This window comes from Ambystoma mexicanum, chromosome 2q (assembly GCF_040938575.1).
Source record: "Ambystoma mexicanum isolate Mex_15411 chromosome 2q, UKY_AmexF1_1, whole genome shotgun sequence".
NCBI classification, from domain to species: domain Eukaryota; kingdom Metazoa; phylum Chordata; class Amphibia; order Caudata; family Ambystomatidae; genus Ambystoma; species Ambystoma mexicanum.
The window spans coordinates 613,519,889-613,664,067 of NC_090924.1; the positions used below are offsets into that span (position 1 = coordinate 613,519,889).

Sequence of the window (144,179 nt, forward strand, 5' to 3'; positions counted from 1 at the left end):
CATGGCAATGTTGTCATGTAGTGAATCGCCTGTGGCAATGCATATTTGATTGATGGAGTTGTGTCTTCTCGTTGTGATGCATTGCTGGTGTATGTGTAGGTAGGGGTGCACACATAGTGACACTTCCATGTTAACAATCTCAGGCTGATGTGTATCTGACAGTTTATTGTCGAGTAATTTTGTGACATTGTCAGGTAGTGTCATCATTGATTGTCAGATGGTATGTGCCAGAGCAGTGTGCACTAGCCAGCACTGTGATTCCTAGGTGAAGAAGTTGGCCACCAGTTGCGTACGGGCTGCCACCCCCCGTGCCCTTTCCCCTCCCATGCGCAGCGGGCGTGCATGTGGTTGTGGATGTGGGGGCACCACCATGTCCACGGGCAGGCCCCGGCGTGTTGCAACGTTGTGCAGGACACATGCTGCCACTATGATCCTGCACACTATTCGGGGAGCATATAACAGCTGCCCGCCAGAACGGTCAAGGGAGCGAAAGCGTGACTTCAGCACTCCGAATGTGCGCTCCACTATGCCCCGTGTTGCAATGTGGGCTGTGTTGTACCTTACCTCGGGTGGCGTGGTGGGGTTCCGGATTGGGGTCATCATGTGGGGGCTGATAGGGTAGGCACTGTCCCCTGCGGAGGTGGTGATGGGTATCATTAGTGGTGTTGTGTCATGACCCAGTATCTGACATGCATGCATGTGCAGTGGCATTCATGCTCACCAAGCAGCCATGTATCTCCATGCTGGCCAGCCTCCAGGTCCCGGCATAGTGTAGACATTCTGTAGATGAAGCTGTCGTGGGTGGACCCGGGATAGTTGGCATATACTGATGTGATGATTCCCTTGGCATTGCATACAACTTGCACGTTGATGGAATGCCAGTGCTTGCGGTTTCTATAGATGTGCTCTGTTGCCCTGGGTGGACGTAGAGCCACATGTGTGCAGTCAATTGCACCAAGCACTTTGGGGAATTGAGCCACACCATAGAATTCCTGGATGCACGTCCGCCTTTCTGCATGAGTCCTGGGGAGATATATGTGCCTGCGGACTGATGGCCGTGCAGTGATGATGTTCAAGACCTGGTGTAGGCAGCGTGACTGCGTGGCCTGTGACACACCACCCACTATGGCACTTGTCCGCTGAAAGGATCCAGTGGCCAAGAAGTGCAGTACATTCAGGACCTTCTGCAGGGGGCTGAGTGCTTGGGAGCACAGGGTGGGTGATGTGAGGTCATCCTCCCACTCACTGACCAGGTCCAGTATGATGTGTGCTGGAAACCTGTACCTCCCATACACCTGGTCATCAGGCATCCCGAATAGGCTGGTTCTGGGTGTGAATATTCTGGCCCTGACTCTCCTCCTCCTCCTCCTTTGGTAGCCCACTGCCACTGCTGCTAGGAACGGTATGTTCATCCTGGCATCTGGCTTGTTTATTGATAAGTGCGCAAATTAATGCCTTGCGCGTGTTCTAGGCGAGCGTGTGACCCTCGCACCCCTGGAATCTAGTTCCCACTCCAATAGCGTGTGGAAATTCCCACGCAGCAGGCATACAGGTGCGCTGACGTACTTGCGTGTGTAAGTGCCCGCGCACCCCTGTAATACACGTACATAGGCCAATCGCGTGTACGCGCACCTTTGGCCTATTACACGCGATGTAATACACGTACATAGGCCAATCGCGTGTACGCGCACTTTTGGCCAATTACACGCGATGTAATACACGTACATTGGCCAATCGCGTGTACGCGCACTTTTGGCCAATTACACGCGCTGTAATACACATACATTGGCCAATCGCGTGTACGCGCACTTTTGGCCAATTACACGCGATGACACTCTGACGTGCAGTATTTCCACGTGTGCTCCGTCATCACGTGCTGAGTGGGGAACGCCCGTGCGGATCACGTCAGACGCGCTTACGCGGTGAGGGACTCTGGTCCAATAGAATCGCGTATGCGTGCTGATGCACTTACGCGCTAAGGGCCTTTCCTCGGATTTCACGCTGACGTGCAGGAATTTCACGTGCCAAATCACTCCGTATCAAGCTGGCCACCCGAAAACACACGGAACACCACGCTCCTGCCCAGAAGGCCGAGTTACTGCCCCCCCAGTGCCCTGAGCAGCCTCCCACGTGCTATCTGCTGCTGCCTGCCTGCCTGCCTGCCTGCTGCCACCGTGCCCTGCCATTTGGTGCCTGCACATCAGCCATCTGCAGGGGTCCAGTTGCTGTGTCCACCCCTGCTGGAACTGAAGACTCCCAACTGGGATTACATCGCTCCACAGCCCAGCCCCAGGACCCAGTTGCCCACCCACACCTGCCTCTGGGGTTGCCATGTCGGGCACTTCGACATCTGGCACCAGTGGCAACCCCAGGCCAGAGGGGCAGAGGGGCACCAGCTTCACTGCCACCGAAGTTGGTGTCCTGGTGGAGCATGTCCTGGGGCAGTATGATGCCCTCTTTGGATCGTCCCGCGCCAGCAAGGAAGGACGGGAGAGGATCTGGGCCGACTGTGTGGTTGCCATCAACGCGGAGGGGGTGGCAACCCGCAACGTCCAGAAGATCAAGAAGCGCTGGGAGGACTTGAGGTCCAGGACCCTTGTGAAGGCCCGGCGCCTCGTGGAGGGGGGCCGGGGCTGCATGAGTTCCATCCAGAAGAGGGTCCTGGAACGCGTACGCCCAGCGCTCCACGCCCAGGTCCTTGAGAGGGAGGCCCGTCTGGAGTTGAGCGGTAAGTGTGCAAGCATTACTGTGTGAGACAGGGCATGTTGCGGTGTGCTGGTTCTATGATACTTGCCTGTATGTGTGCCATGGGCCATGTATGCATGTATGTGTGCAGGGACATCATGGTAATGCATGTGCGACCAGTGATGTGTGACCCACATGGTTGTTGCATGTGTTGAAATGTGGCATGGGGAGCCCTATGCAGATTTAGGACATGAGAGCATGCCAGTCTCTGTACCTGGACATGGATGGGGGTGAAGGATGGGTGCTGATGCCAGGTACATATATGGTAGCCATGTCTGTGTGCCTGACCTGCGTGTCTGTGACTTGTGCATGCCATGGATGCATGACACATGTGTGTGACAATGCACAGAATCTGTGACGCACCCAACTAACCCTTGTTTCGCCTGTGTTCGTTGTGTTTGGGGCCAGATGGATGTGACTGAGGTGAAGTGTGTGCATGTGATATGCATGAGCCATGATGCATGTGAGTCACATATCATTGAATGTTTCAAGAGTCAATTGGACATGCATGGAAATGTGCATGGCATGCACCATGCCTGTTACTGTGTGTGTTTTGCCTGGACTGACCCATGTGTTGTGGAGGGACATGATGGAAGTGTACTTTGATAGGGGTGCTCATCTGCTATTGCTTCCTGTCTAGGGGACCATTTTACAGTAGCCTGATGCTTGTGTCCTTTGTCTCCCTCTACGCAGCGGCTAGTGAAGAAGAGGGCGGAGACGGCGCTGTGGAGCAAGGCGGCGGGGATGCCCCCACGGCTGCAGCGGAAGGGGTGGGTGAGCCCCCACAGGGGCCTGCTACGGCGGGAGACGGTGAGGAGCCATCCAGGTTGGTGGTTTGCACAGAGGAGGAGGAGGCCGACACTGGTGCACACATGGGGCCTGGTGGGAGCATCCCTGCTGGTGCAAGTGGTGCAGTCCAGGGCCAGGGGCAGGAGGCAGCACAGGTCACCGTGGAGGTGCCTGTGCATGTCGCTGTCCCTGACCCTGTGAGTGCACCACCATGCACCAGCAGGGATGCCCCGTCCCAGGCCCGTCCGCAGGTAGTGGGGATGTCCATGTCAACTGACTCCCCTCCACCTGCGGCCGTGGGAACCCCTGGCCGCGTGGAGCAGGTCCTGATTGGGGTCGCGATGCACACGGCTGTGATTCGTGATGACGTGCGTGCTTCCCGGGAGGAGCACGCACGTCATCACGAAGTGCACCGTGCCGACGTGGCCCAATTGGGATCGGCCATGTTCGGGGGGTTCCTGCATGTGTTGGCCAATCTGACGGCCCTCTCCTCCTCTGTGCAGGCTATCCAACGGTCGTTCTCCTTGCCGTCTTCCGGCCCAGATGCCACCATGGTCCCCTGTGGACCTGCCCCGACCAATGCAGCCAGCTCGGTGGGGATCCCATCCCTGCCACAGTTGGGAGTCGGAGGTCCAGCAGGGGTGGACGACACAGCAAGTGGACCCCAGCAGATGGAAGATGTGCCGGCATCATCGGGCAGGGCACGTGCACGACGGCGTCGGTGGTTACCATCAGCCTGGATGCCGTCGTGCTGGCAGAGGCAGTGGCGTCGGAGGCAGCAGCGGGCTCGACGTGGGAGGCATCATGGCTCAGGGCCATCAAGATCAGAGGGGCAGGCATCGGCCGGAGGGCAGGGCAACCCTGGCATGGCGGTGTGTTCCGTGTGGGAGGAGTTTGGCCAGCGGATAGGTGCGGAGCGGCAGCGGGCGGAAGAGGAGCGGCTCGCCATGGCCAGGGCGGAGATCTCCATGCATCGGGCATTGAGGCGGGCTGAGTGCCTCGAGGAGGCTCGCAGGGATTTTGGTGAGCACATGGGGTTGTCCCTGCGAGACCTCGGGGCCAGGACAGAGTCCCGCCTCCAGGACATTGACATGGAGTTCGAGGATGCCCTGGCCAGCATCACCAAGTGAGCCGCAGGACTAGCCCGCTGCCTTTGTATATAGTTTTTAGTTAGTTAGTGCTAGGTTTCCTTTATTTATTTTTATTATTTTGGACCGCTCGGACAATGGCCACTTTTTTGTACATATTTATTTTATTAGTTAGTATTAGGTTTCATTTGTGCTGTTGGGCTCATGGACCCTGGAACATTCCTGTATATATTGTTTTATTTTGGGAGATACATTTTTTGATTTTTTTATTGTTTACACCATGACGTAATGGTTTTTCTTTGATTTCCTACTACATGGTTTTGCTTTGGACAAATTATATTGGTTTTTTAATCCTTTGTTTTTTGGTTTATCATTTTTGTTATCGGACATGGACCTTTTATTTACTTTGCCACATAGTTGTATGTTTTATTGGTTTACTTGATTTGTGTTTTTAATACATTTTTATATTATCTTACACTTGTGTTATTTTCTCTTTGGTTTCTTACATGTCATGATATGGGTTTTGACATTCACTTGCACCCATTGTGTATGTGTGTGTGACAGACATGTGTTCTTTTGCATACTTGCCTTTGGGGTTGTGTCATGTGATTGCATTCACTATGTGGGTGCATGCAATCCTTGCCTGGGTGTTTGTGCTGGGTATGCTGGCCATTACTGCCATGATTGTGTATCGTCAGGACCGGGGGCCAGGGGGACATGGGTGGGGGCCTGCTGGCAGGTTCCCCACAGTGCTGGGGGTGGTGGGAGACATGGGTGGGGGCCTGGTGGAGGGTGTCCCTGGTGGATGGGGGGTGGGGGTGGTGGGAGACATGGGTTGGACATGGGTGGGGGCCTGCTGGCAGGTTCCCCACAGTGCTGGGGGTGGTGGGAGACATGGGTGGGGGCCTGGTAGAGGGTGTCCCTGGTGGATGGGGGGTGGGGGTGGTGGGAGACATGGGTTGGACATGGGTGGGGGCCTGCTGGCAGGTTCCCCACAGTGCTGGGGGTGGGGGTGGTGGGAGACATGGGTTGGACATGGGTGGGGGCCTGCTGGCAGGTTCCCCACAGTGCTGGGGGTGGGGGTGGTGGGAGACATGGGTTGGACATGGGTGGGGGCCTGCTGGCAGGTTCCCCACAGTGCTGGGGGTGGGGGTGGTGGGAGACATGGGTTGGACATGGGTGGGGGCCTGCTGGCAGGTTCCCCACAGTGCTGGGGGTGGTGGGAGACATGGGTGGGGGCCTGGTGGAGGGTGTCCCTGGTGGATGGGGGGTGGGGGTGGTGGGAGACATGGGTGGGGGCCTGGTGGAGGGTGTCCCTGGTGGATGGGGGGTGGGGGTGGTGGGAGACATGAGCAGGTGTGCAGGGTAGTTCCCTGTGGTGTGTGCTGCCTGCAGGGGCCGTGGAGGGTGTACAGGTAATGCCTGGGAGCACACAGCCATATCGCGTGTGGAACTTCCCGCGCACCCCTGCAATCCACGTACCCTGCCATATCGCGTGTGGAACTTCCCGCGCACCCCTGAAATCCACATACCCGGCCATATCGCGTGTGGAACTTCCCGCGCACCCCTGCAATCCACGTACCCGGCCATATCGCGTGTGGAACTTCCCGCGCACCCCTGCAATCCACGTACCCGGCCATATCGCGTGTGGAACTTCCCGCGCACCCCTGAAATCCACGTACCCGGCCATATCGCGTGTGGAACTTCCCGCGCACCCCTGAAATCCACGTACCCTGACTAATCGCGTGTGGAACTTCCCGCGCACCCCTGCAATCCACGTACCCGGCCATATCGCGTGTGGAACTTCCCGCGCACCCCTGCAATCCACGTACCCGGCCATATCGCGTGTGGAACTTCCCGCGCACCCCTGAAATCAACGTACCCGGCCATATCGCGTGTGGAACTTCCCGCGCACCCCTGAAATCAACGTACCCGGCCATATCGCGTGTGGAACTTCCCGCGCACCCCTGCAATCCACGTACCCGGCCATATCGCGTGTGGAACTTCCCGCGCACCCCTGAAATCCACGTACCCGGCCATATCGCGTGTGGAACTTCCCGCGCACCCCTGAAATCCACGTACCCGGCCATATCGCGTGTGGTACTTCCCGCGCACCCCTGAAATCCACGTACCCGGCCATATCGCGTGTGGAACTTCCCGCGCACCCCTGCAATCCACGTACCCGGCCATATCGCGTGTGGAACTTCCCGCGCACCCCTGCAATCCACGTACCCGGCCATATCGCGTGTGGAACTTCCCGCGCACCCCTGAAATCCACGTACCCGGCCATATCGCGTGTGGAACTTCCCGCGCACCCCTGAAATCCACGTACCCGGCCATATCGCGTGTGGAACTTCCCGCGCACCCCTGCAATCCACGTACCCTGCCATATCGCGTGTGGAACTTCCCGCGCACCCCTGAAATCCACGTACCCTGACTAATCGCGTGTGGAACTTCCCGCGCACCCCTGCAATCCACGTACCCGGCCATATCGCGTGTGGAACTTCCCGCGCACCCCTGAAATCCACGTACCCGGCCATATCGCGTGTGGAACTTCCCGCGCACCCCTGAAATCAACGTACCCGGCCATATCGCGTGTGGAACTTCCCGCGCACCCCTGAAATCCACGTACCCGGCCATATCGCGTGTGGAACTTCCCGCGCACCCCTGAAATCCACGTACCCTGACTAATCGCGTGTGGAACTTCCCGCGCACCCCTGCAATCCACGTACCCGGCCATATCGCGTGTGGAACTTCCCGCGCACCCCTGAAATCCACGTACCCGGCCATATCGCGTGTGGAACTTCCCGCGCACCCCTGAAATCCACGTACCCGGCCATATCGCGTGTGCAACTTCCCGCGCACCCCGGTATGCACGCACACGTTTATTTTTTCTCTCAGCCCGTGTCTGTGTTTGTGGGTACCCCTTTGTACGTCATTTGTCCTGGAGGGCCACAGTATTGGACATTGATCATGTCTGTATATAGGTGCTATTTGTTGGCGCACCTTTTAGCGCACATTTCTTGCAGGCGCAGAGACGCTACCGCCTGCTTGCTTGTGGCGGTCGTGTTTGTGCCTGTTTGTGCCTGTGCGCTGCTTTGAGCGTGCGCTTTTTTGCCCTATTCTATTCCATGAATACGTGTTGTATGCGAGCGTGTGGGCGTTCCGCGCACTTGCCTCCTATACTTTCCCCGTGCCGCCCACATTCTTCCCCATTCCGAGTGTTGTGCCCCATTTTATTCCCCATTCCGAGTGTCCCGCCCTGTGTTCCGCCTACTTTAGAGCTGTGCGCTGCGCTCGGAGTGATAGCGCAGTGGCCGTGGCGCACGACGTTGGTTGACCTGTGCGCCGGCCTGCGCCGCGCGCTTTTTCAGCGCACTTCCTCTGCTTTTCTTGCGCACGGACTTCCATGAATCGACGTGCACTGGTTTCCCTGCGCTTTTCCTTGTTTTCGGCGCAGCGCACGTATTGGCCCCTCTGCGCCGGGATTTTCGGCGCACATTTATTCCATGATTCGGCCTGCTGGTGTATTCATGGCAATGCCTGATATTGGTACTTTCCCTCCCTAACACAAGATCTAATCACCAAATTTTTGCCACCTATGGTCACCCTGACTCTCGGTTCCTCTTGTGGGTCTGGTGTAAATGATAGGCTGGAACACATCAAGTTTTTCTGTGGGCTGTCCTGCTGTGGGTACAGGTTCAGTCCTGTGTCAGTGAAAAGGTTCCCTCACACAACCGTCACAACCCCTATCCTGGGAGTGGGTGTCTGTGGCAATATGTTTGTGCTCTATGGTGCGACTGTATTCTGTTGTGTAGTTGCTTGTGTTTGAATCACTATCTGCTTTGTCTGCATACAAGCTTGCTGTGCTTGCATTGTTTCTTGTTGCATGTGGGTTGGTATTACTTGCTGTGTAGGTTGCATTTGTGGCTCTTGTGTCTGATATTATGAGTGATCTTGAGCATAATATTTAGGTGGTTCTACACAAAATGGTGGGGGATATGCTGTCCCCCTCTTTGATATGGCCAATTCTGTTGTATTTCTCCCCTGCTTCTACACACTTGATAAATGTACTCAATTTTCCCACATGTCCCACGTGTCTGTCCTCCAAACCTAGGTTGTCTCCTCCCCTTGGAGCCTGAAATCTGAGTCCTCTGCCCCTGTGCGCGCCACCTCTTCCTCGCTGGAAATAATTATACTCTCCCCTTCCTGTAAAATTCCTGTTAGCTATTGATTGTACCTGCTATGCTTCCTATGTAATCACCCCTTCTCCACTGGTTACTACTGCTCCTTCCACTGAAAAAGTTGGTGTTTTTTTCTGAACTCGTTTTACTTCCTCCAGCTTTCCTTCCTCAATTTTCTGTCTATCTTTCTCTTGTTTCAACCGAAAGTGGTGAATTATGATCAACTGAATCTATAGCCATGGTTTTGCTTCCATTCTCTCTACCTTTTTTAATTGGCTCTGCACTTCCTCAGGCAGTCCTTGGCATAATATGTTATAAAAAAAATAGATATAGTTTTGTCCCACAGGTCTCTCATTTCTAGATGCCATTTTTCCTGAATCTCTTGAATATAAACAACTGGGTCTTCATCATCACGCATCCTACACGTCACAATTGTGCTCATGTCAGATGAATCAGCATACTGAACCCAAAGTGCTCTACATATATCAGCCCTACAATTGTTAAAAGGTGCTCCATCAGTGGTGTTCTGGGCCATCACTACGGGATAGCTAACTTGTTTCCAAATGTCATCTGCCCACTTTTCTATTATGGCAGCAAGCACGCTTTTTGTCACCCACCGCTAACGTCATTCGCGCTGTCATCCTTTGTAACTCATAAATCCACTTGCCCTCTCCTGATGTCAGCATTAACAGCTTGCAGACTAAATTGTTTTCGTCCATCTGTGGCCATGGAATACATTGCGACGATCCTCCTCCTTCTCCAACAAAGGGAACTGTGTCAATCCTGCCCCTTGTCCGAGTGCAGCCGCACCCTTCGTCTTTAAAACCGCATCTGTCATCCTGCCTTTCTTTCACCCTGGTAAAGTACTCAACCTATTCCGGTTCTCTCTTCCAAGCTGCTGGATCGCTTTTTTGGACGTCTGGGATATTCTACAGGTTCTGGCTTTCTCCTTTCTGTTTCTTCCAAATCTGACCACGCTGTCTCTTTCCTTATTCTCATGCTTGTAAAGGGGGCTTGTTTGGCCTCTTCCTCTCTTCATCTTCCTCCTCATCTATAAATAGTGTATCATCACTTTCACCTACTTCATTGTCCTCCCTGTCTTCAAAATCTACTCCTGTAAGGGGAATGCATTTTATATGTACCGTTCATTACCTCTTCCAAATACATTATAATGCATTTCCCCAAACAAAATAAGATTGTTTGGGGAAATGCCTCCTCTAAACTAGAAGCTATTACAGGTGGAGTACCCCAAGGGGCATGCTTATCTCCCACTCTTTTAAACATTTTCTGCCATCCGTTATGTTATCTCCCTCAGGGTGTATTTTACCAACTATGCAGACAATGCACAGCTCATTTGCGAGCTGAGTGGAGACTACGTTAAGGGTGCTAACTATGTCTCATCCACATATGAAATGATACGAATTTGGATGACAGAAAATGGTCTGTGCCTTAATAGTGAGAAGACTGAACTCCTGGTGGCCGGGCCAGCCCAAGCAAGTGGAAAACTAGGAACCTCCTATGCAAGCTTTGGTATAGATCAACATCCCATAAAAATGGTAAATAAATTTAAAACACTTTGTGTTACTATTGAGGCTTCACTTAATGCAGATGCTCTGGTTTGCGAGTGTAATGAAAAATACTCATTATTACCTCTGGCTTCTGCACCTTGTGAAGCCTTACATCTCTAGCAGTGCGTTACTTTGGTCGGAGCTCTGATCATGTTGAGGCTTGACTATTGTAATGCCTTGTTATGTGGAGCAAGCAAGTCCTGAGTTAAAAAGCTACAGACATTGCAAAAAATATTTCCCAGAAAGGGAGCATATATCAGCAAATAGGAGAGAGTTGCACTAGCTCCCTATAGAGGCTAGAATAGTGTTTAAAATCAACATCGTGACCCACAAATGCGTGTTTCGAACTGCAGCAAGATACTTGAAAGAACGTATTATCATTCAGAATTCAATTAAGGCCACTAGATCTAAGGACTCGATGCGACTGACATGTCCTAGAAGCAAACGGACAAAGGGCAAAGAATGATCGTACCCAGTGAAGGCAGTTTTGACTGGGAAGAAGTGACCAACAAGCCTGCGCCGTAAGGAAAATCTAGCCACCTTCAAGAAAGCATTATATTATAATAATTATTATTATAATTGGTTATTTATAACACGCTTAATAGCGGAGAGGCTACTAACTGCGGACCCAGGATTCAAACCTGCGTTGCTCTGCGACTCTTGATTCCAAGAAGGCTGCATTGCACTGAGCTATATTACCCATGCCAAGACTTTCCTATTAGGAACTTCTTTCCTGGTTGGGTCTTTTATCCCCTTTGCTTTTCTTTCCTCTTTTTTAATCTGTCTCTCAACTGCGCCCTGATGCCTTTGGGCTATGGTGCGTAATAAACAAACAAATAAATAAATGACTGCCATCACCTTGAGGAGATCCTCCTCTTGTCTTTGCTATGCTACTTGCCTCATCCTTTCTGGTTCTCTACAAATTGCCAATCCTTCTTCGCATGGCTTCTTCCTCGTCTTCATCGGGAAGAGTATTATTTTGCGTATCTCATCCACTTGCTGCCTCTTTCCAAGCTCCTTTCCCTACCCTCAATTCTTCCTTTTTTTCTCTATCTCTGTCTGAGGCGTACATCCCATGATAATCTCATCTATTTCTTTTCATCGCCTTTCTTTGCTTCCTTCTATTTCTGATTGTCACTCTCTTTCCCTTTCTTCCTATTTTTTCCATTCTCTTTCCCTTTCAGCATCTCTCCGTCGCTCCCTTTCCTTTTCTTCTTCTCATTTTCTCTCCTTTTCTCTGTCTGCCTCTCGTTTCTTTTACCTTTTCCTCTCCATAACTTCTTTCCCATTCTCTCTCTTGTGATTTTTCTCTTTTATTACTGTTCCCTTTGCTCTCTCCCTTCTTTCTACTGTCTTTCTCTAACTTCCCTTTCTCTTTCTTTAAAATCGTCCATACCCTTTCCATCTAATATAAGCATTATATTGTTTTCTAAGCGCAGGATCGGGATTCGAATCTGTGTTGGACTGCATTGTCTTGCTTCCAAGACAAATGAGTTGCCCTTGAGCTGTCCCCCCTAATATACACAAACGAATTACTCTTCAAAAGTTCTAAACCATTTTACAACCTATGGCTGGCTCCAGCAGTCACTACACAAATGAACACACTTAAATGCAAGACTGCTGTCTTCCCAACTCCTTGTGAGGTCCTCTCTCATCAATATTAGTACACATTCTTCCATGACCTTGGCCCGGGATATCTCATCACCATTAATACCTCATCACGAGTTGTATTGCGTAATCTTCTGTGGCCTTGTCACAGGCTTTCCATCATCATCAATCCTTTATTTTACCACAATTACCCCCAAAATACCAATATACAAAATAATCCCTCCCCCATTTCCATTTTGCCAGGCCGATGCTATATACTTACATCTGTGGATCAGTCGAGGGCCTTTGGTATCGAACCTCCCCAATCAACCAGCCACCCTTTGCCTTATGTGACATCCAACGGAGATAGGACAGGAATTTCTCCAAGGGCGCCCCTGTCGACCTTTCTCTGTTCAGGTGTGATAGCGGTCTCCACAGGTCACCTCACAGTCTTACGGCCATGGGGGGGAAACTTCGACAATCCGAGTGCTCTGGCTAACCATCAGGTCTGCTGCCATATGTTAAGATGCTCTGGAAAACCCCAGTTTAAGCACAAATGAGAGGCCGGGAAATCCCACATTCTATTACGGGAATAGCCAAAGTGAAAGGCAAAACCTCCTTTATTAATAATCCAACATAAAGCAGGGACAGCATACAAGCATCAAATCTTGCGACTATCTGAGCTCTTCATACAAAACATTGTATTTTAAACCAAAAACACGTCATGATGACGATATCAAAATACAGAACCTACAGGTGAGGTGATTACTTAGGGGATAAACTACATATATATATCGTTAAGGGTTAACTTGCTAATTGGGTAACAGTTATCTACTGGCTCCACCTCTAAATTCATAACAAAACTAAGACATCACCTTTACAACTAATGAGTTAGTTTAATACTTATTGGGCAGCCAGGCATTAAGGGTTTTCATTAGTTGGCATCTTTCGGACCAACCTTAAGCAATCTGTGGCTGTACTAATGAATAGACATTGTTCTTAAATTATGGAGATCACGTGTGAGACGGACCGCGTTTTGAATGATTTCATTCTGCATTTATGAGTATTTTATCTACTATTAATTCAAATGTTATAGCTCTCTCTACCACTAGGTACTTGCTCGAGCATTCTCTTCATGAAATCTTTTAACCTATAATTACCCTACATCTGGCTCACAGTGGATGGTTGTACTTTTCCAGACTTCAATTAATTCGGGAGGGTACTTCTGTGTCCTGGAAATCTTTATCTGGTGTCTTCTCTGCAGTGTGCAGACCCTCCCTAACTTCTTCGTAACCTTGGTTATGGCTTCGAGCTATACTGCCTGAGGTCTGCCTGGATCTTCATTTTATTATTTAGTGTTTGAATTATTGTGAAACTTTGAGGCCTTTTATTGACTTTAGACGTGTAATGCAGCTTCCATTTTAGAAAAAATGGCTGCACACTAGTGCTGCGTTTCTTTGTTAATGAGCTATACTTGCGTGTCATTCATGTTACATTCAGCGTATTTATTGCTTATGTTATGTTCTTCATGTCTTTATGATTGCAAATGTTAATATTCTTCATGTATAAATACATATTTGACCTTGTGAATTTTCCTCATGTTGAGTGCATGTGTGCTTCATGTCTAGTGGATGCATGTGTATAGTTCTATCGTCTGTCTGGTCATTCTCGCCATATTTAGCTCACATAGTGCTCAGCTGCTGCACCCGCTTGGGATATGGGTGGTATAGTTGCTTCAGTGAAAGACGTTTCTCGCCTGGGCAGTATTGTGCCGGGGGAGGGGCATTTGGTACAGATTACACATTAATATGTCGTTCAACAAAGTGGAAACATTGAATTGAGGGGGGAAGTGTTCACAGTTTATATGGGCTGGGGTTTGTTTTAGATGGGTGCCCTTTAACCTCAGGAATAAAAGAAAAAGAGTAATTGGGGAAATCAAGAGGGACATAAAAGAGATTTAAAGGAAATCAAGGGGGACATAAAAGAGATTTAAAGAATGCTTAAGTATTTTATGCGTTTTAAAATATAACTATCCGTAAGGGTTAGAACTCCCCTCCAGTTAACTGCGCCTTATTTAATATCAAGAACCTGCATTGATGGCCCGTCTCTTATCTTGATATGCTTAGTTGCAGGTTGCTCAACGCCTCACCTTGCCAGCTGGTTTGGGATGGTCGGGTGGTTCCAGTGTGGTCCATTGCTCTGGTCCATGTGTGTGCTCACTTGGACCAGGGTCAGAAAATCAGGGGCTACACCAGCCCCTCCTCGGCATGGCAAGGCACAGAACATCCAATTGCTAGCAATTAATTCCCAAAGCGGAATCTCATATTGGAGCACACACTTTCTCTTGAAGATTGCCATTGCTACACACAATCTGGTAATCCACTGGGTTTCCAGGATATGTTGTGTCGGTGGTCCCCTTCCCCAAGGCGGCCTTCGTTGGGGGGGACCCACCTCTGTACACTCCGCACACTGCTTTCTGGGACAACAGGGAACGCCAAGACAGAAAAGGGTGGAACACGTCTTTATTCAAGCCTTTCCTTCACTCCACTCCCATTCCTCTCCCCGTCACGTCACTGCGTCTCCTCCAACCGAAGTGTGATCCCAAACTACACATAATGAGGAGGGCAGATTTTGTTGCACCCAGACACTACAACCTGCCCCTGCTTTAACTTAAAAGTCCTATGTTACTCCATTCCTTCGATCAGTCTCTGAGGCTTGATTCTCGCTCTTTGCGGATGTTCCGTCCTCTGGGTGTGTTCTCCAGCAGGCCCCAGGTCATTCCTTGCCGGCTTTTTATCCTCGGATTCTTCTCCATTACCTTGATTCGACCAATCAGAGTCGTATTCTCTCACCACAAGCTCTTCTGGTTTGCCCATCATACACGTGCTTTCGTCCATCTTATTGAAGTGTGAGGAGTTCTTCGTTATCTGCCAACCTCCTTTTTCAGCTGTTATTAACAACCCATGTCTGTGGATTATGATTAGTGGGTCAGCGTGAAATGTCATGGTGTGTTTGTGTGTCTTTGGTTGTCGTACTAGTAATGTGTTTCCTATTTCCAGTTGTGACTGTTCCACTTTTCTTTTGGTGTCTGCGTAGGATTGCATCCTAAGCTTGGCCATCGCAACCTGTCTTGCATGTTCTCATCCTCTGGATACTTATAGTCTGTCCCCACTATGTGAGGTATCCTTGTCCTAACATTTTGCCCAAACATTACTTCAAATGGGCATTTTCCTGCTGTGCCGTGGAGGGTATTACGATAGTCCCTGAGGAGTTGGTATAGGAGTTGTTCAAGCAGCTTGCCTGTGAGATGAGCAATTTGTAAGGCCATTCTCATGCTTTCCTTGAACCTTTCAACTATCCTGCTGGCCTGGGACCACACCGACGTGACCTTACGGTGTTTGAAGCCCGTGTATTCAGCAAATACCTTGAAGTCCTGGCTTGCAAATGGGTGTCAGTTGTCTGATTTAAAGATGTTTGGGAACCCATAGACAGTGAACATTTTGCAGTCGATGGGGTAGGATCCACAGGTCCTATGGGGTGCATGTAGAGGTAGTCAGCTGGGTGTTCCCCTTTTCCTGGCCTGTCTATTATGTTGAATGCATAGTCCTGTTGTTATGGGTCGTCGTTCACCCCCCTCTGTGCGCAAAACCCAGCCTCCTGCACCTCTAGCACTTCGACTTCCTAGTGCAACTACCAGAATGAAGAGGAGATTTGTGGCACTCCCCAAAATAATTCGGCATTATGCTGCCCCATTTCGTGCACGATGGCAGCTGCCGTGGAAGTTAGCGAATCGAAAACTACATTCCCCAGCAAACCTGGCTCCGTACGGTAGTTTGCCGGCAGAGCCTCGCATTGGCTTGCCCCGCCTCTCTCACTGATGTAGTCCATGGAGACAGCCAGGGCGCCGCTTCTGTTTACAGCTACTCCCGGCACTTAGAAGCTCCATCTTCAATTGCTGAAAACCTCCTTGTTCTTACGGATTCGACTCGGACTGTTTACTGGACCTTCTATTTGGAATACCCTTATTGAACTGCCTTCCCGTGTACCAAACCTGTTTTGCTTCATGGACCCCGCTAGAAAAAGTTTGTCTTTGTTATTGTCCGCTAGTGTACCAGACCTTGCCTGCCTTCGACTTCCTATCTCAGGAATAGCCATCCCGACTGGCTGTTCTGCATCGCACCAAACTTTACCTGCCTTCCACATACCTTCCCTGGAACTACCATCCCGACTGGTTGCTGTCATCATCCTTCGTTCATCAGTGGTAAGACTTTTTGCTTCACAAACGGAACACTTGGAAAGCCCCTGGTTAATCCGTGCACTCAAGGACGCTCTGCAGCTGTGCACCATCCCGAATCCAGTGCGACCCTCGTGCCGCCCGGGTATTAGCATCCTCCTACTAACATTCCCTTTTTCTTATTTTACCCCTGTCGTTGTGTTCTAAGCTACTCAAATCCTCCATTCAGTCTCCACTGGTAAGATCCTGTCCACCTCTTGAGTTGTGTCTTAATTTAAGCCAGTTAGATAATAAGTCTTATTATATTCCTAGGTGATTCCCGAATTGTGCTGCTCTTCTATCCTACGGGGGGAAAAAGCCCAGGTATTACATCAGTTAGTAAGGCTTACAGGGGACTACTGTTACCTTCGTGTTACTCACTTGTTATTCTTCCTTTACAGCCTGGTTCGTGGTGGTGCGCTTTCTCCCCGCCCTTCTGGGTGATCAGTCCCCTTGTCTGGTTAAATACAGCAAGTGGTCATATCATTTCGAAGGTCTTATTCCCTCACAGAGAGGAGGCTTGGGTAGAGGCCCTACCCAAAGCTCTTCAAGCAACTTCCTGGGTTTTGGATACTCCCCGGTTCCACGCACTCAGCTCACCGGTGAGTAACAAAAACAGAAGCCATGGATGAAGCTGATCCTTTGGCTGCTTTGTTTCGTTTGGTGTCTGAGTTACGATCTGACATGACATTAGCTCATGACGCCATGCATCAAAGGATCGACAGTTTACGGAGTATTCATAACCCCCCGACACTCGGGGTAGACATGGCGGGTGCGGCCGCTTCAGGTTCCGGTCTACCTTCAGCTTCCGCCTCTGGGTTCTCTGCGACCCCGGTTTTGATGGCCACTCAATTCCCGTTGGCCCCTCCGGAACGCTTTACGGGAGATCCAAAACAATATCGGACCTTCATGAATCAATGCAAATTGCATTTTTTGTGTCGGCCCACCGCCTTTCCAAACTCCACCACCAAGGCAGCCTTTATTCTTTCCCATCTCGGGGGTACAGCGGCTGCGTGGGCCAACCCTTTACTTGAGTCCAACAGCTACGTCCTCTATGACTGTGACGAACTTATATTGGCCATGAATAAGGTTTTTGATAACCGTTACAAATCTCAAGCATCGGACCTGGAGTTGTTGAGTCTACGACAAGGCTCTTCTTCTCTTTTTTCTTATCTTACCAGATTCAATCAGCTAGCTGCTGAGACAGACTGGCCTGAAGAGAAGAAATCAGCCATATTCTACCAGGGGTTGTCCGAAGAACTAAAAGACATCCTAGCCACAGTACCGGTTGTTCCGACCTCCTTTGGTGAATTATTAGATTTGGTGTTGCAAATAGATGCCCGAAGGTCTGAAAGAAGAGGAGAACGTAAAACATCAATCCTTACCCCCGTTCCAGCAGATGTAGTTACTCCTCCTCTTTCGATTTCAGAACCCATGCAGATAGGGGCGGTGAGGGGTCCTTTGACTCAAGCCCAGCGTGAATATCGACGTTCACATAATTTGTGCATGTATTGTGGTTCTTCAGAACATCAGTTGAAAGACTGTCCCAAAAGACCGGTCAAAAAGGCGGGAAACGCCAAATCCCGGCGATAGATAGAGTCCCTACGCCGGGAGTGTCTTCATTGGACTCACAGGGTTTTTTGTCTGCTCCTGTCAGTCTTCCTGTGTTATTTACCACGGCCGAAGACGCTACGTTCTCCTCCGTGGCTATTATAGACTCCGGAGCTACGGGGAACTATATGGACTTTGACTACGCTGCAAAAAACAAAGTGCCCATTCTACCAAAGGCTCAACCCGAGAGGGTCCATACTGTGGACGGTACGACTTTGGTGTCCGGTTTGGTTACACAGAACACTTCCCTTGTCAGCATGAAGACCGAAGACGGACATGTGGAATCGCTTTCATTCGATCTAATCAAAGCTCCTCAATACCAGGTCATATTGGGTATTCCATGGTTGCAACACCACAACCCTGCTATTGATTGGGTAAAGAAAAGTGTCCGATTCCCTTCTTTGGAGTGTAATGAAAACTGCTTTCAGGATACGTATGTATGCCCGGAGTCTTCCTGTCAAGCTATGGTGGCTTCCTTGTCTGTCATAGGTGCCATCGTTCGTGACGCTAGTAAGGACATCCCTTTTGAATACGAATCCTTTCGGGATGTGTTCGATAAGGGCAGGGCAGATCGATTACCGCCTCATAGGACCTATGATTGTCCAATAGACCTGTTACCTGGGGCCAAGATACCAGCCGGAAGAGTCTATTCCCTTACCTTACCAGAAGACAAGGTTCTGAAAGAATACATTGATAAAGCCTTGGCCACGGGCTTTATTAGACCTTCCAAATCCCCAGCGGCATCTCCATTATTCTTTGTCCCTAAGAAGGAGGGGGACTTGCGCCCTTGTATAGATTACAGGGCATTGAATAATGTTACGGTAAAAAATCAGTACCCTCTCCCGCTGATATCAGTGCTTCTAGATCAACTTGGTTCGTCAGTGGTGTTCACTAAACTTGACCTCAGGGGGGCCTATAATCTCGTTCGGATTAGAGCGGGGGACGAGTGGAAGACTGCCTTTAAGACACGGTATGGCTTATTCGAATACTTAGTGATGCCGTTTGGACTGTGTAACGCCCCGGCCACCTTCCAGGCCTTCATGAATGACATCTTCCATGATTATCTGGATCAATTTGTCGTAGTTTATCTAGATGATATCCTCATCTACTCATCCTCTATGAAAGACCACTGCGTACATGTGCGTCTTGTGTTACAGAGGTTGAGGGAGAACCACCTGTACGTCAAGGCAGAGAAGTGTGTGTTTAATTCTGCCGAGGTGGAATTTCTTGGTTATGACTTGACCAGTCGTGGAATTCGTATGAGTCACTCTAAAGTTAAAGCGATTCTGGAATGGCCAGTTCCTGCCTCGGTTAAAGCACTGCAGTCCTTCTTGGGGTTCTCCAATTTTTATCGACGTTTCATCCATTCATTCTCGTCGATCTCTTCTCCTTTAACAGCACTGACCAGCTCCAAGAAACCATATGCATGGAATCCGGAGGCACAGCGGGCCTTTGAAATCTTGAAGACCGCCTTTTCGACAGCACCGGTCTTGCAACACCCGGACCCCCTCCTTCCCTTCCTAGTGGAGGCAGACGCCTCCGGTTCAGCTGTTGGGGCAGTACTGTCACAAGAATGTCCCGATTCAGGAGAAATCCATCCAGTGGCATATTTTTCCAGGAAATTGACCCCTTATGAACGCAATTATCCTATCACAGAACGTGAGTTATTAGCCATCAGTGATGCCTTTGCGGAATGGCGCCATCATCTGTTGGGGGCCCGTCATCAGGTTACCGTTTATTCGGATCATCGTAGCCTCCTTGCCTTCAAATCTATGAAGTGCCTTACGGCCCGACAAGCTCGTTGGCATCTATTCTTTTCCCAGTTTAACTTCGTCATCACATATAGACCAGCTCGCCTCAATGCCTGTGCTGACGCTCTTTCAAGGTTATCCCACGGTTCCTGTGTTTCTAAGGCTGATCGTCCCCTGCTGTTACCTGAAAGGGTGGTTTGTGCCTGCACTCCTCAGCCTTCGCTCCGTGCCCTTATATCATCTTGGGTGACCTCAAATGATGAGGAATGTGAATCTTTGAATCTCGACATCGTACAAGGCTTGCCTTATATTCAGGGTCGTCTCTTTATACCTCCTGGAGAAGCACGTCTTCGAGCTTTAGCCTGGTCACACGATTCCTTGATGGCGGCCCATCCGGGGCAGCAAAAGACGTTGGAGGCGCTGCAACGTTGGGCTTGGTGGCCGTCGATGTCTCGGGATATCATCGACTATGTAGCCTCTTGCTCTGTGTGTGCTCAATGCAAGGTCTCAAGATCCAAGTCTGTGGGCCTTTTGCGACCCCTTCCGGTGCCACATAAACCATGGTATATGGTTTCCATGGATTTCATCGTGGATCTGCCTCCTCTGAGCGGTTATGATACCGTCTGGGTTGTCATCGACTACTTCTCCAAGATGGCTCTGTTTGTTCCCTGCTCGGGGTTACCTTCGGCCCCCGTCCTGGCTTCTTTGTTTCTCAAACATGTCTTTCGTTTCTTTGGACTTCCCTCTATCATAGTATCGGACCGTGGCCCTCAGTTTACTTCTCGCTTTTGGAGGGCTTTGACTTCTTCATTGCACATCGACGATCGTTTCAGCTCTGCATACCATCCGCAAACCGATGGACAGACTGAGAGGGCTAACGCCACTTTGGAACAGTTCCTCCGATGCCTGTGTCTCCAATTTCAGTCTACCTGGTTAGAGACGCTCGCCCCTGCCGAATTTGCCTACAATAATTCGGTACACTGTGCCTCGGGTGTATCACCGTTTTTTGCCTTGTATGGATTCCATCCACGTTCTTTGCCCTTGGATCCGGCACTCCCCATTGACAACCCGGCCGCTCAGGCGTGTGTAAGAGAATTGGACTCAGTCCGTGAGGGTGTTCGATCCCATCTTCTTCTTGCACAGGAGAGAGCAAAAAGGTACGCTGACCGGCATAGGACTGCAGCTCCTGAATACAAAGTGGGCATGAATGTTTGGCTGTCTACGCGTAATCTTCGTATTCCTGGCAAACGTATGCTGCTCCCGAAGTTTGTGGGTCCTTTTCCCATTACGGAGGTTTTGAATCCTGTGGCGATGCGTCTTTCTTTGCCAACTTCGTGGAAACTGCATCCTGTTTTCCACGTCAGTCTCCTCAAGCCTTGCCTTCCTTCCACGCGCCTACCTACGCGGCCTTGCGCTATTCGCGTGGATGGCGAAGATGAATATGAAGTTGCCGATATATTGGACTTCCAGCTCCGCAGGGGTCGGCCCTTTTATCTGGTCGATTGGAAAGGATATGGTCCTGAGGATAGGTCTTGGGAACCCTTGTGTAACATCCACTCGCCTGTACTCCTGCGGCGTTTCCATGCCCGCAAGGGGTTGCCGCCATCTTTGGGGGCGGATGCTGTTATGGGTCGTCGTTCACCCCCCTCTGTGCGCAAAACCCAGCCTCCTGCACCTCTAGCACTTCGACTTCCTAGTGCAACTACCAGAATGAAGAGGAGATTTGTGGCGCTCCCCAAAAGAATTCGGCATTATGCTGCCCCATTTTGTGCACGATGGCAGCTGCCGTGGAAGTTAGCGAATCGAAAACTACATTCCCCAGCAAACCTGGCTCCGTACGGTAGTTTGCCGGTAGAGCCTCGCATTGGCTTGCCCCGCCTCTCTCACTGATGTAGTCCATGGAGACAGCCAGGGCGCCGCTTCTGTTTACAGCTACTCCCGGCACTTAGAAGCTCCATCTTCAATTGCTGAAAACCTCCTTGTTCTTACGGATTCGACTCGGACTGTTTACTGGACCTTCTATTTGGAATACCCTTATTGAACTGCCTTCCCGTGTACTGAAACTGTTTTGCTTCACGGACCCCGCTAGAAAAAGTTTGTCATTGTTATTGTCCGCTAGTGTACCAGACCTTGCCTGCCTTCGACTTCCTATCTCAGGAATAGCCATCCCGACTGGCTGTTCTGCATCATGCCAAACTTTACCTGCCTTCCACATACCTTCCCTGGAACTACCATCCCGACTGGTTGCTGTCATCATCCTTCGTTCATCAGTGGTAAGACTTTTTGCTTCACAAACGGAACACTTGGAAAGCCCCTGGTTAATCCGTGCACTCAAGGACGCTCTGCAGCTGTGCACCATCCCGAATCCAGTGCGACCCTCGTGCCGCCCGGGTATTAGCATCCTCCTACTAACATTCCCTTTTTCTTATTTTACCCCTGTCGTTGTGTTCTAAGCTGCTCAAATCCTCCATTCAGTCTCCACTGGTAAGATCCTGTCCACCTCTTGAGTTGTGTCTTAATTTAAGCCAGTTAGATACTAAGTCTTATTATATTCCTAGGTGATTCCCGAATTGTGCTGCTCTTCTATCCTACGGGGGGAAAAAGCCCAGGTATTACATCAGTTAGTAAGGCTTACAGGGGACTACTGTTACCTTCGTGTTACTCACTTGTTATTCTTCCTTTACAGCCTGGTTCGTGGCGGTGCGCTTTCTCCCCGCCCTTCTGGGTGATCAGTCCCCTTGTCTGGTTAAATACAGCAAGTGGTCATATCATTTCGAAGGTCTTATTCCCTCACAGAGAGGAGGCTTGGGTAGAGGCCCTACCCAAAGCTCTTCAAGCAACTTCCTGGGTTTTGGATACTCCCCGGTTCCACGCACTCAGCTCACCGGTGAGTAACACCTGTAGCCTTAGTCTCCACCTGGCGATCGTCATGGGGTATCCTCGCCTGGAGATTCCCATTAATAGACAAGAGAGCCTGGTGATCTGTGACCACTGTGAACAGTTTCCCGCAAACAAAGAGGTCAAAGTGCTCAAATGCCCATACCACTGCTCATACAAAGGGATATAGGTGGGCGGGGGGCAATAAATGAGGGCTGGGTAGATTCTGAGAAAATCTTAGGTGACAGATGAGATGTCGAATCTTCCACATCCCCCTGGCCCTACATCATGAAGCAGGAGGTATTAGTCATATTTACTAACCCAAAACATAAGACTTCATCTCACACCATAGCGGCCCACCCCTAGTGGATAATGGTGTAACCACCACTTGCAGAGATAACATGTAAGAGTCAGGGAAACAATCGAAAAATAAGTGCCAAGTGATGAGTCAGGCCTACCGTCCTACAGGTAGGAGACCCAGTACTAATTAAGCACTATCACCAAGGTGAACAGTTTTACGGCCAGTTCGAGACTTGAATCATGGTGATCACTGGCAGAAAGGGTGCAATGAAAACTGCCATGAGAGGGATCACGGTGTGATCCATGAAGTGTCTTGGTTCAAACGATGTCTGGCTCCACAGATCTGGCCAGTGACTCTGGAAACACCAGAATGGATGACAGGCTTGAGCAGCTAGAAGAGAAAGGCCCAGAGACAGAAGCACAACAAGAAATGAGCACCACTGTCCAAAGAAGATGGCATCAGAGAACAGTCCAAAGTGCAACCTATGCAGATGCCCACTCCCTGCTGTTTGGCTAATAGACTATAGGAAATGGTGAAGACATTGATGAGTGGGTTGTTTGTCCTGCTACTAAATATCTATTGTGGATGGTTGTTAGTCCCTTTAGGATGAGGGTTCACAGCAATCCTCAAACACATGGAGGCTGGCATAAACCCAAAGGTATGACAATATGCATTTAGGATCAAATAAATGGAAGTTGTCTATGCACGTGTGTGGTATCCAGTGAAAATGTAGCCAACAAAAATGTAGTCAGTGAAACATTTTGTGAAAATACGTCTGCAGTGAAAATGTTGCCAAGCAAAAAGTAGTAAATACATGCAGCTGAAAAGTAACCAAAAATGTAGTGCTGCTAGGGTCATTGTTAGGGTTAAGGATGGTTTAGTGGGATTGCAATTGCCTGAGTTAGGGTTAGGATAGGGGGTAGGGTGAGGATATCGGTTAAAGTAAAGATGTTGCCGATTAGTTAGCCATTAGGGTAGATAAGTGTCAGGATTAGTGTTAGGGTAGGGGTTATTGTAAGGTTAAGGCTAATAGAGTAATGGTTTGTGGCATTGTTAAAGAAAGGGATAGGGAGGTTGGCGAGGGGCTGGTGATTTTGATGTAGGGCAGTGGTTAGGATACACCTACTGGTTAGGGTTAGCATTAGAGTAAGTGGTAGAGTTGCATTTAGGGTAAGGCTCTTGTTAGTACTAGAGCAAGTGTTTGGGTTAGGGCAAGAGCTATGTACTTTGTGGCGACCTGGTGATGGGGTTGGAGATGAGTTCACTGTCCATTATCTATTCGTTTTGTATTGAGTAACATGCGAATAAAGTCCTTAGCACTCTGAAGGGTTAGTGTTCTGTATGAGTTCTGGCTAGAATAAGGGTTGTAATTAGAGTTAGGGGAAGGTTTAGGAATGGAGTTTGGGTGATTGTCACATAGAACCACATGTGTGACTCTCGAACTTTGGTAACAGAGACGTCTTTGGGGAGGGTAAAAGGGGCAAGTGCCCAGGCTCATACATGATGACCTGTTCAAAAGAAGTCGGTGAACCTTTTTACAAAATCTAAATAAAGCATGCCTTGATATTGGCTAGAGTGCTGTTGAGGTTCTGGTACTGCTGCATGGCTATTGCGGATAGCTAAGGGCTGATCTGATCAGTTCATCCCCAGCTGCATTCTGTGTTCACTGTAGTAAAGTCTGTGTTCACCATGGAGAAACGGATGTAGCATTTTCACCTTTCTTTGCAGAATATATTGCAATAACAAAACTTGAAATGCATATTAATAAGTTTGAGTGCCACGATGGTTCAGAAGACAGCTCAGTGTGTTAAGCACTGGTTGCAGAGTTCTGTGTCATTACGCCAGATCAGAGTACCAAATACCAGCAAGACTCAGCCTTTCCTCTTTGTGAAATTGATTAAAACTTTGAATACACCAAAACAACATACCTGAACCAGAAAGTGCTAATTATAAAAAACTAACATAGCATCAGGATAGTGCAGGTCTAGATCTTGGTCCCATCAAACAAGCGTGGAACAAACTGGACATCCACCCCCAGCTAAGAGCATAAATATTCATTAGTAGATGTGATTAAGGAGCCAAATTCAAGAGTATGGAACCAAAGTGTCATGGCACATATTCTGGAATTGCCACCAAATGATGCTGTGATCATGGACATATCATCCTATCTCACTGCATAGTACTCGGTTGTCTTTTGTGAAAAAAAGGTTAGTCTTTTCACAGTCTGGTGACATTGCTTAGCCCATGGTCTGTTCTTTCTGCTCATGCAGGCCATTTGAGTGGAAGGAGTCATAGGGCCTCATTACACGGTAGGCGGTAGGGATTTAACGTTACCGGTAACGTAATACCGGTAACGTTAAATCCCCATGCCAATCACGACCTGGCTCACCGCTATTAGTGGCACCGCTAAGTACGGTGCCACTGATAGCGGGCAGGCCACGTGCGCGCGACCCTCCATCCCGTAAATAACGCCATGCCGCTAATAGCACACCATCACAAGGCGAGCGGACATGGTAATAGCGGCATGGTAAAGGCCCCCAAACCCCTTACCGCCATGATGCTAATACCGGCATCGCAAACCACCCGTTAATAGAACTGAGCATTGTTCCCACATGCCACAGGTGGACACAATCAGCACAGGTGGAGGCAATGGACACTGTGGCAGCTCAAAAGGAGCACACCACACCCCTTCCCACACCAAGATGGTTCCAATACTGGCAGCATTACATGGCCTAGAGGACCTCATTGCAGTGCTGCTGCTACAACAACAGGCTGCACAAAGGAGACGCAGGAGGAGGAGGAGGGCCAGACAGGCACAGCAAGCACCACCACGCCACCTATTCATACCACAGTGGCACCCACCAATTCCCAGGATCAGATCCAGTCCATTCAACCTAACACCTGAGCAGATACACACCCTGTACCGTCTCGACCGGGACACAATCACCAGCATCGTGGACATGATACACGACGACATTGTGAGCCTCATAGACATCAGAACTGCCATCCCCCCCTCTACTGAAGGTGGTGTCAGTGCTCCACTTCCTGGCCACAGGAACCTACCAGCATACAGTGGGGCAGATGCATGGCATCTCCCAACCAGTATTCTCACGCACACTGAACCAGGTACTGAATGCCCTCCTGAAGCATGCACCCGAACACATATCCATGCCACGGACTACCCAGGAGATTGCAAACACCAAAGTTGGCTTCTATACACTGGCAGGCATTCCAAGTTGCATTGGGGCCATCGACTGTACACATGTGGAATTGGTTGTACCACATCACAATGAATTAGTGTACCGAAACAGGAAGCAATTCCACTCAATCAATGTCCAAATGGTATGTGACGCAAACAATATAATCACACATTGCTGTGCCAGATTTCCCGGATCTACCCATGATTCCATGGTCCTGCGGAAATCAACTATCCCCCGCTACATGGAGCGACAAACGGCACAACGTTCGTGCCTACTTGGTGAGTAGCAGGGCAAGCACATGGCAGTGTGATGGGGGGGTAGAGAGATCCTCCAACTGGGTGTGCATGGGGGTGTTGAGAGATCCTCCAACTGGGTGTGCATGGGGGGGGGTTGAGAGATCCTCCAACTGGGTGTGCATGGGGGGTTGAGAGATCCTCCAACTGGGTGTGCATGGGGGGGAGGGTTGAGAGATCCTCCAACTGGGTGTGCATGGGGGGGGTTGAGAGATCCTCCAACTGGGTGTGCAAGGGGGGGTTGAGAGATCCTCCAACTGGGTGTGCCTGGGGGGTAGAGAGATCCTCCAACTGGGTGTGCATGGGGAGGGTTGAGAGATCCTCCAACTGGGTGTGCATGGGGGGGTAGAGAGATCCTGCACAAATGCACATACAGATGTACGCTAATGGGCATCTGTGAGGGCAGCAACGTACTTGGGATGAACGGACATGCAAGTATATGGCACACGACACAGCTGCCAATCCAAACCCATTGACATTAAAGATCAATCCTCATCCACATTGCACGACACTCCACACCATGGAATGCACATATGACATCCATGACATCAACATAGTCATGCAGCATTCCTACAGCACAACATCAACAATGCATTGTGCCCTTGGATGCATGCATTGGGACCCCCCTAGCCATGGCAATGCACCACGAACACATGGCACCACTGAGGCGTTGCCTCTCAGCATGGCAAGACCAATGTCGGAAGCACTGTACACCACCAGTGTGGTACCAAATCTGCCTGGCCACAGGGACGCCAATTACCTGGCCTCACCCAGGACATGGGAATTACTGTAGAAGGCATCAATGGGGCATGTCTACTTGCATGCTTGCGCTCACCTTTGCACAAAGCAGTCACACAGACCATATTCATGGATGCAGTTGAATGTGCACATGATTCTCAATGATAGGTCAAAGTATGTGACATGAACAGGCCACACATGTGCCGAAAAGTAACAGGAACCCATTCCTCCCCCCATATAGGTGATGCCGGCTATCCCCTGAAGAGGTGGCTCCTCACACCTGTACGGAACCCACAGAACAGGCATGAACAAGAATACAATCGTGCCCATGCCCGTACCCGCCTTGTCATTGAGCAGACTTTTGGACTTCTGAAGTCACGGTTTAGGTGCATAAGTAGGTCTGGTGGCGCACTCCTATATGGCCATGAGAAGGTGGCAAAGATCACCACGGCATGTGTCATGCTGCACAATATGTGTATGAGACGGAATGTGCCACTGCCCCCTGAGGTTGAAATGGAGGCACCTGATGAGGATGATGATGGGGATGAGGATGGAGGTGAAGGGGATGCAGGTCATGCAAGAGGGGATGGCCAGGAGGGACGCACTGTGAGACAGCATTTGATCAACCAATTGTTCTGAGTTACATGTAGTCATACCGTCACCTGTATATGGCTGGTGGGGCACTGGTGTCGGTTTGTTAGCTCACAATGGACCTTGGCGTCAAAAAATTGATCATACACAATGAAGGAGTCCAGGCCTGTGTTCTGCTCAAACAACTGTGTATTAATGAACGAAAACAGAAAAATGTGCAACTCCCCATCCATCCCGCCACCCTTACAACTGTCCCATCACACCCTTCCCCCCACCCCCCACAACTGTCCCATCACACCCTTTGCCCCACCCCCCACAACTGTCCCATCACACCCTTCCCCCCACCCCCCACAACTGTCCCATCACACCCTTCCCCCCAACCCCCACAACTGTCCCATCACACCCTTCCCCCCAGCCCCACAACTGTCCCATCACACCCTTCCCCCCACCCCCCACAACTGTCCCTCATAAGTCTTCAACAATGCATGTGTTCTGGCATGCACCAAGGTCAATGGACGTTCACACCCTATTGTTCATTACCAGGGCCAGCATTTGGGGGCTGGCTGGAGGTGCGCCTGGTGGTGCGTGAAGACCGTCTCAGTGGACTCGTCTGCCGCGAACTGCAGGTTGAAGAGGTGGCAGACTGTCCTTGTGTAAATTGCTGCTCCATTGCATCTGCGATGCGGGTCAGCACCTCTCGGACGCATGTTAGCTCGCCACACAGCCTGTCCGTGCAGGACTCCATCCCCTCCCTGGAGTGCCTGGATGTCTCAGCGAGGTCAGCCCTGAGACGGGCAACCTCCTCCACATGTTGACGGACAAGCACTGTTAGAGCATGCTGGCGCTGGAAGACGGTGGCCAGGTCAAGGGCAGTGGCGGCCTGTGGTGGTGTGTCTGCTGCGCATCCGGATGCCTGCCCGTCTGCAGATGCCGGCTCTGGGGGGCTACTGAAGGCCGCTAATGACTCGTCAGCAGTGACGTGTGAGCCAGGTGTGGGGGCAGGGGATTGCTCTGGAGTTACAGCAGGGCTTGGGGTGTGCATGGGCAGATCTAGATACGTGGGCTCATCCACGTCGGACAATGGCCCGATTGCTGAAGCCACCCCTGCCGAACTGGCTGCAGCTGAGGGTGGACCCTCGGTGGCGGGGATTTGGGGGGAGTGAACCTCTGGAGCCGGGGCAGTAGGGTGTTGCTTGGCAATGGCAGTGGCGCGCAGGTCTTGTTGTGGAGACTGCAATCGGGGCCTTGGCCCTTTTCCCCTGGATGTCATTGGGGCATCCTCGCTGGGCTGTGGCCTTCGCTTCTTTTGCACAGGGGGTGCCTGGGTAGCTCCCTCGCTGTCTGAATGCGACCCTGTCGGGGACAAGAATGGGGATGTCATTGGTTATGGTCGCATTTACTCAATGCAGGCTACATCATGATTACTTTTGGGCCCATTTCACAATCATTGTGGAGGATGCAGGTGAGGTGTCATTTCAGTGCCTCATCCATGCAGTGTTGTGTGTGGCACTTGGCTCTGTTGATGTATGCATGTGTGGGTGCTGGGCCAAACATGCAGTGATCCCGGGCTGACATTTGTGGGGACCTGTACATTCACATTGCATGCTTGCATCAGTGCACTTACCTCCATCAGATGTGTCTTGCACGCCGTGCTCCATCCTTCCGACACCCTCAATGCATTCTACCCCGGTGAGGTTTGCACAAGTCTCTTCCCACTCCTTCAACTTGATGGGAGACCCTGATCCTCCAGCAGTGGCAGTTTTGTGATTCTCGGACAGGATCATCCTGACCCGGAGTCTCAGGTCATCCCATCTTTTTCGGCAGTTGCGTACGGTGCGCGTGCTGCTGCCAACGGCACTCACTCTGGTTGACACTTCCTCCCAGATGGCCTTCTTCTTTAGGAGGGTCTCCCTCCGCATGTCATTAGCAAAGACCACTCCTGCATTGTCTGCTAATGTCTGAGTTAGCATGACTAACTCCTCAGTGGAGAACTTCTCCTTTCGCTGCCTGTCTGTGGATTTCTTCAGAGCCTTGGGCATGGTAAGGGTGTGACGATGGTTTCCAGGCAGCAGGGTAACACGTTACAAGTCCAGGGGGCAGAGGATGGCAATGGATTGTGTTTTTAAAGATGGCCTCTGCGCTCTTTCCTGTTCCTGTGCGATGACGCTATTTCCGGTTCCGCTTTTTAGCGGTCACCGCTAATAGCGGTCACCGATATTTGCCTGCTGCGCGAGGGCGGAGGTGCTATCTGCACCTTCGGGGAGGCCGGTAAGGGACTTTTTGGTCACTTTAGCGGCATGGCGGTAGGGTCATTAACGGAATGGCGCAATGCTCGTGTCCGCGTACTCGCAATGTTACGCTATTAGCGCCCTCTTGCGAGGGCGGACACGTTAATTGCGCCATGCCGCTAATTTACGATTTTTAGCGCACAACGTGTAATGAGGCCAGGCGTAAATCGACCAATTGTCACAAGTCTCTGGCAAGCTTACTTTCAGGTCTGCTTATTTGATACAAAAAAAACAACGCTGCTTTTTTGTACAATTTCAAATGTTTTTCTATCACATCATTTATTTTGTTGGGGAAATATAGTAGCAACTCCCTGATAACATTTTTGGCACCCACATCAAGGAGTATTCTGGAAATTGTATCCTTTCCTTGATGAAGGAGAAAATAAAGCTGCACTGGAATCATTCTTCTTTTGCGTAAGATGTTTTTAGAAGGATTTTTTGGGAAATATTGTCTTGTTGGGTTATCATGATTTTTGTAATTTCCAACTCAGGTCCTCAAACCAGCCTATTTTAATTCATGAAAGTCAAACATTCACAAATAATTGCACCTTCTTGTTTGGAAAGAACTGTAAATCAATGTTGTCAGGTGCCGAAATTGCAGACTGAGCTCAAATCCTAGCTTCACCCTTCAAACAAAATGTGTGATCTGGGCAACTCATTCTGTCTCATTCTGCCTAACCTGTCAAAGTTGCTGATCAATAATTATTTAAAAATTAACTATCCCTAAGATTGATTTCATTCTCAAGGTTTAACTCTTCAAACAAGCCTCACTCATGCTTTCACTGCTACAGCATTACCTAGTGTACAATAATAGTGGCCTTTGATATACCACACACGGATGTATGTGATTATTTCGAATACGAACATTACAAAGACGAAAATGTTGAATTTTAAATGTTCGTATTTGAAATAAGCACCCCACTGCTAAATGCCCTTTCTACACCCCATCCCCAAACCTTATTTACCTTTGGGCGGCACCCTTCGCTGTGTGCCGCTGAGTCCCTGCAGCGCCAGTTCCCTTCACTTCTGTGGATGGGAACAGGCGCTGCAGGATCCTTTTTTTAAAAAAAAACGTTGTCGTTTTGGATGCAGGGGACACTCCCGCCACCCGCAATTCCATTATAGCTAACAAGGGTGCAGGAGACACCCCCGCTTCCCTTGTTTGCTATAATTAAAACCGAATGGTTTAAATGTTCGGCATTTTCAGCTGTACGTAAGTTTGGTACAGCCGAATTCCGAACATTTCAACCATTTGGTTTTTTATATACGATATTTTCGGTCGATACCACTGCACACCACTAAGGCATTTGTATCTTTGCATACTCATGGCAACACCACTGGTCCGTGTTATATAACCTGTGCCTTTGCTTGGATACCTGCACCATCCTGGTGAATTCTAATCCACATCCTCTAACCATTCATGACATGTGTACCTGCTTCCTTGCTTCCAAACATGTCTCATGTATCCATGTTTCAGCACTTCAACATTGTGAGCCTGCTAACCTGTGCATAGTGTCCCTTTTTCAAACGTCTACCGAACAGTCCTACATCTATTCTACAGCCAGTATACCCTCCTTGTCAGTTCAAATGTGTCCTGTGCTTATGTAGACCCCAAGCACGTTAGTCATGAACTGCTAATGTTGCCCTTTATTTATTATTCTGATTCCAGCAAGGATTAAGTAGGCAAGCGGACTTGATGGGAGTACTCCCCATGCTTGTTTCTGCCACTGCCGGGGCAGCATATCCAGCGATGGATCAGGGTCGGCTTTAGCCATGGCTGACCCGGGCAGTCGCTGGGATCCCACATTAGACCCCTGAGTCTTTCAAGGGCTCCCCCAGCGGGCATGGTGGGTGAAGGCGTCCTATTGAAATGAAATACACCTTGCTCTCGTGCTGGCAGCGGGCGCTCCAGCACAGGAGCAGGGTGCTTTTCATTTCAATAGAATGCTTGCAGCGCACTCCATTTAAGAGATTAACTCCCCACTCCAGCATGAGAGCGGGGTGGAGAGGGAGGCGTCACATAGTTTTCCTTGCCCGAACGCTGCCATAGCTAAGGCCAGCCCTGCTAAGCCAAGAAAATGGGTGGTTGCTAGAATTTCTTGGACCCTTCATTTCTTTGTTTTCGGGCGAGTTCCCACATTTGTGTGTGTACGCAGCCAGAAAATCCGTCACGATGTCCTTGACTGATATTGGCCGGCACGTGTGCTGTATTTCTGTTTACAGGCTGTCTGTCACCTTAAATACTGCACTTTAGGCTAGTGCCAGCAGAGAGCAGCACAGGTTGCAGTAACTTGCACAGAGGCTTTAGTTAGAGGATTTTGAAGTGAAATGGACGAGGAGGGCAGAGTTCAAGGACCCGGGCCTCGTGACGTTTGCTGCTTTCATACTTTCTGAGCACAGCAGTTTTGCTGAGGCTGTTGCAGTGTTCTCACACTCGCTGGCACCTAAACCGCAGCTGCAGTATCAGGTAAGTAATACCGAGGAAAATATTTTTTTATTAAGCTTTTGCACGATGTATTTCAGGTCTCAAATGGAGGGTAGTCGCCGGTGGACGCAGTCCACCCACTTCTTTCAGAGTGTGGCCTCAGTTCCCCCTTCCAGGTAAAATGAGAAACATTGAATGTCCTGTATGAATTCATGAATTAAAGCCAACCTCGGGGGTAGAACCGCAGTCCTCAGATTTGCAGGCCAGACACTTACCACTGCACAACATAACCTGATGAAAAATAATAAACATCCAAAGGTGAAATGTCCCATTTCAGTACTGCAAGTTCCAGGGAAAACACTTTTCTATTGGTTCTTGGAGTTTGAAACATTCACACCTTTTAACGTTTTCAAAACCACTATTAGACGAAAATATCCTCTCTTGGGTTTGTGTGTGTGTGTTGATTTTATGAAAGGCAAATGCCATTCGTCCTGTGCAATTTGGGTGGTTATGCAAAGCCAATGTAATGAAATGTGCTTATTTCACCTTGATATGCTAATTTATGGCGGCGTCGCATGTCACATCCCGTTGTGTTTGTTGCTGAGCCCCCGCATTTTTATGCATTTAGAGCGTGCAAGACGTCAGCCATGTATAGTGGGATGTGCTTCAGTGGGCATGTTCAACGTCGTCGGGATATCTTTGCAGTGCTGGTATTCAATGTAAATAATAATACACCTTATCATTGTGGCACTGGTGGTCCGTGGAAATGTTTATGTTTATTGAATTTATAAAGCGCTTTAGTCAAAGCGCTATATAAATTCAATAAACATAAACATTTCCACGGACCACCAGTGCCACAATGATAAGGTGTATTATTATTTACATAGAATACCAGCACTGCAAAGATAAACTGATTGGATAATAAACATGCAATCTCACAATCAACGCCAAACCCGGAGAGAGAGTGTCTGTGTGTGTGCGTGTGCGCGCGCGCGCTCAGTGTATGTATACTTTTGTGCGACCGCGAACATTCTCATCAACTGGACGTTCGTAAATTCAGTCACGTGTGTTTGCCAGGAAAAAGGTCTTTTTCAGGTGCAGCAGTTTCTTGCTGGAATTCTTTGCCTGTTAGTCGCCACAAGATTGCAGAGTAGCTGAGATGTAGGAAAGTACTTGCATTTCTTTTATAGCTTAAGTGTGTCATTAAAACAAACTTTGATTTTCATGGAGGTCTTATTGTTTTGTATTGTATCTATTTTGACGGTTTTTATTGTATATGGAAATCTTTGCTGCACCTATGCCTGGTTTACGCTATATAAAAAACCTAAAATAAACATTAAAGATGGCAGACATTGCCTGTGCTTCCACTGTGGGAAATGTGTAATGGATAACAGGGCAAAGGCGAGGCAAACACCGTTAGTCCATATACAAGGGTTTACCTCTTGTGTGCAAGATATACATTTGTGTTTTTGTTCCAACCAGGTGGAATTCCCCCCACCCATATAGAATTTCCCCCACCATGCGTTTTTACCACGCGCAGTAACATTGTAGTAAACAGTTGATATATGGACTATTTACTCTCAGCATGTAGCATCCCCTAAAAGAGTCACAAAAGGATTGGCTAGGGTTCAGCCACTAAAACGAGATGGGGATATAATGCGTATCCTATTTATATCTAAAATAATTAGATTTTTACTAAAAATAATAACTTAAATCAGTTAAACTCAGAAAAACCGCTAAGTGTTTAATATTGTGCAGCAATGGCCTGTTTCTACTAACTACTGCTTCGCCTGCCTGCTGGTACAGATCTTTCTTTCTCAATGTGGATGGACTTGTGAGTAACCATGGGCTGTATCACAGACCAACCTTGGGCCACCAGCTAGCTTAAAACTATTTAGAAAAGCCTTCAAAAAAGGTAGCAGGCGCCCCTCTCCAGAAAGAACACGGCATGATTACCTGTTCTGTGTTTTTTTCCCACTTTGAGAGTTCGCCACCATCCTTTTTGCTCACTGTACCTTTCACAGATCCGAAATACCCATTTGCATATCAGTCTTTGTCCCACCCACATGGGCAGTCCAGCACCGAAATGGATTTTGTAAACAGGCTTTTCTAAAAAAAAAATCAAAAAGGTAGCAGGCGCCCCTCTCCAGAAAAAACATGGCATGATAACCTGTTCTGTGGTTTTTTTGCAAGAAACTTGGGGTTGGCCACCCTGAGTTACCTGGGGGAACCGAGACGTGGACTCCCTGCTCACTGTACTCAGAGAGGCACAGCATCACCTCACTGATGAGGCCCAACAAAGCTGAAACACGTGTATGGGGTTGCTGTTGGTACTCTTGTTCAGAGAGGAATTTCCATAGCATTTCTGTGCTGGACTGCCCATGTGGGCGGGACAAAGACTGATATGCAAATGGATATTTCCCATCTGTGAAAGGTACAGTGAGCTAAAGTGTGGCTGCAAACTCTTAAAGTGGGGAAAAAAAACACAGAACAGGTTATCATGCCATGTTCTTTCTGGATAGGGGCGCCTGCTACCTTTTCGAGAAAATATTTAGAAAAGCCTGTTTACAAAATCATGGGGGCTAGAGACGACTTCCATCCCAGGACTACATGTGGGCATAGTCCCAAGGTGTTGAGGCAGACCCCTTTTCCTGCTGCGTTCCCCCTTTATAAAGGGGTTGAGGAACAGCTGGAGTAACTCCACCCATAGCCCCCAAGCATCACTTTTGCTGGTTCAAAGTTTTCAAGACACATGAAGTATTCATAGCAGATGTTTATTCCTGCCACAGTAAGAGGTGCAGAGACCAACCAATTGTTAATTGGATGTGGTGCCATTTGCTCCGTTAGCCAAAGTCTAGTACCGACCTTAATTGCCGAGCCATTTTGTCTTTAATGTGACTCACCCACTGACTGATATTTGATTAATAATGAGCCTGGCCTGTATCGTAGTTTTTGTTCAACACATCATACCTTTTTTATGTTGATTTTTTTGTTGTTGTGGCTTTCTAACCCAAAATTAATAGGGATGGAAGGCTTGATTAATTGAACTGATATCCTACGTCTAAATTGCTTCATTCCATACCAGACCCTGGTGCCAGGTTCCCCTTTGTAAATGGTAACATTTTCACTGAAAGAAACCTGGAAATCCCAGGATAAAAAAAACCGCATGAGTACGAGTCACACGTGACAGCACCACCTAGAGGCCATCTCTAAAAGTTCAGCTTCATTTCAGAGCAAGTACTATGACAATGCAAATTAACTAAACAGCTGGCAATGTAGTACAGGGGCACTGATATTTTCTACATACATTTACCAACCTAATGCCAGTGTATTTACCCTTTTTCTTCTTGATATCTCCTAATACGCTTTGCGTCACATTTGATGATGTGTGGCTTCTTGTGGAAAAATCTTTAAGTACTCTTCTTTGTGGTCCAAGGGGTCCCCTTAAGTGCTAAGGACATCTTTGTTCGTCCTGAATTCCCGTAGGGAGTCATTGTAGGCTCCGCCCACTCCCGCACTTGTTTAACAGTGCTGTGTCTTTTTTTTTTTTGCAGTACTTTATCCTCCATCTGTAAGACATTCCGTCAGTATTTTGGTGGGGTTAACAATGAACGCAAAAAAACCTTCTCCTTGTAACCTGAAAGTATAGTAAGGCATTTACTTAGAAATTCTGGTATTTTTCCTCCATGTGCGACAATTGCCATTATTTTCATTTTTTCATTTTTATTGTTTACAGGGTAGACCTAGCTCGAAAGCAGCAGTGCACTGGGCACGGTGTGGGGAGCCAGCGTTTGGGCTGGCATCTTTTAACAGTAGCGCAGTACTGTGAGTTGTGGTCTGTCCTTTGATCTGTGCATCCATTGCAATTATTCCTTGGTCAGGTGTTGTTGGAAAAGCCACTTTGTGAGAGATTTGTGAAACTGGAGGATTGTGGGGGCATTCCAAGCCAATACCAGGATCGAGTTCCTGAGAGTGGGCGTGCGATGAGAGAAGGATTGTTTGCGGGTCCCCTCTTTACAGAGAAGTTATGATTCAAGCCGGTTGGTCTATTTGCTGCGTAAGGAACGTGTGCCACCAGATATGTGGGTATTAGCCTCCAGGTGCAATGAAGGATGTGCTACTTCTGACTGCTTTGTAGATGATACATTCAGTGTTAACAGAATCCTGGCCTGGCGAGAACGCCAGTGTAGTTTGAATAGGATGGGGTGATTTGATCACATTTATGTGCACCCCGTAATGCCATAGCAATGAAATGCCTCGGGCATTCTCGGCATTTAAGTAATCATATGATGGGAAAAGCTTGTAAAAACCCTTATCATATTTATTTTTAACAGATTTGAGTCCAAAGCAAAGGCAGACCTGCCTATTCATGTGAACCAAGACTATGGGCCTCATTACAAGTTGGTCAGTGAGATAATAAAGTGCCAGTAATTCCGTATACTGGCATATTACAGCACTGGCTAACTACAAGTTTGCCAGTGGGGCACCTGATTTACCTCATGCTAAGAGCTGGAGGTAAGTCAGTACCATATTGCAAATCTGCAAATCCTCCAATGGAAGTCCATGGAATGGGGATTTACAACCTTTGTCGGCACTCGTAATTAGGCAGTAATACCGCTGCCGGTAACTGTAATACAGTTTGGTGATATCCCATCGGATTTACCTCCAAACATGTAATGAGGCCCTGTAACTCACAGCATTCCTTAGTTTGCTAAACGGAAGCCCAGGACTGGGCGAGTGGCGCAGAATAACAGTCACCATATATTTGCCTCCTTTTCTGTCCATGTTTTTATTTAAAGGCCAAGTTCATCTTTTGTTTTATGGTGGTTGAAAGTGAATCGTTGAACTTCATTTTCTGTTTAATTTCTATTATTTGAAAGGCCTGTTTAACCAAGAAATTAAAAAAAGAGGAAAGTAAAAGTGCCAGCAGCATTTTTGAAATGTGCGCAAATAATGTATGCAATGCTGCTTCCGTATTTTGTTAGGCAACTTTAGAATTTGGGTGAAGCTTATGATTTATTTATTTTTTTAAATTCAAAACTGTTGTCCTTGCCAATGCTTGATTATTTAAGGGCCTCGAGCCCTGCTCACATTGTGTTCACTACTCCCTAATGTACTTTGTTCAGGTCCTGTAACTGCCATTCTAGCTGGTCATGTAATCATTGCTGCCAGTGTAGCTTAATATGGGCCTTGATCTGCCCCCTCACTGGTACTGTATTTACTACTGTTTAGTGTCACTTAATACAGGCCTGAGCATGCCCTTGCACCGCCTTTTAGAGCTACATCTGCCCACTGTGTGCCTCTCCACAAGTGCGGTGCTATTTCAAATACTAGGAAAGCCAAACAAACCCCCAGAATAAAAAGCGCCTTGAAGCAAAGCACAGGAGCCCCTCTCACCCATTGATCTTAGGACGGATCACCAGTTACGGATTTTCACTATAAATAACGCCACAAAGCGGGAGGGAAGAGCGTGTGGCAAAAACTGGGCACTGCAGTGTCCTGGCCCTATGCCAGGCTTAGCCGCCCTTTTAAGGCAAGCATGCCCTTTTTAAACCAGTTTTATTAAATATGGCAAGTCAGATGTTCTGGACTACAATCCCTTCAGCCCCAGCCCCAGCCAGCATAGTCAATGGTGGCGGTCATGGGAGTTATAGCCCAAAACATCTGGAGTGCCGCCCATTGCAGACCCTGGGACTAGGATTAGGTGTTGTGCCCCCCCAAAAAGAAAAATGTACTCCCTTCTTGGAATCACTAGTCGAAGATGGGATGGATGGGTTGGTACTGAAGCATTCTGAAAGGCTTCCTTCAGCAGCAAAAGCAGCAAGGTGCCAGATCCCCCGATGGATTCTAACCAGAATCGAACCCCAGCGTGTACTAAAGAGGGATGACATGACTTCAATGTGACGCGTGTCCATGAGAACCAAAGCTCAGGATGTAAATGCCCACTTGCTGCTGGCTGCACTGGCATGGCAGGCAAGGGCCAGTGGCTCCATATGGAAACGGAGTTACAAAGGAGCGTGGGAGCCCCTCTACTGAGAACGAACATTGGTCAAGTTCCCTGTTCTATGGAATTTCTTCCAATCAGGAGGATCTACAACCACGTTTTAGCTCACTGCACCCTTCACAGAGGAGAAATACCCATTTGCATAGCAGTCTTTGTCCCACTCACAAGGGCAGTCCAGCACCGAAATGCTGGGCAACTCTCCTCTGAACAAAAGTACCATCAGCAACCCCAAATAAGTGTTTCGGCCTAGTCGGACCTCATCAGTGAGGTGAAGCTGAGCCTCTCTAAGACACAGTCAGCAAAGGGTTCACGCCTGGATTACCCTAGGTTACTTAGGGTGAAATCCCAAGTTTAACAAAGTTACAAAGGAGTGTGGGAGCCCCTCTACTGAGAACGAACATGGGTCAAGTTCCCGGTTCTATGGAATTTCTTCCACTCAGGAGCCGGGTATGAAACACATGTAGGACTTGGAGACCTTGGAAGGCAGCAAAGCTTAGAAACCAATTAGCCCAATTGTAGAAGACTTAAAATCAAATTCCTTTTGGATCTAAACTCTGCAGCAGAAAAGCACTGTGTGTAAATCGTAAGCGTTCTTCGCTGACTGTGTCCGCCCTCACACAACCTTGGAAGTGGAATCCCGCAAGGGGAGAAAGGGCAGAACACTGGTTGCTAGGGAGATGGGTGATGTTTTGGGAGGAGTGCACTTTCTGGAGGCCTAGTTGCTCACATTACAAAATTGTGAACCCTGACAAGAGTTGATGTTAAGAAGGACAAAGCGCCCAGCACTGTACATGGTGGAGAGTCCGGCTCTGGCCCTGTGCGAAGCCCACTGTTGTATCCTAATAAATGTATGGTTTATATCTGGTATGAGAACTGTAGGTCTGTGAGTGGAGCTTGGACTGTTGGTGTGAGGCATGGAAGGTGGAGAGGGAGAGGGTTCCAGGTTTGACGGTTAGGGACTAGCAGGGAGAGAGCCAGGGTGGAAGGCAGCATACTATTGATCTCCTATTCTCACCTTTGTACTGATGCTGTAACTAAATAAAGAAGACTTACCTTTTGTATACCTGGCTTCCTGGTAGTTCCCGTGTGTCCTGCTTGAAGTTTATACCACCAGTAGATACATCATTTGGCGACGAGGAACTTAAAAATCCACAGGAAGGTGGGAGAGCAGAGCATAAGTACTATGGAGCTGGAGATCTGGAGTAAAGGAGTCCTGATGACTGCACCAGCTGTAAGAGACGCTGTTATGGTGAGCTGCTGCTGTAGGAGGAAGCTGGTGCCAAACAAGGAGATGGCCGTGTCATCAGTTGAGCTGTAGAGAACCCGAGTCATCTGACAAGCTATAATAAGGTTTGGAGCCCATCCATGGGACTGAAGGAGAGTCGGGCCCTGGAATAGGGTGGGGGCCGAGTGGCAGACAGAAGTCGCCATTTGTGAGCACCCGGTGCCAGTATGAAGATCCGAGCGCCGTTGTGCTCCTGTAGTGCAAGGATTTATGGGCTATGCGGTCCGTGGAGTCACTTTGCAGTTAAGGTACTATGAAAAAAAAAGAAATGGATCAGGGCATTTCTGGAGGGTCCCTGGGGGCCATGGGTGGCGCACACCCATTTGTGCCCCTTGTGTTCCAGCCGTGCCGTTGGCTGGAACGCATGAGAAAGGCCTGAGCCATTTGTTTCCCAGAGTTCGGAGCTCCGGAGCTATGTGTGCATTGGGAAGACTTCAAAGGAAAGGGCCTTTGTACGTAAATCAACATATTGAGGTACACGGAAGTGTTTTGCTTTCTGCCCGTGACGTGTGGGTGGAAGTTACAGAGGAGAAACGTTACATTTCTGTGTGAAGCCTCCGGGCATACTTTGAGGAAGCTGTCATGTACTGCCATCGGTACCGCCATCGGGATGATATTTATATGTGCATGAAAGAAGAAAAAAAAAGCACAGTGGCCATAAGGACATGGAGGCAGCAGCGGGCGGCAGCGGAATTATGGAGAACATTGAAGCCGGGAGGTACTTTCATGAGCTCATGAGCGGCATGAATCTTAAAGTTCACGGAGGTATTTGTTTGGATTGACAAATGTTTAACCGAAAAAGGACTTAGCAATGTGGAAATGATATATTTTAAATGTTGACTACTTGCAGGAGGACTTGAACAATCGCATGTTGTTTTCAAGAAGCATATCATGGAATGATACGTTTTGACGTGCTTTATGAATTCAGTGTTAAACTGCAGAGTTGGAGTGGTTTTTGTTTGGGATGAAGTAAATGCAAATTATTGTACATGCGAGTTGGTGGTCATATGCAGCACGTGTTTGGGTAGAGTTTATGGAAATTATGTTGGAGATGAATAGAGATTATTTGCCATGAAGTCGTAGGCGTTTCTATGTGTAGTGTGTATTTGTCGAATTTCAAATGGGGACAGCACATGATTAATCTGTAGCTATGGTGAGATAATTGCAGCCAGGAGTATAATTTATGCATTTGGGTTTTTAAAAATGTGATTTGTCCACAAATGTTGTATTAATTATGCATTTTTTACAGGGATGTTTTATAAGTTTGAAGGGTTGAAAAAAAAGGAGTTTCATTTTTAATCTTTTGTGACCATTTTATTGGATTTGCGTGCACCCGCAGCATGGTGACTGATCACCACCATGGCTGGTGGTGCAACACATCCCTAACTCAGGAGATGGAGATTTCTCAGGCATATTAATGTGTTGTGTAGATTATAATGCACATTTATGTATAGTGTATGCGTTTTGTGGACAGTGAGTTTGGAGTGCATGTGTGAGAGCATGGAATTGAAGTATGGGTTATTTGTTGAAGTTTGCATGTGTGTGTGCAAATGGAGTTTTGGGTGTGTGACCCAATAGTGCGCACAGTACGCAGCGGGTTCTGCAATTGTAGTGCAATGTAGTGAGAAGTGGATGTTGTAGTGTGTACACGTGAGTAGTGTGACACATTTGTAGTTGTAGTGTATGTGTTTTGTGTGATGCGTGTGTACTGGAGTTGCATGCATATGAAGCAGATTTTGTTCCCACACTGTGGCCAGGTGTGTTTGCTGTTTGTAGTTTGAAAATCCTTGAGAGGTAGGACACTTTATTAGAGTGCTCCAGGGAGTTAAACCCTTAAATTAGGGTAGTTGCATAAATGCCAGGGCAAGGGGCCCATGAAGTAGTTGGAGGTCTTTACGTAAGTTATTACGTTAGAGTTTTAGGGCACGAGCCCATGTTGTAGATTCTGGTGCGTTGTAGGTTATCGCACAAATGTTTCCTCACGGTGGAGGTTACCGTTTTGGGAGTGAAATTTACACTCCTAATGGATTTTCTGTGGTGCCAGGTGAGGCGTAAAGAGGAGTAGTGGCTCGCCAGTTGATTTTGCTATCATAATTTTGTTTTGGAGTGGCACAAAGTTTTGGAGTTTTTGTTAGTGTGGTGTTTTTGGGAGTTTGCAGTGTTAAACTTAGTTGAACCACACTGACACCCGTTTTAATATTTATTTAAAAAGTTTTGGGAGTTTTCGGGAATATTCTGCAAGTGTTTTATTTTCATCTTTTCAACATTTGTGTAAGAATTTCCTGTGTTTGCACGGTTGTATCTGTGCACCTTACCTTTTTAGCACACCACGTCTTTTGTGGTTGTGTCGTTTTTTTTTTTGATCTCCGTATTGTTAGTGGTTATCCTAATTTTTCTTGCTTATTTTTGTGGAGAGAGGTGGTGATGCTGTTTGTTTGTGTGTTTAGAATTATTTACTAGGTTAGAAATTGTCAGACCTTTTAGTTGTTTTCCAGATGTTGTATTGATTTTGGAAGTAGGTAGGTTTTGCCCACTGTGCAAGTGACGGTGGTGTCCTGCAATAGGGGTGAGGTTTGTGCCTGGATGTGGCAGGTTCAGGGTTTGGGTGTGGCAGGCCCTTACGGAAGGAGGTAGGTTTTGTTTTGAGGGTTTTAGTTTTTTAGTGGGGTTTGCTCAGAGAAAGCAGTTTGTGCTTGGGGTGGCAGCCCCAAGATCATGGGGGGCAGACCAGGACAAAAGGTGGTTAGTTTCTTGAGGGTTATTTTCTTTGCATTTTGTAAAGTTTCTTTTGGTTTGTAAGGAGGGAGATAGTGTTGTATCCTAGTAAATGTATGGTTTATATCTGCTATGAGAACTGTGGGTCTGTGAGTGGAGCTTGGAATGTTGGTGTGAGGCATGGAAGGTGGAGAGTGAGAGGGTTCCAGGTTTCGTTAGGGACTAGCAGAGAGAGAGCCAGGGTGGAAGGCAGCATACTATTGATCTCCTATTCTCACCTTCCTACTATTCTCACCTTCCTACTGATGCTGCAACTAAATAAAGAAGACTTACCTTTTGTATACCTGGCTTCCTGGTGGTTCCTGTGTGTCCTGCTTGAAGTTTATACGACCAGTAGATTCATCACCCACCCCTTCCCCCAACACGAACACAGACTCTGGCTGCTCCTGAGCACCAAACACAGCCTCTAGCCCTGAAGCAGCTCCCCAGGTACAGAACACCAGCTGTAACCCCAAAGGACAGAACACCGACTATAGCGGCATCAGCCCCCATTCAAATGAGAGAAAGCTGGAACTCGCAAGGCCGTCTGGTGTTGACAGTCTGCAACTCTGTGTCCTCAGTGTGGGTGTGAGCTTGATGCTGAATGTGTGCCCCTCAAGTATCTGGTGTTCACACTTCACACGCTGACCATAATTTGCGAGTAGAGCTCTGCCAGATGGTATGCAGCGGCAGACTGTGTCCCCCAGCCCCTTCAGTAGGGAATGATGCTCGCCCATTGAAACTCACATCACTGATGCCCCACCGCAAGACAAGCTCTTCTTCCAAGAAGGTTGCCTCCCCGAGAGGGTCCCTGGGTGCTCTTTCTGAGGTAGCGTCCCCGGCAACCTTCAAAGCTCTGGTGAGGGTCACTGACCGACCGTGACCCTGACAAGAACAGGAAGCTAGCTGCAGTGCTGGGCATCGCACTATTCTGCCTCAAGGTGAACTATGACAACAGACCACAGAGCTCAGCTCGGCTGCATGATTTAGTGAAACAAAATGGCTACCTCCTTCAGGGGAAAAAGTACACCCTGTACACCAATCACATCATACTGACATCACAAAACTGCACATCCAATCAGGTACTGCTTCATCACATAGACTAGACCCACACCCACAAATAGGTGCGTGGGTATTTTAGAACAAAACATTACTACAACAGTAACTTGTTTATTTTTAGTACAAAATACATTCAAATATGTGACATAACTTAAAGCTGCAGTAAATATTTTTAAAGAATCAAGTCAAATAACTTTTTTATTGACATTAACATATGGCGGCCGCATTTTGGAAGTAAAAATTGCTGACAAATTCAGCACACAATACACTTCCAGGTAAAGGGTTCAACCAGGGGTATGGTTTAAGGTGGAGATGGGTGGGAATTAGAGCAAAATCATATAGATTTGACTTAGAGATGGGCGTAAAATGGGTTGGACACATAGCCAAACAACATAAATCCATCCTCATATGTCGTCTGCATTGAAAAGCATTAGAGACCCTCATTCAAAGCCCCTATTTTAAGCTCTTATGTTAAAGCTCTGTTTTAAATAACAATAGTATTGGCATAATGGTAGCGCTTTCAGCACCACCTAATAGCCAAAACTAAAAAGATGTGTACTTATCTGACAGGAAAAAAGATCACAGGAAGAATAGAGGCATGTAAGGCCAACCAATTGCTGCACGACTCTAGGGAAGAATGACATTCCAAGGTCACCCTAGTAAGTACAGCTGAGAACAATTTTCTAAAAAATGTGCGCCATTTGCCGCACACAACTTCTGCTGTCTCGCTGTGCATCATGGAAGTGCTGACACAAAATCGTTTAGGTGGCAATGCTCGTGGTTATGATGAGATCCTCTTTGCCACTGCGGGCCATCCTTATTTTAGCATAATCACTTAACTTCTTCTACTAGACTCTACATGATTTGTTGTAGTCTTGCGGCTGTTGTTTCTTTTTAATTTGACGTCGTCTTATTATGCATCGCACTACCTATCTAATGGAGGTGATTAAAGCGCTACATCAGCCTCATTTGCTGTCTTCCAAGAATTTATGACAAACCTGTTGATAGGTCCATCCTTAACCTTATGACCTCTCCAAGGATTATACCAACATCTAAATCATACCCCTCAACTTTACAATCCTTGACCACCAGGCTGTCGATGTAATCCCAGGACAAATGTCTCAATTGGTTTTTATTTAATGTGCATTCTGCAGTTTCTTGTTACATCTCTATTCATGATTTTATCTTGGATTACAGCTCTGTTTTACTAAGTATTACCAAAACGTGCTTTAATGTGATTTCCAGTCCATCTAAAATCACCATCTTTGATTCCACTCATGTTATTCGATTATTTGGGTTGATAGACTTTGTACAATAGGTGGTGTGTTAGCTAGTATTTATGAAACCCTCTTGCAAGTTCCTCAACTCAAAATATCTCCCTTTAATCTTGCAAGCTTTTACACTGGAAATTAAGTCTGTCTCCCCTCAGAGATGGTGTGTATTGCGTTACTTTATTGTCCCCTAAAATTCTATTTGTGCAGCAGCTAGATGACCTCCTACTATCTGTTTCCATCAAATCAAACAAATGATTGTTCCTTGGTGATCCCCACACCTCCCCTCTCCTGAACAGCCTTGGGTGTCTTGGTATTTCCCTTCTCAAAGCAGGTCATACCAATTCTAAAGAATATCAGATTCATTGGATTCTGGCCAAAATATTGACTGTAAATTGGTTACATTATTGAACTCGATTGGACTGATCACAAATGCCTGAATTTCTTTTTGGCTCCCAATGACTCTGAGAATCCTATTCCAAACGTGATTTTCAAACATTCTCAGCAACATTTGCTTCTTAAACCTGACATATTTCCCCCCTGTTGTTCATCTTTGATTCCACTCAACTTGATGATGATCTCAACCACCAACTACACATTTTTAATAAGTCTTTTTCTGAGATGATTACTCAACTAGCCCCCTTGAAATCCTTTAACATCACCTCTAATTTCAAAGGACATCCCGGCATAACTCAGACCTGTGTAAATTGCACTAGCAAGTGAGTAAATGTTGGTGTAGAAGGCAGAACAATAAGTCTGCTACTAATCACAAAGAACATTCCTCCTTAATATAGAAGTATATTACAATGATATGTGCCAAGTAGTATTTCTTCTCAGCGAAAATTAGACTGGCCGGGGACTCACAGAAAGTAATATTCCAAACTCTACTTCTTTTGGAAAACACATCCCTTCCCAGACCTTTGAAACTGGTTTTCGGTCTAATGGTTATGAAACATTCTTGACTTTATGGATTCTAACATCAACCCAATTTGTACATCCATTGAAAATTCTGCTCTGGCCTCTTCTTGACCTGTTGATTCACATACTACCCCAAAATATAAATTCACCCCAGTTTCCCTTGAATGCAACAATCTTTAATTCTGTCTATGTTTTCTGCACGCTGTCTGGGTAATCCTTGCCCTTTGACAATGATTTAGCCTTAATTGAGACTATTCGTCCATTTCTGGTGAATTTTGTTAATGCATCCCTATCGTCTGGTTGAATCCGCCATGCACTGGAAAGTTCTTAGATCATGCCGTTGATCAAAAAAATCACTCGGAATCCAGATTTAACGGGGAGGTATTGCCCTATCGCTAACTGCCGTTTTTTAATGAAGCTTTTTGGAAAAGGTTGCAGTCTCTCCACTCCAAGACTTTGTTAAATATAGTAACTATATTGGGACACCTCACTCAGGCTTTCACCCATTTCATGGAACTGAGACGGCTCTGTTGGACATTAAGGAAGGATTGCGCTGGAACATGAGTACAAATGAGTTATCCTTATTGATCATGCTAAATTTATCTACAGCCTTTGACACTTTGAACCATCAAATTCTGTTTCAGAGACCTACTTCTGTGGCCAGAATGTCTGGCCATGCCCTGTGTTGGTTTTCCCCTTTAATCACAGATAGACAGTATTTTCTTAATATGGATAATATCTCCAACCATTTCTCTAATGCTAACTTTAGTGTCCCTCAGGGTTCTGCTCTCAGTTACTTTTTAACACTTACATTCAGCCATTTCAGGAACGTCTTGCCAGTATGGATGGCACCTTTCATTGTTATGCTACCGCTACCCAGAATGTTTTCAAGCTGACCGGCAATTCTATGGTCAACAACACTAAGATATCGAATGTCTGTCCCAACTATAGCCTTGGATGAGAAATAATTGGTTGACTCCTAATACCGCCAAATCGGAACGCCTTTTGGTACACCCACATCCTCATATTCAATCTGTAAGGTCTCTGCCATCCAACTTCACCCCTGGCTACTGTACTCTCATTCTTAATGTAAAGTTGTTAGGCATATAACTTGACTCTTAGTTGGTTTTTTAAACTCAGATCAATCGTATTATAAGCATGACTTCTTACTATATTAGATTATTTAGGCAGATTTATCTATTTCTTTGCCAGGATTACCTAGCGGTTATTGCACATGCCATAATTGGTTCGAAATCGGGCTACTGCAGTTCCCTTCATGCTGGTATTTGCAAATCTTCCTGTTATAAACTGCAGACTTTTCACAGTAACACTGCAAGTAATGTTTTGTAGTCATAATAATCAACCTCATCGGGCATCCACAGCCATTCTTCTCTCTCTTCCCAGATTTAGACGTAACTTTGATGGTGGTTGCACTTTTTCTGTACATGGTTCCAGACTTTGGAACAAGCTTCCCCCGCCTCTTAGGACTGAATTCAATTTGTGTATATTCCGTAAAGCTTTAAAAACTCATCTTTTCTCTCTTCATTTCTCAGGCTAATCTGTATGGCTTTATTTTGTTAGTTCTAATAATAGCGCTCTCATACCTCAGGGTTTGAACCCTTTTTGAATATACATAAACATAAACTGTCTTCCTGCATGTGAAAGTAGGAATCAAAATATGAGATTTTAACTCTATGATAGTGACCTTTATTGAATTACAAAGGTGCACTCTCAAAACTATATGACTCAGACTTGGAAATGACTAGTGCGCATTAAAAATATGTTTCATTAGCTCAATCACATTGAATTCTGGGAGACTCCCCCTTCATTGACTAGACAGAGCCCCAATTCATCAAGCACAAATCAGTGTGTGAATTCTGGCTGCAGTTTGGAATAAAGCACTTCTGAGCCCATGAGTTCTAGAATATTTAGAACATAAATATATTGGGCAAAGAGAAATATTTTGATATTGAAACATTTACTCAGCCTTCTAATCTGTATGTGAAAGTATGCATAGGGGTATTCTTGGGAACAGTATATACATGTACATGTAAATAGCCACTTTATAAATCCAATTGCAACGATCAAAAAGTCGAGTAATTAATCAATTTTTTACTTTTTTGTCTTTTCTACAAAAAGACATGGGGCAAAACTCATTGCTGTCTCTCTTTCGGGTTCATCATATTAGAACTGTAAAAGATCCCATTTCATTATGTTTTTGATCCGAAACAATTGCATATTATGCTGTGACACAGTATTTTTATGCTGACTGGGGGATTAGATTACCATATACTGTTAAATATTAGATTTAGGGTGACAAATATTGTTTCAATCGCTTTTGATACTATGACCTTTACCGGGTTACATGAGATTTTTAAAATTATTAATAAGAAGTGTCATACAGTTATCAATAATAAACTTTACAGATTATACCAAATGATTCAAATCAGTTGCCATTTACGTAATTAATAACAGTTAATACACAATACATTGTTATCTATTTACAATATAACTTTTCCACAATAATAGTCAAACATTTCATTAGTGCAAGCAAAATCACTAGCTGTCTACCAGTTAAACATCTTATCCAAAATTCATCAAAGCATAATGTATCACAACGATGGACGAACTTGCTAGGATACTGACATCTCATTGGCATGAGTACAGTGTATTTTGTTAATAGATATCTTGGTGTTTCCATTAGGGCTTGTTGTTTACATAAACAACAATATCAAAGTTCATTCGACTCACCATTGCATGGACTTATCACAGGCATACAAGGTATTTGATTAAATCTGAGCCATATGTTTGCTCTTCTAAGTACCAAAGAGGTGAAGTTTAATCGATACCTCTGCGTAAATGACAATACAAAAGTATTGACAATCAATTCCTGCATATGTTTATTCTTTAATAGCATTCAAATTTTAAATACAATTCCAAGTCCTCGATTTCCTTATCAAAAGAGTTCTGTGTGTGGGGAGATCCATATTTACATTTATCGACATCTCAACGCTATTAAAAGAATCAATGATTTGCAAATAGTAAGCATTCAATACAAAATATTTTTTGTTAAGGATTGCCTTAGCCATCAAAGCAAAAAGATCAACCCCAGTTTAAGCCTAATGTCTTTTACTGGTACCGAGTTAGCTATGCTCAATTTTCAACACCCACATTTTTGCCTCCTGTTTGTCCAGCCATTTATATGACTATGCAGAGCTTGATTTTTATCAATAAAGAATGGCAGGTGTAAGGCTTTGGTTGTATACCCACAAATTACCCTTCATACTATAGTCTTTAGTTGGTCTAACACAGTTTTATATCAAACAGAATTTGGACATAGTATTGGCTTTACCTCATTCCCATGTAATTGTTTCAATGCAGGACCTAGTAAACAGTACTCCCATATATACATAACTATCCAAACATTCCAAATATCGATTGTTTAATGGCCAGAGGGTGCAGGAACTTTTCTTTTCTCTTCCAAAATAAATCACCTTGTTTTTTTTGGACATTAATGTTCAAGCCAATGATTTTAGAATATTCAGAAATTGCAGTCAGGAATTGCTTCATCCCAATAGGCGTTCCGCCCAAAAGGACAATATCATCTGTATAACCCAGCCAGCCAACATGTATATCATGAAGCTTTGGGATAACATTATTGATATTAATTAATGAGTTTGGCATGTCATCTATACATAAATTTAACAGTGTGGGAGCCAAGACGCATCCTTGTTGTAGGCCATAGTTAGCCTTAATGCTACAAGTGTAGTGATCAGCATTATCCAATCCGACAGAAACACTTGTACCGCTATAGAGTTTGATAGTCATGTGCAATAATCCTTCTGTTATTTCCCATTAGAGAACTTAGTCCAAAGTAACTCTGTATTGACGCTGTCAAACACAGTGCCAAAAACTGCAACATAAAGTGATGGTTCATTCTTCATAACAGCCCATTTTACAAGAGTATTTAATATTAAGACATTGGGCCTCATTACAACCCGTGCTGAATGGGTTAACGGGTTCCGCTAATGTATGCGGACCCGTTAACACCATTCTGCACAATTATGAGGTCCCCTCGCCGGACCCGGTAAGGACGCCTGGCAAAACCAGGCGTTGTTACCGGATCCCGCGAAGGCCGGTCGTAATCGGCCCGTTGTTAGCTCCCTCTCCCATTCCCATTGAGCCCTATGGGGGCTCAAATGGGAATGGGGAAGGTCCGGGCCCGGGTTCCCTGAGGGAGGAATTACCGGGCCCTCTGAACTCAGAATGGCCCGGTAATTCCCCATTCAGGGAACCCGGTAAAGGAGCCCAGTTTGGTGGCAGTCATGGAGCTAATAGCTCCATGGCTACCTCCAAACCCGTAATGAGGCCCATTGTGTATTGTGCTGTAACCACCACAGAATCCTAATTGCAAAGGAAAAATCTGTTTTCTGCCGAGTTACAAAGTTCTCTATGTTACATATTTGAAACGTGTACTGGGCACATCATGCAATGCTAATAGGCGGAATTCGGAAGGATATGCTCTATCCAGTTTCTTAAGAATAGTGATCAGTAACAAGGTTTTCCTAAAATGCAATATTTCATTCTGTTCTATTATCATGACAAAGTAGTGATGCAACAAGCTTGAACATAATTGCAGGTTCACGTTTACCACTACACTGGCTAGCCATTAGGGCCAGGGGCTAGGGAACTCGTTAGCTTACAAATGTAGTTACAAATAGCCTCCTCTGTATACCATCGAAGGTCAAACCACTCAGTGCTGGTAACTTTAAACCGCATAACATTATCCCTATAAAAGGTTTTAGTGTGTACTGTATTAATTGTCAGATCTTTATTAAGCAGATGCTAAAACCTCTGTCGTTATTGCAAGATTATGCATCATAATCTGATATTTACAATTTTTGTTAGATCCAATATAATTCCTAGGCCAATCCTATTATGGCATTTGATTTTCCTGATTTCGATGGCTAATGCTCCTTAGTTAACGTACAATCTTTAAATTGGAATCTGATAATGCATTGCAGTTCACATTTATTCCAGCACTTTCAGCATCACATATAAGTCTAGGAATCTTATATTGATTATTAACTATGAAGCATTTGCTCTGAAGGCCAAGTCAAATTATATATCCAATGTGATATTTTCTCAACGGAATTCGAATAAGTATGACATTACCTATATGGTTGTTTATTTGCCATATATTTGTTTGGGTCCAGCATATTCTGTTTTTCTGCTTATTTGAAATCACTGCTCCTACCTTGCACACTAGGCATTCAATATAAACAACATGTTAGTGTTAAAATAGCATGATCGCTAGGGCTAATATGCCTTTATATTTGAATGCTTTACTTTAGCAAAATCTTAAATTCAGATAAAAAAGTAACCATGTGTGCCAATCTTCTCCTCCAGATTTCCAGGTATATTTGCCAGGAATGTCATTCAGATTACATCCATTAAGCATACAAAGCATATGATTAGACATATATTTTAGCCACTTAATTCCCTGCCATTTGCTATTGGGGCAACTCCACATGACCTCTGGGATAATACTGGGAAAAGCATATTTCAGGGCAATGTTGTCATATGGCTTGCCACAGTGGGCATGAAAATCTCCACGCATTATGGTTATAATGTTGCACGACGCATATGCATATAAGTGTATCATTTCATCTATATATCTATATATATTCCATTATGTCACTTGTTTGCATGCCCCTGGTGGGACGTGGGCATTAGGAAACAGCAGAGTATCTCTGACGGACAAGCAATGCCACAGCATATGAAAAGTTTGATCTTATTTCTGTCTCATTAGACTCAAATATACTAGAAACCCCAAAATGGTGGCCACTGGAAAGATGGCCGAATTTACCTTATCAATAATGTGGTACATCCTGGTTTTACCAGGCGTCCTTACCGGGTCCCGCGAGGGGACATCGTAATCAGGCGGAATGGTGTTAAAGGGCCCGCCACCATTAGCGGAGTCAGTTAACCCATTCCGCCTGACTTGTAATGAGGCCCCATGTCTCTGTGGAGAAATATATTACAATTGCACACATTACATACAAATACATTGCCATCATAGGTCTATACGTTCACTAGGGTATTTCAGAGTAACTTATTTAACATTTAATTTTCTGCTCTCTCCCCTTGCTCGTATATCTCGTTTAAGCCTCCTTAGTGCTGGAGGTTCCATTCAGTATCCGATATCTCACAATGTATCACGAGAGTTAATCTTACATTAATGTTCGATTATTGTTTATATTGTTCCCATGTATTGTGATTGTCTTTATACTAATTAGTATTGCCATGTAATCATCCTTGTGTCTTCTCACTATCTGATTTCAAAACAGAGAGAAAGCAAAAATGCTTACCGTAGAACATCTATCTCTCGTGTCGGCTTAGCACGGAATTCCGTGAGCCGGCGCCATTTTAAGTCTATGTTGATATATCGTAATCATGGCAACGCTGTGTATACGTTGCCATGGTGCATGTGCTCCCTTCTCCAATGCACAGATGTATTCCCCGATCCTGGGCGCCATTTTATATTGGGAGACTATTTACGCAATGTCAAATGTAATCGTATATACTCACCATTATTGTTCAAATTTGGACATGTAGTTATTACTATCTCCAAAATTAAAAATGTACCTGGTGTATAATTACCATGGCAACCTTGTGCATACGTTGCCATGGTGCATGCGCTCCCTTCTCCAAAGCATGGACGTATTCCCCGATGCTGGGCGCCATCTTGTGTTGGGAGACTATTGGCACGATGTCAAATGTATTCAGAAATACTCATCATTGTTGTTTAAATTTGGACATGTAGTTGATACTATCTCCAAAAATAAACATTGACATAATTTAAGATATTGCATCATTTTATCTTGCCCTACAGAAAAATTATTATTATTCTTCACCTGTTAGGTATTTCCATTAGGTTGCATATGGATTGTACTTTTGAACAATATCTCATCTGCGCTGTGCCCGCTACTAAAGGAACATCAAGCCTTTTTGTATAATATCAGTAATTACCATACTACACTATTAATTAATTAATTGGCCTTCAGTTCGACATTATCCTACCTTTACTGCAGAGTACTAGTAAACCATTCAGCACATTGGAGACCTATTATATCTGGAGAGCATTCATGATAATTTATATGTTCTTAAACCTAGTTCATTCTGGAAATTATAATTGAATTTGTGAATTATGTAATAAACAAGCTCATAGGTACAATGACTCCATACACATACAGGAATTATGCCATCTCATTGTCAGTGTTTAGACCCGTCACTGTTGTGTTTAAAAAACAAATTGTACGCGCTTCAGCCTGACGTCAGACTTTAGCCCTGTCACCACCTCTCTTATTCAGGGTTACATGCTGAAGTCCTATAAATCTAATGTCGGATTTATTTTTCATTTGGTGAAAGGTTTGCCAATGATTTGCTAGTGGTAAAGAAGGATCCTTACTTCCAATCGTCATTAGGTGCTCCTGTATCCTTATTCTCAATTGTCTCTTAGTTCTGCCTATGTACACCTTGTGACACACACAAATAATACCATATACGACGAACTTGGTTTTAAAATTGATAACCTGTTTGATTTTGAGAGTTTTGCCGTTGATATCCTTGAATTTGTTGGTCTTATCATGTGTGTATTTGCATTGGGAACACATGCCTCATTTCCTGAAACCAATGTCATTCATTTGAAGCCAAGTTGTATGTCTCATATCCTTAAGGTCAGGTAGCAGCAATGGACTTATGATCGTTTTCAGTGTGTCAGCTCTTTTGTAAATCATAAGGGGTTTATCCCCTATGAATTTGTTAATGTGTTCATCAAGTTTGATCAAATACCAATGTCTCTTCAATATTTTCCGGATTCTCTGATGGTCCTTGTATTGCATTATAAAAAAGACCCCCATGGATTTTTCTGAAGTTATTTCCAGCTTAATTTGCAAAGTATCCTGCTGCTCAGTTGTTTGATCTTCTTGTATGCGGACGTTACACAATTCATTGGATATCCTCTACTTTCAAAACGTTTTTTTAACAACACACATTCTTCTTCAAATTTATCCTGTTCCTGACAGTTGCGTCTTGCTCGGGTATATTCCCCCAGTGGAATATTGTTGATAGTCAGTTGATAATGACAACTCCTTGCATGGAGAATCAAATTTATTTCCATCTGCTTCCTAAAAGTCCATGTTTCAAGTTTCTGGCCACCCGTGTGAATTGTAAGGTCCAAAAAAGTGATCTGATTGGCATTGCATTCCCCTACAAATTCGATATCATAACAATTCTTGTTCAGTCTTATTGTGAATTCCTGAAATTGATCTTGGTTACCTTCCCAAATGAGAAAGACATCATCTATATAACGTGTCCACATTTTTACTTTGGTTCCAAAGTCTGGATCTTGGTATACCACATTGTCTTCCATCATGCCCATACAAAGGTTAGCCAGGGCCGGGGCATATTTTGTGCACATGGCGATGCCTTTTATCTGTTGGTATGTTCGATTATCAAATGTAAACAAATTGAAATCCAATGTAATTTGCAGCATTTCCTTTAGCATTTGAATTTGTTGAAAATATGAGGCAGAATCATTCTTGAAGGTGAAATCAATCGTGGTGATTGCCCATTTATGTTGGATAGACATATGCAGGGCCTTGTCGTCCAAGGTGGCTAGGATAAAGGTGTCTTGCCACATGATTGTTTGTAATTTACGAATAACACTTGTTGAGTCCTGAAAGTATGATTAAGTAGGCGTGCCCTTAGTTTAAGAATACTATCCAGGTATTCCGACAAATTTTCTGTCACCCAACCAATCCCACTCATGATTGGACGACCTTCCTGTATGGTGTTATAGGCTTTATGTATCTTGGGCAAAAAATACATCGTTGGTGTAACTGATTCTTTCACTAATAAATATGTACGTTCATCATCCGTAATCATAACATTTCTGTGCCAATTCATAATATATCCCTCAATCTGCTTCAATGTCTCTTGTTTGAAATTGTCACTTCGTAGTTTGTAGCGGCCAGGGGTGGAGAGATGGTTTGATGCCATTGTTAGATAATCTTCCCTATTCATGACAACAATATTCCCCCCTTTAGCCGCTTCTTTGATCACTAATGTCGTATCCATTGATAGTGCCTTCAGGGCTTTCTTCTCTCCTTATGTAAGGTTATCCTGACTGTTTGTTGATCTCATTGCACGTCTGGTCTTGTGTCCCGTTATCTCATAGAATTCTTGTGATACAGCTTGGATCTGCACTGTATCCAGCTAGTGCAATACAGACACCAGATTGAATCAAGTTGTCAGCTTTTACAGCCTCTTGTGCTCCAGCCCTGAGCAGACACGAACACCTAGAACACCCAGACGTCACAGTCTACCTGTCCTGACGTAGGCCCCCTTAGAAAGGCTAATACTCAAACCCTTGAAGGGCCGAAACACTGTGGTGTAGACCTTGACTTGCTGAGTCATAGTGAAAAACACTCTCTATTTGTTCCTTTAACTGTATCCACTTGTTCTATGTTCACATTTGTTCACTTGCCATGACCCCTGCCGTCAAGAATCGCGACAGTAGGATTTGTATGTTGTAAATTCTATGTATTGAACTCTAAGTCATGTATCTTGGAGACATATTTGGTGCAATTGATTCTGCCTTATCAAAGATAACATTGCTGTTCTGTGTGGTGTCTCTCAGGTGACATATGTATATAATTGTTTCAGAAGTACAATGAAAAATGTTTGGAAACAATGAAGGGGTCTGATCATTGAGTTGAGAAAGGTAACAACTCGTATTTAGTGTTCAATATTACTTGCCTAGCCTGGTATGCACACTTTGCCACACTTAACATGTTAGCATGATAGTGCCCATTGAGCAGCAAGAGATAGATACATATGTTGGGGGTGGCATAAAAATGTAAGATTATCCCCTTCAGACTGGGTGAGGTGGAGAGTGTTCTAAAGCTTTAGAAAGCTAAACATGCTCTGGTAAGGTGGGTGTTTCCATGGATCTTTACAAACTGTATATTGTGATGTGGGTTCCACTGCTCTTACGTTTTTCTAAATCAATACTGGCCTGAAAATCATTCACCTCTCATGGATCCAGGTGTAGATTGTCCTGATCATCAAGAAGGGTGAGTGTTCCCTTCCTGTGAATAATAGGCCAATCTCCCTTATTGAGGGAATATTCAATTCTTTGGGAAAAGTCATCCTTTCTCGGTTTCTATGTTAGTTAGAAACAGAAATGAAGATTCTCTCAGTGCCGGCAGGATTTAGTGTGGGGCAGGCACTTTTAGGCAAGGGCTAAGATTGATCTTGCTACAGATTAAAAGCATTACTTTCTACAAACTGAAATTGTAACTCATCTTTGTCAACCAGAAGACTGCCTTCGATTCATTAGTGTTGCCATAATTGTGGGAGGCTCTCCCAATGGCTGGCTTATACTTGAAATATGTGAGGCTCTCAATGGACCTCCATAAGAATTTGGTGGAGCATGTCAGATTTGGGATACAAGGGGAAGTAACTTATGTGGGACCCTTTTTAATGTATTTCTAAATGATGTAATCTCATGGCTTGCAAAAGTTAAAGCTGAGCCCCCGAAAAAATGGATGGGGTAGACCTACTGATATTGCTATTTGCGGATGACGGTCTCCTATTAGTCCATACAGAATATGGAGCGACCAGGAATATAGTAAGAGCAAAGTCCTTACTTTGAACATGCCCAAAAGTAAGCTAATGGTGACCGGGTCAAGAAAGCTATTGAGGTAAAGAGTAGCAATCGAGGTAGATACAATTTAGACAGTCCAATAATGTGACTCTTTAAAGATATTCTTCGCTTCCAGTGGTTCTTGGAAACCACATATACAGAAAGGTTTTCTCCTATTTGCCCAGTTGGCTCATGGGGTACTCCATTACAATAGCCGCCTGAAGGCTGTATCAGCTGCTGTATCTGAAAGCAACCTGTGGGTCCACGTTAACATCAAGGAAATATTGATTGAAGAATCTAAAATGCTGAAGTCCCTCCTTCATATCCCCAGGTCTTCATTCTCTGTTCTTGCTAGAGATGAGTTGCAGTTAAGGGCTATTCAAGATATAGTGGTGTTGAAGCCTCTACTAAATAGTTTAGGATGTGGGCAAAGCTGGGCTGCTCTGTTACAAGATGCACCTCTTGGAAGACAAAGAGTAGAGTGGGGAGGGGGGTCAACACCTCAGTTAGCAATACAAAGAACCTTCCAGTATTTGAAAGGTCGATGTGGTAAACCTGAAGGTGTGTTATTGGGAATGGGTCATTTGCTTTCATGGATCTACTCTGAAAAAAAACGTGTTGTGGTTGTTGTTTTTGGTACAATATCATCCTAAAATGCTCAACTCTTCAGTTGATGTAAGATGTTTTTCGCTCAATTTTTCCAACAGGGTCTAAGCAGGCAATGAATCTTTTATTCCCTGGCCTATCCACAGTCCTCCTTTTCCATACAAAGATGCCAATGTCTACCACCAAGAAACTCACAATTTCCATTATTCCTTATCTACTGCTATGGAGGCATTGTACATTTAGGGAGGTCCTGATTGCTGTGATGACTGATCTGAGTAATTATATAAGTGGAGATAAGGTATGTCCTTGTTTTGTTTCTCCGTTTAGCTATAAATAAGTTTGGAAGTTAATCAAACTATTTGCTTTAGGGTTGTCAAATATAGATAGTACCATGTTAAATATGTTTTCTCCATTGCCAGGCCATTGTAGGATTATACTGAGAAAGTACCAGGATGTCATGTTGAACCCCTCCTCTGTGTCTAGTGAGATGGGTACTTTACTTGGTTTGCCTTTTCAAAGGGAGCGTGCTTTCATATTGTCAGCCACAAATCTACTGAGTAAGAATCCTAACTGACGGTTGTGTATAAGGCTGTGGATAAATCTATATAATGTAATTGCCAGTAATTTGGAGCATGTTTTACTACACTGGTTGATTACAATTATTGGACTTTAACTGGATGCTTGGGTGCATTCTTTTCTGTCTTTTGGGAGAATTATTATTGTGGCTTCTGAGAAGGTGTCTGCCAAGGATTTCATGTCTGAATATGCCGAACTAATTCTGCCACAAGTAGAGATAGATTGTCATAAAACATCTGTTCAAAGTGTACTATGAGGTCAAGAGGACTTGGACATTTCCCTTGAAATATTTGGAGGTCTAGTTGTACCCTACTGGATTACACTAGAGCGTTTTGTGGTATCATAGTTTAAAAAAGGACTATTTTCTTGAGTGTTGACTGCTGGGGCCCGTGCATAATTCTTTGTAGTATTTAACAAATCTAATAAGAATTACAATCTATTGATCAACTGCTTCTAAGAGCCCCTACTTCCAGTCACATTGGCAGAGATGATTGTAGATTCTAGGCAGCCGCACCAACTCTTGGAATCCGTTTCCCACCGCGCCCCTCTGCCTTTTTTTAGTTCAAGAAACTACTAAAGACCTGGTTATTTAACCAAACAGTATCCTTGTCTCCCACTCTCTGCTGTGGTCACCGTTAAACTGTGATCTTGTTGCCTTTTGATCACCTCAGTGCCTGATCACAATTCAACTTGTGGTGTGTGCAGTATAAGCTCTTAAATAAATACAAATAAAAAACTCAGTGAAGAATGGGTATTGTTGCTGATTGCAGCTGTGGTATTCCTCTGATTTTGACACTTTAAACAAATTGCAAGGTGTTTTCCTCATCTTGTTTATAAAGAATTCATTAAATGCGTTCACTTTAGGTGTCGAAGGAGTTATAATAGAAGATGCACTCAAAGGATTAATAAAATTGCTGGAAAAAAGTTCTAGAGGTTTATTTAATGAAATTGAGATTTCACTCTGTGCAATTGGCTTTAGCCCAAATAGCTTTTTTATATATTTGGATGGAGCATAGTACTTTCTCACAATCATCAGAATTTTTTTATTTCCTCCATTTTTTTTACTTTTTACGATGTAGTTGTTTCAGATCTGTAAGCGAGGTTGAATACCACGTGTTTGACCATTTCTTTTGGCATTCTTGAATTTTAAGAGCCATAATTCTTCGGTGTATTTAACAAATATAATAAAACTAACGATCCACTGATCTACTGCTTCTAGGAGTTCCTACTTCTAGGCACATATGCAGAGATGATTGTAGGTTCTAGGTGGCTTCATCAACTCTTTAAACCCCCCTGCCCCTGCTGCCTTTTCTTCAGTTCAGGAAACTACTGAAGACCTGGTTGTTTAACCAAGCATTATCCTTGTCTCCCACTCTCTGCTATGGTGACCGTTAAACTCTGTTCTTGTTGCCTTTTGATCACCTCAGTGAACAGTCACAATTCAGCTTGTGGTGTGTGCAGTATAAGCTCTTAAATAAATACATCAATCAAGAATGGGTATTGCTGCTGATTGCAGCTGTGGTATTCCTCAAATGTCTATGCTTTAAGCAAAATGTAAGGCATTTCCCTCACAAAATCATTGCAACCGCTGCACATTAGCTCTTTTCCTATCCATGACATTGGGGGTCATTACAAGTTTGGAGGTAAGTAACTGCCCTTAACGGCATGGAGCAAATACTGTGTCGTGTAGGTAAGATCCTGCTAATAGAGGGCTATTACGACTTTGCGGGCACTAGCTTTGTGCCATGCCGGTAACGACATTACCGGCATGCTGCTAAAGTCCCGAAAATGCCCTTAGCGGCATCATGTAAAGCGCAGATAGCACTACCGGCATGAATCAAGACGGCATTAGCGGTCACCGCTAATAAGCGGAACCGGAAGTATCGTCATCGCACAGGAACGGGATAGAGCACGGCGGCCATCTGTAAAAACACAATCCATTGCCACCCTCAGCACCCAGGACCTGGAGTATATTGTTGTGTACCCACATCAATCCACAACATGTATATAATGCCCAAGGCAGTGAAAAAAGGCGCCTCCCGCCTGCGCAAGGAGTGCTTCAATGAAGAAGAGCTCACCATGCTGGCCGAGAACCTGGACGAGACTGCAGACGTTGTATTTGCTCAGTGCCTCAAGAGGGAGGCAGTCATCAGGAAGAAAGAGATCTAGTTGCGCAAAGAGTCAGCGCGGTTGGCAACACCCCACGCACAACTAAGGATGTCAGGAAGAGGTGGGATGACCTGCTCCTGCGCGTCAGGAATATCCTGGCTGCAAACAGGAGCCAGGCCATGGCAACTGGCGGAGGATCAAGCTCCCGGATAAAGCTGTCCCGGTGGGAGGAGGTATGTGCCAGCACGATCGGAATGGAGGCCATTAAAGGCGTGAATGACATGGAGTGTGGCGCAACATCATCGGCGGAAGGAGGTGAGTGTCCTAAGAAAACACTGTGATGCAGAGTCTGATCATAGTCCACCAATGTGTCTGTCTGAAGAGACAAGCCATATCCTAATACACACACATTCCAAGCCTACTTGTCGTCCGCAGCACAGAAACATGCAGATGCCTGCAGCAAGGCAATGCCATACCTAACACAAACCACACTAAGATGTTAATGGCATAAATCACACTGCATGCAGGCCACAACAGATATGCATGTCACATTGCATACGTCCGCCCCAACATGAGTGACCCCGACGGATGCCTGCATTACCCACCCAAATAGCAAGCAACGTGATCATCCGAACTCCACTGCCTATTCCCCTCTATTGTGTAGATGAGCAATTATTCAAATGTATGCATGATGCTTCTCAAACCATCACTCATGCCGTCCCTCTCTTCGACCTCCACAGGCTCAGATCCTGACAGCGAGGCCCGGGACTTACCCCCACGGCCGACCACACCCCGGAAGAGGGCCCGGGATGAAGGCAACAGTCCTTCCACCTCCAAAGCCCCACACATGCCACGGCAGGCACCAAAGAACAAACTACCCCAGGATGCCATAGCACTGGTGCCGCCAAGCCCTGTCACCACTTCACCCACAACTCCAGTGACACTGGCACAGGAGACATTTGAAGGTGCACTCTCTGCAGACAACAGTTCTGTCGGGGAGGCGGTAGCTACCGCACCCCTGACTGATGAGGACGTGCGGGGATAAGTGTGCGTGCCTGTGGAGGACGACTTCCCCAACCTGTCTGCCACACCAAGTCCGGCACCATCCCCCCAGCTCACTTTGGTCGACTCCGACCTTGGCACCACCCCGGAGCAGTCGGGGTAGTATATCCAAGGGAGCATGAGTCCCATAGAGTACACAATTGAATTTCAGCATGACACACATGCACCCTCCACCTCCACTGGTGTACCGGCGGGGGTGCAGCAGGCAGGGCACGCTTCGCAGCAGCAAGAGGAGCTAACTGCCCTGGTGAGACAGTTTGTCAATGACAATGCCCAAGCAAGGCAGGAGTGGCACGAGAACACCGCCTCCTTGGGTAAAATCATTGCGGATAGCACCAGTAGACTGTGCGAGGAGGTATCAGCCCTGCGCAAGGTCCACAGCCGCATTGCCGATACAATTGAGGCTGAGCGTCTGGCCCCCCAAATGGAGCACGCGGCCACTCCATCGTCCTCGAGCTCCACACAGACCAGCCCACTACGTAGATCGGTGTGCACCCTGCGCCACCCGGACATGCCGCCACCAGGTGCAAGGAGTGGCAGGATGTAGACTGGCCAGCCTGATGAAGGCACAATACAATTGTTTGGACACCATGTGTGGGGAAGTTGTGGGGGAGGGGGTGAGGGTGTGTGGGGGAGTTGTGGGGGAGGGGAAGGGGGGTGAGGGTGTGTGGGGGAGTTGTGGGCGGAGGGAGAGGGGGTGAGGGTGCGTGGGGCAGTTGGGAGGGAGAGGGAGGGGGTTGTGTGTGGTGGAGGGTTAGTGCACTTTCATCTTTATTGGACATTTAAATACACCCCTTGTGTGAAAAAAATATCTTGAGTGGACATTCATCATTGCGCATGTGTCATTTATTCATATACAGTGCATAGTATACATGAACTCCCACACCCAGTGCCTTCTGTCCAACTATCAAATCAGCCTCTGCAGCCATGTGTGTCAGAAATATTGTGCAATCACTGACTGATGCACAGCACATCCCTCCTGTGCATCGGCACCGCGATGATGTGCAGCCACATCTTCTTCATCCCCTTCATCATCACCAGGTGGTAGCAGTTCAATGTCAGGGGGCAGGGGCACGTTCCGTCGGATACACATGTTGTGCAGCATGACACATGCCATGATGATCTTGGCCACCTTCTCATGCCTGTATAGGAGTGCCCCACCCGACTGGCTAAGACAGCGAAACTGTGCCTTCAACAGGCCAAAGGTCTGCTCAATGACCACACGGGTACGGGTGTGGGAACGATTGTAGTCCTCCTCATGCTTGTTCTGTGGGTTTCAGACAGGGGTGAGGAGCCACGGCTTCAAGGGATAGTCACTATCACCTGCATGGGAGGCAAAAAAAGGTATATGTCAGTCGATTCATGATGGACCACTGTACCAGTCACATATGCCTGCAGATTATCGTTGGTTACATGCACATGTCCATGGTTGTATGCACGCCATTTTTATGCCCTCAATGTGTCCTGTGTCATAGACTATAGTGTGGGTTGCAACTTCAAGATGATACACTGTGTGCACTGCCTTCATGTTGCTCATGCATTGTGGACGCATACGGCTGTGTTTGTGTCAAATTTGTGATGTGTTGTGTTCTCTGAGATTTTCTGACTGGGAGCGTTGGCAGTAGGCTCTGCAATATTAGGCATTCATTGCAGATTTTTCCCATGGTGACATGCTGCACTCCTGTGGTTGTGGTGGCCCTGTGACAAACAGTGGATTCCCTTGGTGGTTTTGTTCAATGCACTCCCATGGATGCTTGTCCTGTGTGGTGATTTGCTGGAGACAGCAACATAGTGCATATTCACTGCATGTTGCTGGATGGTGTTACAGAGGGTGAGTGTCTGCTGATGAGTTGTGCACGTGTTGTGGGATGTGGGGTGGTTTACTGTTTGGCATGTTGTGATAGGTGTCGACCTTACTTCATTCCTATGGCATTTGGTTGTCATGTTCTGTTTGGGATGCTTTGGGGCACAGTGTTTAGTGATGTGCACATCATGCTGTCACATCTACATTGACACCATGGTGGTGTGTGCATCTCCCCCCCCATTTCAGTGCCATGTGCCTGTCATGCAACTTACCAAGCTGCCAGGCACGTCGTCCTGCATGTCGCTCCATGTAGCGTGGCAGCGTGGAGTTCCGCAGGACCATTGAGTCATGAGTTGATCCGGGATATCGGGCACAACAATGTGTGATGATCTTGCTTTCATCACATACCATCTGAACATTGATGGAGTGGTATTGCTTGCGGTTGCGGTACACCACCTCCATGGCATGCGAGACCACCAACTGCACATGGGTGCAGTCGAGGGCACCTAAACAATTTGGCATGCCTGCCAGTGCATGGAAGCCAACTTTTGTGTCAGAGATCTCCTGGGGAGTCCGTGGTAGGGATACGTAGTCCCTTGTGTGCTTGAGGAGGGCATCCAGCACTTGGTTCAGAATGCGAGAAAATAAGGGTTGTGATATGCCATGCATGTGCCCCACTGTGTGCTGGTAGGTGCCTGTGGCAAGGAAGTGGAGCACCGACACTACCTTCAGTAGAGGGGGGATGGCGGTGCGTATTTCAGTGAGGCTGACAATGTCGTTGTGTATCATGTCCACGATGGTGATGATGGTGTCCCGGTCCAGATGGTACAGGGTGTGGATCTGCTCGGGGGTTAGGTTGAATGGACTGGCTCTGATGCAAGGGATTGGGCGTGCCTGCGTGGTACCACTGGCTGTACTGGTGGGGCATGCTGGGCCTGTCTCACCCTCCTTCTCCTCCTGCGTCTCCTCTGTGGTGCCTGCTGTTGCTGTTGTTGTTGTTGCTGGTGTACCAATGCAAGCATGTCCTCCATCCCCTGGTATTGCAACTACTATTGGAATCATTTTGGTGTGGGAAGGGGTGTGGTGTGTGGGTGTGCTCCTTTTGTGCTTGCCCAGACTCCATTGCCTCCACCTGTGCTGATTGTATGCACCTGTGGCAGTGTTACACTCACCTGGTTCCCACAGGGGCGTCGGTCGGACCCAGACAGCTGCGGTCTCCACCAACGTGATGCGTAGTGCTGAGATGACTGTTTGGACTGGCCCACCTAGTTTCGTCTGCTTGACCCGAAGAAGTATTCTCCTGCAAGTGGAGAAAGCGATTTAGCCTCCCGTGGATTTTAGCAAGGACCCCCCGCTGCTCCTGATCTCCCCACTAGTCACCCCTGATATTTCCTTTTAGTAAGCTCACCTTATGTATTTAAATGATGAGCGCTCCATCCTGCTTGGCACGCAGGGGCGCGTAGATACCAGTTACTTCACTGGCTTGAAGGTACTGGAGGAGTTCCGGCTTTTGACTCCGGGGCTTATAAAGTTCAAAAGAGTTCAATATGTCCGATGTTCACTCTTGTTCTATTCCCTTTTTAGAATTGCACTGGGTTCAAAAGAATATTGCCTGGAGGTAGCTGATGGCGTTTGGGTAAGAGTCTGTATTTCCCAACACTGTCCGGTAAAGTTGCCTGAGTTTAATTTGTTGTTTTTCTCTCCCTTTATAGGTGCGGCATATGAAGATGTGGCATGTTAAAGGGTAATGCCTCCGGTGATAAATCAGGTAAGTCTATGGTAAGTGATGATATTTGTCGGCTTCCGGGCTCACCTTGTTGTTTCTTTGGTTTTCCCCAGATGCTGGAGTTCAACGACTAAAAAGATGGAGAGAGCGCCGAGTTGAAAGATGCTGTGGACTGGTGAGTATAACGCGGCGCTGCAGCTGGCGATGCGACGTGTGTTGGAATAATGTTCTTTCCAGGCTCGGAGACGTGCAGGGTCCGGAATCAGGTAAGGAATAAAAATGATGTTTGTTATCTAACCTTTTCTCCTTTTCATAGGAGCTTCGGATTCGAGGCGGGCGTGGCAGAAGACTGGATGCAGGCTTGCAGGCACGGTGAGCGTTACGCTGCAGAATGCAGAATAACGCGAAGCGTGTGCTGCTGATCGGGCGTGGTTTAAATAGCCTCCAAAGTAGTTCCAGGTAAGAAGTTCCCCAGAACCACACCCGAGTAAAAAATAGTCCCTGTAACTAAATAGTCCCATCCAAGCCTCACGTTGGCTTGGATTCAGTTGCAGCATGGTCTGCATGAGGTAAGTAATGTCTATGAGCCTGGCGCCTATGGCACCAGGACTGATTCCTATTATAAGGCTGGCGCCTAAGGCACCAGGACTGAACCCAGACAGCCCCCAGTCGGGGCTGTTGAGGTTTTGATAAATATCTGGATGCCTGCTCCCGGGGCTGATGGACTCGATCCGGATGCCCGGGGGTAGGCATCATGACAGCACTCCCCCCCAAGGCCCCTCCTAAAGCTGTTCTTCCCCTTGGCCCTGGTTTGTCTGGGAAGTTCTGATGGAATTTTTTCACCAACCGAGGAGCATGAACGTGGTTGCTAGGTTCTCATAACCTTTCTTGAGGTCCGTAACCCTTCCAGTGGATTAAATAAAAAGTCTAGATTTAACCATCTTGGAGTCCAGCATGTTTTTTACCTCGAATTCAGGTTCTCCATCTATTAGGATGGTGTCAGGTGGTTTGGTTAATCTGGTCCCGGGTTGAACTGGTTTTAGGAGTGAAACATGAAAGACAGGATGAATCCGCATATTAGAGGGTAATTCTAATTTGACGGGCACCGGGTTGATAATGGCCTTAATGGTGTAAGGTCCCAAATATCTAGGATTAAAGGTCCGGGTTCCTTTCAGAGGTATGTGTTTTGTAGCCAGCCAGACTTGATCCCCAATCTGGTATGGTGGAGTCTCACTTCTGGGCAGATCAGCGTTCTTCTTGTATTTCTCTTTTGCTTGTTTCAAATGTTCTGTTGCCTCCTTAAAGGCTTGTGTAATAGTTGAGTGCAGATGAGTAAATGCCGACATTTCTAAGTGCTGGGGCGAATCGAGTTCTGAGGTTCGAGGATAATATCCATATATGGTATAAGAGGGGCATTGTCCGGTTCCTGAATGTACTGAGTTATTGTATGCGTATTCAGAAATCCATAAAATATCCTTCCAATTACTTTCGGTTTGGTGAAGCATACAACGTAGGTATTCTTCAAGAGTCTGGTTTGTCCTCTCCGTCTGACCATCGGTTTGGGGATGGTGACTTGTTGATAACCTTACGTCGATTTGTGCCAATTGACAACATTTTTTCCAAAATTGCGAAATGAACTGACTACCTTGGTCAGAGATCAGTACAGAAGGAAATCCATGTATTCGAACAATGTTTTCGAGAAATTCCTTGGCCAAAATTGAAGTGGAAGGTAATCCTTTTAAAGGAATAAAGTGGGCCATCTTGGAAAAAAGATCCACAATAACTAGAATGGTGTTGAATCCATTACATGGAGGTAGATCTGTAATAATGTCCAAAGACAAAGTGTGCCATGGCGTGGGTGGAGTATCTAAAGGTTGTAAAAGACCAGCTGGTTTTTTCTTCTGACTTTTATTTTGGGCGCAGATGCCACAAGACAGTAAAAATGACTTTATGTCTTTTCGCCAGGTGGGCCACCAGAATTGTCTTTTAACTTTAGCTTCCATTTTTGCAATACCTGGGTGCCCTTCTATCAAGGCATCATGGTAATTGGAGATGACTAGTTCCTGTAGTTCCTTGTGTGGTAAGAATAGACGCCCTTGATAGTAAGGTAGGTCATTGATGACTGAATAATCTGGGCCCTTTTTAACCCAGTCCTGCAGGGCTGCTGAATTGAAAAGTTGTTGGACTTTCAAATGAATATCTTCCAGAGTCTGTAGAGCAGTTATGCCAAGAATTCTTTCTTCTGAAATTATAGGTACCGGTTCTGGGTTCGAGTATGCTTATCCCATTCCTATTCGGGATAAGGCATCTGCCTTGCCATTTTTACAATCTGGTCAATAAGTGATCACGAAATCAAATTCTGCAAAGAATAATGCCCACCTAAGTTGACGTGATGATTGGGCCTTGGCTGTCTTCAAATATTGCAAATTCCTGTGATCGGTGATTACAGTGACGGTATGCCTGGCACCGAGGAGATAATGCCGCCAAGCCTTGAAGGCGGATTTGATGGCTAACAGCTCTTTATCGGTAACCACAAAGTTTAACTCGGGTGCCGAGAACTTTCTGGACCAAAATGCTACTGGATGAAGTTGACCGGTTTCGGGATCCTTCTGGGATAGAACAGCCCCCATGGCTAAACTGGATGCATCGGTTTCAACTATGTATGGAAGCTCGGGGCGTGGATGCCTTAAGACAGGTGCTGATGTGAATTTCAATTTTAGCTCTTGGAAGGCTTTTTCAGCCTCTTTGGTCCACAAGAAGCATTTGTTTTTTCGTAAAAGTGCTGTGATGGGGTGTACAACATGTTAGAAGTCCGGAATAAATCTGCGGTAGAAATGAGCAAATCCAAGCATGCTTTGTACCCCTTTAACTGAACTGGGTGATGGCCACTTGAGAATTGCGTCCACCTTTCGAGAGTCCATTCAAACTCCTTTTGGAGTCAGGATGAATCCAAGGAATTCAACTTCTGTAGCATGAAAAATGCATTTTTCCAATTTTGCATATAACTTATGTTGGCGTAGTTTCGCGAGGACTGCACCAACGTGCTTAACATGGTCTGATTCTGAAGAGGAGTACACCAGAATATCGTCTATGTATACGACAACACAGATGTCAATGACTTCACGAAGGACATCGTTCATAAAATACTGGAAGGCTGCTGGTGCATTACACAACCCGAAGGGCATCACCTGATATTCGAATAATCCGTACTTGGTGCGAAAGGCTATTCCATTCATCGCCTTTTTTCACACGTACCAGATGATATGCCCCTCGAAGATCCAATTTAGTGTAGATGCTAGCATCCTTTACTTGGTCTAGTAATTCGGGGATCAGAGGCAATGGGTATCGGTTCTTCACCGTAATCTGATTAAATGCGTGGTAGTATATGCATGTTCTAAGGTCACCTTCCTTTTTAGGCACGAAGAATAAAGCTGAGGATGCAGGGGACTTGGATGGACGAATGAAGCCATTAGCAAGGTATTGGTCCAAGTATTGTCGTAGGTGAAGGTTTTCGGGTTCCGTAAGGGCGCAGATTCTACTGCATGGCGGTTGTGCACCAGGTATGAGATCGATTTGACAATCGTATGATCTGTGAGGTGGTAAGGTGTTTGCCTGTTCTTTTTGGAAAACGTCTTGGAATTCTTGATATTCCTGAGGTAACTGCACTGCTGGGCTAGTAACTGTGGCCAGGCCTTTCTTCAAGGTCTTTTCCGGGTAACAGGTGTGTGCACAATCTGGGAAGGTTATTCTCTTCTCTCGCCAATCAATACTAGGATTATGTGTTTCCAACCAAGGTATCCCCAGTAAAGCGTTCAGGTGGAGCTAAAGGAATGCTCCCTGGTAGAACCACTTGCACAGGATTGCTCGATGAAACGGGGGTTGGATTCCCCCCGATTCCAGGTAGTGGTGTTTGCCCAGCTTGGTTTTGCAGCAGTTGTCTAGCCAAATCATCAGTGCACTCCTTTGAGACTATCAGTTCTCTCCTGAGGGCATTAGTTTCTTGGCACGCAGAATGCACTTCTGCCCTAAATTCCCCTAGCAATAGGGCTAGTTGGTCGGTTTCTGAGGTTTCCATTACGCCCGGTTGGGGATTTGTGGATAGGCTTCGCGTTCTGTTATGCTCACCTGGTTCCCACAGGGGCGTCAGTCGGACCCGGACAGCTGCGGTCTCCACCAAAGTGATGCGTAGTGCTGAAATGACTGTTTGGACTGGCCCGCCTAGTTTCGTCTGCTTGACCCGAAGAAGTATTCTCCTGCAAGTGGAAAAAGGGATTTAGCCTCCCGTGGATTTTAGCAAGGTCCCCCAGCTGCTCCTGATCTCTCCACTAGTTACCCCTGATATTTCCTTTTAGTAAGATCACCTTATGTATTTAAATTATGAGCTCTCCATCCTGCTTGGAACGCAGGGGCAAGTAGATACCAGTTACTTCACTGGCTTGAAGGTACTGGAGGAGTTCCGGCTATTGACTCCGGGGCTTATAAATATCAAAAGAGTTCAATATGTCCGATGTTCACTCTTGTTCTATTCCCTTTTTAGAATTGCACTGGGTCCAAAAGAATATTGCCTGGAGGTAGCTGATGGCGTTTGGGTAAGACTCTGTATTTCCCAACACTGTCCGGTAAAGTTGCCTGAGTTTTATTTGTTGTTTTTCTCTCTCTTTATAGGTGCGGCATAGGAAGATGTGGCATGTTAAAGGGTAATGCCTCCAGTGATAAATCAGGTAAGTCTATGGTAAGTGATGATATTTGTCGGCTTCCGGGCTCACCTTGTTGTTGCTTTGGTTTTCCCCAGATGCTGGAGTTCGACGACAAAAAAGATAGAGAGAGCGCCGAGTTGAAAGATGCTGTGTACTGGTGAGTATAACGCGGCGCTGCAGCTGGCGATGCGACGCGTGTTGGAATAATGTTCTTTCCAGGCTCGGAGACGTGCAGGGTCCGGAATCAGGTAAGGAATAAAAATGATGTTCGTTATCTAACCTTTTCTCCTTCTTTTCCCCTTTTCCTAGGAGCTCCCGATTCGAGGCGGGCGTGGCAGAAGACTGGATGCAGGCTTGCAGGCACGGTGAGCGTTACGCTGCAGAATGCAGAATAACGCGAAGCGTGTGCTGCTGATCGGGCGTGGTTTAAATAGCCTCCAAAGTAGTTCCAGGTAATAAGTTCCCCAGAACCACACCCGAGTAAAAAATAGTCCATGTAACAAAATAGTCCCATCCAAGCCTCACGTTGGCTTGGATTCAGTTGCTCATTGAATGTTCATTAAATATTTTATGAGTTCCTTATTGGAGGTGTTCTCCTAATGTTCATCATTTGAAAGCCAACCTCAACATGTGGAGCTATTTGGCAATTCATCTTTTATGAACATGTGAAATTGATCTGAGATTCTGATATGGACAATAAAGGCACTTTGAACCACCTGTAGAACAGGTAAGAACACTAAGTACTGTAGTCAAATCTAGAATATGGTGGGGCGGGAGTCTAAAGTACATTCTTGGGTATTGGAGTGGTTTACTCTCCAGGCATCTCGCAGCTTAGTAACGGAGACCATTGTAAAATATCTTAGCAGAGTTGGTTGGTGTGTATTTAACTGGTGATAAGCTGTCCATAATGATGTCGATTATGTCAATTGGCACGTTAAAACCACTTCCAAATGTCATGTTGGCTCCCCACCTCCATCTTCCTCGTCACAGTCACCCTCCTCACTCTTCTTCTTCACAGTGCCCCACCACTCTCACCTCCCTCTTACCCTCACAGTCCCCCACTGCCCCACCTCGCTCTTCCTAATTAGTAATCCTACCTTTACCATAATTTCCCTCTTCCTCGGCAGAGTCCTCCACTACCCCACCTCACTCTACCTCGTCACAGTGTCCCACTATTCCCACCTCCCTCTTCCCCATCACAGTCCCCCACTACCTCACTCTTCCTCGCAAAGGACCCCCACCACACACACCTCACAGCATCCCAATTATTATCACTACCATTACCCCCACATCCCTCTTCCTCATCCAAGTACCTAATCAGTATTCCTACCTTTACTGTCACCTCCTCTTGCTCGTCAGTCCTCCACTACCACACCTCACTGTTCGTCATCAGTCCCTAGTTACCCCAGCTCCATCTTCCTCTTCACATTCCCTACTACCCCGACCTGCCTATTCCTCCTTGCAATCCACTATTACCCCACCTCACTCTTCTGCATCACAGTCCCTACACCCATCTCCCTCTTCGTCATCACAGTCCCCCACTAACACCACCTCACTCTTCCTCATCACAGTCCCCCAGTAACCCCACATCCCTCTTCCTCGTCCCCGTCCCTAATTAGTATTCTACCTTAACCGTCACCACAAATGAATGTTCCACACATAATCATATGATACTTGTGTATGGCTGTATTGTTCCATGTCCTGTTATTATTGTTAAGTGTGATGCGTCATGAAGAATGTTGCTAAAAGAGACCATATTACCCCGGGAAGGAGAGGACTTCATTGGTTACCGGTGGCCTCAAGGATTCTTTTTAAACCCTTACCCTGACACCAAATGCCTGTACAGATCAGCCCCTGTATACCTGAAGGAAAGACTTTAACTTCAACAGTTCTGCAGATCAACTAGATCCTCGGAAACGCACCAGCTTATATGCCCAAGATTCAAGAGAGCAAGAAGGAAAGGTCATTCCTTAACTGTCCAGGCTTCACATGCCTGGAATGAATTGCTGGTCAACTTACGCACAGAGAAATGCCTCCTGACCTTTTCGTAAAAAGTTAAAAACACTCTTAGTTATTTGACTACTGAATGTTCCTGTGTTTCCTGGGTCTTTGAATTGTTTGTCACTGTGTCATGTCCGCTATGTGCGCCCTGATGCCTTCGGGTTGCGGCGCGTAACAAATAAATAAGCCAGTTTAAGCTTTCCCAGTGCAGTTAATAACACATTGTTAATGCCATACCATTGAAAACAGTACTCTCATATTAGCGTTACCCCAGTTGAGCATTGCCATGCAATTCCAGCAATACCATTCCTAGCAATGTTGCCCCAAGTAGCACCCTGACATGTTGGTATCGACCGTGTGCCTTGAAAACAATGTTATCCCAGTGTCAAACCTAGTAAAAACACATTGACAGAACTCTTGGGGTCTAGTCTCCGCTATCCCCACTAGTGGAAGTTTGAACTAATTGGTCTTTGTACTCCCTCCCTGCTTCATACCCAAAGGTTAGGATCCAGTAGCACTAACGCAGACTTACTTATTGACATAGATGTCTTTTCACCAAAGTGCCAGGGGTAGCAGACGTGACATCACATGACTCTTGACCTCTGATGACATCACCGGACGTGGTGTCATTTGACCCCACCCCAAGTAACATCAAGGGAAGCGCTGTAACTCGACCTTTCCTTGCTTGACAAAACAGGAAGTGGCATCACATAGCATTGTTCCTAAGTACACTACTAAAACAATTTGGTTATGATATCACTGTAATGTGATATACATTTCATATAAGAAAGGATCACCATATTTATTGTTAATATCAGTGTGTATAGGTCCATATTACCACATTACTGTGAATGCAAGCAGACGTCCAAGGCCAAATGATAATGATGTGTTATTATATAGCACATACGCATAGGCGCTTTATGTATAACAAATATACATGTAATATCACACAACCTGTGTTGGTACTTAGTTATCGACCTCAGAAGGATGAAAGGCTGAGTTGGGCGTGCCAGGATTCAAACCTGCAAGCTGCAGATCACACACACATTGCAGCAGCGAGTTCTCAACCCACTGAGTTATTTTACCGGCTATAGCTATCTTACCGGCTATAGTAAAATGAGCAATTACATATCTGAATGTTCTCAAAGTCAGAAAGCAAATTACACTCTGTAGTGGATACCATTAAACTGTTAACTGAGCTTTAACAGCAGGCCAGTTCATAGGCAGGACTGGTGCAAAGTTGGCCACATGTCAAGCCTGCGTGGATCTACTTTTCAGACTACAGCGGTTGGCAAAATGCATACCAGTGGGAGGATTCATAACTGTGTATTAAAGAATTTAGAGTAGCGCTGGGAAAGTAGCACACTCACACAGCATCCCGTACTCTGGGCACTCGTTCCTCATACATGCCAACAAATATCCTGAACAGCATGCCAGGGAGATAGGAAAGATAGACACATTACAACAAAGCATTCATTGTGGCACAATTAAATCAAGGGCCACTTTATGTGCTATGGTCAAACATTTCTACACTGTACACAAGCTTTCAGGCACAAGGATGTTGTCAAATGACCGAGGACACCGAGATGGAATGTCTTGTGATGATCGTGACAGGGACAATGGCAGAAAAAAACATGCTACAAACTCAAATTGTGAAAAGCAAAATACATAGTCCGAAATGGATGCGTATTCTACTCTAAATGCTTTTTGGAATTTTGTGTCTGCATTGTGAATTTGAGGTGTTTAAGAACAGACAAAATCAGTGACTCACCCCCTGAAATGTGCCTGAAATAAATCTTTAATGAGTCTAGCAATTATTGTATAGAATTCCAGAGCGACCAATTATTTGTTATGCCTAGTCTTCCTTATTTATGGTCACTGCTCAAAGTGTTATGCTTGTGGAACCCCCCGTTTTTTTTTTTAAGAGACCTGAACAAGAAAATCAGCCTCTCCACAAAGAGCCACATGGTGCTGGCCACAGCCCAAGAGCTTCCACTTAAAAAAAAGAAAAAAACTTTTAAAAAATGTTTTTAGGGGTAGCAAGGGAGACCTCAGGGGTTACACAGCAGAACCCCAAATGACGTCCATGCTTATTGATCCAGAGGGATTCTTTTTTCCTCTCTTCTGTAAGAAGCACCTTCACATTTACGCTGGACTCCTGGAATGAAACAGACATTTTATTATTATCTGTACCTCCTCTGAAATTAATAGAGGTGGAACCTATAGTGAATCCGATACCCATACAGTGCAGACTGCCAATGTGCATGTCCAACAAGTTAGAGTCATGAATGCACACAGAGGAGAGTCTTGCAAGTTCAAACTTCAGTGTACTGAGCCTCACATGCCCAAACAGTACACAACCTTGCATGAACAGTGCCTAATGTCCATTTAATGTACTATGGCAGGCATTTATTATCAGCAAGATGTTAATGCAAACTAATAGAGTTTTGTGCATTTTTAATTTTTCCCCAAAGATATTTTACTATTGCTTATGCTAGGTCAGTTCTGCTGTTGATTGCAACTGATGCAGCAATATTAATAATATCACAGTTTCATATAGTGTTTCATGATGGGCTCCTCCAAATCCTGAAGGCCATAATAAAAGATGTTAAACTGCAACTCAATGATACAAAGTTTAGCACTCTCTAAACGGCTGAGTAACCCCTGCTGTGATTGGCATACCTGTCTACAGGTTACACACAGATCTCTGAAGCAAGTGCTTAACCTGCTGTGCTATGCAACATTTTTATACAAATGGAAAAGCTGCTTCCCCAGTGTATATTACAATTAAATCTGTGGGGAAAAGAATTAACTAAATGGGGGAGGAATACCTCAGAGTGAGCCCCAGCCAGAGGCCACCCTTCACTGGCAATATGCTTTCACTGGGGCTCACTCCAGGGAATTCCTCATCCATTTAGTTAATTCTCGTGAGCACTCTGATGTTCACTTGGCAGCAGGCTCGGCTGAAGAGTTGTGGGGGCCCATTTCAACATGACGGTTACCCCCCTTGCTTAGAGTGCAAAGTAGTCTGAGGCGCCCATGGGGGCATACATTATAATGGAGACAAAGAGAAGGTTAATAGCCGCCAATGATCACGAAACATGATCTGAGCAGCGAAAGATGGATTCTGGGCCAGTAGTTATGAATCCTTCTTTCGCTGCTTACAGGCAGGAGCCCTACCAGTGCAGTGTGCTCTGCACAAACTCGGGGCAAAGAACCTCTTTGTGCGTCCCGTGTCTGTGTAGAGCAGCATGAGCTCTGGTAGGGCTGCCTGTAAGTTTGTCTGCACTGAATCCATGACAGTGGCGCATCACCATTGAGCTGACTGGGCTTCAGCACCCCTCGCCCAAAATGATGGGCTATATTGACTCGACCTGGCTGACCTACAGAGCCGTGGGCGAACAGAACAGGACAGAGATGCTTTTTAAAAAAAAAAACGTTATTTAACTTTGCACAGAGAAACAACATTGCATATGCATACAGTCAGATGGTACTTGTAAAGGAGTCAGTACAGTAATACAGATCAGGTTACACAGTGAATAACTTCTTCAAAGTATTGTCTTTGCCCATTGCCATCTCTCCAGTTAACTACCTTTATTCATCAGGTATTGAACGAAAGCTCCCCGGATATCCGTTGGTCAGTTCGTAATAGGTAATTATCTGGTGTATATTTCCTCCTTGTCATTCACCCAGGTCATATCCCTCTCCCAATCCTCCAATTTTGGTGACATAGCACTTTTCCACTTCATCAATATAGCACGCTTAGCTATAAGCAAGCCTATATTTATGAGTTTACGCCTTAGTGGGTTCATTTTCAACACATATCCCAGTATACACATTGCTGGATCCCAGTTTATCGGCTGATCTGCCATCTCTTCTAATGGAGTGCATCACTTGTGCCAATATTCAGTGGGTACCCCACAAGACCACAGCATGTGCAATGTGTCAGCATCTTTACTATGGCACCTCGGGCATCTCCCATCAGCTGAAGCATACATTTTCTTCAGCCGGGCTGGGGGGAGGTGTACCCTATTCAGAACTTTGAGGTGATTTAGTCTGTATCTAGAATTGTATGACACCTGCTTTGTTAGCCTACATATCTGGAGCCAGTATTCATCTGCAAAGGAAATGCATAGGTCTCTTTCCCTATCGCCCTTAGTATCTGGTGTGTGGATCTCTCTAGTCGACAGTGCCAGTTTATATATTGCTGATGCCGATTGTGTAATTTAGGATCTGCTGTGAGGGGGGGGGGGTTCCTGTGGGAATCCGGCCCATGCCGTCGCCACTGTTGATCAGAGTCTGAAGTACTGCAGCTTCTGAAGCGGGGTGTCCCCTAGCTGTGTCTTCATATCTCCCAGGATACAAATACCCCATCTCGGTACAAGTCCCTGAAGTGTATTATGCCTGCTTCACGCCAGTGTGTGGCCAATACTGCATCCCTGGAGGGGCCCAGACATTGAGCATCCCAGATTGGCGCAACCTGGCTGTATATTGTCGTTGTTTATTGTTTTTGGGCGTTCAGGTTAGCCTCCACCATGCGTGTCTCGTGGTTAGCACTGGGACTAGGTGGTTCCCATTTCTCGGTCCTCCCGTCACCACCCCGTGTAGAAGTGTGGCCTGGCTCTTACCCTGTCTTTCTAGGACCCTTATCCTTGGTCCTGCCAAGTCTGGGAAGAATCAAAGTACGGGGGTAAGTTACAGGGCTTCTAACCTACCCCTATTCTCCCATTATAAGTTAATGGGCTTATAATAAACCTTAATTCTAAAAAATATTGGCTTTGCCATTGCTTGTTTGTGCAAGACCTCTCAAAGTTGGGGCTAGTTTTGGTAGTTTGTTTTACTTGTACCCTAACCATAAGAATCCTTCACTGGACCCCAGAGACACTACCTGCATTGTTTTCCTGCTTCATAACTTCTGTGGAACTTTTATCTGAACTATTGGACAAAAGGCCCAAGACAACATAGGGCTGGACAATTTTAGTTAGGGATCATCTCTGTGGACCTTGAGTGCATAATACCAATCTTACCTTTCCTTTTCAGGTGTTTCTGATATGTATTATGCCCTATAATAAGTGACTGTATATATGTGTCTATTGTATTTTATTCTTGTGTGATAACTCTACTTGTTAGTAGTCATTTTTCATAGTGTGTTTTGGCCATAAATAAATAACTGTATTTTTATACATCCTGTCTAAGTGTAATTTGTGATTCCCATTGTGCGACCTCATTGTGGATCCTTTACAAGTTCACCACCTCTGAAGATCTTAGCCTAGACCGCCTGTCACTGCTACCTGAACTGGTTTGGCTACAGATCCCCAGAGTTGTTCCTGTCACAATATAGGTTGGCCTTCTATAAATCTGTCCAGCAGGCCACAGTATAGGAATAACATCTGGGGCCTCATTATAAGTATTGCGGAATTGGTTAACGGGCGCCGCTAATGGTGGCGGTGCCGTTACACCCATTCCGCAGTATTACGAGGTCCCCTCGCGGGACCCCCTCTGGGCGCCTGGTTTTACCAGATGTCCAGAGCGGGTCCCGCGAGGGGACCAGGGAGCTAACAACGGGCTGGTTGTAATCGGCCCGTTGTTAGCTCCCGCACCCATTCCCATTGAGCCCTGTGGGGGCTCAAATGGGAATGGGGAAGGACCAGGCCCGGGTTCCCTGTAAGAGGAATTACCGGGCACTCCAAACTCAAAATGACCCGGTAATTCCCCATTCAGGGAATCCGGACCCGATTTTTGAGGCAGCCATGGCGCCAATAGCGCCATGGCTACCCCCAAAGTCGTAATGAGGCCCCTGGTGTTTTGTGAAAAGGATCTGTATTGGGTACCACAGTGTAGATCACTGGTGGTGTGTCCAGATAATATATTCTTAAACAGAACACTATAATGTTTGATTGTCTTGTAGATCAAGTCACCTACTGTACTAGATAAAATGGAAACAATCACTTTCACCACCTTAAGTGCCTCCAAAGTGGATCAGTTAAGACAGTTATGTGCTGACAGAGGCTTGACTGTCTCTTGCACTAAAGCAGAGTTAGTTGTGAACATTCTGGATTTTGAAAGAAAAAAGGCTGTGGCTAACTTACCAAATGGTCCTGATAGTGGAGCTGGGGAGGGACCCAGCAGCAGTAATGGAGTTACTGCCACTGCAGTCTCAAATGTTGAGGAAGTAAGTGCATCCTCTGACTTTTGTCTTTCACCACCTCAGATGCTGAGGCATTATTTGACCTGAAAAGGGAGAAACTCAGGCTCAAAGGAAAAGGGCTTGAGTTCAATATGGCCAGGTTGGATTTTGAGAGGGTGGAGAGGCAGAAAGACATGGATCACCAACTGGAGCCTGCCAAGATTCCGACTTCACAATGTTCTTCCAGAGGATCTAGAGATTGTTCTGGGTTCTCTTCACATCCTTGGTTTCCAAAAGACCCCTTAAGTATGTATGAAGAGAGGAATTTAAATAATTAACGGGCTTGTCAATGTTGAGTATGCATGTGAGGTACAAGGAGTGAGTGATGCTGACAGGATTGCATGATTGATCAGCAGACTGCCCCATTCTAGCTGCAGTGCCATTATGAAAATGTCAAAGGCTGGTAGATTAGACTTTGTGAAACTAAAGCAATCTCTTATCCTCAAGTTTGGGAAGACTCCTGCCCAATACTTGAGGAGGTTTAGGGAGTGTAAAAGAAAATAAAGTATGACCTATGTAATTATTTGTATGCCGATTCCTTAAAAAATATGGGTGGCTGGATAGAGGGCTATCAAGTAACCACCTTTGAGGGTATGATCAATCTGGTCATGCTTAAACATATTTTTGCCCATTGTTCCCCAGAGTTTAAGCAGCATTTGACTGACTCAAAGGACTTAAATCCAAAGAGGCTAGCCATTGCTGCTGATTTATGGGTATCACATACAGTTTCCCATAAGTACATGCCTGATTCAGGTAAGCAGGAGTAGGGAAATAAGCAGAAAGAGAAGGAGGGTGGGGGTACTGATAAAACAATGTCCAAGAAGACCCACAAACATTTTCATAAGGGGAATTCATCAGAATCAGATCAGGGTAGTGGGACTTACTCTCCCAAGCATGTGAGTGGTTTCTCTAAGCCTCCCTATGTGTCATGTTCTGGTGGGACTTGTTACACTTGTGGAGCAAGTGACCTCAAGAAGGGGGACCCCGTATGTAAGGTAGGACCTTGGGGGTCCACTCTGCTAGTCTGGCCCTCTCTCAGTATAAGGAAGAAGAAATGGCAGGGGTGTCCTTTCCTTTAGACTGCATTCCCTCAGAGGAAGAGTCTGAAGTTATTCTAGATTCATTGGAAACTAGAAGTGCTGGAGCATTGGCTCCCATCCCAGTCCCAGGGCACCTGTCAATATGAGGGGAGTGGTTCCTAGAAGAGTGCTGGGTGAGTTGAGTCTTCAAGACACAGGTCCTGATAGGCCCTCACCAGACACTTCAAGCACTAGGTCTGAGAATCAGGCTGTCTTATTCAAGCCTAAGAGAAAGCCTGGGCAAAGGGGAAACCCGTGGCTAGAGGAGTCAGAAACAGAGGCAGAGGGAAGGAGACTATTGTCCCTGCCTTACCTACAACTTATGTTGTAGTAGTTAGAAGAGGCCCAATTCCAAGTTCGGAAGAAGGACCCCCAGAACACCTTGAATCCTACGGGCCTCCGCAGCTGCCTAGTATACAGGTAGAGGAGAATCCCAGGAGAGAGAGAAGTATGGGCCAACAGAAAAGGAAACCACCATGGTTAGGCCTACGGAGAAAGGCCTGCTTCCAATGGAGGAATTCTCCTCTAGTGAAGCAAAGGATTCACTGGAATGTGGATTACTGAAAGGTAATCCCACAGAGCCCACCAGAGAAAATCTTGAGAGTTTGGAGGTTACTCGGGTTGCAAGGCCCTTCCTCCTACAGTTGGTGTGTGACATTCCCCTGGTGATGCATCCTAGTGTCAGGATATCACCTGTGTGGTCTAACACACATTCTTGCTGGCCCATGATGGGGGTCCCAGAGGAAAAACACTGCAGGAGTTTCATTCTCTGTCACCAGGTTGGGTGACAGGGGTGAGACAGGAATTCAATAACTCCAGAGTTCACTTTTAGGAGTGAACGCCTTGCTACCAGAGACAAGGCTTAATTTGATCAGCCCCTTGACTGTGGAGACCTCAGGCAATCAGCTGCAATTGGGGATTGTTGATCCCAATTCCATATGTCTTTATGCCACCCCACAGAGAATGACTGCCAAGTCAGTCATTGACACCCTACTGTATGACAGTCCCAGAGGTAGCTCCTTTGCTGTACTCAGTAGTGGCTCGACCAAGTGGAGGGATGGTGACATGGAGGTTGGTCTGAGTGAGAGAGCTGTCAGTTCTCTCCTGAGTTTGATTGGTGCCTTCAGTGAGCCCCAGAGCAGGAGGTGGGACCTTCTCCTGTCAAATGTATTCTGTAAATCCCTGACTACCTGTCAGTGGTCTGGGCCTTGCCATGTTTGACAGCGTGGCAAGGTAAACTATTCTCGGGGCTTTGGTGAACCTGGTCAAGTTACCATGCAGTTTCCTAGGAATAGTGGAGGATTTTATCTTGAGAGATATAATTGGAGCCCTGCTTATGGCTATAGAGTAGGAGCCAGATAAATCTATGTGTCTACCTGCCCTGTGCCAAAGAGGCCCTTCTGATGGCTTCAGTGAGGATGACCTAGTGTCCCCTCACCTGACCCCACATCATCAGGGTGAGCTGAAGATTCTGCTGAGGCAACCTCCCCCCTTGTTGTCACTGATACCCTTTATATTAGGATGGTGCAAATCAGACTGTATTCTGGGAGTAAGTGAACACACCAAGTTTGGGTATTGTGCTGACTCCGAACCAAGAGAAAGTTCGGACAGTTGGTGTGAGATCCACCCTGTGTTGGAACAAAGAGTGTTTGAGCACTCTAGCTGTCAAGAGTTCAGTTCTGAGGAACTGGGAGGAAACACAGGTAAAGCCAGTTTTGGATTCTGTATGGACACTAGAGCTCTGTGTTCTGTCCCAAAGACAGAGACACACTCTTCACTAAGAGGTAACACCTTAGTGGATCAGTTCTGTAATGGAAAGCACAGCTGCTGTCATAATCTCTCTGCAGGGTATGGCAGCATATCCCTTGCAGTCTATGCTGAGGAGGAGGCAGCAGTTTCAGCCTTTTCAGAGCCTTACTTCAGTGTATGGACGTCTGGGTTGGTGGCTGCAACTGACATCTGTCAAATGAGTTTAGCCCGTGTTCTGAATGGGGAAATGGATCTCAGCAATACATGTCTGGATGACATGGCAGATTCAACACCCACTTAGAAGGAACTGGGTCTGACTCAAGAGACTGGGTGTCAGGGCTTTCATCAGGCCAACTTGTTCAGGAAGACACCCAATTGTCAAACTGAACAGGAGTCATTGGCCTTCCTCAAGCATGATTAAGCATTTATTCAAATAGAAAATCTGCTCCCGCCTAATGATTACCTCCTACACAAAACCCCAATCTTCTTAGCCCACTGGGCACTTGCGTTGTTGTCTGCGTTGTTGGTTTTTGTTCTGTGTTGTCTGTGCGCCCTGATGCCTGCGGGCTACGGCATGTTATAAGCATAAACATAACATAACATAACATGAAGTTGGTATATGCAGGGACAAAATGCAACCTCTTGTCAGTTAAGTATTGCATGAACATAACTGGGTAACCCCAACTACCCAAGCCCAAGTGAGGACTTTCCTGGACGTCACTGGGAAACACAGGAGCAAAGTGGCAGCTTAGAGCAAAATATTTGTCTCTCTGACTGCCCTCCCTACTCATAGGGGACCTAAGGAGTTCCTATGGATCCCTGAGTGTCAGAAGGCTTTCACTGACCTGCGAGAATACCTTGATCAGGCCCCTGGTTTAAGGGCACCTGACTGGAAGAGACCTTTCATAGTGCAGACAGATGCCTATGACACTGGGTTAGTTGACGACTTTCACAGCTTAACGTCAAAGGTGAGGAACATCCTATATGTCTAATCAGCTACCAGTTACGGAGTGGAGAACGCAGTTGGCCCCAGGCGGAGAAGAGTTTTTTTTCCATTGTATGGTGCCTTAGGAAGTTGAGGTCCCACCTCCATGGGACTCGCTTCACTGTGTATGGTCATCTTAAGCATTTGAAGTGGTTGACAGATGTTAAGGGAGAGAAATCAAATTGGCTCATGTGGTTCATGAGTCTGCAGACCTTGAACTTCACTATTGGGCATAGGCCAGATCCTAAATGTAGCAATTTTGATGGGCTGTCTAACAGGGATAACTGACTTGAACAGAGGACCCATCCAGGGGTGGATTAGTACCCCCAGTCTCTTAAGTCTGGGGAAGCGGGGGCATGTGTTAGGAAAGATTTCTCTTCACTGCACCTTTCCTTCCATCTTTAAGGAACCCCAAACTTGTGGCTTTTATTTTTTAATCTGACCTGTACTTTTTGCAGTGCAGTGAAGCCTTAAGTGAAGCGTGGATCTACTTTTCAGACTTCAGAGGTTGGGAAAATGCATACCATACCAGTGGACCCATTGGGGAATAGGGAATACTCATTACCACCCAACCCTTGATCTGGCGCTAATAGCGCCGGACCTGGTGGCGGTAACGCTATTAACCCGGGCGGTATCCCGGCAGTAATATTGCCGGGTTACCGCCCAAATCATGATGAGGCCCTATAGCTTTTATAGGCTTCGAAACAGCATGCAACCATGGACATATTCATGACTGTCTGCTAAGGCTTTGTAGTTTCTAAAGTGAGAATGGCAATGATAGATTCCTTCCCCTTGTATACTTTTGGGATTTTCTTGACTGGCATGATTTCTTGCACCCACTTAGTTAGTGTGTTGTATTACACCTACATTAATCAGCAGGGATTTCATGAAGAGACACTGTAAGTATAAGCAAAATAGCAAGTGCATTGCTTTTAGCAAAAAGGTCAATGGTTAGTAGCCCATACTAGCGGATCACCACAGGAAGAACACAGCAACCAAAACACTTAACTCATTGACAATACACAGGTTTGCTGCTAAATCCAGACACCACTACCAAGACCTTATCTATCTACATGTCTTTTTGTATGTTTGTTATATAGCGCCACTCGCCCAAAGGCCTCAGGGCGCTCACAAGACATACCACAGGAAAACATAAAGGTGATGCACGCGGTTTTGATTTAGTAGGATAATAGCATCGACCATTTGCTTTTTAATCTATCCCTCTATCAAAAAGAAGAATTTTCAGATTTTATTTTAAACTGGGTCATTGATACGCAGACTTTGATATCCAGGGGAAGCGAGTTCCATAAGGTAGGTGCCCATGCATTAAAGCCAGGACCACCAATCTTTTTAAGAGAGGACACTCGGTTGGTATAGCGCCATGCTATTTTTCGAGCATAATGTCCGCCTAAAGGGAATTCTATTCACTCTCGAGGAGAGATAGAGGGGAGCTTCACCTGAAAGAACATTTAAACACCAGAATGGAGCCCTTAAACTGTATTCGCTGTTCAACTGAGAGCCAATCCAATTTCCTGTGAGATTCAGAAACCTGAGATCGACGACCTAGCCCACACACTGTATGGACAGCTCCATCCAGTGTCACTTGTAACTTTTTTATATTAGCTTGGGATGTGCCTACCAGGAGACAATTGCAATATTCCAGCTTTGTATTTACAATAGCTGCTGCAATCAGGGCTCTATTTGCCTCTGATAGATAGGGGTGAATCTGCCACAGAAGATGGATATAGTAGGAACAAGAAGATATAGGATATAAGACATGTTTCTTAAAGGAAAGGTGTGAGTCAAAGAAAACTAGTGTTTTAACTGAGTCGGAAACCATAATAGCATTACCGTTATCTGTGAAAAATGTGTAGTGTACGTCTACGTTTTTTAGCTTTTGTTGAGTATCGATAACAATTCGCTCAGTTTTTGAGTCATTCAGGGACAAGGAGTTAGTGGCCATCCACATCTGTATGGCTTTAAATACTTTATAAACTCTAGCCACATCTTGACTATATAACCCAGATAGCTTAAACACTATCTGGGCGTCATCTGCATAATTTGAAAACTTGACCCCCAGAGAAGAATGCCACTTAAAGGTTTGGAGTACACATTAAAAAGTAGTGGTGACAAGCATGATCCCTGTGGAACACCAGAGGTTAAAAGCATTCTTTGTGATTGTGCATTACCTTTTTGCACAATAGCCTTCCTTGGTCCAAAAAAGGACTTGAACCAACATGCAGCAGATGGGGTACATTTACCCACCTTGACCAGTCCCGTTGTCAACAATGCATGATCAACCAAATCAAAAGCTGCTGAATGTTCCAAAAGTAAAAGCAAATTACTTTCCTCAATAATTCCTGTGATATTAGATTTTAAATCCAGGAGAGCAGTCTCCGTCCCATGATTCACACACAAACTGGATTGTTCATTAGCCAGGATTTCATTTTGCTCCACAAAAGTTTGATATTGAGAGCAAGCTATTCTGTCAATTATTTTTAGCACGAAAGGAACATTCGTAATGGGCCTATAATTTCCAGCGACTGTTGGATCGAGGTTCTCCTTTATTATTAGAGGTGTGATCCATGCCTCTTGGGTATTCTCAATAATATTGGCCTCTTGAAAGGAACGATTTATCAATCTTCTGACCCAATGAACAAGCGTTCTAGCGAAATCCTTGAAGAGTGGAGCTGGGAAAATATCCCCTTTACATGATGTGGGTTTCATCTTTTGTATTGTCTCCATAACCTCGCTTTCTGATACCTCTTTAATTACAAAACAGTATCTGGATTTATTGTGCTACAGGAAGGTATTATAATATCATCAGCGGGCTGTACCTGGTCCAGGATATATTGCTGATGTTGTGTTGTTTTCTGGATAAAACCTTCATGAATGCGTTGACACCAGTAATTATTTTCGATGGTATAGTACTCAACCACAGTTCCTTTTAGTTTCTGTAGGACTGTAAATTATGTTTGTGCATGGTAGTACTAACCACATGGGCTCTGTAGTAATATGTACAAATACAATAATTTCCCATGTAAGGTTGCCAGGTGACCCCCAAGGCAAAGCAAAAAGGAAGCAATGAAGGAACAATGCCCCATCAGAATTGGTTGCATTTTGAGTCCCTGCCTGCTGATCTCAAACGATCTGATATCTGGCTCCAAGCTCCCTCTGCATACCCTGTTTGATGACAAGCACACTTGAATTTCAGGATGTAAGGGACTGTAGTCTTATAAATGCACTTATGGCTGGAAGAAGGAAGGACATGTTGAATGTAGCAAATGGCCCCTTGTCCATTACTCGGCTATGCTTTTCTCTAACCATGTTGAAGAGAAATGTATTGTTGTGAATACTGATTATTTCTGACACTCATTACAGGATATTCTTCTAAGAAAGTGATGCAAATACATTAAAGATTAGCATGGCAATGATAAAGGACGATTCTGATACAGTGTAGTATATTCAGTATGTGTACTTCTAGTCAGCATTCAAAAATGGATGGGCTCTTAGTGCAACCATGGTAAAAGGAGTCATTGTTTTTGTAAATAAAGAGTGAAGGCTACAAATTAAATGATATTTGTTTGTTTTAATAAGACAACCTTAACAGTGCATTTCTTTTGTTTTGTTTTTCAGGATTCCGCACACTCACCTGGTCTGAAAACCACCTTGCAAAGATGACCTTTTTACTCCCAATAATTTTAACTCTCATAATCTCTGTGCTTGGTGGGCTTTACCTTCTGGGAATGTTTCGGCGGAGAAGGTCTAACGAACCTCCCTTGGACAAAGGCACCATTCCGTGGTTGGGTTATGCTCTGCACTTCAGAGACAACAGTGCACAATTTTTACAAAAGATGCAACGGAAACATGGAGACATATTTACAGCCCAAATCGGAGGCTACTATTTCACCTTTCTGATGGACCCTCTGTCATTTGGGTCAGTGGTAAAGGAAGCACGGTCTAAGCTAGGATTTGAAGAGTTTGCACATGAATTAGTGGCTAGGGTTTTCGGTTACCATGACACATCAGGTGACCATAAACATCTGCAAGCATCTAGCACAAAACATTTAATGGGGGATGGACTTGTAGTCATGACACAGGCAATGATGGAGAACCTGCAGAATCTGATGCTCCACCGTGTTGGTTCAGAAGAAGGGGACAGATCCTGGCAGCAGGATGGACTCTTCCAATTCAGCTACAACATTGTTTTCCGCGCTGGCTACCTAGCTTTGTTTGGGAATGAGTCCGCTAAAAATGCAGGAAGCCAAGTCAAGGCCCAGGAACTTGATCGAGAACATTCAGAGGCGTTATTTCATGAGTTCCGAAAGTATGACCGTCTCTTCCCCCGGTTGGCGTATGCCGTGCTTCCTCCCAAGGATAAGATGGAAGCAGAACGGTTGAAAAGGCTCTTCTGGAACAAGCTGTCTGTGAAGAACTGCCTGAACAAGGACAATATAAGTGGGTGGATTGCTGACCAACAACAGTTCAGGGAAGAAAATGGAATGGCAGAATATATGCAGGATAGGTTCATGTTCCTGCTTCTTTGGGCTTCGCAAGGAAACACTGGGCCTTCTAGTTTCTGGCTTCTCCTGTATCTAATGAAGGACCCAGAAGCTATGAAGGCTGTGAAAGAAGAAATTGAGAAAGTAATTGTATTATCTGGACAAGAGATAAGAACAGGTGGCCCACTGCTGAACCTCACTAGGGATATGCTTTTGAAGACACCTATTCTGGACAGTGCAGTCGAGGAGTCTCTGCGATTAACAGCGGCTCCAGTCCTAATAAGAGCGGTGCTGGAGAACATGAATCTCAAGATGGCAGATGGTCGGGAGTATGCTATCCGTAAGGGAGACAGAGTGGCCCTGTTCCCCTACATTGCTGTGCAAATGGATCCAGAGGTCCACCCGGAGCCCCATGTGTTCAAATACAATCGTTTCCTTAATCCTGATGGCACCAAAAAGTCTGACTTCTACAAGAATGGGAAACGGGTCAAATACTTCAACATGCCTTGGGGTGCAGGAACCACAATTTGCCCTGGCCGATTCTTTGCCGTCAATGAACTGAAGCAATTTGTATTTCTGATGTTGAGCTACTTTGAGTTTGAGCTGGTTAACCCAGAAGAGGAAATTCCTCCAATCGACCAAACCCGGTGGGGATTTGGTTCCATGCAGCCTACTCATGACATTCCGTTTAGGTACAGACTGCGTTTATAACTTATAAATATTATTTTAAATGTATAATTTGGAGAGAAGTCATAGGGCCTGATTCACAGAGCATTTTTCTATGCGATTGCGCCATTATAAAATGCTTCTGTGAATGGTTTGTTTCTCTGTTTTTTAACTACCACCGGAAAATGTGAATAAAAGCACAGAAGGAACCTGCCCTGAATTAATATGGCTATCACAGTAAAAAGAAGCGCACCATTATTTAAATATCACCTTCCAGCCCTGTTTTAAATGGAAAAACAAACCTCTCAGATGTGGGCGCCTATCCATTCATTAGTAACTGGTTTTCTATTTTGACATTGTTTTTGCTTCCAAATGTGAATTTGACAAATAGTCAGGATCGCCACATCCTTCACCAAAAGTATGAAGTATTTCCTCCCTATCACGAAACCTGTAATTAGGAAAAGGGTTGGTAATTTGCTTTAACATGTTAAAAATATGAGAATTGCCTCTTTTTTTTTAATCATAATTAAAGAAACAACTTCACATCACTTCATTGCATGTTGATGTGGTACTTTAGATCTCTCGTGTTTTGTTTTTCACAAAAAAAATATGAAAATGAATAATAGAAATATAATGTGTGCTTCTCCCGGGTATACCATCTAAGCAAACATAGAACACAAACAGTAATTACGTATCGGAGTGTCGGACCCAACCTTTTTTGTTTTTGTTTTACCAGTGATACGATGGGTCATTTTACTAGCAACTGGAAACAGGTACAACAACAAAGCACACGCCATTTGTGACAATGTCCAACATGCGCATGCGCTTTCTGAGAGGCAGAGCTGATACCAAACTCGTGATTTGCTAACCGGAAATAACAAATCTCTTAAGATTGAGCGGGCGCCAGTTCTCTGACTCACCCCAAACTCAATGTTAAAGACAACTTGTCTGTGCCCAGAGGGTGTTTGAACTACAAGTCTACAGTGCCTCTGGCTCTCGTTTAAAAGAGGCACTGCTGATTGTCTGTAGCACCATAACTTTGCAGCCTCTGAAAACATTTCCGCAAAAGGGTTGTGATGGCAAGTAAGGGGACACTAACAAAAGGGAAAATATATCAGAGTTGAGGGGAACTAAGCAGCAGTGGCTGGGGTCCATGATCGGAGAGGACACAGTGCTCCAAAAGAAGAGGGCTTAATGGTAATGAGACACTGGCAAGCAAATGATCATGCTTTCAAACCTGCACTCATTTGAACAAAGCATCCAGCCAACTTCTGTTGAGTCCCGTGCCAGTATATCTACCACCATCCCAGCGGCCAGGGCTGCAAAGGCACAGTGCAGGACAACTGGAAGAAAGTTGATCTTACTTTGGGATCCTCTCTGATAGAGTTATCTAATTGGCTAGCTGAGGCCCAGGGTAACTCTGCTTACTACCAGGTAGACACAAACACACCATGTGAGTATACCCTCCTTGAAGGCAGATGCGATGAGAAGACAGGGTGAGAGCACAGGGCATTGCCCCTCTAATCATCCTTCCATGTAGGAAAAGATTCCTCCACAGTTCCGAGTTTGACTCATATCCAAAGAGGAATTGATAGATATGGGGGTACATTTTATGAGTTTAGAATGAAGAATTAAGCACTCATTTCAAAGATTACAGGTAATGCAGTTACTTGACCCATAGATTAATGCAGGATTTCATTCCTATTACATTTCATGTGTGCCTTGAGGTGTCAGTCAGCTTACATAGAACATATTTCATGCACATGTAACACAGGTTTATGTAAAGAGTGCAGATTGCTCTAAAGGCCCCCAATGGGTGTAGGCCTGGGCCAATCAGGGTTCTTACTAGTGAGCGCCCCCAAGACATAAGAGCTGAATGAAAAATGGGTAGCCATACAAATATTCCTAAATTCTATTCAACAGTGCGGATGAGCTAACTGAGCAAACCTGACCAATGGGGACACTTTGAGGTGAGGAATAAGTGGACTGGAGGAATGGGGACCTTGCTGCATAACTATTAATGCAATGGAAAATGACACATTGTTTATAACTGTATCAAATGAAACACATTCCCAATGAAACTAGGTAATGGGATGCTTCTTGAACACACGCGGATGACTACAGACCCAGGACAATGGTCACTGACGCAAGGGATTCCCATCAGAGCTTAGTTTTACTAAAAAACGAATTGGCAGAATATGATGACATTTAAAAGCAAATAATATACAGCCTGGCAAAATAACATGTAAGGTGATACACATGATATACAGTCAGGCTGAATAAAAGCAACAGGTGAAGTGTGAATTATTGACCAGTAATGTGAATGAAATAGAACATTGCTTATCAGTGATTGCTCACAGTGCCGGGATAAAGAAGGGCAAGGTTATAATAGGGTCAGGCAAAGTATCCACTCATTATTACGATCCAGAAATCAAAGTAGCAAAAAGAGCATTAAGACAAAAACTACAAGCTCTAATTAAATCTGACATCTCCTCTGCCATTGTAAAACGAGAAACAGCAAGACTGAGATGCCAGTGTAGAAATTGGCTTAGAAGGAAAAAGAAGGAAGGAAAATTTGGAAATTGGCAGAAGTTTCTTGAGACGCTATTAAATGTCAGCACAAGACGCATGTGGAGATTACTGTCTTCAGTTAGGAAAACTACTGACTTGCTTACCTTAAATCCGATTCATGAAGGGACCTGGGTACATTTCATAGAAAAAGAAAATCTACACAATAATGGATGAGCCTGAGCAAAGTAGATCCTCTGTCTCAGATTGGCCCATTGTGTACAATTTCAGAAATGTGTGTGAACACCTAAGGAAGCTGAAAAGTTCTAGGGCACCTGGGCCAAATGGGCTATCAGCAGCCACTGTGAAGGGGGATGTTGCACTTTGGGCGGAAGTTTGGCGCCACCTGTTTGAAAAGGTCTGTAAAACCAGGTCTATTCAAAACTCCTGGAAAAGATTGATACTGGTACCGGTTTTTAAAACTGGTGACCGCTTGATCCCAAAAAATTATTGTGTATTGTTGATGCTTGACATATAATATCTCAGGCAAGGACCTCTCCCAGTAGCTTGGTTTACATTGTGTATGTAGACTTCAGTTCTGCTTTTGATCAGGTGGATCAAAACATTTTGGGCAGAAAATGAGAGGCTTGGGGTGCCCTAGCTGGCTACTGGAAGGGATTATGGCCTTACACGCAGCTACTTCAGCACAGATTTGTCTGGACAATAATAGCAGCTTGTCAAAGCATATGAAAATAAACAGTGGGGTGAAACAGGGTTGCATGTTAGCCCCCCTGATTTTTAGCATTTATGTGTCAGACTTGCTGGGTAGGCTAATGGAAAAGGGGGGATGCATCCCTAAGATCGGCTGTGTCTCTATTTGTGGGATGTTGTATGCAGATGATTTAGCAGTGTTTGACCACATGCTGACAGGGCTAAAGGCTATGTTGAACGAGTTGGGTCTGTATGCAAAAGACAACCAGCTAACAATAAATTGAAACAAAACCAAGGTAATGTTGCTGTTGGCGAAAAACTATTACAGAACCAAGCTCACCACTACAGTGGGAGCCATTGAGTATACGGAGACCTATAAATATCTAGGACTCGAAATGTCTGTAACACCGGGATACTGAGATATAATAGAAGCCAAGACTAGAAGAGCAAAGCAAATTGCAAATCTATTCAGGAGATTTATGCTTGAGCACTCTTGCTTCTCTTTAAAAGATATAGTGGCTCTCTACATACAGGCAGTGGCTATGTCCGAAAATCTTGTATGGGTTGGAGGCATTAGAGATGGGAAACCTGAAATGGCTCGATGGGGTGGAGTCTTGTTTCTCGAAAACCATTTTGGGTCTACCTAGATCGGCCTGATGTCTCTGAAAGCGCAACTCCTGGTTCGTAGGGTTACTCTGATGTTGAAGGCAAAGACGGCCCGTTGCTGACCTTTTTTGGCTAGTTGAGGTTTGAGCTGTGATCTAAACTTAACTGGGAATGCCAGGTCTCCTCATGTTAAGCAGTTTGGGGAACTATGTAAACAACATTGGATGGTTGCCTGATTTTGGTCGATCTTCCGTCTATAAAACATTGAAGGGTGTGTTTGTCCGAAGGCTGATGAAATGGGATTGGCAAAGTAATTATGACCATCTGTCTACACTAAAGGGTTATGAGAGTGTGGTACAGGTAGTTCACTGCTACATGAGACCTGAACGTTACTTGTTATTTTGAAGTGCACGATTTCCGTATGAAGCTACGCACAAATCAGCTTCCAGCGCTGCCAGTATGTGGTGCAAAATGAAATCTTCCTTGGGAAAAGAGATTCGGCAGAATCTGTAAGAATACAACGAACCACAAGTCAGCCAAATATGTATTGACAGAATGCCCGAATTTGGGTCCCCTCTACATGGTGTCCTTGGGACACTTTGTCCATGACTACAACTCAATAAAAACCAGTACATTTTGGGTGTTTTGTCTAAATATGGAATACTTGAAGGTCATACTAGCCTTGTACAGAGTCTGAAGAAGGGTTTTTCCTTACCTCAATATGCAAAACCCGTTGTACGTAAATTAACTTTGTAAACATCGACTGAGTATAAGGCCAAACTCTTCCAGATGTCCTATACAACAAAATGCATTAATGGAAATCAGGAACATATAGATTACATCTACAATTCTGCCATTTTGTAATTGTGTAATTTTGAAACTTTGTATTTTTGTATTACAGTTTGTACCTGCTTATGCATTTTATTGATGAATTTTAGATTGAGAAGTGTACCACTTTGAATGTGATACAAATTTGGGAAAATTGTGGGAAATTAGAGTTTTAAATATTATTTTATTGAAAATGAGTAGATGTTATAGATTTTAAGGTAGTATGATACCAAAGGTTAATACATGTATTTTTGTCTTATTTTGTATAATGTTCTATGTATTGTGTAATATTGATTGTGAAAGTTCCTTTGAACTATATACAATTATATGCTATTGCTATGCTAAGCAATCCTCAATTCTCATCCTCCTTGTCCTTTCTGCAGCTTTTGACACCGTAGATCACCCCTTACTTCTTAGCACTCTGTCCTCCTTCGGCTTCAAAGGCTCTGTCCTCTCCTGGCTCTCCTCTTACCTCTCCAATCGATCCTTCACTCTCTCCTGGGGCGGTCGCACCTCCTACAACCTTCCCCTGAACTATGGCATCCCCCAGGGATCCGTACTTGGACCCTTTCTTTTCTCTCTCTACACCTCCCTTCTCGCTCCAGTCATCTCTTCTTTCGGCATCTCCCACCACTTCTATGCTGATGACACCCAACTCTTTCTTTCCTTCTCTTCTTTCACTTCTAGCCTCCACCACACTCTTTCTTTCTGCTTTACGGCCATAAAAAAACTGGATGTCATCCCATTTTCTTTCCCTCAATACTGACAAGACTGAAGTGCTTTTCTTCCCTCCCAACACTCTCTCCCCTTGCCTCCCTCTTTTCATCCACTTTCCACCTTCCAACCTCCCTATCTCGACCCATGCCCGCAATCTTGGCCTCCATATCGACTCCTCTCTCTCCTTCTCCAACCACATCTCTCTAACCTCTCGTGCCTGTCGGCACCACCTCTTCAACAGCCGCAAGATCCGCTCCTCTCTCAACTTCCATGCCTCTAAACTCCTAATCTCCTCCCTTATTTTCTCCCGCCTCTTCTACTGCTCCTCTCTCCTCTTCGGACTCCCTGTCTCTCACCTGACTCCCCTTAAATCCATCTACCACTCCTCTATCCGTACTCTATGTCTTCTTGGCCCTCAAGACTCTATGTCTACCTCTCTCTCTCAACTCGGCTGGCTTCCCTTCCTCTCACAACTGAAATTTCAATTCCTCTGTCTTGTCTACAAATCTCTACATGACCTGCCCCCCCTACCTCTCTTCCCTCCTCTCATTTTACTCCCCCTCCTGCTCTCTCCGGTCAGCAGATCTCTACTTTCTCACTGTACCCCGTGCCCCATGTGCCTCCTCACACTTCCGCTCGTTCCAAGTCTTGGCCCCCCTCCACTGGAACTCCCTATCTCTCTCTATCTGCTCCACCCCTGCCTACTCATCCTTCCGCTCCTCTCTGAAAGCCCTTCTTCTTCACTCCCCCCTGACTCTCCTTCCCTACCTCTCTCCCCCTTAAACCCCCTATCCCCCTTCCCTTCCCTACCTTCCCCTCCCCCATGACCTCAAATTGGACACTTAAACCACTCAGGGGTGTAGTAGGTCACCAGAGGACTCCCCCCTTCCCCGTCTCCTCCCCCTTCACCCTTCCTCCCACTCCCCTGACCTCAAAACTGACATTGTAACCCCCATCACCTACCTCCTCTTCCCTCCCCTCACCCCACCCTTCCCCTCCTTTAAGTAAATTGTTCTACATATTGTTCCACTGATTTGTTTCATGTTTGTAAATATGCTTCTCTTATTACTGTACCTGTTGTTATACTGTAAAGCACTTTGGCTTAAAGCGCTATATAAACTCAATAAACATAAACCTAAACATATTAAATAAAAAGATAAGCAATTCACTCTGACATGAGGGAGATGCTATTAATGTAGGATTTACAAAGTACAATGCAGGCAATTTAAATAATTCAAATTGAATATTACATAGGTGGAATACATGCAGGCAGTCCACACTATTCAGGGGTTTTCTGAAGCTGTTCAAATTAAATATTGGACAATTTAACTTCAACAGGGACACCTAATCAACTTTCTTTGGTGAAGTCACGCCCAATGAGATGTCTTAAGAACAGCATGCTGTACATTTTTTTTTAATGGTCACTAGGTTTCAGTGTTGACTATAAACTTCTTTATATATTTCACAAAAGGAAAACACAGCTTCAAAACAGCTGAACCCCGTACACTTCCAAAATGAGCATGGAATGAATTAACCCACCCCCAATAACCTCTTTCTCTTCACCTACAACTTCAATATTGATGCTCAGAAATTGTACCTGGGTTTTATTTGCAGTAACTTCACACACACAGTTACACTTTCTTTTAGACACATATGTAGGTTAGCTAAACACTACTGAAGGGGGGGAATATTGCCCAGGGCAAGGACTAAGGTTTTCGGGGTAGGTTTGGACAGGGGTTAACTTAAGAGGCATAAAGCAGGTGTGAACTTATTGGGCCCACAATTATTGGGGGACCCTTTCTCCTTTGAGCTTCAGACACTGCATCTGGCAAGGTATGGAGAAGGGCATTTGTGGCAACCTTCCTACTCCTTACAGTCATTGGGCAGGAGGGCTCCAGATGACAGGTCAGGCAGCAGTAGTGACAGTGTTGCAGTTATTCTCCCTCATTCAGCTCAGGTTCCCAGACTTGGGAGCTGGAGCAGTTCCCCCACAGCCCAAGGGACGGGTCAGCAGGGGACACAGCTACCTCAGCATTCCAATCTGGATAAGGATAAGACAGGTCATAGGGCAAACACCTAGCAAGGCTTCAGGGGGAAAGTCTAGCTCAAAACAGAACTATATGCACAATCAGGGTCTGGAAAGCACATGGTGACACAACAAGAGGCTATTATTGAAGAGGAATGACAGGCGTGCTAAACCAGGGGATGACACAGATTTTCAAGATTTTAGGAACATACCAAGATCAGGTGCGGGGGCGGGGCGGTTCAGGAAGGATGACCCAAAGGCAGGGTGATCATGCAATACCTATACACTTTTTTTTTTAAACAAAGTATTTGACAGGAAATCTGGTGAAAAAACGGTGAGGCTTGAATAAAAATTATGTAAATCCGAGCACGGTAGCAGAGTTACATGAATGATTTGCAAAATAAGGGTTCCATTTGAACGGACAGGCAAACACTGGGCAAAGATGGGGGCTGAGGAGGCTCGTGGCTTAGAGAGCTTTCAGCGTTCTTAGCTGAGGAAAGTTCCACCTTTGCTTAGTCATTGCCATTGAAACACATTGCATTCCATTCAAATACATGGTTGTCCGTATAGTTCAATGTACATTTAAAGAACTATTTCCCATAATTCTTCTAATGTGAAAACACAGCTGTTACTGCTCACATAAATGGATCCTTTTTCACAGGCCTTGCCTGACTGCGGTTTCACTGAGGGCTGCACGTTGCAGTTCCTGACTAAGAATGCACCATTAATGGCAATTCACAGTAACTGCAAAATTCTCACTTGTCCCCACACCAATCGCAAGCTAAAATGTCGTCCATGTGAGCTGGGAAATCTGAACACCACTTTATTTGGACAAATAATTCCGGAGTCTGGTTGTTTCTCTGCAAAGTCTGTGTGGATTTGTGTGTATGCGTGCCCACACATAGGTGCCGACTTTTGATTTTCACTACGGTTGTATTTTTTTTTAATATTGTGCACATACTGAATCCTTAACACTAATGCTGTGAAAAGTATCACATTTCGTGACAAAGAATTGTAAACAATTTAAAGTAGTAGGTTAAAGCATGAGATCCATTTCAAGGTGTCAAAGGTAGTCAAGTGTTACTACCACACAAGTGCATAGCATATGCAATCAAGTTGCACAGGCACTTTGGATATAGTATACCAGGCCCCATGGGATGAACCCACTTTGTTAGGTGAGATTCATGTTTTCACTTTATCCTCACAACAGTAAACTACATGCTCAGTGCGAGAATTCTAAAGCCAATGTGGGAACACCACTGCCCACTTTCCTCACCTAAAGTCACCACTTCATTAACACTGGCGTTCATTAAATATATGCCGAATAAAATACAGTGGTGGCAGTTGTTTTTTTTTTATTTGAGGGGCATTAGCATTTCCCATAAATAAGAGGGAGCCAGGACGCCGGACCCAACCAAGAGGGATTCGGAAGGGTTCCCTCGAGATTCTTTATAAAACAATGGGTTAAAATGTCGCATTTTACATCACGCCTTGGACCTCATTGAGAGTATGGCGGAAAGGCATCAGGAATAGTTAGAGAGGTGGCAATACAGCAGGAAAGATTCTGCCGTCCATCTGCGGATTTTGAGTTAAGCCAAAGCGGTGTACACTGTCAGTCTGGGCATTGATCCACTAGTCTCGATGACCCACCACAGATGGAAATGTGGCGTTAACTCGTCGGTCAGCCCATACGCCGTCAGATGGGTATCCACTAATAATGGGGCTGCCCATCTGCCATGAAACCATTGTAAAAAATGCCAGAACGTGACACTAAAACAGATCCTGCAGAAATGGGCACGCAATAACAGATCATGATAGCTCGCCACCTCCAGGAACATGGCATTAGTGGGGGCACACCTGGCACTCGCGGACTAGCACTTTAATGCAAGGAAAAGTGCAGAAAGACGACTAGTGCAAGAGGGTGCCTTTGAAGCAGAGGGTGACTCAGCCCCAGAGGACCAAGCAGCACCACTTGCAGGGTGAGGAGAACCACATCTATTGGAACATGAGTATACATGTGGACTGGCATGATGGTGAGTGACATAGAAAACAGTGGATATATGTTGCATTCAGCCCAGCATTGTCCATACCTCATGTCGTACACACACCCCTACTAGCAACCCCTGTGCACCATAGAACATGTTGACAAGCAACACAAGACAACAGGATGAACACCAGTGATGCATGCAGTATCTCATGTCAGTGACTCATGTACTACTTTGTCACATGATTGACAAATGTCTTCTCCCCCTCCTAGGCAACTATATAGATGACTACTCAGGTCACTCACCCATTATCCAAAGCATGCCTCCAAACCATGATGGCAAAGGTGGCATTCCATCTGCACCATATTGATGCAACTATACTGGATAGAAGAGATGCCCTAGCTTTGGACCTTAAGCCACAGATAGAAATTGTCATTTCAATACCAACATGGCGGTGAGCATCTTGCACATTTGTATAAGTGAGTCATTTCAGAATTCTGTGGGTGGCATTTCAGGAAGAGCTCGACCTGCTTTCAGTGTCATCCTGGCACAGGTGCTGGCTACCTTCATCTCCCATATCACAGAACGCATACCCTTCCCCACAGATGACAGCACCCTCAACAGAATAAAGGCAACTTCTACAGTGTGACAGGTATCCCAAATATTGCAGGCATCATAGACGGGACTCATGTGGCCTTCATCCCCCCCAAACCACGTGGGCTTATGTTCCACAAGATGAAAAGCATCCACAGCATCAGCCTGCAGGCCGTTTGTGATGCCCAGGTGCTCTTTGTACACATATGTGCTAGGTTTCCTGGGAAGAGCCATGTTGCCTTTTTTTAGAAATGTATTTATTTGCATACATTTGCATGAATACATACATTTAAGTAAAATAAGCTCTTTTGATTACAAGCGAGCGCACAAAAAGAAATATAGCGGATAAACAGGAAGCAGTGAGCCTCTTAGAATGGAGAGAGTTCAAGTGGAATTATAACGGGGTTTGAGAAGTGGTAATTGAAACAGAAATCGGTAAATACGGTGCACAAGGTTGGGACAAGTAAATGTCTGCATTATAATGCAGGTAGGGTGGTTGGGCATCTAACGAGGGCTGTGGTTGCTGGAGTGGTGGGCAAAAGAGAGGGAAGAGTCTGGTTGGTGGTGACAGAAGGTGTACATAGATCTCAGGCAGGCTTTCAGTTTGCTTTTGAATGCAGGCTGTGTTTTGAATTTCGGAGGGACAGGATATCCAGGTAAGCGAGAGTGAAAGAATGGAAGCGAATGGAAGCGCAGGGTGGGGGAGGCAACAAAAAGATGACCCTGGAGACAGAGCGGAGGCTGCAAGAGGGATTGTATGGTTTGTTAGAAGAGAATAGTTACAGCAGTGCCTTACCACGGATGGCTTTGTCCACCAGTAGGATACATTTAAATGTTGCTCTGTTTTACATAGTTAGGCAGCCAGCTTGCTGGTGAAAGGAGGAAGTAGGGGTGAAGCGATGGAGTTTAATGAGAGTCCTGGTAACAAAGGTAATGATCTTGTCAAGGGAGAAGAATGAAAACTTTGGAAGACCATAGAGGATACTGGCACAGTAGTCCAGTTTAGAGAAAACAAGAGTGCTTATGAGATGTAAGGTGGTTTTGAGGTAAGGAGGTGCCTGATTTTCCTGATGTTAAGGAGATTGAGGCGAGCCACCATAGCAGTTTTAGAGATGAAGGTAGAGAAGGTGTGTGAAAGGTCGTAGATGACACTGAGGTTCCTAGCTAAGGAGGAGTAGGGAAGAGTTTCTGATGGGAACTGAAAAGGTGGGGGAGCAGAAGAGAGAGAGAGGATTTCACAGGAAAGAAGAGGACCTCAGTTTTGGAGCAATTTAACATAAGGGAGTGGCAGCCATCCAGTATTTGATAGCAGATAGGTATCTCAAGGCTGACCTTCGAAGGGCTCCCACGGTCAACCACTGGGTGTATAATGTCCTCACCTGATGTATCCTGTGCGGCTCTGGTTAGAGTCTTCTTTTTCTTTCTTGTCTTCTTAGCAGTCCGTCTGCCGGAGTAGAGATACGGTCTGTCCCCGCTGGAAGACACCGCTCTTGGTTTAATGAACAACCCAAGTGTGGTGGACACCTGGGAGGCAACCCGACTGGGGAAAAAGCCCTACGGCTGAAAACCCCCCAAAGGCAGAGATCTTTCTTGGTGAATACCGGAGGTCGTCCTCAGCGATGGTTGACAGCAGCTGGTGGAGTCGTATGGCGGACGAGGTAATAGAGCGGAGTGGAGGAACGGAGTGAAAAGCTCAGGCAAGACAGTTGCATAGACAGATTGAGAGGGGGCTAGGGTACAGAAGTTGGGAAGGAGATGAAAGACAGAAAAACTTGCATCTTACCCGTGAGGAGGACACAAGGGTTGCAACGCAGTGAGCTGCCGGCCAAGGAGTGTCAAATACAGCAGGTAGCCATCTTGAAGACGACTAGACGGCTAGTCGTTGTTGGAGTCTTTGGACGTGACAGAACCTCTTCTATCCAAGTCGCCACCTCCTCCATGCACTCCAGCGGCGTGCCATGACAAGGTAGTTGGAGATTTTGGTAGCTGGGTCTGTTGAGAGTTTAGGAAAGGAGAAAATGATTTGAGTGTCATCTGCAAGGAGTCGGTACGAGAATCCAAAGAAGGAGAAAAGATCCCTGAGAGCAAAAGTGTACAGTGTGAACAGGAGGTGACCCATGGCAGAGCCTTGAGGAACATCAACAGTAAGAGGGGTGAGTTGGGAAGTGGTGTTGTATCAGGAAACTGAGAATTGATGGAGTGCCAGGTACGACTCGATTCAGGCAAGGGTTTGATAGTGAATCCCAAACAGAGAGTATTTAGGAGGTCAGAGTGATCAACGGTATCAAAGGCTGCAGACAGGTCGAGGAGGGTTAGGATAGAAGATAGGCTGCACTGTTTAGCAGAGGCAATAAAGTTGGTGACATTCATGAGAGCCGTTTCAGTGGAGTGGTCTGAGCAGAAACCAGCTTGATGGGGGTCACAGAGGTTGTGCGTGACAAAGTTAGTAAAGGCGGTTGAACTCTTTGCAACATCTTCGAGTAGTGAGAAGAAGTGACACCGGCTGAAAGTTGGCCAGCTGGTTGGGAGAGGGCGTCCAAGGAGTCCAAGAACATGCTGAACATATTGGCAAGGTGAGAGGCCACTTGAGGGGCAATAGGTGTGACAAGCAAAGGCACAAGAGGGTCTGATGGAACGCAAGAGGGGTTAGCCTTCATCAGCCGTGCAAGGATTTCCTCAGTGTTGCTATTACTTAGGTGAGAGTTAAAGGCAGTGCAAGATGGTACCGTGGGGGGAGTGAAGATAGCAGGAGGAGGGAGTAAAATGGGGTGAGAAGAGATCAATGAAATACAGTTAGAAGTTACTTTTAGCACTATCAAGACAACACTTGATAGATTCAAGGGCAGAACGGTATAACTGGAGGTCGTTGCGACAGTGGGAGCGCCTCCATCTGTGCAGGAGTCACTGCATGCTGGGGCAGAGACTTCATATGTGTGGGGGAGACCTATGGTTAAGGAGGCTGGGTTTTTGGGGTGAAAGTTAGCAGTGAGAAGTGAAGTAGTGACTAGAAGGTGGAGAATGCAGTGTCGGCGGAGGAAGGATCCAGAGAGAAGGTAAGTGAGAACTGAGGGTCAGAGAGGAAGATTGGAATAGCAGAGGTTTTACATTTTCTTTTGGAAATGGCAGTGTTATGTTATGTTATTTGCACTTATAGTGCGCCGGTAGCCTGCAGGAATCAGGGTGCAAAAGAAGAGAGAGCAGATGACAAAAGGGTGGATGAAAAGCACCAGGGGTGGTTCAACCGAAGACAACAGTTTTAACTCCCTTTCCAAACTTCAGGAGATCTGTTTTGGCACGAAGAGACAAAGGCAGCTTTTTCCACAAAGGGAAAACCTGCGAAGCAAATTACCTACCCAGGCCTCTAGCTTTCTTACTCCTGGGGGCTGAGATACAGATTCCTTGACAAGATCTAGTAAGCCTGGTCAGAGTACGGATGTTAACAATTTCTTTGAGATAGCTAGGGGCTTGCCCATTTATACATTTATGCACTAATGTCAAGGCCTTAAACTGGATACAGGCCTCCACACGGAGCCAATGAAGACTTCTCCTGTAGAGAGAAATAGGCGCATCATTCTGAAGAACTTGGAGTCGTCTAAGATTGTTAGTGCTAGAGTCCAGCATGACATTGTTACAGTAGTCCAGCCGGGGCATCACGAGAGCATGTACCAGGGTGGCACAATTTGCCTCGGAAACATAGGGTTTAGCTAACCTTAACAGCTGCATTGTGTACTGTGCCTTGTTCACTACACTCTCTGTGTTGGCGTTAATGTTCAGAGATGACTCAAAAATGATTCCCAGCGTCTTAACTTTTTTCACAGTAGGGATATCGTGACCTTGCACACAAAAAGCTGCGTATTGTGGGTCCAGCTTGGATCTTGCCTGAGGTGAGCCAAAGAGCATCATCTCCTTTTTTTGGCATTTAAGCACATGCCATTTTCAGTCATCCACTGTTGGATAGCAGTATACATTTTGTTCACAGCATCCAAATATTCTGTGTACTTGCCACTCAGTTCAAACACAAGCTGGTTGTCATCCGCGTATTTCATGAAATGGACCCCCAGCCGGTCAGCTAGTTGCACAATGAGCGGCAGTACACATTGAAGAGGCAAGGGGACATGCATGCACCCTGAAGAACCCCCCATTTCAAGAGTTCCTTAGGAGACAAGGTGTTGGCTCAGACAATTTAAGACAGACGGCCTGTCAGGAAAGACGTCATCCATGGCAGGACTTTACCCTCCACCCATCCAGCAGCTTATCAGTGTCAACAAGGTCAAAGGATGCTGATAAGTCCAACAACATCAGCAGCCCGACCTTGGCTTGATCTCTGACCCGTAATTAGTGCGGAAACCTGATTGTCTTGAATGAAAAGGTCCAGATTTTTCCAGGTATTCCTGGAGCTGTCTAGTGGGCACCTTGTCCAAGACCCTCAAAAAAGAAACGGGGCATTGGTTATAGGTCTAAAGTTAGTATAGTCTTTGGGATCAAGGCCCATTTTTTTTAATAAGGAGTGACAGAAACCCTCTTCAAAATCTCAGGGACATAACCATCCCACAAGCTGGCGTCAATGAGGCGGGTAAGGAAAGGGAGAAACAGGGTCCTGTTATTCAAAATAATTCTGGATGGCAGGAGCTCTCCTGCACAAGTAGTTGGCCTCATGCTAGTCATGATTTTAGCCAAGGCATTCTTGTTCATGCTCCTGAATTCAAACCCCAAAGAAGGGTATTGATCAGGAGCATCAGGCAAGATGGTAGAGTTCCTTTGGTCCCTCCTGATCAAATTAGCCTGGAATTTAGCTTGGACTGTCGATATTTTCTCTGCAAAGGCAGCTTGAATGTTTTTACAGTCGGCATTAGTGGGGGTAGATTTTGTAGCATAGCAGGTGGGTAGGAAAGTTTAGAGAGTGTAAATATAATGGTGGTGGATACGATGGAGTGGTGCAAAAGAGATTGCATGACAGAAGTGTTGGTTGCCGAGAGAGATTTGGAAATGAACAGGAAGTCAAGAGAGTTGCCCACAGATTGGACGGGTAGATTATGAATAGAGTGAATTGCACGGTCATTGGGAAAGGATTGAAGGTCGGGTTTTTGCAAAGTCTCCGGAGAAGGAAGGTTAAAGTTGCCTAAGAGGATGAGATGATTTGATGGGGAGAAAGAGTTAATGAGCTGCCCAAGTTCATCAAAGATTAATCCAGTGGGACCAGAGGGCGATAGATAACGATGAGGTCAGTAGAGTGAGGAAGAGCAATAGTAGAGATCGTTCATTTGAAGGATGAAGCCGGGGTTGTGGCATTGGGGGGGAGATGTTGAGGCAGGAAGTAAATAGGTGCCAACACCACTGCATTTGTCCGTCAGAGAAGGAGAGTGAGGGAAGGAAAGTTTGGAATCATAAAGGACTGCCAATGTAGCAGTGTCAGAGGGAGAGATCCACGTTTCAGTGATAATCAAGGGGAGGAGATGTAGAGTGAAAGTAGTCAGTGATTAAGGGTGTCTTGTTGCATACAAAATGGAAGTGCGATGTTCAGTTGGTGTGGCAGAGAGGAGTGGAGGAGTTTAGTTTTAGAGTAGCACAGACAGGGTGGGTAGGTGATACGAGCGGAGCTGACTGGTGGATGGGTATGTTTGTTAGAAGAAGAGTTTGTAAGGAGATGGAGTGGTGAGATTGTTGCCATGTTAGTTGTATGAACATGATAGGAAAGGTGCGGGATGAGGCGTAATTTGAGAGAGCGCGCAAATAGTAGGATCAGGATGAAGAGAGAATGCATTTTGGTAAAGTAGTAGTTAATGATTGATGGCAGTGTATTCAGTGGATTTTATGAGTTAGCAGGTGGAGCAGGAGGCATAAAGCCACACAGGTGAAGAGGATAAGAGGCTGGAAGTAAATGCTAGGAGACTGTCCTTAGCTGTTCGACCTTTGATTGGGTCGTTCTGGCCAAAGTCGGCCCAGTAGCATGGAGTAAAATAGGAGGGGTGGCAATGAACTTTCAATGGTGGGAGGAGGGAGGCAGTGACACCAGACGGGGAATCAGAGGGCAGTGTGCGAGTTACATTTCTGGGCTAGCCGTCCTGCCTCTTGCTCACGGGCCCAGCTGGATGGTGTGGGAGGTGAGCTGGCCAGATGATGAGGCCACTCTCATGGCCAAGAGCCCACGAGGAACAGGGCCACCAAGGGGAACAATGAACAGCTAAGACCTCACCTCAGGCCATGGTCTTGCAAAACAGCAGTGTGCCACGTTTGATGTGAAGCATGAGTAATAGACGGATATGGATGCTAGGTAACTGTTGCCCCACCCCAGGCAGTTCACTATGTATAGATCACACATCATGTATGCCTTACAAATTGACCAATGATTTTTCTCTTTCCAGTATCACAGGTGATGTTGCATACCAATTAAAACCATGGCTGTTGACCCTAGTGTATAATCCTCAAACTGTGGGACAGCATTTATAATCATGTCCATGCAAAGACCCGTGGAGTAGTGGAGCAACCATTAGGAATGTTTAAAAACAAATGGTGCTGCTTGCACAGGATAGACAATGGCATCGTGTATGCACCTGCAAGGTGTGCAGCCTCACATTGGTGTGCTGCATCCTACATAACATTCCTACACAAAGTGGTGCCCTGTGACAACCAGATAAGGAAGGAGACACTGAGGATAAAGAGGATGACCGAGATGGCCAAGGTGACTCAGAAGTACACAAACCACCCATGCCTTCTGAGGTATCCTCAGCAATAAGACAAGCACTAAATCAGGATTACTTCTCAAGGTGGGGTAGCACTGATTCACAGTTGCAATCACATACAATAAGAGAGGGCCAGCTGTGTATGGCTATTTAGGCACTGGGATATGCCCTGCTTGTCCATTCGTTTGTCACACCTGACCCCATGTAGAGACAGGCAATAGCTGTTACATCATCACACATTTCCATTACCCAGGTTGCTGTGACAGTACAGATCTAATGTTGCCATTCACAGCCATGCAGGACCATCAGTCATGTAATGGGATATTGTACACGACAGATAGATGGCGACAGATAGAATCTGCATGCAACACTCACCTGTATTGTGTGATCCACGTCCAAATGTGCATTGCTAATCACTATCCACCAACATAGCTCAACAGGGGCAGAATGCTGCACTTGAGTCAAGGGGTGTTGCGTCACATGCTGCCTTACATTTGCCAAAAAGGACAGGGTTCCTCACTTGGGTCCGGGGTGCATTGCTCCATGTGCTACCTTACAGTTGCTTAACAGGGACAGGGTGCTGGACTTGAGTCCAGGATAGACTATTTGTGGAAATCCAGCAGAGCAACACTCATGTGATGTAAATACCTTTGTGTCCATTGCATGTGTGTGATGATTGCCTATTGGTCACTCATGCCGCAGAGGCACTGGGCCTCATTACGACCGGGCGGTAAGTATAAAACGATGCCGGTAAAGGATTACCGGCATTGCTTACTGCTCTGCACGATTAGGACACGCCAACCCGCTATTAGCGGCACTGTAATTAACGGTGCCGCTAATAGCGACATGAGCGCAGGCATGCGACCCATCATGGTGGAAATACCGGCATGGCGCAAACAGGGGAACATCACAAGTCAGGCGGACATGCAAATAACGCCCTAGTGAAGGCTGAATAGTACCTTACCGGCATGGTGCAAATACCGGCATCGCGGACCACCCGTAAACGGCCATTTGCAGTGTTTCCAACTGCCACAGGTGCACACAATCAGCATGGGTGGAGGCAATGCAGACTGGGCCAGCACAAAAGGAGCACACCCCACCCCTTCCCACACCCAGTCACACACCAAAATGGATCCAATACTACTAGCAATGCTGGGGCTGTAGGACATGATTGCACTGGAACTGCTGCAACAACAACAACTACAACAACAGGAAGCACAGAGGAGACGCAGGAGGAGAAGGAGGGTGAGGCAGGCCCAGCATGCCCCACCTGTGCAGCCTGTGGCACCACGCAGGCAGCCCCAATCCCTCGCATCAGAGCCAGTCCATTCAACCTAACCCCTGAGCAGATCCACACCCTGTACCATCTGGACCGGGACACCATCACCACCATTGTCGACATGATACATGACGACATTGTCAGCCTGATTGAAACACGCACTGCCATCCCACCCTTACTAAAGGTAGTGTCTGTGCTCCTTCCTAGCCACAGGCACCTACCAGCACACAGTGGGGCACATGCATGGCATATCTCAACCATTATTCGCACGTACGCTGAACCAAGAGCTTGATGCCCTCCTGAAGCACACAGGCGACCACATTTACTTACCACGTACTGCCCAGGAGATTTCAAACACCAAAGTTGGTTTCCATTCACTGGTCGGCATCCCTGGTTGCATTGGCGCCATCAACTGCACCCATGTGGAATTGGTGATCCCACATGCCATGGAGGTAGCGTACCGCAACCGTAAGCTATACCACTCAATCAACGTGAAAATGGTATGTGACTCAAACAAGATCATCACACATTGTTGTGCCAGATACCCCAGATCAACCCATGATTCAATGGTCCTGCGGAACTCCACAATACCACGCTACATGGAGCGACATGCAGGGCACAGATCCTGGCTTCTTGGTGAGTGGCCTGTAAGGCTTATGGAAATGCGATGTGGGTAGGTGATTTGGGGAGAGATGCATACTTCACCTGGCTGAGTTGGGTGGGGGGGAAGAAATGCATACTTCACCTGGCTGAGTTGGGGGGGGGGAGATGCATACTTCACCTGGCTGAGTTGGGGGGGGGGGAGATGCATACTTCACCTGGCTGAGTTGGGGTGGAAGAGATGCATACTTCACCTGGTTGAGTTGGGGGGGAAGAGATGCATACTTCACCTGGCTGAGTTGGGGGGGGGGGATGCATACTTCACCTGGCGGAGTTTGGGGGGGGGAGAGATGCATACTTCACCTGACTGAGTTGGGGGGAGATGCATACTTCACCTGGGGGGAAGAGATGCATACTTCACCTGGCTGAGTTGGGGGGGGGGAAGAGATGCATACTTCACCTGGCTGAGTTGGGGGGGGGTGGGGAGGAGATGCATACTTCACTTGGCTGCGAGTGCCGGAGAGAATGGACCATGCTCATACCCCAAAGCAGCCCAGACTGGACCTGACACCTGACCACATAATGCAAGATGTAAGCAGCCCTACCATGTGAATGATGCAGTGTCACAGCCATTCCATAGCCATCTACATGTGCACTGTACCTAATCAGACCGTAACCCCCTCATCACAATGCAGCTACAAGCAATTACTATGGCCAATACACAGCACCCAATTAAATCAACTGAAAGGACAGTCCCCCATTATTGCGTACAAAAGAGTCACATGAGAGTCAAATACATTAATACACCATTACACTGACAAAAAGTCCAACAGAATTGCATGTCACCATTTGTTGTGCATAGTGAGATCATCATGAGGCTGACATCAACGGTGCCAGGATGAAAGTACACAAATTACTGGACATCAGCCAGATCATGGAAACAACCACCGTGGACTAACACAGTGCATGAGCACTCACAAGGAACTGGATCCCCCTGCGCCTACTAGTTGATGGCACGCACACCAGTCCATAAAAGGAATACACACATAGCAGTCACATTGTGTGTCTCCATTCATGCATGGGAATGTGGTTGCAATCAGGAAATAAATGCATGCTATGGTGTCATTGATCGAGGTCCCATATGATGTGATGACTTACACATATACATTGTTGCCCAGATGCAGGTGATGCAGGCTATCCCTTGAAGAGGTGGCTCCTTACCCCAGTCCGGAACCCACACAATAGGCACGAGGAGGACTACAATCGTGCACATACACGCACCCGTGTGGTGATTGAGTGTAACGCTCACCTGACTCCCACAGAGGCGCTGGTCTAGTCTGGGTTGCTGTGGCCTCTTCAAGCATGATGTGCAGAACTCGGAACACCGACTGAACAGGACCCTCAAATCTTGCTTGTCTGGCCCGTAGGAATATCCTTCTGCAGATGAGAAAGGGGATTAACAGTCTGCAGAATAGTGTGCTTGCTCCCTCTTCCCCCCTTCATTCTTCTCTAACTTCCTCCGAAATCCCCGGTTGAAGCTCACCTTATGGTTTGAAAGGATGAACTCTCCATCCTGCTTCTGGTGCAGGGGCGCGTGTTTGTCCAGTTACTTCACTGGTTTTCAGAATGGCGCTGGCAAAATCCACTTGACTTTTCCGAGCGGAACGCCGTAAGTATGAAGATTACAAAAGTTCAAGTGTTGAGCCTCCTTTTCTGTTGCCTTCCTAACCTGTGATCTGTCCTTTATTTCAGGTGCAGAATGAAGGCGATGCGTTGAGGGATTGAATTGCCGATGGTAAACTCAGGTGAGTTAGCGATGGGGGCGATCCCTCTTAATGTCTTTATATTCCTCCAGTAATGTCTTTTGTCCTTTCCCCATAGGGGCCGGGGTGCGGTACCTGCCAACGAAGCGGCGCCGACCCGAAATGAGGAATGGTCAACCAACAGAAGACCGGTAAGTGTTATGGGGGAAAATGAGGCTTTCCTCATATGTTCCTTCTGCTCACCTTTTGTCTCTTCTTCTCTCCCCTAGGCGCAGAGATGTGGCGACCGGTGCAGACAGTCGCGGTGGTGCCAGAAGAACTCCCGAGGACAGGTGAGTGAAGCGCGGCGCTGCAGGGAGCAACGCGGTGCTTTTAAATGAAAGTCTTTTCTCAGGAACGCTGGCGTGAAGGTTCCGGATGCAGGTAAGAAGTTTGATAAAAATTCTTGGTTTTCACCTTTCTCTTCTCTTCTTTCCTTACAGGTGTTCCAGGATCAAGGCGGGCGTGGCTGGAGACCAGATGCAGGAGCAGACACGGTGAGCGTTCAGCTGCTTGGACGCAGAACAACGCGAAGCGTGAGCTACTGTCTGGGCGTGGCTTAAATAGCCCCCAAAATAGTTCCAGGTAAGTATCCTTCCCTGGCCACGCCCGAGTGGCAAAATAGTCCCAATGAAAAAATAGTCCCTTTCAGGCCTCAGGGAGGCCTGAATCTTGCAGCATGGTCTGCATCAGGTAAGTGCACAAAACACCTTCCTTTATGAGCCTGGCGCCTATGGTGCCAGGACTGATGTCCAACATGAGCCTGGCGCCAACGGCGCCAGGACAGAGTCCAAAGAGCCCCTATAAGAGGCCGCTGGGCTTTTACCCGGGGGCATGATGCCTGCTCCCGGGGGTGCTGGGCCTGGCCTGGTGCTCCGGGAGTAGGCATCATGACAGCACTCCCCCCCAAGGCCCCTCCCAAGGTCGTTCCCTCTGGAGGTTTCGGTTTGTTTGGGAAATTCCGGTCGAACCTTTTTACCAGCCGAGGTGCATGTACGTGGTCGCTGGGTTCCCAAGACCTTTCCTGAGGCCCGAACCCTTTCCAATCAATTAGATAGAAAAGTTTTGATTTTGAGATCTTAGAATCCAAAATGTTCTTCACCTTGAATTCAGGCTCCCCATCTATCTGGATTGGTTCTGGTGGCTTTATTAATCTGGTTCCTGGTTGCACTGGTTTCAAAAGTGACACATGAAAAACGGGGTGAATCCGCATGTTAGCTGGTAGATCGAGCTTGACTGCCACTGGGTTAATTATAACTTTGATCGAGTAAGGGCCCAAATACCTTGGATTAAAAGTTTGAGGTCTCTTGAGCAATAAGTGTTTGGTAGCCAACCATACTTGATCCCCTATTTGGTATGGAGGCGCCTCACTCCGATGCAGATCCGCATTCTTTTTGTATTTCCCTTTCGCTTGTTGCAAATGTGCAGTTGCATCCTTGAAGGCTTGAGTTATCGTGGAATGCAAATGGTCCACTGCAGGCATTTCAAGGCTCAGAGGTGAGTCCAGGTCTGAAGTACGAGGGTGATGTCCATATAGGGTATAAAAGGGGCTTTGTCCAGTTCCAGAGTGTACCGAGTTATTGTATGCATATTCGGCCACCCATAAAATATCCTTCCAATTACCCTCCGATTGATGCAACATACATCGTAGGTATTGTTCCAGGGTCTGGTTCGTTCTCTCTGTCTGACCATCGGTCTGTGGGTGGTGGCTGGTTGAGAGTCTTACGTCAATTTGTGCCAGTTGACAACACTTTCTCCAAAAATGTGAAATAAACTGGCTTCCCCGGTCGGAGACTAGTATGGGCGGGAATCCATGCAAACGGATGATATTTTCGAGGAATTCCTTGGCTAGGATAGAAGCTGAAGGTAATCCTTTCAACTGAATAAAATGGGCCATCTTGGAAAATAAATCCACCACAACCAGAATAGTATTGTATCCATTACAAGGGGGCAGGTCCGTGACAAAATCTAGTGAAAAGGTGTGCCAAGGTGCTGGTGGAATGTCTAAAGGCTGAAGAAGACCGGCGGGTTTTGTCTTTTGGCCTTTGTTTTGGGCACAAACTCCACAGGACATCACAAAAGATTTAATATCCTTTCGCCAGGAAGGCCACCAGAATTGTCGTTTAATTTTTTCCTCAGTTTTAGCAATGCCAGGATGTCCTTCCATCAGGGTATCATGATGATGGGAAATAACCAGTTCTTGCAATTCCTTTTCTGGCAGAAACAAGCATCCTTGGAAGTAAGGTAGGCCATCGTTGACCGAAAAGTAAGACCCCCTTTGGATCCAATCCTGCAAGGCTGTAGAGTCCAGGAGTTGTTTTACCCGTGCTTGAATGTCTTCATGGGTTTGTAAAGAGGTTATCCCCAAAATTCTTTGTTCGGGAATTATTGGCACAGGTTCTGAGTTTGTGTCTATTTCTCCCATTCCTATTTGAGATAGCGCGTCCGCTTTGCCATTCTTACAGCCGGGGTGGTAAGTGATTACAAAATCGAACTCAGCAAAGAACAAAGCCCATCGGAGCTGACGTGACGATTGAGCCTTGGCAGTTTTTAAATATTGTAATTTTCGTTGATCAGTGATCACGGTAATGGTATAATAATAATTCCTTGTCGGTGATTGCATAATTTACCTCAGGCGGCGAGAACTTTCTGGACCAAAATGCTACGGGGTGCAGTTGGTTGGTTTCAGGGTCTCTCTGAGACAGGACAGCTCCCATGGCTAAGCTGGACACGTCGGTTTCGACTATATAAGGGAGATCAGGACGCGGGTGCTTCAAAATAGGTGCAGACGTGAATTTAGCTTTCAATCCCTGAAAGGCCTGTTCGGCTTCCTCGGTCCATTCGAAGCGTTTATTTTTTCGCAAGAGTGCAGTGATGGGTTGTACCACACGTGAAAATTCCGGGTTAAATCTGCGATAAAAATTAGGAAAACCAAGCATGCTTTAGACACCTTTCACCGAACTAGGTGATGGCCATTTGAGGATGGCATTCACTTTTCGTGAGTCCATTCGGACCCCTTTAGATGTCAGGATGAATCCAAGAAACTCAACCTCGGTGGTATGGAAAACATACTTTTCCAGCTTTGCAAACAGTTTGTGCTGGCGCAATTTCTCAAGGACGGCCCTGACATGCTTTCTGTGATCAGATTCCGAAGAGGAGTACACAAGAATGTCATCGATATATACGACAACACAAACATCGATGAGTTCCCGAAGGACATCGTTCATGAAGAATTGGAAGGCAGCAGGCGCGTTGCACAACCCGAAAGGCATCACCTGGTATTCGAATAATCCATATTTTGTACGGAAGGCCGTTTTCCATTCGTCGCCTTCTTTTACTCGCACCAGATGATAAGCCCCCCGGGGATCTAACTTGGTGTATACGCAAGCGTCCTTCACCTGGTCAAGGAGTTCAGGGATCAGAGGCAGAGGGTAACGGTTTTTAACAGTTATCTGGTTCAATGCGTGGTAGTCGATACAAGTTCTAAGGTCGCTTTCTTTTTTGGGCATGAAGAACAAAGCCGAGGATGCCGGAGACTTTGACGGGCGAATGAAACCATTGGCTAGGTATTGATCTAAATATTGTCTCAAATGCAGATTCTTGGGTTCTGTAAGGGCATAAATCCTGCTACAAGTGGGTTGTGCACCGGGCACCAGATCGATTTGGCAATCGTACGATCTGTGGGGAGGTAACGCGTTGGCCTGTTCCTTTTGGAAGACGTCCTGAAAGTCTTGGTATTCCGGAGGTAGTTGCATGGAGACAGAGGTTACAGACGCTAGACTAATCTTCAGATTTTCTGGGTAGCAGGTTTGTGCACAATCCGGGAAGGTTATTCTCTTCGCTCGCCAATCAATTCGAGGATTATGTGTCTCTAACCAAGGGATTCCGGGAATAACCTGAAACTGTGGAGCCTTGATTACATCAAACACAACTGCCTCCCGATGGCCGTCCGGACCTATAAGTGTCACCTCAGCAGTGGAATGTGTTACCAGTCCAGAGGCAATTTCGGTTCCATCGACTGTGGTGATGACATCTTTGCTGGGTTTAGGACGCAGAGGGAGGTTAATCCTAGAGACCAATTCACGATCCACATAATTTCCTATAGCCCCACTATCGATGTATGCCTTTATTGCATGCAACCGCTTAGGCTGTTCCGGATCTACGAGGACCATTGGCACAATGAAATGCGAGGTCTGAGAGTTAGTTTTCAAGCTCGGCAAGCGGACCCCTACGCTTGTCGGGCGTGGTCGTTTCCCGAAACAGAGTCTTTATGGTTTTTATCAGCGGCTCCTACCACCTTCTTGGGCGGTTTTGCCGGGCAATCTCGTAGAAAGTGTCCAGAGGACCCACAATAAAGACATAATTGCATCTGCCGTCTTCTTTCACGTTCTTTTTGAGTTAAAGGTCCTTTAACCCCTCCGATTTGCATAGGCTCAGAGACATCAGCACCCTTGGGGTTAGCGTGGGTCTTGACCAACACCCGGGTCTCAAACTTGGACCAATCTGCTTTTCTGTTTTGAAGTCTGTGATCCAATTGGACCACTAAGTCTATATATTCTGTGCATTCTTGGGGCGGATTTACAACTTTGGCCAGGACATCTTTAAGTTCTCCGCGTAGACCTCGATAAAATAACGTGATTCTTCTATCCTCTGGCCACCCAGTTTCCACAATTAGTCTATTAAAGGTTGCAATGTAGGATAGGAGGTCCTGATTGCCCTGTCGCAGGGATAGGAGTTCGTCATCCAGAGCCTGCCCCTGAGAGTGTCGAGCAAATAACCTTTCCATGCTTGCTTGAAATCCTTGAAAATCACGGAGAATCGGGTCATCTTGAGTAACCAGTGGAACTGACCAATCGGCAGCACAGCCGCTGAGATATGACAATACAAAGGCTACCTTGGTCTGGTCATTAGGGAAGGCCCCAGGTCTGCATAGGAAGTGCAAACGACACTGATTCATGAATAGGGCGAATCGTTTGGGGTCCCCAGCAAAGCGTTCGGGTGGGGCCAGCGGCATGTTTCCAGGTAGATTAATCTGCACAGGGTTACTGGGAACCACAGAGGCGGGGTTCCCCACGGAACCGGGTAGAGGAGTGTGTCCAGCTTGACCTTGCAAAAACTGTCTAGCCAGGTCATCAGCTCTTTCCTTTGATACAATCACTTCCCTCCTGAGAGCATTAGTCTCTTGACAAGCGGCGTGTACTTCGGCCCGTAATTCCCCCAGTAGTTGGGCCAACTGATCAGTCTCAGAAGTTTCCATAGCGCCTGGGTGAGAATTTGTAGGAAGGCTTCGCGTTCTGTAACGCTCACCTGACTCCCACGGAGGCGCTGGTCTAGTCTGGGTTGCTGTGGCCTCTTCGAGCGTGATAAGCAGAACTCGGAACACCGACTGAACAGGACCCTCAAATCTTGCTTGTCTGGCCCGTAGGAATATCCTTCTGCAGATGAGAAAGGGGATTAACAGTCTGCAGAATAGTGTGCTTGCTCCCCCGTTCCCCCCTTCGTTCTTCTCTAACTTCCTCTGAAATCCCTGGTTGAAGCTCACCTTATGGTTTGGAAGGATGAACTCTCCATCCTGCTTCTGGTGCAGGGGCGCGTGTTTGTCCAGTTACTTCACTGGTTTTCAGAATGGCGCTGGCAAAATCCACTTGACTTTTCCGAGCGGAACGCCGTAAGTATGAAGATTACAAAAGTTCAAGTGTTGAGCCTCCTTTTCTGTTGCCTTCATAACCTGTGATCTGTCCTTTATTTCAGGTGCAGAATGAAGGCGATGCGTTGAGGGATTGAATTGCCGATGGTAAACTCAGGTGAGTTAGCGATGGGGGCGATCCCTCTTAATGTCTTTATATTCCTCCAGTAATGTCTTTTGTCCTTTCCCCATAGGGGCCGGGGTGCGGTACCTGCCAACGAAGCGGCGCCGACCCAAAATGAGGAATGGTCCACCAACAGAAGACCGGTAAGTGTTATGGCGGAAAATTAGGCTTTCCTCACATGTTCCTTCTGCTCACCTTTTGTCTCTTCTTCTCTCCCCTAGGCGCAGAGATGTGGCGATCGGTGCAGACAGTCGCGGTGGAGCCAGAAGAACTCCCGAGGACAGGTGAGTGAAGCGCGGCACTGCAGTGAGCAACGGGGCGCTTTTAAATGAACGTCTTTTCTCAGGAACGCTGGCGTGAAGGTTCCGGATGCAGGTAAGAAGTTTGATAAAATTCTTGGTTTTCACCTTTCTCTTCTCTTCTTTCCTTGCAGGTGTTCCAGGATCAAGGCGGGCGTGGCTGGAGACCAGATGCAGGAGCAGACACGGTGAGCGTTCAGCTGCTTGGACGCAGAACAACGCGAAGCGTGAGCTACTGTCTGGGCGTGGCTTAAATAACCCCCAAAGTAGTTCCAGGTAAGTATCCTTCCCTGGCCACGCCCGAGTGGCAAAATAGTCCCAATGAAAAAATAGTCCCTTTCAGGTCTCAGGGAGGCCTGAATCTTGCAGCATTGTCTGCATCAGGTAAGTGCACAAAACACCTTCCTTTATGAGCCTGGCGCCTATGGAGCCAGGACTGATGTCCAACATGAGCCTGGCGCCAACGGCGCCAGGACAGAGTCCAAAGAGCCCCTATAAGGGGCCGCTGGGCTTTTACCCGGGGGCATGATGCCTGCTCCCGGGGGTGTTGGGCCTGGCCTGGTGCTCTGGGGGTAGGCATCATGACATTGAGCAGACATTTGGCCTCTTGAAGGCACGGTTTTGCTGCCTCAGCAGGTCTGGTGGGGCACTCCTGTACCGTTTCAATAAAGAGTTCAATAGAGAGTTCGTGTTTATAAAAAACAATTTTTGATTTTTATTTGCATCTTGATATGCCCAACGCGTTTCGAGTTGTGTACACTCTTCATCAGGGGCAGCATTTTCAACAATTAAAGTCTACAAAAAGAAAGATTGTATACAACAATATATTAGTATTTGTTTAGTACAATTTGTGTTAATCAAATATAATCATCAATTCAAAAAATCACGATTGTTATTTTTTAAGAATTAGTATCTTTTTTGTAACAAAACATCCTGTCATTTGTTTAGTGACCCCATTGTGACTCATCACTAGAAGAGCAGATATTAATGTGGAGAGGTATTGAATTGTACGTGAGTATTGAAAAAGATATTTGATACGTGCCAGAAATGGCACGGTCAATCTAACTCTTGCACTCAATGCGGGGAAGAAAAGGATTATGTATATATAGATAGGAAAGATGTAAGAGGAAAACAAGGATGATGTGCAATCTAAACAGGCATAAAGAGTGAAATGGAAAATCAGAACTCTTTTGACTTAATAAACTGGATGCCATGACCCCTCTTGGGATCAATGAGGACTACTACTTAGGCCCATTTCTATAATTCAGATCACATTCTACATGCTAAGACACAATTTAAGTATTCTACATTGAACATGTCTGAGATTCGTCTACTGTTTCCTAATTTTTGCATTCTGTGTTCATGTTGGCCACTAGTTGGCATTAGAATGTACACCCACAATATGTTGGGTCAGTGACTACATATAATTCTTTGTACACTTCAAAAACATCTGCTTGTATTGCTGTGAAATATGTACAAACTGAGATTTTAGGATTTCTTATTTTACTGTTACATAATGCACTAGGCACTTTGATATAGACCAGCTACATCCACTTTTCGTGGATCTATTTATCACCTGCCTGCACGTTCTATTTCCGAGAATATTACTCCCAATACAGTTATTTAGACATAGGATCATCTACTCCACACCATCACCTGGTTCTCTCTGCTGTACCCCCTTTGATCCACCCTTAGGTTCTTAACCAAAGGCATTCACAATCTTTTGCATCATTTTATTCATTATATTATTTCGCCACTTTCTTCTCTCTCTACCCTTATGTTTCTCAAAGAGGGCATTGTGTTTTTCAAAAACTGCATCATCCGTTCCTCCATTCATTTTAATAATTCGACACTTACATCTTTTTTGGCTTTGTTTACGTTCGTTCGCACATGCGTGAGTGACGTCACGTCATCGTCTGATGTCGCTGGCGCATGCGTGTATGACGTCAGATGTCATAGCCGCCATTGTATAAATACACGGCCGTGCATCAACTAGCTCACTCGTTCACAGCTCCTGACCGCATTCGGACGCTTCCCTAATCGCCGGTGATGATCTAGTAAGTACTCTTTACAGCAAATACAATTAGGCTTATGCCTAGATACTTTGAGTATACTAAATCCCTTGTCATACATTCCTCCTTTTGTAGATATTAGGTTACTTACATTTAAGACACCTACAAAATTTACCTGGTTGAACGTCTGGAACACATCTGGCTAATTCCAACTGACTTATCCAGCAACTTTTGCTTTCCTTTTTTGGGAAAATTCATTTCGATAAGATTTTCCATTTCACTCCTTATGCCTGTTTAGATTGCACATCATCCTTGTTTTCCTCTTACATCTTTCCTATCTATATATACATAATCCTTTTCTTCCCCGCATTGAGTGCAAGAGTTAGACAGACCGGGCCACTTCTGGCACGTATCAAATATCTTTTTCAATACTCACGTACAATTCAATACCGCTCCACATTAATATCTGCTCTTCTAGTGATGAGTCACAATGGGGTCACTAAACAAATGACAGGATGTTTTGTTACAAAAAAGATACTAATTCTTTAAAAATAACAATTGTGATTTTTTGAATTGATGATTATATTTGATTAACACAAATTGTACTAAACAAATACTAATATATTGTTGTATACAATCTTTCTTTTTGTAGACTTTAATTGTTGAATATGCTGCCCCTGATGAAGAGTGTACACAACTCGAAACATGTTGGGCATATCAAGATGCAAATAAAAATCAAAAATTGTTTTTTATAAACACAAACTCTCTATTGAACTCTTTATTGAAATTGTACTCATATGAAATTCCAAGTGATTGTAATTGCTTAAATCTCGATACTTAATCTCCATTAGGCCATCTCTGGCCTTTCAAAAAGTGTGCAGGGGACGTAGCTATCCTCACTGGATTCCTCTCTTGTTCTCTGTATATATCCAGCCTAGATACCAAGGCTGTGTTTTTCTCCCCCGCACCTTGAACAATTTACCATAATGTTTATTTCTCTGATTACCTTTCATTGAACTACACTTATTTTTGGTGTGCAAGTGTGTTTACCTGTGTTGGGGCACTCCTGTACTGCCATGAGAAGGTGGCCAATTTCGTCATGGCATGTGTCATGCTACACAATATGTGCATCAGACGGAATGTGCCCCTGCCCCCTGACGCTGAACTGCAACCACCTGACGATGAGGATGAGGAGGGTGGAGATGGGGCAGCACCTCAGGGAGGCAGCGATGCACAGGAGGGACGTGACATGCGTCAGACTCTGATCAACCAATATTTCTAACACACATGGACGGGGAGTGTGACATGGAGGTGGCACTCGGGCACTGGGTGTGTCAGGGACATGGACACTGTAGACTGTTCACCAATAAAACACATGTACGCAATAAGCAATGTCCACACATGTGAATCATGAGTCACCAAAATGTGTATTAATGAATTATGAAAAAGTGAACAAGCCCTCCACCCCACACACCCTCTCCCTCCTCCCCCCTCAACTCCCCCACACACCCTCTCCCTCCTCCCCCCTCAACTCCCCCAAACATCCTCTCCCCCTGCCCCCTCAACTCCCCCACACACCCTCCCCCCTCAACTCCCCCACTCACCCTCTCCCCCCTCCGCCCTCAACTCCCCCACACACCCTCTCCCCCCTCCCCCCTTGACTTCCCAACACATGGTGTGCAGTAGCGTGCACCAGTAGTCCACATGGCACTAGTGTGCATGTCTGTGCCTACTGCCCTCCCCCTCTTCCAGCACCAGGTGCCCCCCTGTCTGATCTGCGCAGGTTCCTGCCAGAGCGACGGACAGGGCTGGTCCTAGTAGAGCTGGCAGTTGATGATGGTCCTGATTGTCCGAGCAACTGTGGTGTATGCATGTCCCGCATTGCTGCCACCATTTCTGAGAGGACATGGCGCACTGCTGCAAGTTCCGCGCAGATGTCCTTTGAGGTGGACTCAATGGCTGTTCTTAGGGAAGCAGCACAATCCCTAATATCATCCCTTGCACGTGTGCATTCGGTAATATGCTGCATCAGCAGCCCTGTGATTTCCTCCTGGCGCCTCTGTATGGCCATGATCCCCTCTTGGGTGATTGTCACTGGGGTGGGAGTGTGAGGCGTTTCCACCATGATTTGGTCATCACGGACAGTAGGTGTGGGGCTGAAACTTGCGGGCCATGAATCTCCAGGTCACAGCCCGTGCATGCTGCCATCCACCACGCTGCATGGGGATAGGTGTGGAGAGTGGAGGGGGCCTGTGGTGGGTTTTGTGCCATGCAGCTGTACGTCACCCTCGTTGTCCGATATGGCTGCTGTGGCAGCTGTCTCGCCGACTGTGCTGCTGCCAGCCCTCTGCCAATGCCTCCTGGGTGATGGTGGCTGGTGTGGATGTTGTTGTGGGGTCCGTGGTGCACTTTGGTGCTGTGGCCTCTGTGATTTTCATGGCCTTTTCGAGGTGGTGCATGTTGGCCACTGCCCCTTGAGGTTGAGGGGCGGTGTTCACCCTCCTCGGCCCTGGCCTTCTTCTGTGGTGTGGCGCCGGTGTCCTCATCACTGCTGTCAGAATGTGTGCCTGTGGGGGACCAAAGGAGGGAGAGGGTTAGTGATGGGTCTACATGCATCGGGCATGCATTGGGGTGGCTGCATTGATTTGGAATGGTAGATGATTAACATTGGGGGGAGGGACATACCGGCTGCCTCACTCTTGGGTGGGTGATGCATGGAGGCGTCTGGGTTGCAACACATATGGGGTGCAATATGCATGTGGACATGGTGATGCTCTGCACTGCCTGTAGGCAGTCTTGTACTTCTGTGTCTGGTGGACCCTGCTCTACATCAATGCACTGTCAGTTCAGGTGGACATCATCGTGGTGGTATTAGCATTGTTTCATTTGAGACACCTAGCTGCATCGGCTGATGACGGGGCTCCTCGCTCTATGTCCCCGACTCCCTCTATTGCCTCGGTGCCTATGGTGGAGGCGCATATCTCCTCCCAAGGTTGCAGTTTTATTGGGGACTACGCACCTCCGCCTGTCGCCATCCCAAGGTTGCGGTTGGCAGACAGTATGCTCCACACACGTAGACGTAGGTCATCCCAGTGCTTACGGCATTGTTTGGGTGTGCGGGGTGTGGTGCCAATGGCACTGACTCTCTGGGCGACCTCTACCCAAATCTGCTTTTTGTGCTGCAGTGCTGGACGGGACATGTCATTTGAGAACACCACATCTGCATGCTCCTGCAGTGTCTCCGCTAACATGGTGAGCTCCTCTCTGGAGAAGCGTTCCTTGCGCATGCGATCTCCCGTTTTTTTTCACTGCTTTTGGCATATTAAATTGCAACAGGTAGTGGTGGAGGTGTGTTGGAGTTCTGAGGGTCAGATGGCTCCTGGTTGTGGTGGATGGCAATGGATTGTGTTTTTAAAGATGGCCGCCGTGCTTTTTCCTGTTCCTGTGCGATGACGCTACTTCCGGTTTTGCTTATTTACGGTCACCGCCGCTGTTAGAAGTGACCGCTAATGCCGATGGCTTGGATGCCGGAGGTGCTATTTCCACTACAGACGGTGGTGCAAAGGGGGATTTTTCGGACTTTAACGTCATGGCGCTGAGGTCATTACCAGCATGGCGCAAAGCTTGTGCCCGCAAACTCGTAATGGGCTGCTTTTAGCGGTCTATTGCCAGCACGGACACGGTAATTGCGCCATGCCGGTAATGACCAGTACTTAGCGCCCGGGTCGTAATGAGGCCCACTGTCTCCTTCATGCAGGTGGTGCAAGTGACGCAGATGTATCACTTGTTGAAGGTTTGGGTGTGTTGCACGGCTCCTCAAGTGTGGTGGTAAGCTGTGGGAAATGTGATGGTGCGGGCTGGGTATCAGGTAATAATATCGCCATATATATGGTCGCCGTAAATAATATCGCCGGGAAAATGTTGTGGCGATATTATTTGGGTGACCATATTTATGGGGACGGGCAAAAAAAAATATTAAAAGAAAAAAAAAATGTGGGTGTCCCCGCATGTTCCATGCAATAATGTCGCCATAAAAAAATGGCCATTTTTCGGCGATATTTTTGCATGGCAATATTTTTGTGGCAACATTATTACATGGAACCGCAGGCTGTGCCTGGTGTGGCTTGAGCAAGACTTGTAGCAATGGCTGATTCTGTCAGCCCAGTGCTGTGGCCACCCTGTTCTGTACAAGATTTATGGCCTTGATGCATGGTACCAGGTCAGCATGCAAGCCCCGCTGCATGAGTGCTGTAGTGTGACAGTCAAGTGACTCCTTCATTGAGGCATGGATGCAATTCTGCATACTGAGCAGCTTATTCTACTCCTCAAGACATTACAGAATACTCTCCTGCTGTCAAGATTATCCGTATCGGAGAGAAACTCCAACTCCTCACCGGATTCTTCTGGGCTAGTAGTGAGGGCTTCAGTAGCCCGACTTCCTTTCCCCTTCCTTTTCTTCCTGGTGGCCCTTCGTTCTTTAAAGAGGTAGGGCCTGTCACGGGGGCAGCCACTATGGCTAGCTACCAAATTGGCAGACTAGCGGCCCCCTTCCCGAAACAGACAGGCAGGGGAAAAGCCGGTGTGGCAGAAAAAACCCTGATCCAGGCGAGTTGCTGTAGGTAAATTGAACTATGCAGCAGGAAGCTGGAATGGAGCTTCTGCTAGTGAGGTAAGCAGAAGATTCCAATTACCCAATAAGAGTAAAGGAAACCCACTCAAGGCAGTAAGGGAGCACAGATTGCAGCAGGTGCCGAGCGGGAAACAGAAGAACTCCGACGAGGAAACTCCAATGGTGTCGGAAACACAAGAGGAAAAGAAAGCAGGGGGGAATAAAAGAGAGGGGCTGGGAGGAGGAGCGAGTCTGAGAGCCACACCGAGAGACCGGAGCGAGACCGGGGAAACCAGGGAAGAGGAATGCTGCTGGGAAACCAAGGGAGAATGCAAACACTCCGAAGCGGAGTGGGAAAGAAAGGCAAACAAAAGGGAGAGATGCAGTAGGAGGCTAGTGCAAGCGAGCACAACTAGCGTTAGACCCCAAGAAGGAATAAAGGTTGCAATGCGCCATTGAATGCCACTGGGTAAAACAAAAAGCGTCAGGCGGTGGCCATGTTGAAAAGAACTAGCCTACTCACTTGCATTACGGGAAAGACGTGCCGTCCCTGTCAATGGCGGAATGTTCAGCGCCTCCAGAGGTGCCACCTGGCTGAGGAGGCGACACCTGCCGCTGCCCCTGACATTCAGCTGCCAATGCCTGACAAGATGCCTCACATATCTGTTGTCCAAAGAGAGTGGTGTGTGCTACTGGTTGCACATTGGTGGTGGTCTGGTAGGCCATGTGTCATTGTGGTCAGGTGAGTATGTTGGTTCCACATGTGGAGGTGGCCGTTCTCCCTCCTAGTCAAGCACCTAATCATCTGCTGGTGTCTTCTATGGCACATTCTCATCTTCCTGCATGTGTGTGGTGGGTTGAGTTGTCTCCTAAATTGCAGGAGTTAGTTTCTAGCATATACCCCTTTCATTGTTCAATTACACCTGCTGTTTACTTCCCCTGGCCTGAACCTGACTTGACTCTCAGGAAGAGCAACTTGCTGGGTCAGCTGTTTTCCATGAACAATTGCAGTGTTGTCTGTGTTTTCTTGACTACCTTCCGGCCTAGATGTCTGCCTTGCTTTGCTGCAACCTCAGGTCCAGATCATTCCTGTTAGATGCTGACTGCCTGGACATAGTGAGAGACTGTGTCACCATTGATTGCTTGGAAATTCTGTGGGACCTGCATCACCATGTGCCCCAACTCTAGTTGCCACCTATAAGTGGAAAGTGTGGGGCAACCTGCTATGCATTTTCATATGTGGATATATCTTCTAGCATGTATCTGCCCAATGGAAAAATTGCGCTGAGCTGATTGCGAAGAGAGCATAGAGATGCAATTCAGTGTACGTCTGATAGTGAATGGAGTGTGTGTGCAGGCTCATGGAGAAGAAACATGGAGGATAACATGAAGATGATCAAGGAAAAGACTCAGAGAAATAAAGGAAACACAAAATGGGGATGAATATGTGTCACTGAGGAAGAGGTGGGACAGATCTTCCAAAGTCTGTAGTCATGATTTTGAGACTCAGAATTGAACAGTTTTACCTATGGTTGTATTGGTGCCAAAGGCTCTGCAGGTTTAAAATGTCTACTTTTTACAGAGAAAGGAGAAAGGAAGGAGAGAATGCAAGATGAAAACCAGGAGTGTTGTTGTCTTTTGATAGGGAATGGAGGAATGCCTCACATGCACACACAAAAACGTGCACGGGTGCAAGGTACATGGAGGTGAAGAGGGCAACTCCCCACGTGGCTTCTATGCAACGGGGGCAGGAGTGTCAATCTCCCCTGTGAAGATCCTGAAAGTTTGGACAAGGAATCCCATAAGCTCCACATGAAGAGAAACTGGCATTTTGGAGCAGTGCATTTAGCCTTGTTTCAAGCTGCTGCCTCTGATAAATCAATCAGAAAGTCCTTGCAAGTGTTAGAAAAAGTCCCAGTCACCCTTGGACAGGCCTCTTGGGCAGCAAATCCTTAATTATTCAATGCACTTCTAATGGGCAGCACTTTAATTAACAGCTGCAGAGGACATTGCGAACAGTAAGAGTTGATGTGGATAGTTTGGTGTGGAAATGTTGTGCACATTATACATGAGGTGATAAGCAGAGCATTTCATCATGAACAGTCTTTCGGGGGGAACTTAGTCTTTAACTTAGTAAGATATACAGGAGAGTTTCTGGAGAATTCAAGTTTTCCAATATCAACAATTCCTGGCTTTTAGGCTTGTGATACTTTTAGTTAGGCATTTGTAATGTGTACAGAATTCAAAATAATATGCACTAGAGATGCCAGGATTTACAGAAAATGGCTTCAGAGCTGACCCTCCACAAATTAATGGAGGCAACAGTAAAGACAGACAGAGGTGATCACAGTTCAAGGGTGTTTATTAAACTGTAAATGCAGGGTGGAAAAACACCTAAGCTAAACCTAAATGTAATATGGGAGCAAGCGTCGACCGTCAAATGAAAAATAAGGCTGTCCTCCTAGCATCTTGTCAAAGTAAAAAGGCCTGTACTAAAAAAAACTATTGCCAAATCCTTACAACTAATTACAGAAAGAGTGTGGCATAGGGTTTTCAATAAAGAAAGAAGTGTTCACAAATAATAAGCCGGGATGTGATTGCCAGGGTTCTCCCTTCCCAACGTTTTGAGCACGGGACAAAGCAGGTCTCCTCAGCACAGCACACACCCGAGCTTTCCCAGCACGAGCCAACAGTCTGCCTCAGTTATCAGGTTCTTTGATGGCCAAATCTCCTTTAACAAATGTCTCTTGCCTTCTAGGCCTGATGTTCTCGACAAACAAATAAAAAGTTCTGTTCCACATATACATTGGGTGAAGGCTTCACCATTGTGTCCTCCTCTTCTGGGCGTAGACCTCTCACAAATCGTATTCAACAGATGAACTAAACAGCTCCTTTCTCAATGACTTTTGGGTGATGACGTTTCACCCCTGGATCTTCCTCGGTCAGCTCGGACCTCAAATGACCCCAAATGACAAAGGGGACAGTTCACTTTTTGCAATACTCCTTGTTTTCATGAATCTTAATGTCTTTTCAAACAATTCAGTGTGGACATCCTTCGATTGAGTTCACTCTTCCCAACCTTTGCAACACACTGTTCATACGCTCACTTCACTAAGCGGGATTCTTTCCCCTTAGCTTCCCAATCATTGTCGGTCAAAGACTTTTGACGGTACAGAGGATTTTACAAGACACCTGTATGACCACTTTGGCCTTCTGGTAACGGTAATCTCTACCATCAGGTAATCGCCCAGAGTTTCTTGCATGAGCACCCACGTGGTTCCGGACTCCTCTGTTGCTGGTTTTCCCTCTTCAAAGTATTTACGAGTTCTTTGTTTGTTCAAAGTTCAAATAGCCACTTGCTACTTTTCATTCAACACAGTTCCATTTCTTATCAGTCCTCCCCTTGACTCACCGGCTGTGATGAACTTCTTGGCTTTCTTTTTCCTTGGAGTCAAGGTTGGTACCACCGAGACAAGCGTCTCTTCCCGGCTTGGTAATCTGCGGAGTAGGGTCTTGTGTACCGTAGACATCTGCTGTAACACACGTTGGCTATTGTTCACAGACTTCTTAATCGCTCTACAGAGGCTTCATGGACCTTTGTCGGAAAGGGGAAGGTTGACTCTCCCCTTCTCACCCCCTCAGTCTGCGCCGCCTTTCTCCTCCTCTTGAACTGCCGGGTACGGAGTTTGCTCTCTTGTTGTGCGGTCTGCCTTGCTCATCGGGTGCTTTCACGCTCCACCTTTTATCTCTGTAGGGGGGGGTGAAAAGGGCTGTTAGGTGTGTGTTATTCTGGTCAATTGCCTGACTTTGCCTGACCTTTGTATTGGGACATGTCAGGTAAACGGCTCTGGTGTTAGTTCGTTGTCTTTCGTGTTGTGCGAAAGTGTTCATGTCGGAAAAGGAGAGGGCAGTGTTTTGGAATATCCTACATGCTAGGATGAGGAAAAGATGTTTAAAGAAGGGGGATACTGCATCTCACCCGTCGGTGTCCCATTCTCTCTCTCCAAGGACCCCCACCCAGGTGATCCTCCCGCACTGGTCCACCCCAGGAACTGGATCCAAAAGCGATGGATGTGTCCTGGCCACCTGGATGACAGATCCCCAGGGACTAGACAGCGAGACAACTTCAGGTTTCTCACATACCCTTCCTCCATGCGATGTAGCCACATTTGTTTCACAACGGAACCCGGAATGAAAATCTACATTTCCTTTTCGGTGTTCCACCATGAAACAATAGGGTTGTAGGTCTAGAAACCATTGCATTAGCGATGGCTAATCCAAACTAGGGGTGAGTGGTCGGTGACAAGCATGAACCTTCGTCCTAATAGGTAGTACTTGAGATGGATAATAGCCCATTTGATGGCTACGGCCTCTAATTCTACCACAGAGCTGTTTTTTTTCACGTGGGAATAACTTGCGGCTGGTGTATAGTATGGGATGTTCTAGTCCGTCGCAGATTTGTGACAAGTCAGCTCCTAAGCCTGTATGGGAGGCATCCAGCTGTAACACAAACTCTGGGTTCTGAGACAGAATTTATTTCAGGATGTTATAGCATATCTCGTGGGTGGGAGCAGGAAGAGGGCCAGGGGAGGCTGGCCAGAGAGTGACAGGAAAGGAGGGTGCAGGTGTGCCAATGAGGAGAATCTCTGTCTTACTGGCATTAAGGCAGATATTGTTGGCGGCACATCACTCCTGGATAGCAGACAGACAGTCAGAGATGAGAGAAGCAGAAGAGTTGGCAGAGTGGAGCCTGAAAATTAGCTGAGTGTCATCTGCATAGCACTGAAAGTTGGAGCAGAAAGCGGCAAAGCAGTGGGCAAGAGGAGCCAGGTATTGGTTTAACAGCCAGGGAGAGAGAGTAGACACCTGGGGAACACCAGAGGTAGAGAGTGAGATAGAGGAATGGAAGGACCCAAGTTGGACCTTGGAGGATCAATCAGAGAGGAACGAGGTCAGCCAGGTCGGAGCCTGATTGGTGATACCCAGGTCATCCTGGAGACGATTGAGTAGGATGGCATGGTTGGCCATTGTCAAAGGCAGAAGAGAGATCGAGTAAGATGAGGACAGGGGGGAGATTAGAATCAGGTTAGAGAGCAGGTCTTCACGGATGTTCAGGAGAGCAGTTTCCATGCTTGTGGCTGCTCTGAAGGCAGACTGATGGTCATGGAGACAACCAAGAGATTCAGTGTGAAGATTAAGCTCGGAGATGGCCAGCTTTTCCAGGAGTTTGCCCAGGAAAGGAGTGATGGAGATCGGGCGATAGTTAGCCGGTCAGGAGGGGTCGGCTGAGGGTTTCTTGAGAAGAGCATACACAAGAGAGTGCTTCAGGGGGGAAGGGAAGGCTCCAGTGGTGAAGGAGTGGTTGCAGAAGTCAGCCAAGGCAGGAGTGAGGGTGTCAATGTGGTACTTGATGATTATGGGAGAACAGGGAAGAACCTGTTTTGACGAGACCTTCATAGATTGGACTTGTCTATAAACCTCGTCAGGGGAGAACACAGGAAAGGAAGTGAAAGAGGAAGGAGATGTGGCCACATGGGGGCCGGAGGTAGAGGAGAGAGTAGAGGGAGGAGGAGGAGAGGATGAGAGCATGGACACCGATAATGATCCTCCTCAGGTTCACCTATGGAAATCTTGTTACGAGTATTACTTTCTCTAGATAGTCAAGTTTGATCGTCTTCTCAGAACTCCTCCAGGGCTGTTGCCGATGCCAGTGGGGCCAGTCCAAGGATCCCACTAAACCATCCAATCGGTAGTGGCAATGGGCGTTGTGTACAAAGGGCAGGGACTTAATCAACGCAAGCTTTTATGTTCCACACTTACTGAAAATCCCTCGTTCATGGGAAATAATTGCAATCCCCAATCCCTGTCACGGACAGAGTTCAGTAGGTTACCCGTACCTGTCGGCAAACGGCAGAAACACGCTGATCTGTTCAGTGTAGCGCTTGTGCAGCCCTGGACATCTAAGGGCATCACAGACATGACATTGCTCGATCTTGTGTGGCTGAACACCGCTTTTCCCCCTCTAAAATGATGAAAGCTGACCACAGTGGGTCACATACCTAGTTAGCATGGAGGAGTCTCATTCGTTATCGGAATTAACTGGACAAATCATTCCACCAACTAATAACGGCCATGCACCACCACCCAAAGAATCAAGAAAGAGCTATCAATCTGTCATTCCTTTCCATGTCTGGGCCGGGAGAGGTTTCCCGTGTTGATACAAATTAAGCCACACGCTCCACTCCTTGTGATGCCCTTCCATAAATTCCTTTAAGTTTCAGCTTTGCAACCATACTCCCACTGGAACCAAGAGACTTTGGTTTCCCGGAAGCCGCTTGGCAGGTCATGGGAATAATGCAGCTGAATTGCTAGTTGGCATTGTTTGTGGTCGGAACTACTACAGTATCTGATCGTCTTCGAAACTCCGACTTTCATTCTTGATTAATGAAAACATTCTTGGCAAATGCTTTCGCTTTGGTCCATCCAAGATTTCATCTCTAGTGGCACAATACAAATGCCCCCAGCCGTCCCTCTTAATCATGGCCCCAATTCTGAAAAGCCAACAAAATAGAACCAGAGTCCCATTCCATTATTCCTAGCTGTATTGAGGCAACCGTCCCGCTTTGAACACTCTAAATGTTTCAAAGTAAACGCTTTGGACCCCCAGGACACTCATTCAAAAGCATGAAGTGGGCAACGAGATGGAGGTGCTGGGACAGCTGGTAGCTCACCTTGCGGCAGGTCATCAGCTCGATCCCAAGATACAACTATGAGATTTTTAACTGCAGCAACTTTAATATACGCTATTGGAGCTGGATTGGTCTTGGTCTAATAAATGCACACATCCCAGGAGGTCAGTGCTCATCAGCATGTATTAGTTCTAGAATTACCACACTTATCCAGGTAAAAGATGGAGCGATCAAAGGAACCACAACTGATTTAATGAGCCATTCACAGTTTCACTGTACCGGCCGTGTGTACTTACACGTGCATGGCTTAATCTTTGAGAAAAGCATATGCTACTGGAAGGAACAACCAGGTAGCTGCACCTGCTGGAGGGTGGCAACGGGAGGAGCTGCACGCCCGCCTCAGGCTGACCTTCACATCTTGAGTGGTCTACGGGAACCAAGCATCTGAGCGTGCCCCCCACCTCTTGGCAGGGAGGGTGGACAGGTTCAACCACATGGGCAACGGCGGGTCCAGCCTGCTCTGTGGGGGTTGACGGGGAGAGGCTGGGCCCAGGCACAACTTAAAGTGTTTTGTTTTCTCCATACACCAACACCGGTGTGGTGACAGGGGTTTGGCACCCCATGGAACAGTAATTTCGAACTGCTGTAGAAACGTGCTCTATGGATAAGGGGCAACAGCCTGCACCAGGGCTAGCACCACCTGACCCCATCCACTCCTATCTGACCACTAGGGAGCAGCCAGGATGCTCTTCCTTCACTCTGCTTGGAGGGGAGAGCCGCCCACGCAAGGCCCCATCCTCGAGGGGGCATTCCCTTGAAAGGGTCCCAAGGTACGGTGAAGCTAATTGCTTGAAACAACAGCCAAAGCCGGCCAAGCAGTCCAACCCTAGATGGACCAAATGCACCAAATCAATCCCAGGGAGTGCGGAGAGGTAAACAGACAGGCTACACTGCCATCCACGTGCAAGTCAGCTGAGTTTCTGTTGTCAGCCAGGGACCCTAATGTCCAGAAAAAAAGTTGGCCTCTCGGAAAAGCACCAAAGGCTTTTTTTTCCTCTGCCATGGGCCGACAGGTCACTCCCAGCAGGCCAAGCTCTGGTGGGACATTTTGTGGGGTAAGGCCCTTGGCCCGCTTGCGGGGGTACAGTGGTTTTGCCACAGAGCCTGTGTTGGACAGCAAGGACCAAGTGGAGCACAGACATGACCCATACAAACTGTCTACAGTAATATAGAGGAAGATGACTAAGCATTCTTGTGATCTGTGTACCCTGGGCGACATAGGGAGAGGTCTGGGCAAAAGTGTTCAGCCTCCTCATAGACCCAACTGGAGAAAAAGTTCAAATGGAGCGGAGTTGGTGAGGCGAGTTGAGTCTGCAGGAGTCAATGCAGTCTCTCTCCCCCGTCTACTACTTCACACAGCGTGTGGGAGGGCTTAAAAACCCTTACCCAGAGTGGAGCGGTTGAGCGGAGTTGGTGAGGCAGGTTGAGTCTGCAGGAGTCACTGCAGTCTCTCTCCCCTGTCTACTACTTCACACAGCGTGTGGGAGGGCTTAAAAACCCTTACCCAGAGCGGAGCGGTTGAGCCGAGTTGGTGAGGCGAGTTGAGTCTGCAGGAGTCCGCGGGAGCAGAGGGAGCATGGACTCGACCCTGAACACAGCAAACACCGCGAGTCCGTCGACCCAACAAGAGGAAGAACGAGGAGCAAGAAGCAAAAAAGCGAAAGAAGCAGTTACAAGTGCAGCTGAGCCGGCCGACATAGACGCGGACACGGAGCAGAGCCGGCGCTTGCTAAGAAGTGTCAAAACTCCGGTGAAAAAGTTGAAACCAAAGACAACCGTCTTTACAGATGGAACGCAGGAAATGAATAAAGAACCACAAGTGCCAAAAGTGCACCGGAAGACTTTGAACAAGGAGCACAGGGAGGAGACAGGAAAGCCACCCCCCCACAAATGCAAGCTAAAGCGGTAAACAACCAAGATACACCAACTACATCAAACACACATGACATACAAGAGAAACGGAGCACTGAAAACAGTGACCTACCCGGACTCAAAACCATCAGCACCTCGTGTACCGCCAGCATGGCGAGTGGGTTTCCGGCACTGGCGGTCGAAGGGCCGCCAGTGACGGACCCTCAACGGGTGCGCTGCGATGTGGAGGACCGGGAGAGGTCGAGCGCACTGGACCCACTGGACCATCACAGTGGAGTGCCGCAAGGCACGCCCAATCCAGGGAGAGCTAGAAGGAGCTCTACACAGACGGTGGTAAGGAGGGGCGTGACCAGGAGAAACATCGAGGGCCGATCAACAGTCTGGAGGAACATGACGAAAGGAACCTGACACCAGAGCACGCAAACAGCCCTGCTTTGGAGCTGGAAACGGCGACAAATGAACACCCACAACGGAACAACCCGGCAAAGTCGGTCCGAGCATTAGTACACAAAGACCCAACTCTAGCAGAAACTGTCGAGGTGACAGGCATCAAGGAAAGTGACACGATAGAAAGCGCAGGCGCCAAAAGAAAAAACATGACCCAGCAAATAAGTAACATTGAGCAGATAAACAACAACACACCTAGACCTAACCAAAAAAGTGGCGCAGAGCAAAGCACGCAAGAAAGTGAAATTGCCACATCAGACACAGACTCCGATTCGGAGCCAGAGAGAAAATCGTCTCCACTAAAACAGAAAAAAAGAAAAAATAATAGTAAAATAACAATACAAAGAAAGAATCAAGAAAAGATCAACACAATGAAAATGACAAAGACTACTCACGAAAAACTAACTAAAGGGAAAACGACAGGCGAAAACAGAACCATGAAACTACAAAAAAGAAACGAAGAGCTGCAAAAAGGGCAGCCACCGCCATCGTTATCGGGCACACTGAAAGCATTCTTTTTTAAACAACAGAAGCGCAAACTCGACTCAGAAAATGAGGTATTGGACGCCGAAATTTTAGAAGTGGCTCAGGAGCCCTCGACAGGAAACAGTCAACAGTCAACAGGCCCAGAAGTGTTGCAAGTAGGCACACCTGAAACAGGCCTGTCTCAGATCCTGAGGGAAAAAAGAAACGCGGCCATAGCGATTCGGCGCCAAATAGAGGAAAGAGAAGAGAGTCGGAGACTAAGTACACGGAAAGAACAACATGAAAAGAACACATTAAGAGATGAGAGTGCATTAAAAAGCATAGGCAACAACGTCAGTCGGGAGCACTTACAAGAATGGTTCCTGAGGAACCAGATGAAAGCGGCAACTAGTCTTCAACCGACGGCCGCAGATGAAGGAACGGAAACACAAAAACTAAGGCACCAAGGGAAAGATCACTGCCTCAGCGGTCCCGACAGAGACTGGTCGAAAGCCCAACCAAACTCAACTCAGCTATCGTGTACCCCTGAGAAAGCAAGGGACGCAAACGAAACAAACCGACAAAAAGAAAGCCTAAAAGAACTACCTAAACGTGCGCTAACAGAGGGTGAACCATACAGAACCAGGCTGAGTGACAGCTTGTTCATGGAAGCGAGGATAACCCCTAGAAAAATAGCAAGCACGCCGAAATCCCCTAAAAACAAACGGATAAGCAAAATAACCTCACCAACGCAAAAAGGTACGCCAAGCAAAAAAACAGACCTATTGACCATCATGTCAGCTTTAAAGATTGCCCTAGCTCCATACTGTAAGCTATATGAAGCAATAAAAGAGGGAATAGAAGATAACACCTCAATTTTAGCTTCTGTGTCCACAAAAGTCACGAATATAGAAAACTACATGACAGCACTTGAGGAAAAAAACAATGCTTACCATAAGGACTGGGAAAAAGAGGTGGAGGAACTAAAAAAGCAAATCAAGCTTCTACAAAGGGAGAGGGGTCAGGAAGACCCGCATAACACAAGGTACCAGTCCGAAAGTCAGAAGGGCGAAACGGTAGACATCTGCGAGGAAGAGCGAGAAGCAAGTGAAGCTAATGAACCATGTCCTGAACGCCAACAGCAATACCCAATCAAGTCGGGATTGTTCAAGCACCCTCAGAAAAAGGTCCCAGTGGTACTGAAACTAGCAAATAACAATAAACGGCAGAAACAAGCATCGGGAGAGAAGGTGAAGCAGCAAGACACACCGAAGGATAAAGAAAACAAAGAAAAGAAAACCAAGGGCATACAAGAAGACTTACTGAGATCGACAAATAGAGAGAAAAAGAGATGCTCCCCACGATCAGTAGAAGATTTTATGAGCGACACAAACCTGATGAATCTATCCCAACATTGGGGAAACGCCTCCAACAATTCGGTGATCGAGGTAATCCCGGACCAGCAGGAAACAGAACAGAAAACTGTAGTAAAAGGAAACGAAAACCCAAAATCCCCAAAAACTCAAACAAGCAAAAGAACCCGAAAAGCCTCCGAACGTCAAAGGAGTCCAGCACTTGAAGAGCAAACAAGGAAGAAGGACGGCGTGCAAACGGCCCCAAGAGAGCAAAGAGAAAGACGTCAAAGCCAGATACATCGAAACAAAGCTTACAAAGGCTCCGACGATCATCAAAAAACAAGAACTCCAAAAATAGAGAAACAAAGACGAATATTTAAAGTTGAACAACTAGACTTGGAAAAAGGCTACATGATTTTAAACAGGAGAACGATCGTGAAACTAATGAGTACAATGAACTCACTGAAAAAAATAAAAACAGAAGACATCACTCTAGTGGAACCTTATCACAGAGGAAAGATCGCGAAGGCTTACATCCACGTGAAAGAAACATGCCTGCAAGACATGGACAAGAACGTAGCCAGAGAAATGGACCAAAATGGGTTTGAGTTGACTGAAATAAAATCAGAAACTCAAAGAGAAAAGAATCACTTCCCCTACCACCACCAAGGGGAAAGAAAAAGTCGCTACATGTCACGCACAGAAGAGCGCTACTGAGGAAATAGAATAGGCAAAAACCTAGAAGAAAAGGTATATAGCAGAGAGAGAGCAGGCGTACGAACCGAGAATCAAAAAGACAACCAAAAACGGACCAATGAAGAGAAGAACAAAGAAAGCAGACAACGAAGGAATGAACACCAGGAAACAGACCCAGACAAATACAGGTCACGAACAAGAGGAGAAACTCGATACACTACACGACAAGCAAGCCCGGCGCGCACCTCTTCCTTTAACCGAAACGAGAAACCAGCGAAGACAGCTCTGGCACAAACAAGGAGCAACCCATCAGGCACAGGGCCATTTGCCTGGATAAAAGCAGCACTGAATTTTAACACAGAGAACTAGCAATTAAAAGGATCAGCGCCACCTACAAGAAGTGAACGACTTAACGAGGACCTAGAGATCAGCAAGAAGTGCTTCACTTTGGGTTCCTGGAACACAAGGGGTCACGTTCACTTAACTAGACCTAGTGACATTGACCTAGGTTCACTGGACATTATATGTCTTCAAGAGACATGGCTGAAAGAGAAACCGTGCCTCGACGGTTTCGTAGTAGAACTATCGGCAGCAAGTAGAGGTGTTTTTGGATGCCCGTCATCAGGTTTGTTAACAGCTACAAAAATGGGAGTAGGTCTGGCAACACCCATAAAGCTCCACGAATCATACGAAACGTTAGTCACGCTGACCTCCTGGTACGACCAATCGGAAGGGCAGAAGAACAGACGCAGCAACCAAATCATCATAATAAACACCTATTGGAACCCGCTAAAAATGACAACAAAAACCTACTGTACCAGGATGAAGGATCTGCTAGACTCGCTCTACACAGAACATATCAAAAACACATCATAGTGTGCGGAGACCTAAACGCGGACTGTAGCGAGGGGAACAAAAAAACACAAGCAGGTAAACCCCACGAAGCAGCTAGAGACAGAGGGATCGCATGGGGCTTCTTGACTAAACCTAGAAGCCTCCAGAACATCGCAGAACTTTTTCCGAAGCAAACGAACATCCCGACCTGGCAGAATCTGCATTGCAAAACAACCTTGGACTACATATGCGTATCCGCCGAACTGACAACAAGGATTCAAGAGTTCAAAGTTCAGAAAACAATGCACAGCAATCATAATCTTTTGACATGCAAATGGTTAGGAACACAAACACAGAACCCAGTATACAAGTACAACCTTGACATAAATAACCAACAATCAAGAACCTGTTTGAAGGAAGAAGACATCAAAAGGATAACAGAAAAATACGAACTGCCTGATCCAACAAGGCCTCAAGCTCCTGGGAACCGTCCGAACTACTTACCGCTATTGATCCCGTATAGAAAACTAGTGGGAAGTCAGCAGAGAAGCAAACCATCCCACACTCATGTCTATGACAGACTGGTGGTGGAAAAAAGAAAAGTGGCCAGGAGACTGAGAAAAATCGCAAAAAAATTTGATCTCCAAGAAACCTGGGAAAAATGGAGTACAGAGTCTAAAAAATATAAACAGTGGCTAAAGCAACATAGACTACAACTTTACCAGCAAGACGCGGAAAGCATGTTGAAATGTCTCAGCACAACAAAATCAAGTGACTTCTGGTCATTAATCAAAGCATCAAACCCGGGCAAACCAACAGAACTGGTAAACGCGGTCGACGAAACAAGATGGAAGACTTACTTAACGACCCAATTTCAGCTTCCAGACTCACGAGAAATACCAGCAAAATGTGAATCATCAACCCATTGGGTGAACGTAGCAAACAGCGTGGAAATAGAACGGACCATCAATAACTTGAAATCATCGAGGGCCCCAGGCCCAGACGGCTTGACTAATGTTGAACTGAAGCAGTCCCCGAAAGCCTGGGCTGCAATAATAAGTAAAATCTTCACCCACTGCGCACAATCAAAAATGGTCCCAGAGTCTTGGCAAAAGGCGATCATAGTACCTGTCTATAAAAAAGGCGGAAGAGAAGATCCGGAAAGCTACAGGCCCATAGCTCTGTTGGATATCGTGGGAAAAATATATGCAGCACAGCTATTGGTCCACTTCAGAACCTGGGCAAACCAGGCACCCTGTTTTGACATCTTCCAGACCGGGTTCCAGAAAAACGGAAGCACAACTATCAACATAATGATGCTACAAATCCTGAAAGCAAAAACAAGAGAAGGAGCACCTCGAGTCTATCTGGCCTTCGTAGATTTATCCAAAGCTTTCGATAAAATCGACAGAGAGAAACTATGGACCAAATTAAAGAATTGGAAATGCCCAACGTCAATCATAGAGCCAATAACAGCTTTACATGAAAACACGAAGATCAGAGTAAAACTGAGCAAACAAGGCGCCCTATCAGAAGAGATAACAGTCCAGAGAGGCGTCAAACAAGGCTGTCCACTAGCCCCAGCCTTGTTTGTAGCTTTCTTGGGGGACTATCAGCACGAGGAAGAAAAAATAAGAGCCTTTGCGCCCAAAATTGGCAAAAGCTTCATCTCACGACTCCTTTATGCTGATGACGCAATCATCATCGACCAGACTCCAATTGGTCTGCAGCGAAAAATTGCCACACTTGGCAAACTACATGAGAAAAAACAACTTGGAAATAAACGCAGTTAAAACCAAAGTGTTGATTATGGAAAAAACGACAACGAAGAGGTCGAACCTGCAGACATGGCGACTAGAAGACTCAAAACTAGAAATAGTCGATAAGTTTAAATACCTTGGGGTGACCATGGACGGATCATCAGCAGAAAAGGCGATGCAAGAACAACTGTGGGATAAAGTCAAAATACTCACTACCCAAACAAGATTGATCGATAAAAAATTTGGAAAATTTTCCATCATTCCTGCGATAAAATTCTACAAGACCAAGGTGGTGCCATCTATCACATATGGAATGGAAGCTTTTTTTAACGTCCCAAAAGCTACATGGCAAAAACTTGAAGGACACGTGTGGTAATCAGTACTGGGCTTGCCTAAGTCGATCTCTATGTCAGCAATAAGAAGGGAGCTAGGTCTAGTTTCACTCGTTGCCTCGGTGGAGCAAAGCAAGATGAGGCTTTACAGAAAAATCATAATGGCAGATTCATTACCCATATACAATGTGACTGCAGAAGAACTAAAAGAGGGCACCTGTAAAGCACTCAACAAATGGGCTGCCACAATCCAAGAACCGTTGATTGAAATAGCCTGCACAGAAGAAGACCTGAAAACAAACCCTGAACGAGTGAAAACCAAAATTGAACTTATGGACTGGATCCGGTCATCAGATACTGCAAGGGCCAACAAGCTACTCACCCATCTCCCCCCGACGTATAACAAGGTAAAAACGCCATTAAACTACTGCAGACAATTCCCGAACAAAAAGATGCGAGGAACATTTTTGAAAGCCAGACTAAACCTCCTGATGATCCAGCAAATCCTAGCAATTCGCACTCCAAAGACGGTCAACAGCTGCCGGCTATGCAAAGTTAAAGAGGAAGTGGAAACGTTGAAACACCTTGTCCTGATATGCCCAAAGACACGGCCAAACAGAGACATATTCCTTTTACCTTGTATACAAGGGGCGAGCACCCTAGATGAAGAGGCTGTATGGAACTGGTTAATATCGGGAGAGAGGACGAGATGGACCATCGTAATGGTGAAACTGATAGAACTGGCCTTCGAAATGATTGCAAATAAAATCACAATCATACCTGGTTGAGAAGGGGTCGCGACAACGCCATACATCATGTGATCATCGCAAAACATTTTTCCGCTACTCAAGTCACATAAAAGAAGGTATTTTAAGGAAGTTTGGCAGTATTGGATAGATGAGGTTAGGCGCCTTGACACTGAATTAGAGGAGCTGATAAGGGCTGCAAAAGGAAGCAAGTGTGTAGACACCCTGCCAGATGGCTACATTAATAAAATTGTTAAGGAATGGTTTGCTTCCCTAAATTGCGCACACATCAACACAAATCTAAAGGAGCTTGTTTAAGCAATATTTAATCCAAGGAAAAAACAGCCGACACGTGTTTCGTGCAATGAAGCTCTTTTTCCAAGGCTTCTGGAGGCTTGGTTGTAAATTAATTGCAGTTATTATAGAAAATATATGCTCGGGTGATTTCACCAGCTCCACTATATAGTAGCAGTTTCAATATACTGATTGGCGTTTCCGCACAGCGTCTGAGAAAAAGCAGCAGCCTGTTTACAACCAAGCCTCCAGAAGCCTTGGAAAAAGAGCTTCATTGCTCGAAACACGTGTCGGCTGTTTTTTCCTTGGATTAAATATTGCTTAAACAAGCTCCTTTAGATTTGTGTTGATGTGTGCGCAATTTAGGGAAGCAAACCATTCCTTAACCACATAAAAGAAGGGACACAACTTGGAGACACAAAGATAGGAGTATCTTTTAAGCTGAGAAACCTTTCCCCCCTACGATCAAAGCATGAACGCGCTGAGGCACATCTGTAGAAGGAGAAATAGCTCTTGTAAAAATCGTAAAAATCTTTTTGATTAAATTCAAGTAAAAAAAAAAAATTAAAAAAAAAAAATGGAAGCCTTTCCAGACCTCCAGAGCAGGCCGGCCATCTGGTCCTTCCATTCATTCCTATGGTCAACTACCAGATGGCCAGGCTCAGAGAGCGGCCATGTGGTAATGCAATGCATTTAAGTGGGTCACGTCAGGAAGGGCCCTTGGCACCCTGGCAAAGTAACAGCAGGACCGCAGAGACTTCAGCTGGTAATGGGGATGGTCAACCAACGTGCAAGGCTGGCGCCCATGGGAGGGGACAGCCCCTCCGACCCTCCTACAGCTCTGGTAGGGGAAAAATAGAGCTTTTCCCTACAGGGAGGGACTGGGAACCTGCCAGGGTATCCACGGGACCGCCCCTGGGCAGGGGGACAATCAACCTACCTGCGAGGCAGGTGTCCAAGAAACGGGGCAGCACCCCCAGCTGTCGTGGAGCTCTGGCCAGGGCGTGTTAGAGCTTTTCCCTCCAGAGAGGGGTGGGGACACTGCCAGGGTGCCCTGGGACAGCCACTGAGCAGGGGGATGGTCGACCCACATGCAAGGCAGGCTCCAAAGGGAGCGGGCCGCACCCCCCAGACACACTGGAGCTCTGGTTGGGGAACCATAGAGCTTTTCCCTACAGGCAGGGACCAGGACCCTGCCAGGCATCCCGGGTCTGCCGCTGGACAGGGGGACGATCCACCCACATGCAAGGCAGGCTTCCAAGGAAGGGGGCAGCACCCCGGGAAGTCCTGATGCTGTGGCTGGTACGCGTTAGAGCTTTTCCCTCCAGGGAAGGATGGGGACACTGCTGGGGTGGTCCGGGTCTTCCTATATGTGAGGCAGGTGCCCCAGGGAGGGGGCAGCAACCCCCAGCCATCCTGGAGCTCTGGCCAGAGCACATTAGAGTTTTTCTCTCCAAGGAGGGACAGAGCCATGGTGCTCCGGGACCTCCGCAGGGCAAGGGACTGTCGACTTACATGCGAGGCAGGCACCCAAAGGAGGGGCAGCACCCCCGGCCATCCTGGATTTCTGCGATAGAGCTTTTCCCTCCAGGGAGGATCCCAGAGGGCAGCATTCCCCGCCGTCACACATTATACCTGCAAGCACTTGGATGTGTCCTATCACTTAGTAGGCAGCTTGCCCTGACCCGCAAGGGTTTCCCAGTCTCCCTCAATGGGAGATAAACAATTGAACATCTGACTTCATCACACTTGGGAAAGGAAACCTAGTACATCTTATTGACGGAAAATGATATAGTCCCAAAGATTGTTACTGGGAATCTACATATGGGCTTCATGTGGCATGTCTAGTTAAATGTTTATTTTCCAGTTACTGGCATTCAACTGAGAACCGCTGTGTGACTAAAAGAGCTTCTTTATGTGGGATGCTGTCAAAGCTCCATAGAACAGTGGCAAGTTAGGCGTCCTCGGTTTTCTACCCTTAGATTCCCACACAGCATGGGTTTGGAAGTTATGTCCGATTAAAATGGTCGAAATATTGCCACTCGTAAACCTAACTGAAGGGTGACAATTGACCACTTCAATTGAGTGGAGTCAAACATTTTTGATTGATTGTAGAAGTGAAAATGTGGCTGAGGATAAACGCTATGGTGGTGTTGCGGAAACACCAATACGAAACATGGAAACCAAAGTAATGCATGAAATACAAGCACTTTGTTTTGATGACCAGGGTTTGTTTTGAATTTTATTGAGACTGTACAAAGGAGTAGTGTGCTTAGAATGACCATGCTCAGTGAACATTCTATTGTGCAAGCATCCTCCAAAGTTATGTACAGATCCTTCTCAAAGCACATCCTGGCAAATGCCTACAAAAAGGCTACACCTTCCCTGTGTCATGTATATGACTCACAGGAACGCTGACCAAACTTTAAACCAGAAAAGTGAGATTTTGCTAAGGACTGGTGAGAAGGATTTCACTTCAAGAAAGGAAGAAAGGACTATATTGACCTATACGTATCCTTTCTCTAGGGATCCTGAAAGCACTATAGGGGCTCTCTTTGGTGTTTATTTAAATTGATGTGTGCAGTATTGTTCCTTATTACAGTGTAGTTAGTAGTGTTTCAGCTTCATTATGATTCCAGCAATAAAACCGGCAGTAATTCGACTAGGCCGAAATATTCTGCGGAATTGGAGTCATATTACAAAGCCGAAACCATTCACCAATCGATCGGACGGCAACACTACGTCCGTTTGATGGAAGTAAATACAGCAAATAATGCCGGAATAATTACTAAGATGTAAAAATAGCGTCACAACCAAAATGGGTTTTATATTTGCCACTAAATATGAAAGAGGACGACACATCATGCCAGCAGGAAAAGCCAAAGGCAAGGTACTTGAAACGCGGCTCAGAAAACCAAAATGTACTGAGGCAGATCTCACAGTTCTGGGCGAACAGGTCATGGGCCATGTATATGAGATTTTAGGGGTCCTGAATGACAAGACCACCCAACAGAGGAGAACGGCCATATGGAGCGAGATACGTGATAAAGTGATGGGCATAGGGACTGTGCACTAGGACTATGAGTACCTACACAAAAGGTGGAATGAATTAGGTAGTCAGCTGCCATCGAGGGGGGATAGTGGAGTCCTTGCAACTAATACCATGGGAGGTGATAGTGAGCTGCATACTCCAAATGGTAGGCCTGGAGGGTGCAGAAGCGGCAAAGTCGAAGCAGCCAGACATCAAGTCCCCAGTGAGTAGCTGTTTGGCCGGTAGCCCTTTAGGCAATGCCCAAATCCAAATTGTATGCCAAGCCACACATTTGCTGTCAATTTTCAGAGTCTGGGGCAGGCAACGTGCATGCACAATGAACACAACCAACCCATTAGGTACATTCTTAACCACCCAAGGCAGATCATTCCATGAAAAGAGGCCCACTAGTGAGAAGTACAAAGCCCTAAATGGAGAACACCTGTCTGCAAGCTGTAGCGTCCTGTATCCCAGAGTGTCAGTGTGGCTCCCATTCCACCACCAACCAACTGGCAGTAAACATTACACCCACATAGCCTTAGTGCATGCTGGCCAATGTGCCCCCAGTGAGAAAATGGTCAGACCTGCTGGGCGGGATGGCAGCCGCCCGCCGCTTACCGGCACTGTTGTTACCAGTCCAGCACACTCCTAATGAGGCCCATTGAACTAAAAGCTTGAATGTGTTTGGCCGGTGAGGGATTCAATGAGAAACAAAGTAACGGAGCAGTGCTGTGTGTGAAGGCACGTTGTTAAACGCTTCGTGAAAGATACCAGAACAACGAATAACGAAAGTGAAATGTGTTGAAAGCCATTGAAGGAAGGGCATGAAGGAAAGAGATCATGCAGAGATCCTGAAAGGCTACTATGAAAGTGAACTGATATTTTGGGAAAACAAGGAAAAGAGTGGCCGTGGGCCCATCCTAATGAACTATATGATTTTGTGAAAATGAGGAGCAGAGTGGCCATGGGGCCGTCGTAGTGAACTGTATGCTTTTGTGAAATAAAGAACAGAGTGACCGAATGCCAGTTCTGGGAAACCAAGTGCAAGAGGCACGGACATTAAAATGTCAACCCTATTGTCACACAGTGGTCACGCATAGCCGTGAGAATACTGGTGGTCGTGAAAGTCTCTGGCAAGGTGATACTGATAAGGACGCTGATGTCAGAGTGGTCATGCATGGGGTGATAACTGGATAACTATGCAGTTGCAAAGATCTCTGACAGGTAAACATTGTGAAAGAGAAGTAAAAAGGTTGGGGAAGGGAGTTCTCCCAGAGCTCTGTGAAGCAGCGCTTTTTAGCAGGAAAGTGTTTCAGCCATGTTTAAGTGTTTGAAGACAGACAAGGGCAGCCTGTGAAAGTAACTAAGAAGGAACTTTGTGAATATGTGTTGGTTTAAGAATTGTGAAGCTGGGTGCGGGAAGCCCAATGGAATCCATTGAAGAGAACTGTGATGCACGTTGAACTGATATTGAAATAGGCAGGGGAAGCCTACCAGATTTAGGGGAGATCTTTGAACTGTGCATACTATCAACCTTGAATGAACTTTGTAAGAAACCCAGTGAACTGAACTCAGGGAAGGGAGTGGTGACCCACTTCCATTGCCATTCTGACATTCTTTTGGTGCGCTCTTTTTATTTTCAAACATTCTTCCCTACACTTAGTATTGTAAAACGTGAGGGCAAGTATAGGTTTCTGACACAGACTTTTCCTTTGTTTGACTGACTGACTTGGACCATTTTATTTGACTTTAATGGTCGAGACTACTCCCATTATAGAATTAGGGACAGCTAGGAGATCTCCAACCCCAGTTAAACTTAAGAAAGTTATTGAAACTTGTACCTCTTGTGCCTGTGTCCTTAATTGTGCCTCACATGCCTGCCTCACAACACAGAAACAGAAACACACACTTAGGGTTTCTATTTCATCTTCTAATTCCCTCTCTTCATTTCCCACTAAATACACAATCTCCATTGGTTCTTCCTTTTGATTTCGTGGGCAATTTCTCACAAGGTGACCTGGTTCTTTACAAGAAAAGCACGTAATGATTTATGGTCTAAACACTTTGGGCCTCATTCCGACACTGGCGCAAAGGGATACCGGACACCGTTAAGGACAATGGTGCCGGTAATCGCTTTGCGCCCTATTCCGAGGTCCCTTTACGGTTCCCGCTATGGGCGCCTGGTTTTACCAGGTGGCCTTAGCGGGAGGCGCAAAGGTACCAGGGAGCAAATAACGGTACCGCAAATTGCGGTACCGTTATTAGCTCCCTCCCCATTCCCATTGAGCCCTCTGAGGGCTCAATGGGAATGGGGATTTCCTTTTTTAATGGGGACTTACCGGTCCCGCAAAGGTCGGACTAGACCGGTAAATCCCCATTGAACAAGGTCGGAGTCGGAACCGGTTTTGGAGGCAGCCATGGCACAAATAGCACCAAGGTTACCTCCAAACTCGGAATGAGGCCCTTTGGCTTCTTTCACCCTTCCTTCATCTCTATATTTAAAGTCTGACCTTCTCTCTGGTTTCTCCTTTTCTTTATTTATCTATTCTCTAACCCAACTGGTAGTGCCACCTCAGTCGGTCATAAGGTTATTTGGACGACTATGGGTTTTATGATCTTTTCTCTCTTCATTGCGATGTAAAGCATGGAAATGCTAATGGACGTCAGAGTAGTTCTGGGCCGTTTAAATAGTTATTGTTAGGGTTGGTCTATTGATTTGCAACACCGTTTTTTGCAAGGATGATGGTAGAGAATTAACTAACTGTTTTATGGTTAACATCTTGATTGCTTCAGCTAGAGTCGTTTTGGTCACCCACAAGGGTTCCTCTAACTCTATATGGGTTTCTCCGGGGTTCAACTTGATATTTCATTGTTTTTGTCTGTAAAAAATACTACTTTGTCCTACTCTCTTCAAAAGCCCTTCTTTAATTTCGGCAAAGGTGAGTGTCCCCAGAAGGTTTAACAATTGGTAAGAGGTTTGGAGCTCACCTCTCAATAGGGTACCTAGATAACATAATTTCAGCTTGTCCCCCTATTGGAACTGGGTTGCTAATCTTTCGAAATTCAAGAAGAAAATATCCTAGGTCTTCCCCTTCATGATACGTTGTAATAACCCCTGCAGGTTGTTGGGTCTGGTCTGAATGGCGAATAGTTGTTCTAACCCAGTTTGTAGTCTGGTTTCAGCCTGCAGCTGATGGTTTGTTAAAGTGGCCAGGACCTCTTCCAGGTTTGCAATTTTACTGCTGGGTGTTATTGTTTGATTTGACTCTCCTTCAGACCCTTTTGGAGAAAAAAAGGACTTGGTTCCTTATTCTGAATCTGACATTGTGGGCATAGAAAGGGGTTGGCTCTTTTTATTGCGTGGTGTAAAGAAGGGGGAAGGTCATCATTTAGTTGTTCTAGTGCAACGCCTTGATTACTTCTGGCAGAGTATTCTTACCCAACCACTGCAACAGGGTATTTTGTATTCTAGCCCCTAGTTCTAACTGTGTTTCAGCTGGGCTTAGTTTAATTTGCCGAAACAGGAGTCAGTAGAAACTTTCTGTTGTCCGACTCTGTGTAGAAGGCCTTGTTTTGTATCAACAAAAGATATAGTTCTGAGGGGATTAATGATTTTATAGAATGCCTGTAGTTCGCCCCATAATAGCGGAGCAAGGTAACATGTCTTTGGGCCTCATCACAAGTATGCCATTCAGGTAAAATAGATGGCGGTATTACCGTACCGGCATCCCTTACTGGACCGGAGTAGTCTGAGTCACAATGCCGGTGTCACCGGCATTGGCAGGGACCTGCAGTGGCCGTCCACACCTTTGCCGGTATCAGCATTCACACACAGCAGCCATGCCAGTGACACCGGCATTCCGCAAGTAAGTGCACATTAATGCAGATGCCGGTAATAAGGGATAAAATGATGCTGGAATCACCGGCATCGCAGACCAAGCGGTAGTAGTAATCTGGTGTGTACAAACCTGCCACAGATGCACACAATCAGCACAGGTGGAGGCAATGTGTAGCACAGCACAAAAGAAGCACTCCCATGCACCACACCCCTTCCAAATCCACAATGCTACCATTAGCACAAGCAGTACTGGAGCTGAAGGACATGCCTGCAAGCTACTCATTGAGGAGGCACTGAACCAGAGGATACAGCGGAGGCGCAGGAGGAGAAGGAGGGCAATAATGGGCCAGCAGATACCCAATTTGTAGCTAGTTGTACCTCTCAGGCAGCCACCAATACCTCGCCGAAGGGCCAGCCCATTCAATCTAACCCCTGCTCAGATCCACACCCTGTACCAGCTGGACAGGGACACCATCACCACTAAAGTGGACCTCATACATGAAGACCTGGTGAGCCTAATCAATATCCGGACAACCACCACCCCCCCCCCACTTGCTGAAGGTAGTGTGTGTACTACACTTCCTTGCCACAGGCACTTATCAGCACACAATGGGGCAGCTGCATGGAATCTCCCAACCCTGTTTCTCCTGTGTGCTCAAACAGGTGCTAGATCCACTTCTGTCTCACGTACGCGACCACATTAGCATACCACGGACTGCGGAGGAGGTGAATGCAACCAAAATAGCATTCCATGCACTTGCAGGCATGCCTAATATAATAGGTGCGCTCAACTGTACACATGTGGAGCTAGTTGTCCGGCATGCTGTGGAGGTAGTTTACCGCAACAGGAAGCTGTACCATTCCCTCAATATACAGATGGTGTACTAGGCCCGCAAAATAATCACGCATTGCTGTGCAAGATTCCCTGGCACCAGAGATAACTCTGTGGTGCTGCACAACTCCACGCTGCCCCACTACATGGCACGACATGCTGGACATCGTACCTGGATGTTGGGTGAGTGAAACCACAGGGCCATGAGAGGTGTTGAATTGTGGGAGGCGGGTGCCTTTAACAGCATAGGCAACCTGTCTGCTGGGAGAGTCAAACAACAGGGCCATGAGGGGTGTTGACCTGGGTGGGGGGGGCAGTTAACAGCATAGGCATCCTGTCTGCTGGGTGAGTGAAACCACAGGGCCATGAGGGGTGTTGAATTGGTGGGGGGGGGCAGTTAACAGCATAGGCAACCTGTCTGCTGGGTGAGTAAAACCACAGGGCTATGAGGGGTGTCCAAACATAGCATAGAGCATAGCATGCAAGAGGAGCACGTGCACACTGCATGCATTAATCCATCATCACTCCTGCAAAATACCTGTAACCATTACCAGGTATCTATTGAAGTGCAGAGAGACTGGGTAGGCCAATAGAAGGCTAAGTAAGATGAGGAATTACACCAAGCAACCTCATCATACCCAGCCTGCACAACGTAAAACCTCACACATTGAATGGAAGAAGACCAGGCACAGCGTAATGTGTGCCTTGGGCTGTGACTTATGTAAATTCAACATAATGTGCGACACAGCGAATGCATGCAGAAGTGCAAGGCCTTCACAGCCATGTCTCCATTCATTTAACAGACAAAGTGCTCACATCAGCACATGTATTAGTAACATCACAAAACATAAACCACATGTACCACAATGCACCACTCTGTAGTGACAATGCATGAAATACATGAACCCAGCAAAGCAATTCACAAGTCATGATGCTCACCAGAAAGAAAACCATCTGCTACATTAAAGAAAATACTCACTGCAATCAAAGTTCACAGGTACACCGCAGGTCAGTACGCCTGTCATGTCACCTCAAGGGACACCTTCAAATAGAATGGGTCAAGGATGAAAATTAAGCAAACCACATTTATTGACTACCACCAATATTTGATTGAGAGGTGCGGGACTCATCCAATGTAGCTTCATTCCACCATGCTAACACCCACCCAGCCGTATACTTGCAATGTAGCCCCTCACCCGTGACACATACTACCTATTGATATCTGACCTAGTCATATCAGTGAAGGTGTCGATGTATAGGCACATTAAGACCTGTGTGTATTGAATGCATACCGGGGATACCACTGTATCACAAAAAGCTAATTAGGCAAATGTGTGAGTTTCCACTCTATATGCACAGTCCATTTCCATTGGTAACACAATAATGCAAATTGAGTGCATTGTGCTCTGTTGTGGTTGAGTTGTGAGAGTTCAGGTTCACATTGATTGGGCCATGTGACAGCAACTGCACCCATCCCCCCCAACCATGGTCAGCCCTAAATTCACTTACCGGGTTCATAGACAATGACACATGCCATGTACAGTTATGATTTCCCGTGCTTAGTTGCATTTTCCAATGAACACTGTACAGCCAGTGCTAACATGGAATGACCAAATTAATCACAGCCTGTACCCTTTCTCTCACTCCCATGCAGGTGATGCAGGGTATCCCTTGATGGGCTGGCTCATGACCCCCATCAGCCCACCACACAACAGGCATGAAGAGGCCTACAACCGTGCACATGTACGCACGCGCGTCACCATCGAGCAGACATTTGACTTGTTAAAGGCCCGGTTCCGCCG

At 46.4% G+C, this 144,179-nt stretch overlaps 1 protein-coding gene across 1 annotated transcript; it reads left to right on the top strand.

The window, feature by feature from the left end:
- Positions 1-32,254: 32,254 nt before the first annotated feature.
- Positions 32,255-86,252, top strand: CYP8B1 (cytochrome P450 family 8 subfamily B member 1). The gene is made up of 2 exons (XM_069647758.1): positions 32,255-32,351; positions 84,529-86,252. Exon 2 carries the CDS (start codon positions 84,570-84,572, stop codon positions 86,103-86,105), a length of 1,536 nt encoding a protein of 511 aa, XP_069503859.1. The 5' UTR covers positions 32,255-32,351; positions 84,529-84,569; the 3' UTR covers positions 86,106-86,252.
- Positions 86,253-144,179: the final 57,927 nt, after the last annotated feature.

Coding starts and splice junctions, on each gene's coding strand:
- CYP8B1 (XM_069647758.1), top strand. CDS start 84,570: ATGACCTTTTTACTCCCAATAATTTTAACTCTCATAATCTCTGTGCTT.